Source organism: Prionailurus bengalensis, chromosome A3 (genome assembly GCF_016509475.1).
Source record: "Prionailurus bengalensis isolate Pbe53 chromosome A3, Fcat_Pben_1.1_paternal_pri, whole genome shotgun sequence".
NCBI classification, from domain to species: domain Eukaryota; kingdom Metazoa; phylum Chordata; class Mammalia; order Carnivora; family Felidae; genus Prionailurus; species Prionailurus bengalensis.
This window is the reverse complement of record NC_057354.1, coordinates 3,548,541-3,652,798: the sequence shown is the minus strand read 5'-3', so window position 1 is coordinate 3,652,798 and position 104,258 is coordinate 3,548,541. Positions and strand designations below refer to the sequence as shown.

Sequence of the window (104,258 nt, the reverse complement as noted above, 5' to 3'; positions counted from 1 at the left end):
CATAATGTTCTTGAAGCTCGTCTACACTGTAACATGAATCAGTATTTCTTCCTTTTGTGGCTGAGTAAATAGTCCATGTGTAGATACTCTACATATGTTTATTCATTTAATGCCCACTTGGGTCGTGTCCACATTGGCCCTTGTGACTGGTACACATTCTTAGGTATTTGTTAAATGTCTTCAATTCTTACGGTAGATACCAAAGGGTGAGATTGCTGAGTCATGGGATAATTCCACATTTAACTCTTGAGGAACCACCAAACTGGTTTTCACAGCGGCTGGTAGTAGTTTACTTCCCCAGAAACACACAAGGGTTCCAATTCTTGCACAAGCTTGCCAACGCATTTTGTGTTCCTTGACTCTAGCCATTCTGGCGGGTGTGAAGTGCCATCTCGTTACGGTTTTGACTTGCAGTTTCCTAACGACTGATGATATTCTGTGCATGTTCGTGTGCTGGTTGGCCAGGTGTACATCTTCCCTGGAGAAATGGTCACGCAAGTCCCTCGCCCATGTTTTAATTGGGTCATTTGTTATTCTGTTGCTTAGTTGTAAGAATTCTTTATATAGTCTCAATATTAGATCCTAATCAGGTAAGTGCAAGCATTTTCTCCCATTCTGTAGGCTGTCTTCCCACTCTTATTAAAGTATTTTTGCACAAAGGTTTTCATTTTTTTTTTTAAGTCCCATTTGTTTTATGTTGCTGGTGCTTTTGGTGTCTTATCTAAGACTCCACTGCTAAATCCAAGGTCATGAAGACTTACTCCTATGTTTTTTCCTAAGAATTTTGGATCAGTTTATCTTTTATGTGTGTGTAAGGTCAGGGCACAACCTCACTGCTTGGCATGGGGCTAGCCAGCTGTCCTGAGCTATGTGTTAAAGATTGTTCGTTTCCCCACCAAATGGCTTAGCACTCTCGATGAAACTCGGTTGGCCACAGGCGAGCAGGCTTACCTCTGGACCACCGTTTCTATTCCACTGGCCTAGGTATCTTTCCCTATTGAGTCACTACACTCTTTTCATTGATGTAGCTTTGTAGTTCAGTGTTAACATTACAAAGTGTGAGTATTCCAACTGTATTATTTTTTTGAGGTTGTTTTGCTTTGTGGGGCCCCTTCCATCTCCATTTGATTTTTAGGATCAGCTTTTTTATTTCTGCAAAAAGGCCATTGGGATTTTGACAGGGATTGCATTTAATCTGTAAATTACTTCAGAGGACTGCCATCTTGACAATATTAAGTTTTGCACTCGACCACAAGATGTCTTTCCACTCACTCAGATCTTGAATTTCTACTGACATCTCATGGTTTCCATGTGCAAATCTTTTACCTCCTTCATTAAATGCGTTCCTTTTAATGTGCTGCTGAATCCAGCTTGCTGTTATTTTGTGGAGGATTTTTACCTTGCGTTCGTAAAGTATACTGGTCTGTAGTTTTCTTGTGAGGTCTTTGATTTTGGGAGCAAGGGAATGCTGGTCTCATAGAGTGAGTTAGGAACGTTCTCTCTTCTATCTTCTGGTGTTAATTCTTATTTAAATACTTGGTAGAATTCTTTGTTGATTACGGATTCAATCTCTTCACGTGTTATAGGACTGTTCAGATTTTGTTTCTCCTGAAGTAAGTTTTGGTAGTTTGTGTTTCTAGGAATTCACCACTTTCACATGAATTATCTAATTTGTTGCCATATGACTCTCTATAGTATTCTCATGATCCTCTCATGATCATGTCAGTGGTAATGTCCCAAATTTTCATTCCTGATTTTAGAAATTTTAGTCTTCTGTGTATCTCAGTCTAATAATGGTTTACCAACTTTTGGTTTTGATTTTCTTTTGCTTTTCTATTCTGTGTTTTTTTCTTAAATCCCCAATATTTTATTATTTCCTTCCTTCTAACAGCTTTGGGTGTCACTCTTTCTCCTAGTTTTTTAAAGTTGGGTTACTGATTGGAGTTGTTTTTAACTTCTATAAATTTGCAGCTGTAAACTTCCCTCTCAGTGATTTCACTGTGTCATAGAAGTTCCATGATGCTGCATTTCTGTTTGTCCCAAAGTATATTCTCATCTCCCTTTGATTTATTCTTTGACCCATTAGTTAAGAGGATGCAGTCACTGGAGTCTCAAGTAAGGAAGTGGCACGCTAGGATTTATGACTTAGCAAGAATATATTGGCTGCAAAGTAAATAAAGTATTGTGGGAGCAAGTGTGAGGGCTGGAGAGCCATTCAGGAGGCTGGTATGGTAGTCTGTGTGAGAAACAGTGACACTGTCAATAGTAGTGACAGTGCAAGTGACAGAAATTACACATTTGGAACATACTTGGGCAGTAAAATCCACAGGATTTGATCAACTAAGTGGCCACTTAGTTTCAGTTAAGGGAAAAAGAGAAATCAGAAATTCCTTCTAGGTTTTGGCTTGCATAGTCGGGTGGCTAAAAGCGACATTTACTGAGATGGAGAGACGATGTTTATTTTTCCTTTGGTGTTGAGAAGGAATGCCAAGGGAGAGAAATCAAGGGTTGTTTTGAGACCTGAGATGCTTGTTAGAACTGTCAATAATGAGTGTATATGAGATGCTGATGTACAAAGCAAGGGTCAGAACCTGGATACATCTGGAAGTCATCAACACAGATGATTACGTGGAACCAGATGCAGTTACCTAAGGAGGAAGCGTAGATTGAGGAATGAGCCCCACATCCAGAGGTAAAGGGGAAGCCAGGGGCGAGACAAGGAATGGAAAATATGCCAGGCCAAGTCTGGGTGACAAAGCACTGAGAAGCTGAGTTAAGAAGAAGATAGAGATTAAACTTGGTAAAATCAATCACTGATGATTTTGATAAAAAGTCGTTTCGGGGAAATAGTAAGTAAAGCAGCTGGGCTGAGGGAAGGTGAAGCGTATGCAAGAAGTGTACAAGCTGAGATAGTAACTGGGGAAAATTCTTTCCCTATGCTCTGTGTGGAGGTGAGTAGAGAATTACACGGGACGGGCAGCAGTCAGAGGGGAGCTTGGTGCTAAAGGCCTTGTTTCGTTTCGTGTGTGTGTTAGTAAGTGTGGGCCACACACCCTGCAGCGAGATGCCAGAGACGGTCAGATGCAGAGCACTGGTGGGGACGGTCCTTAAATGAAGAGGCACATGTGCCACTGGAACATGTGGGAAATTGGGAAATGCCGGTATTGACAGGTAACATGTCAGAATTCAGGGAGAAAGGACGGGCAAGTGGGAAGTGAGGCCCTCAGCTACATGGGGAAGAACTAAGGACAGAGGGAGGTACTGAGATGCAATGATACTCCGGAAAAGAGGCAAAGCCAATTATAAGGGGCAAGTGAGGATTGTCACGCAGCCATTTGAAATCTGCCGTCCTAAGTTTAAGCTTGATTATATGACTTGGCTCCAGTGACGTTCAGGTTGTGGAATGAGGGGTGTGAATTAGCGGATGCAGTGAGAGGAGAGAGTTCTTTTCGACTGAAGAGCCGAGAATAGGTAAGGAAGGAAAGACAGACAAGAAAGGGAACAGGCTTAGCGGAGCAGTGGTGGCGTGAACAGCCCAGGGCTACTCTAGACAGCAAGCTGGAGAGACGCGACAAAGGTCAGCGCGGTAAGAAGGCTGGAAACGGAGATTCAGAGGGGGAGCAGCTACTGGCACTGGCCAGGTCACAGCTCACACTCGGGCTGGCGTACACGTACGGTGAGTGTGGCCGCAGAGGAGGTGTGCAGGGAGGTGGTCGTCATGCGAGCAGCTCTCACGTCTCGCAGGGAAACACGGAGTTGCAATTCCTCCGAGTATTATTTACTGTTAGACAGCTGTCGCTGTCTCGTGCCATAAAATGCCGGCTACCCTATCAGTAATGGAATAAAGCTAAGACGGAAAGGGTTTTCCTCTGCTTGTCCAGACTGAGAAAAGCCACTTCTATCGTGCTACTTCAGTGCTGGTAGTAGTAAAATTCTCTGTTACCATTAAAATAGTGAGTGAGGCTGCCTAATTTCATACTCCAGATGTCTGATTGTACGAGGATGTTGTGTTTGATCCGATGTTCGTAAAATGGGGAAATGATTCACATTTTATTTATAATCCTTATCCAAGTGGCACAGCATTTATTTCAACTTTAATATATTAAGTGTATTTTTATATTCTAGCAAAATATTACAGTGAATAGTAGGAGCTTAAAAAGTACTTGTCAAAAGAGCATGCTTAGGAGTTAAGGTAGCTACCTGGAATTAAAATATTTAGAAAATACAGGAACTCTTATAGGCTGTTTAATGCCTTCTAATACAGGTGCCATAACTGAATAAATACACTCTCCGGCAGTGGGCCAGAAGTACCGACTCTCACTCCGGTAAGCATCTGAAATCAGAGGCTTCTCCCCCTTCTCAGCAGGGCCAAGTTTTTATTGCATGTAGTATACTCCGAACTAGTAATACCTTATATTTAGTCCAAACTGTATTCATTTAAAAGTACATTTTATATGGTAAGTTTTAGTTTATTAAAGAAACTAGTTTTGTGAGTATAGTTAACTCAGTAAGATTTGTCCAACATAAACAGTCCTACAGAAACAAGCAAAATTCCTTTCACTATTTGGTTTTCCCAAAATTTTTCCCTAAAAAAAGAACAGTACTATACAGACAAAGGTCTTTTGAGGCTGCAGTCATGTTATAGTGGTTCTTTCTCATCCATAAGACAACAATTTCTTTGGATTTGGAGGCTCCTACAAAAGTACTCTTGCCTGGGTGACGTCTGTTTTTCTCTCGGTAGAGCTACTGTGGGATTTCCTGGTATACACAAAAAGGGGTAAGTGGCTACAACTAATCGCTAACACCCAGGCATCACACATGAACGTTTCTTTCATGAGCCATGAATAATGACATCAGTCCTCTGCGTACGTTGAGAAGCTCCTCTTCTTGCTATAGCCGGGGGGGAAAATCACACTTAGATTTTAAATGATCACTATAAAACCATCAAACGGAAAGAAAAAGGCTAGCTGTTATTAGGGATTCTTTTCAAAACAACCCCTTTCCTAAAGGTATTTTGTATCAGCGCTCATTCTATCTAGCCCCCCAGGATCTATTCCTAGGTGTCTCCGGAGTTCAGGGCTCAACACGGATATTCTAGGCGCTCAGTGTAGAGATCCGGTCTTTTAAGCCCAAATTGCTGTTGACATTTCTTTCTAGACTGCTCCCCTCCAAACCGTCTTCGCCACGACAGTCTGCTGAGGTTCTATTAAGGGAGCAAGTACACTAGTGCTCTGTGTACAGGAAGTCTTCAAGTCTACATGGAAAATGCCATCGTTGAGAGCAGTGCCTTTGGACCCCTCCCCTCCCCGCCAAGGGTCTTTGCCCCCAGAATGCAGCTGCTGGGCTACTAGACCTTTGATCAAAGTCCACTACTTTCACCCTGCAATCTAAGTTAATGGAGTCCTGCTGTCCAAGCAGACAGCGATTCCGGTAGCTCTGTCCTGGCACACCTTCTTCAGAAGGCACAGGCCTGCTGCCGGGTACAGAACAAAGAAGTTACTCTTTTAGCTCATGTAAACATTTCCGAACTGGTACTCCCTTAGGAGGGACTCATTTAAATCACCTCCATTAATATCGTACTCTAGACTTGCTCCCATTATTCCAGTTTAAAGAACTAAACCCACTGGGCTGAAAGCCTCTCTCCATCCCCACAGGAGAAAAGGCTGTGGAAGAAGTCGCCGCTACAAGAGACGGAAGCACTAAACTGAAAGAGGGGGCAGCCGACCCACCGTGTCCTTCAGAAGCTGTTCCTGCAGCACCTTCATGTCCTCCTTCATCGAGCACATCTGTAAAGCAGTATTGCATCCATGACGTTTACCGTCAGATTTTCACAGCGAAACTGTACCGATTATAGGAGTGTAAAAAAGCTTGTACCTCAGATGTAAAAATAGCGTCTTCGTAATCAGTGTTGTAGAAGACATTTTTGTCCAGTGACGCTTTCAAGTGGTGAAGCCTAGCAGAGGAAGTCACTTTTGAATTGCTAGGATATTGCAATTACGTTTATATTTAAAAATTGAAAGTGTATATAGGTCATAGTCATTAAGAATGCCACACCAACCTCTGCAGCTCACTTTTTTGATAGGCACTGTACTTCTGAAATATCTTCTCTCCCAATTCCTACATTTAAAAATACAAAAAATAAAACTTGCAGAATTCCTACGTTCCTATTCCTAGTTTAAATAAACTTGGCTAGATGCCCAGCATATTCTAGACGTCATACACTGTCTCAGGGTTTTCCCCATATTATCAAAGGTACTCATCATAAGCTTCAGTCTATAGGTGTGTGTATATGAAACCTAAAACTATTGTTTTTAATGTTTAATGTTTATTTTTTGAGAGAGAGAGAGAGTGTGAATGGGAGACACAGAATCTGAAGCAGGCCTGCACAGAGCCCGGTGCGGGGCCCGAACTCATGCTCCATGAGATCATGACCTGAGCCAAAGTCAGACGCTTCACTGACTGAGCCACCCAGGCACCCCTAAAACAATTTTCTAAAGAACAAAATTAACAGAAGTTTTCCTGAGTGTGGCTCTTTAAAAAAATTCTTAAAAGCACAAACCACAAATTCCTTCTCCAAATCTTTTAAAGACTGTGAATCTTTTTCAAAATTCTCCAGCTCCTCTATGATGATGAATTGGAATTTATCGAGTTTTTTGATCCTATTAAGGAAACAAAATGAAAAAAAATTTTAAACTATAGCATTCAGAAGACTGCAAAAAAGGCTTTTAGTACAGACCTGTACTCCTGAATCTGATGGTTCATGTTGGTCAGATGTTGTTGAGCTGTTTTCCAAGACTGCTTTGCAAAATAATCCATCATTTTTTGGCGGATCTGAAAAACACATTTTTAACTTGAAAACTCTTCACAAAATAATAATTTAACCAAGACTGTTAATAACAAAGCCTTTACCATGCAAATGACTAAGAAAAACTCAGAAGTGAAAAATGAAAAACTTGGTGATTTAAACTGAAGTGTTAAAAAAAAAGCTCAGTCAGGGCAGTGTCTGGTTCCATCAAGAAAATTCTAAGGATTGAATTGATCATTGTTTCCATAAGGACACCACACCCTATTTATAAAAATGCTAGTGATTATAATTCTCTTCAGGAACAAAGCCCAAATTCACACTCAGAATGACTGTCTTCCACAAAAACATATATTTGCTTGATCTAGCCAGATGCAGAACAGAACAGATACACATAAATCAGGGCGGCTTCTCTGTTTATAGGTTGCCCTTTGATAATTAAAATATACAGAATCTTATTTCAGACGGAGGAAAAAGACAAGGTGTTTTTCCACGCGGGTTAACAGGAGGCGAAGCCGAGTACTCCCAGCACAGGCATGTGAGATAAAGAGGTAGGTGGAGAAAACAAGAGTTAATTGTTTTAGAAAGTCTTTTTGCAAACATCGCCTCGCTGGAGCCTCAAGTGGCTAAGGCTCCACGAGCAGTGACCTGGTAAAGCAGTGCGAGAGGAGTCCTCCGGCTTCCTCCTCGACTGCAGCAACCTTGCCAGCTGTCATCTCCGCGCAATGAAAACATGAGGCACGGAAAGAAAATTGTTCGGACCGAAAGAAAAAGCACGGAAGGGTCAAAACGGTAAACTGAAAAGGAAAATAAAGAATCTAGGAAAAGAAAGACTATGGAAAATGCACAGACTTGAGAAGAGAAACCAGGCTTAGAAGACAAATCACTCCGATCCTCACCGGTCCGTGAGGAAAAGCGAGTTCCTAAACGGGTGTGTTGTTGCCAAAGGACCAAACGAGCTGCTAGCCTAGTAGACAGGTGGCATGTTATTTTATCGGGTATAAAATTGTCATTTAAAGAAGGGTAACTTACATGAAATTTCCTCCTAAATTCTGTATTGAGCTTCTCACACATCATCCCCACACCTGAAATTTCACTTTCCCAGCTCTCCGCAGGAAGAGACAAGTCATTTGTTGATAACGGAGATACACTTTCAGATACTAAAAAATGGAGACAATCAGCTGAAGATATGCATTATTACAAATTTAGCCTTACTTGTCATGAGGCTGAGGACAAAAATCTTATTTTCAGATTCTATGTGTGATCTAATGACATGACATAAAAGGTAGTTAAAAATATTTTCATTTCTAAAAAATCCTCTTGGCATGGGTATTGAGGCAAAAATGTTAACAGTGAAATGGAATGTTTTTTGGAATGGTTATTTTTTTAAACTATTTCCATGTTAATAACCAAATATTTAGTGGCATACCAATATCTGTAAATTTACATTCTAGTAAAACGTGGTAATCAGTAATAGAATTATAAAGAAGATTTAGGGCACAAAGACCCTTACTAACTATATTATTCACATAAAGTGAACTTGGTGATAGGTGATAGAGCATCATCCTTATGAGACTTATCCAAAGTTCTCTTTACAAAGGGGATTTTGTGTGTGTGTGTGTATCATTTAAGATCTCAAAAACCATCTTCTACAATTAATTGCATTTTGACACAGGCATTTGATCTACCTACCTTTATAAGTGTGATTATCTGTGTCTTCAGTTCTGGATAGTTTTTTGGGAAGCAAGTATACTCTCCCTTCCTCCTCCTCTTCTACTACATCAGCATTACTTAGATTATCTTCTTCTATGTATATTCGTTTGCGACTAAAATGCTGTGTGGGGCCTTAGGAACAGTTAAAAAACAATAGCGCTACAATCTTGATCAAAAATAACCTAATAATTTTCTTGCTTTTATTAAAAAAGCCTTTCAGTTATTTATTTGCATTGTTTTAGGCAGCTGTACATTAAATTCTCTCCAGCTTATTTTCAATTTGACATTAGCTATATTGAATAAATGGTATGACTTAAAATGTAATTCCTTTAGAAAGTGAAATTGCATAGTAGTTCAACAATATTGTTTTTAAAGCAATGCTGTGACTACAAACCTGATACATGAGTAGAGTCACAAGGAATGTCGCACCGTATTTGCTCTCTTCCTTCACTAGACATAGATAGTGGAGATGCGGAATGATTTCCCTAAAACAGGTATTAGAAATTGGGGGAAAAAATTCTGTAAGTCCTCTTGGCTTCACCTTTGATCATCCTTCTCAAACCCTAAAGCAAGTCAATTTGCAAACGTCCATTCTTTTTTCAGATACTTTTGTTTAGGTCCCTTCCCAGCCCTCCTCCGCCAAGCTGTAAAATTTTGCATTTACCGTTCTGTGTCTTACAGATTATTAAAAATATTTTTGTTGATGGGCTATGGACTGCGGTAGTGGCACGAAGTTCAACCGATTCCTAAATAATCGTGAAACCAGAAAGTCCCCATTACAAATACATGTCAGTGGCTCAGCAACTATATCTTCACTATTTGAGAACTTACAACTTCTCATTTCAAAAATTTCAACTTTTTTCCATGATCTGCATACTTTAAACATCAGATTTTCCAGTAATAACCGTTGAAAAATATTAAAATATATTGATTATTTAGGGCCAGTAGTCTGATTCTTATAAGAACCATCTTAGTTTAAGTCTGATGGCTATAGTGTCCTTCAAACCTCTATTGCTCCTGTATGTGATCTTCTTTGTTACGTGCAAGTTCAACTTTGATATACTGTTTTTTCCCAAACTGTGTTTCCATCTGAATAGCTGGTGGAAAATTATGTGTTCCTTATGTAAGCACCACGGAACTTATTATTTTTTCTGTGCACAACAGTATTATAAATTGGAGTATGCCTGGGCTATGAATGAGCAAGACCTACAGAAACCCAAAGGAAATTAGAAAATTATTTAAAGCCCCAAACAAAACCACAACAATATTCAACCAAAACTACTTATGTTTCGAGGGAATAATTCATTTGCTGCTAAAACTCGACACCCATTTATAACAAAAAGGGAAAAAGTCCTTGGACAACTACAACATTAATTTGATAAGTATCTACCAAAAACGATGGGTAAGTGTGTCTGCTAGTATGGCATTTATTTGACATTTCCCCAAAGGTCACAGTCACCTTAACAATAAAAAAACTTAAGTATAAGGACAGGAATGGGAAATGCACAAGTTATCATGAGTAACTGTCTATATCCAGAATCCAAGAGAACCTAGGCAGGGAATTATGACAAAATTAGTGAAGGTAGGTGGAGATATAAAAATCCATAGTGTTTCTATACAAAGCAAAAACATTAAAAACCCAGAAAAAAATTGTAAGGTTTTTTTTTTTTAGTACAGCAAAAAGAAAATCCATAAAATACGGGAATTAATTTTCTTTGTGGAAGATTTGGCATCATTTTTTGGCAATAACACCAAAATGTAGAAAGAAAAATATATGGGTGAGAAAGCACCCAGTATCAATACTAGGAAATGGCATTCTTCCCTCAAACAAAGTAATTCCAAAATTTACATGGATGATTCAAGGGCCATGAAGATTTTAAGCAAAACAATGAGAGGGGCGGGGTTGGTGAAACAGCCTGCAAGTGTTAAAGTCTATACCAACGACAGCAATGGGGCATTAGCACAGAGACAGACTGGCCAGTCACACGGAACACTGCCCAGCAGTTGGCCCTCCAGGTTGCCTAGGCTGTGCCCAGATTAGCATTACGAACGATGGACAAAGGAGGGCACTTCATGTATGATGCTGCACTAATGCCCGAGAAAGACTGAAAACCTACAAGTTAAAACTAACATTTTACAAGAAAGGAAAATATGACCATAGCTGAGGGATTTCTTGATCACAGAAAGACTCTGGTAAATTCCATTATAACAAGTTTTGTCATATGGAAATTTTTCATTTAAGTGAAATTATAGCTACTGGAAAAAGAATGTTTGCACTGCACATACATAAGCAATTTAGAGTATCTAGACTATTTTAAGAACTACAAGTTTATAAAAAAAAAAAAAGTCAAACAATTAAAAATTAGCAAAAAAAGGCAATTCACAAAATGGCCAAAAAACATGAAGAACTCACTGACGTTTTTAATCGGTAAAATGCAAATCAAAGTTATACACTACACATCAGATTGGTGATCACAAACAGAACATCTGGTAACAGTTAAAACCGTAGAGAAAACTGCCACTATCACATAAGCTGACAGAACTAATTTATATAGCAAATTTCTAATATCTCAGAGTCAACAGTAAACGGGAAACAAATGGCCAATAAATATGTAACAATTAAAATTCTGACTAGCACAGCGTAGCCTGAAAGCAAAGTGGGCAGGGAATCCCCTACGTTTTGAGATTTGCAAGACGGGAGGGACACTGGAGGGACTGAAGGATTCAGGGACACGAAGGATGGTACAGCAAAGGACCGTGGGATGGTGACCTGGTGGAAAACTGGTGTTCTGCAACTGAGAGCCTTGCGAAGGTGCTTTGGGAGTTACCCAGGAGGGGGGCTTAGACCTGTCTGCTTTACATGGCATAGCTCCACTGTTATTTGTTTGGCACACTGGAGGTTTCATAAGAGATTCGGTTAGAAACATATGCTCTGTGAAAACTACTAAACAGAACAAAAGGACCTTAAAATCCTGCAGAAATACAAATATTCGGTTCAAAGCGATAGGACAGAAGTTTGGTTTTATCAGAGGTCTCCTATCTGGGCTGTGGGTACACTGAACTCTCGTTAATTCCATGTCCGTATATGGAGGTCAACACATATCAAGAGAATAATGTATCTGGGTACTTACTACGTATCAGGTATTCCGCTTGTACAATCAGACTAATTTTTCACAACCCTACTGTACAGATGAGAAAACTGAGGTGCAGCGGGCTTCATTAGCCTGTAAAATGTTACACAGCTAGCAAGTATTTAAATGCAGTTCTGTCTCACTCAGAACTCTTTCAGCTATACCCACTTATACTATCTTGGCAATCAGTTCTCTAACTTTATAGAGAGACCTATAGAGAACTATAAAATTCTCCAAATTAAGCCATCTATACAACCCAAGTCAAAATGGGATGGCAGTGGGGTGGGTTTTAAACTGGTACCGAAGTATCCACAACTTAAAACTCTTCTCTGTAGGCATAGTATTTTAACCTCACTTTGACCATAATTGATTCCTATCTTTAATGTCTTTTTACAACACTTTGAACATACCTACACGTTAGGAAGAAATGGTACACGTAACAATACACAAGAGAAGAAGAATGAAGAATTTTCCACTGTATCACTAACTCTGTTCATCTTAATATTCATTCATTCATGAACTATGTGGTTTTGACGCATAGACGAGTGAGCAGTGCCTCTGTCGAAGTGATCATTCCTTGAGAAGAGACACACTCGCTACTTCTCACGCCACCACACCCCTCCTCCTGGACAGCTAATTAGTCTGTCAATCTCACAGAGGCCGTTCTACTTACCAGGACGTTATTCCTGTCCCACAGACCAAACCCAGAACCCTAAGTTAGGTGGACAAGCAATGTGTACTTGATTAAAATTAGAGGGAAATGATTTCCCCACTTCAGATAGATCTGATAAAGGAGGAAAATAGCGTATATTCTTACCAACAAGAAGGATCGTGGAATTGGTGAGCAACGTTCTCGTGCACATACATTTTTGTCACTGTTTTTAGGTGACTTTATTGGACCTCCGACTCTATATTTACTGTTTAAAGATTCAGGTGATGAAGTTTTCAGATAAGGTGATATGGATTTTGTTATACAGTCATAATCCTGAGTAAAATCCTTCTCTGTTATTTTCTCTATACCTATATTGCCTCACAAAACACAGATGACAGGTATTATCATTGATGTCTGCTTTGGAAATAGTAAGATGAAACTCTTAAGACTATAATGATTTATCAAATCCTCATCTTCTTTGTATTTAAAAAGATAAACTTCTAATAAATCAACTTTAATTTATATTAAAATCATTTGATTTGTAAGGCTTAGAAAAATATTAATGGCTCCATTTAAGATGTAACTATAAGAACTTTCAAAAGCTCAAACAAAAATATCTATAGTATGAGCTGCACTGTAATGATCAACCTAAGCATTATCTTGAGTATTTTGACATCATAGCCAGAACTGTTATAAAGTCACAGAATTTTCTGGTTGGAGATGGCTTGGGAAATCATCTTATCTAAATCCTTCATATATAGGTGAGGAAATTCATGGCTGAAATAAGTCTTAGTATAAATGGACTCTTAGTTTTCAGATAAAATCAGGGCATGTGCGTCTGTTACAGTATGCGGTTATCTGAGATGTCAGTGGTCCTGGGTGCTGAGAAAATATTCTAGTAAAGAACAAAATAGCTACTTTGGAGGAAGTATATATTAACTTATGGATACTTGGAAATGCTTTAAAATATCCTTAAAAAGAACCGAAAAAAAGTGCAAACTTATAGTTACTATATTAGAAAAGTGTGTGTGTGTGTGTGTGTGTGTGTGCGTGTGTGTACCAGAGCTTCAAAGAATATGAATTTTTCTTTGTGAGTTATCTTTCAATAAAAGCAAACCTCAAAAATAATCCACTATGGGTCCACAGAATGACTAGGATATTCCTTGCAGACTTTTTTGTCAATGAAATGTAAAAGAGAAAAAGTAGAAATCCCCATCATTATTTTCACATTAAATATATCTGGGGATTAAAAACCTAAAAGTTGATTTAAGCTTTCACATTACAATTTGTAAATATGCATTAAATATTTTCCATATTGAACCATTTGGTCTTTAACGTCCTCCCGTGAAAAACTTGAGTGTCGTAGCGACACCGTTCCCATGTCTACTTAGCAAAGACTAAGTTACTAGCACTAACTAGTTCACAAAATGAAGTTTTGACTACCTATAATTTTGAGGCACATGTTTAAGATTAATCTTCAAACTCTGTTTTCACAGAGTTATAATAGAAACTTGTTGAATATTTAAAAGAAAAAAATGATACTCACATCTCATGACTTCTATAGATGATGGGCTCCCAGATAAAGATACAGGAGATAAGCCAAGGCTATTATCTCTTACAGCATCTTTTAGTAGAGATGAATTTTTCCATTCTTTTGATATATCCTTCTGTGATTCGGCAGAGAAGGCTTTCTTCTGTTTCTTTGGCAGCTTTATGGTTTTGCTTCTGGAATGGATATTTTCCTCCTAATTGTATTGATAAGTTTTAAATTATACTTGAATACAAGAAATTTATACTTGGACGCATAAAACAAATTATGCTGAAATATTAAATATCTTCTATTACTATACACGAGCACAACAGGGGCTTCAACATGGGTGCTGAAGGACTTTCTGCGTGTAGAAGGCATATGACAAATTCACAGGAAAATATACATGGACTATAATATCCTAAGAAATGCAAATAAAGCACTGTAAGGAGGTTATATCCAGTTTAGGGAAACTAGAAACAGTTCCTGGATTTCATGGTACTTGACGTGCTCGGGAGGCATAGAGAAGATGGCGAGGGGAGACCCCCCCGACAGGGTGCAGGGACTGGAGCCGCACAGTCTCGTGTGGGAGTCCCAGGTTAGCCCATCTGGCTGTTCCAGCTCTGGGCATACACCGGAGAGCAGGGGAAATGAGCTTGCAAAGGTATTCTGCTGCACTGACCACATAGAGACTGTCAGCGTTTTTCTTTGAAGAGAGAGATGACGACAGGGAGCTTGGGAAGACTCATCTGACTATATGGAGAGTAAATTAAAGTAAGAAGTGATAGAAAATGCACACGTAAGTTATGAAGTCCTTAAAGTCTTCCAAGTAAAGAATAACAAGGTTACAAACAAAGGGAGGTACAACTTTAATTATGTGCAATCAGTCAGAACAGTGTAATGATCAGACCTACCTTTAGTGCCAGACTCTTTGGGTTCAAACCTTTGTTTTACCACCTCCTAGCTGTGTGACCTTGGGCAAGTTCCTTCATCTCTCTGAGCCTCAATTTCTCATTTGTAAAATGAGATGTCAATAATAGTACTAGTCACCTATGGTACTTAAGAGATTTTAAGAAGTTAAATCTATAAAGTACTTAGAATAGCACCTGGCAAACTATAAGCACTATTTTTCTTTCTTTTTTTCTTTTTTCACTTTGTTAAACAAGCTTTCAAGCACAGATGGCTGGGGATATGTCTGTAACATTAAGAGACAGAAAGAAGTCAAGGATAGACACAGGTGGGCAGTGTGTGGGAAGAACCGCAGATCTAGTATTTTTGCTTCCATTCAAGAGAAAGAGTCACAGCTTTCCAACAGTCCGCACTTTTCTGAAGTATAATTTGGAAAAATTCAAGCCCTTTTCTAATTCAAAAATGTTATCTTAAAGTTCTAATTTTACTAGAGTCAAACATCTGTTTTGTAACACTAATGCCAACTTATCACACATTTTAACATATTGCCTAAAGATCAATTTTTAGCATATAACATTTCTCATATACAAGGTTCAATCTAAAAATGTGACAAACTCGACATTTTTGTAAAAATATATTCTCTATTTAGTATTTTAACAGGCTTTTTAGAAATTTTTAATCTGAATTATATCTATTTACTTACCTTTTCTAGCAATTTCTCTTTAAATGAATGTGAAAATTCTTGTTCACTCTCTGATTCTGAATTTGAGAGATCTTTGTAATTTTTTTTGGTTTTTGCCGCTCTTCGTGGAAGTCTGGTTCTCCCATCTGGAACGGTCTCCTCTACCTTTTTGGTGGTGTTTTTGTTGGGTGTCTTTAGGAGAAAAATTTTTGAATTAGTAGGTCAATATGTGAGATGTAAGAAACACAAGCTATTTGCTATACACTTGGCCTTGTGAAAATACATAAAATATTTGTATTTTATAAAATTCCTGATTAATATTTAAAAAATACTGGATTTTATCCTTCCGTCCAAATAACTTCCCCATCACCTTTTTTATTCCTATCACTAAAGCTCTGCGGGGTCTGGTATATATATTACCTAACTTACATAAAAAAGAGAAAGAGAGGAAAAAAGAGAAACAGCTATAGGTATTATAATCACAAAATAAAATAGACCTAAAACAGGCCAACATGATTCAAAAAGGCAGAAAGTAAGAGTATGCATGCAAAGGCTAGAACAATTATGGAGAAACAAGTAACAACAAGGATAAAATTATAACATGAAAAATGAGGTTTTTTACATGCTAGGAGAAAAATAATTTTCAAGGGATGTTTGAACACCAACTTCTTGGTTTTACCATTTTAGATCTTGGTTGTCCCCTTTCCAACGATGGTCCTGCAATGCAAGAAAATAAAGTTACATTTTTCAAATAGATTAGAACTGGTATTAAAATTTATTAGAATATTTCTGCATAGAAGTTAAAATCATAACAAGAATACATATTTAAATTCATTCAAAAATTTGAATTTCGAGATGATTTGAGGCGAAACTGACATCGATAACTTTGTAGTGTTTGGTAGGATATAAATGACCAATTTCTTTTCTCCTTTACACTATGAAACTTCTTCAACATGCGTGAGAATAGGGAATGTAAGTTATAAAGTGAACACCTATGCATCTATCAATTTAAAAGCTAGATTATGAATAATGATGTTACCTATTTATGTGTACTCTCTCTGAGGCTCAATATCCCCTCTGCCAAAAGGGAGTATTTTCATTATCCTGAATTGTTTCTCATTCATTTGGTCTTAAAAAAAATAAAGTTTTACTTCACAGATATGTATCCCTAAACAATATAATGAACTTTATAAAACAGTATCCTCTCCTATGTAATATTCTACAGTGTGCTTTATTTTTCGCCCCTCATTGTTTCTAAGATTCATCCATATTTCCTGAGAGTAGCTTTAGTCCCTATTCCTTTTTTTGCCTTTCAGGCACAATTAACTTTCTGAATATTCTCTGAAGCCTAAGAAATGGGACTATCCAAGCCAAGGAAGCAATGAAGTTCTGGGAGAAAGGTCTTCCAATCCTGGCGATAGGCCAGTCCCTACATATGACTTGCAGACATGCAGCCGTTTAAACAAAACCATTCACTCAGAAGTCCAATTTTAAAACTCTGTACTGATTACAGTATTCTAACCTTGAATGTCTCAAGATGTTACAAATGAGTATAAACTCCCTGAGAGCATGTGACTTTTATCAGCTCCTGGCTGATACCACGCCGCTGCCCAGAGCAGGTGCAGTGCATCTTTCGGCCTCTTCTCACAGGTCCTGTCTGGGCTCTGGCCACTCCCCCCCCCCCCCCCCCCCCCCCCCACTCCCCGCACCAGCACATGCTGCTGTCTCAGACTTCTCTCTCTCTCTCTCTCTCAATCTCTCTCTCTCTCGTATTAAGATGATTCTGTTGCTTCTCGTCTTGGCGGAGATGACAGGCCTCGTCTCTTTTCAAGATTCAGCCTCATTCACCAATACGTGCCAAGCTTCATTTCCAGGTTTTTGTTTTTACTTCTGTTTACGCCGTCATGCACCCCACCCCCCACATACACAGAGGCTACTATTGGTTATATTTATCCTGACATAAAGTAAAGGCTGGTTCTCTTAAATATCAACTTAAAAGGTCTTATTTTAAAAATGGAATATATAAAATCTCTGTGTTTTAGTAAACAAGCTAGGAAAATGGTCCATATGTCTAGCCAAAAACCCATACCTCAAACTCTTATCCAACTGCTTTAAGAGATTCACTAGACAAAGCAAAAGCCATATGCTGGGAAGACATTCTGTGGAAGATTTAGGCAAAAATATTTCTTCAAGAAAATGGTTTTCCTTATAATATGTTTTTATACGCATTCCTAAAAAGTACATGTGTTAGCTGTGACAGGAAATGGCATGTCCAAGATTTGATTTTTGCTTAGAGTGTTGGGTTCATGAGTATTTAATAACACACTATCCACAATTGCTAAACAATTGTGTAACAGCAGGCCACGAGTGGACAAATGGTGAAGAGTATGCATGAACCAAAGAATATGACAATCACATTTTCTGTCTTTAAGATTCCAGTAAAAAAAAAATAATTTCTACACAACCATATTACTAAACATAAAACAAAAAACAAAACCACTGTAGTGTCGTGGTGTATTTACTCTTCTATTCATAAGACTACATAGTTATCAACGCTAACAACGTACAAATATACTTGTCAGCCAACAAAGCATTTTAAGTAGTTGACATGGTAAAATCATTTCCAATATTTCTCTGAAGTCATTTCTTACTTGATTTGCCACTTTTCTGTTTCTTCACATTTTTATTTCTGCTATAGTCTATCAGCTGTGGTTTTGATTTTGGTTCCTTCAGCCAGCTAACATCGGTCTTGCTGTCATCACATCTGTATTCTGTGTCAGTATCACTAAAGAGATTTTTCTTTTTATGATTTGCTACAATCTATTAAAAAAAAAAAAAGAATCCATATAATAGATGAAGAAACGTGTCTCATTATATACCATTAAAGGTAAGTTAAGCTAGGGGCGCCTGGGTGGCTCAGTTGGATAAGCATCCAACTTTGGCTCAGTTCATGATCTCACAGTTCGTGGACTTGAACCCCGCATTAGGCTCTGTGCTGACAGCTCAGAGCCTGGGGCCTGCTTCGGATTCTGTGTCTCTTTCTCTCTCTGCCCCTCACCCACCTGTGCTTGTCTGTCTTTCAAAAATAAATAAATGTAGGGGCGCCTGGGTGGCTCAGTCGGTTAAGTGTCTGACTTTGGCTCAGGTCATGATCTCACGATCCGTGAGTTCAAGCCCCGCGTCAGGTTCTGTGCTGACAGCTCAGAGCCTGGAGGCTGCTTCAGATTCTGTGTCTCCCTCTCTCTCTGCCCTTCCCCTGTTCATGCTCTGTCTCTCTCTGTCTCAAAAATAAATAAACGTTAAAAAAAAATAAAAATAAAAAATAAAGAAATGTAAAAAAAATTTGTTTAAAGTTAAGCTAAAAAACAAAAAAACAGAAACAACCCAAGCAACAGAAAAACTAACTTAATTTTTTAGCATACTAATGTACCTGGCATTAAGAACACATATCCAGACAAACAAATCACCCAGAAACCCAGATAAGAGATTGAGATTCCTATTTTGTTGTTGTTTGAAAGTTAAAACTGCTTACTTCCACACAGACACGAGCTGATGCCATCAAAGAAAGTAACTAAAGCTATCATATCTTCTGTTAGTAGATGACTTACAAATAGCTCTGAGACCATAACAGAGTCATAATGGGCACATGAACAGTCTTTGGGGGAAAAACCCAAATATTTTTGTTTTCTAGATCTGTGATCATCTCTGGCACAGGAAATTTTTGTTTAAGTATTTATCTTGAGAGAGAGGGTGTGCATACGCGGGGGGAGGAGTAGAGAGAGAATCCCAAGCAGGCTCTGTGCTGTCAGCGCGCAGAGCTCGATCTCAAACCGTGAGATCACGACCTGAGCCAAAACGAAGAGCTGGACACTCAACCGACTGAGCCACCCAGGTGCCCCAGAAAATTATTTTTTAAAATAAAGTTCTTAACGGACACATTAGGATACTGTAACTTACTTTTTTATCTTTTGTTTTGAGAGAAGATTCAAGTTCATCATGATTCCTCAAACCTATCCTTAAACAAAAAGATGCATTAATTTTAATGTAATTACTTTTTCCTTAAGGTAACATGCACCGAACAGCTAGACACGGGTCTTCAGCCCTACTCTTTCACTAGCTCACTGTATAATTCTGGCCAAGTCGCTCGTCCTCTCTGACCTCGGTTCGTTATAAAAATAACAAGGTTGGATGAAGGACTGAGTCCCTCCAGCTTCATCATCGGACATGCACAGCTAACATGACAAGTGCAGAGGACGCACATGTCAGTTTCAGGAGTAAAGGCCGAAGTGTCAGGAACGTCAGGGGGCAGTCCCACCAACAACGTTCCCCATCCTTCTTCTCAGTATGGTAGAGCCTCTCACACAAACTGGGAGGACATACTGAAGAAAGAGAACAGCTGAGAAACTTATTTTACTCTGATCCATCCGATTATAATAAAAACACCTACAATTTTATTGAATTATCCACACAGGCTTCTGTAGCTGCAGCTTGAAATTCCTGGATCTAGATTGTGAATAAACATTAAAAAGTTTCTTAGTGTCAAAATAAGGTAAACATACGTTTTAAAAAATAAACATATAAATTCTAGTTTCTCTCACTTCCTATCGTAAGACGCATCAATTAAATTAAGCTTACTAAAATACTTTTATATATAAAAAGTTAATACTATAAAATATATTAAAAACAAACCAAGTAAGAGCGATGGTTTTAAAATGTCTTGTATCAAGAAGCAAAGTGATGTTCTTGAAGTAGTAGGGTGAGTCCCCACTCCCATGTCCTAATTACTCATTTTTCTCTACTTCAGTCCAAAAGGTTTTAAAGGAAACCAAATATACCTAAGTCGGTACCAAAGAAGCTTTAAAGTATTTAAACATACTTTAAAACATATCTACAAGAGAATGGAAACCAAAAAACATACACTGTAATAACAATATAGTGAATACAAAATAAATACTGAATAACCAATACAAAATACTGATTTCTAGCTTACTCCAAGTTTTATAATAGGCTCATCAGCGCCATTCAAGTTAAAATTGTAAACATCATTCCTGTAAAAATGAAGAGAAATATTAACTTCATTATATGATAAATATTCTCCGTATATGAAGAAAACTGCAAGATCTCTGAAAAATTACTTACAGTGGGCATTCAGAAGTAACATTAACAAAAGTAGTCTTCAGTTGCCTATAACTTTTTTTCTGAACTTTTTCCTAAATACAAAAGAAGTTTATATACAACCATTGAAACTTGTACATTAGTATACTTGGCAAACAACATGCGCAATTGTATTTTTCATATATTTTCTACCTGTTTCTACTCCTATTTTCCATCTGTAGCTGTTGCCTTAGTGTAAACTGAATAAAAGTATTAAACATCCATACTGTTATAAATTTTGAAGACTTAGGTATTAAATAAGAATATGACTGAAAGTAAATTAAATACAAACACAGAATCCTTACTTTTTAATATGCACTGCCATCACTGTACATAGGTAAATGACCTTTTCACTGGTTTCAAAACAAGCTCAACCTTAGTGATTCCAGAATCACAGAACAAACATGCTTCTTTTTTTTCTAGACTCGTTTGCTTTAAAGTCTTCAACAGAAAAACTTTGGGAGAGACTAAGGTTTATGGAAAATCACTACTAATATCACTAAATGATTGCTTACCGAAAAGAGATGCTCAGAAGTCTAATAAGTTGGAAATATTAAAACAAAACATTCATTTTAGTTGTTAACTATATTCAATTTTATTATGTACTTTGGCTATCTTGTATATAATTATGTGTATTATTCCAGAAAGTTTACCCCTTAATATATTACTCCTCTGATCGCTTATCTGAGTCATCCTTTCCAATATGATTTTTACCAGTGTTTAGATATATCTGTTAAACTCGTCTATTGCATGCTAGCGTGTGTAGGTATTACAGAAGACGCAAAGATAAGCCAAGATATCAAAAGAGATACAAAAGTAAGCAGAAGGGTCACACAGGATACAAAGATGATTTAAACAGACACACACTAATAGAAGACACCAGAGAGAAAAAAGAACTGCAAGACTCAGTAAAATATCAAAAAATGGTACAAAGAAACCGGCGTGTAGATTCTGCCCATGTGGGGTTTGCAAGTTTTCAAAAAGAAGGCGGACTCTGAAGCAAGACTCGCAAGGAGAAATCAAGCTCTGATGAGCAGAAAAGAGTGTGAGAGCATCCCGACTCAGTTCGGTTTTTCATAAAGAGGGGAAGAAAAAGAGAATAGGCACTTAGGGAAAACACTTCGGGGAATCTCAAGTTATTATGCTTCAGCTAAAGGAGACATGTCTAGGGAACTAATACTAGGAAATAAAGACAGAGTTTTAAAGGGACTAGAGAGCCCGCCTAAGTCTGCACTCAGTAAGCAACAGGGACCAGAGAAGTCATCTGAACAGAAGGGCACAGCTGAAGTGTGTGGTTTAAAAAGAGGAAGAGCGGGGCGCCTGGGTGGCTCAGTCGGTTAAGCGGCCGACTTCGGCTCAGGTCATGATCTCTCGGTCTGTGAGTTCGAGCCCCGCGTCGGGCTCTGTGCTGACAGCTCACAGCCTGGAGCCTGTTTCAGATTCTGTGTCTCCCTCTCTCTGCCCCTCCCCCGTTCATGCTCTGTCTCTCTCTGTCTCAAAAATAAATAAATGTTAAAAAAAATTAAAAAAAAAAAAGAGAAAGAGCTGGCACTGAACAGGATGGCGGACTGACAAGAGAAATACTAGAGGCAAAAAAATTACACAAATGCCACTGCAATAATCCAGGGATTAGAAATTAGAACCCAAACTAGGATAAAGGAGCTACATAAGGAGGCAGAGGGTGATTTAAGAGGAACGTACAGAAGGTGAACCTCAAAACTTGAAATTAAATGGATAGAAAGTAATTGTGAGGAATAATTCAAAGGCAATTGGTATTTTAAGCCTGCATAAATAATTTTTTTAACAGAGATACAGAGTTAAGAAAGATCTTCTTGTCAGAAGAGATGAGATTAGCTAAGGAAAACAAATGAAAACAAAGATTTATTGAATCACAAGGCAGAAAGTGAAAATATCACACTCACATATGTAAAAGAAACATTTTGGGGGCACCTAGGTGGCTCAGTCAGTTAAGTGTCCAACTCTTGACTGCAGCTCAGGTCATGATCTCACAGTTGGTGAGATCAAGCCCTACACTGGGCTCTGCACTGCCAGTGCAGAGCCCGCTTGGGATTCTCTCTCTCTGCCCCTTCTCTCTCGGTCTCTTTCTCTCTCAAAAGAAGTAAATAAATAGCTTAAGAAAAAGGAACTTTTATTTTGAAAAGCAAAACAGAAAGGACTCTTTTGAGTACTTGTCACTAAACTTGCGGTTGTTTAACCCATTTATCAACATGCTGAAAACATGAACTCCATCCTACTGGGCTTCCATTTTATGTTTACAGTTATCAGAGTTTGACTATACATTTGGTGTAGTGAAATAACCTACCTTACTGAGCTGTAGATCAGATTTGTTTGAAAAACCACTATAAAAAAGATATTGTCAAAATGAAAAAAGCAATCATCAGTGGAATGTTCTTCGTAAAAGCCATGTTATATAAGGTAAAACATTTGGATCGCTAAGTTTACATTTGATACGCTGTAAATAACTGCAGTGTGACAAGACTAGTCTCATAATCCTGCAACCTCCCTCCTCGTAAACAGCAACCATGACTGCTAATTCTAAGATGAACCACGCATGCGGCAAAAGGTGCCAAGCAATTTGAAATGAATGGTTCTGCCATGAGAGTGTTTCATGCCTTGTAATAAGGCCAGAATTAATTTAGACATGAATTAACCACCTACAACCTATAAAGAAACATCTTTTAATAAGAAAAGACCTAACTTTCAGAAAGACTGCAGACAAAAAATAACATATTTATTATATGAAAGTGACTCAGCTCAGCTCATTTTGATTTCCTATTCCGCTCAAGCAACATATGTACATGTGTTTAGTCTTACTCATTACTAGGCTCAATAAATAAAATCTGAAAATGTCTATAGCCTGAAGACTTATGAAAAGGTATGCTCTATCAATATGGTATTTTGATACTTTATAAAATATAATCACATACTACAATGACTAATTTCAAATTTAGTTCCCTTCCTGTATAATTAAAACAGCTACTATTTATAAAAGTAACTAGGTGTTTTCTACTAGAAAGTTATACTATTTGAACATGTTCAAAACTAATTTTCTTATAACTGAAATAATTTAGTTGGATCTGTCAAAAAAATATTTATGTCTAAAATTTAAGTACATACCCATCAATCAAAGACTCTTTGAATTTTCTTGTAGACTTTATGTCATCCTTGGGTTTATATCTCTTATTGAGTTGGTTTATCAAGGATTCTGTTGCATCGGTAAATCCTTTCTCTTTTGACTTTTCCCTCTGAAACAATGTATAAGTTACTTTAAGACTCTACCAGTTAACTTTCAAAGGAAAATAAAGGCTGAAAGGAATGTTTAAGAAAAATCTGGTTTTATATATAACTACAAAGAGAAATAAAGCAGGTAAGAAATGATTTAGTAAGTTTGGGCTTTGTTAGGCATTAAATAACACAGGATAAAACTTAACACAGAGAACCATGCAGAGTGCTCTGTAGAGATCAAAAGAAAAGTTCCATCCATGTAAAAATAAATGGAACTAAAATACAACTGTGATAGCATTGCTGAAGGATACACGGTTAATATACAAAAGTTGACTGCTTTCTTATAAACTAGTGATGAACAACTAGAATTTGAAATTACATTCCGTTTACATTAGTACTCCCCCCAAAATGAAATACTCAAGTATAAATCTAACAAAACACGTATGAGCTCTATATGAGAAAAACTATATGAAGAATGAAGAAAATCAAAGACTCTAAATAAATGGAGAGAAACTTCAGGTTCACAGATAGGAAGGTTAATATTGTCAAGATGTCAGTTCTTCCCAACTGGATCTAGAGTTCATGTAATCTCAACAAAAATCCCATAAGTTATTTTGTGGATATCAACAAAATGATTCTACAATGTACACGGAGAAGCAAGAGACCCAGAATAGCCAATATAATGTTGAAGAACAAAGTTGTCAGATTGACACTACCCTACTTTAAGACTTGCTAAAATGATACAACAATCACTATAGTATGGTATTGATGACAGAACAAATAGAATAATAGAACAAAACAGAGAGCAAACAGAGAGCCCAGAAATAAACCCTCATAGTCATCTGACCTTTGACAAAGGAGCAAAGGCAATGCAATGGAGAAAGGACAGTCTTTTCAGCATACGGCGATGGAATAACTGGACATCCACACATCCACATGCAAAAAAACAAAACAAAACAAAACAAAACAAACAAACCAGAATCCGGACAGACCTTACACCTTTCACAAAAATTAACTTAAAAGGGACCACAGGGGCACCTGGGTGGCTCAGTCAGTTAAGCATCTGACTCTTGATTTTGGCTTAGGTCATCATCTCACAGTTGTGAGATCAAGCCCCACGTCGGGCTCTGCTCTGAGCGTGGTGTCTGCTTGGGATTCTCCATCTCTCCCTCTGCCTCTCTCTCTCAAACTAAACAAACATTAAAAAAAAAAAAAAAAAAAAGGACCATAAACCTAAATGTAAAATGCAAGCTATAAAACTCCTAGAAGGTAACATAGAAGAAAATCTAGGTGATCTTGGGTTTGGCAATGCCTTTTTGTCTATAACACCAAAAGCACAATCCACAAAACACAAAGTTCGTAAGTAGAACGTCACTAAAATTAAAAACTTCCGTTCTGTAAAAGACACTGTTTAGAAAATGAAAAGATAAGCCATAAACAGAAAATATTTGTGTAACACATATCTGATAAAGGATTTGGACAGGCATACCACAACATACCGTCGGTTTGGTTCTAGATCACTGAGATAAAGCGAGTAACGCATTAGAATGAGTCCAAGGAACTTGGTTTCCCAGCACATATAAAAGTTATGCTTACGCTATACTGCAGCCGATTAAATGCACAATACCATTATGTCTTAAAAAAACAAAGTACATACCTTAATTAAAAAATACTTTAATGCTAAAACATGCTAATCACCCGAGTCTTCAGCAAATGGTAATCTTTTTGCTGGTAGAGGGTTCTGCCTGATCACTGGTGGCTGCTGACTGAACAGGGCGGTGGCTGTTGAGGACTAGGGTGGCTGTGGCCATTTCTTTTTAATTTTTTTTTTTTAACATTTATTTATTTTTGAGACAGAGAGAGACAGAGCATGAACAGGGGAGGGGCAGAGAGAGAGGGAGACACAGAATCCAAAGCAGGCTCCAGGCTCCGAGCTGTCAGCACAGAGCCCGACGCGGGGCTCAAACTCACGGACCGTGAGATCGTGACCTGAGCCGAAGTCGGACGCCCAACCGACCAAGCCACCCAGGCGCCCCTGCCATTTCTTAAAATAAGACAGCGATGAAGTTGGCTGCACTGACTGACTCTCCCTTTCATGGGCGATTCCCATGTAGCATGCAACGCTGCTTCATGGTATTTTACTCACAGCAGAACTTCTTTCAAAAATTGAAGTCAATTTTCTCAAGCGATGCCTATGCTTTTCTCAGCTAAGTTTCTGTAATATTCTACATTCTTGGTGGTCAATCTTCCCAGAATCTTCACCAAGAGTAGATTCCATCTCAAGAAACCACTTTCTTTGCTCCTCCATAAGAAGCAACTCCTCATCCATTCAATTTGACCGTGAGATTGCGGCCATTCAGTCCCCTCTTCAGGCTCCACTTCTAATTCCAGTTCTCCTGCTGTTTCCACCACATCCGTAGCTACTTAGGTACCTCCTTCCTCCACTCAAGTCCTGAATCCCCCAACGTTGTCCATGTAGATTGGAATCAACTCTTCCAAACTCCTGTCAATGTTGATAGTTTGACCTTTTTCCACGAATCATAAATGTTCTTAATGGTATCTCAAATGGTGAATTCTTTCCAGAGGTTTTCAATTTAGTTTACCCAGATCCATCGCAGGAATCACTATCTACAACAGCTGTAGCCATATGAAATGTATTTCTTAAACAGTAAGACTTGAAAGTAGAAATTACTCTTTGATCCACTGGCTACAGAATGGATGTTGTGTCAGCAGGCATAAAAACGTTAATTTTGTTGTGTATCTCCATCAAAGCTCCTGAGTGACCAGATATAATGTCAGAGAGAAATAATATTTTATTTTTTAAGTGTTTATTGAGAAAGAGAGAAAGAGAGAGGGAGAGGGAGAGGGGGAGGGGGGGAGAGAGAGAGAGAGAGAGAGAGAGAGAGAGAGAAGAAGAAGAAGAAGAAGAAGAAGAAGAAGAAGAAGAAAGGCAGAGAGGGAGACAGAGAATCCCAGGCAGGCTCCACAGCTGTCAGCACAGAGACCAATGTGGGGATCGAACTCACAAATGGCAAGATCATGACCTGAGCCCAAACCAAGAGTCACACACTTAACTGAGCCACAAAAGTGCCCTGAGAAGTAATAATATTTTAAAAGGAATCATATTTTTCTGAGCGGGTCTCAACAGCAGGCTTACAACATTCAGCAAACTGTGCTATAAACAGATATGCTGTCACCCAGGCTTTGCTGTTCCATTTATAAAGCACAGGCAGAAGGGATTTAGCATGATTCTTAAGGGTCCTAGGATTTTTTACATTAAATGAGCACTGACTTCAACTTCCTATCACCAGCTGCATCAGTTCCTAACAAAAGAGTCAGCCTGTCCTTTGAAGCTCTGATGCCAGACATTGACTTGTCTCTAGCTATCGAAGTCCCAAATGGTACCTTCTTCCAAGATAAGGCTATTTTGTCTACACTGAAAATCCACTGTTTAATGGAGCCAAACTTATAACTTATTTTATTCTGGCTGGATCTTCCAGAGAACTTGCCGCAGCTTCTACGTCAGCACTTGCTGCCTCACCTTGCCCTTTTAGGTTCTAGAGACAGCTTCTTCCCTTAAACTTCACGAACCAACCTCTGCCAGCTTCAACCTTTTCTTACCGCTCGCAGCCTTCATAAAATTGAAGGGAGTTAGGGCCTTGCTCTTAATTAGCCTTTGGCGGAAGAGAATTTGGCGGTTGGTTTGAGCTTCTATCCGGGCCACTAAACTAAAACCTTCTCCAGGTCAGCAGTAAAATGGTTTCACAAGAGGCTGAGCTTTTTGCTTATCTCAGCTTTCTGCTTGCCTTCCTCATTAAACTTAATCCTATTTTTAGCTTTCAACTTCAAGTGAGAGACTGAGAGACGTGTGCCTCTTCCTTTCACAGGAACACGTAGAGACCACGGTAGGGTTATTAACTGGCCAAATTTCACTAATGGCTGTCTCAGGGAATAGGGAGGCCTGAGGGGAGGGAGAGAGACGAGGGAGTGGCCAGTGAGCGGAGCGGAGACGAATGCATTTGTCACGTCTGCCATCTTCTCTGGGTGTGGGGGTGTGGTTGGGTTGTGGCACTTCAATCACAATCGGAACAAAAAACACTGATCACAGATCACCATAACTGATACAATAATAATGAAAAACTTTGAAATATTATGAATATTACCAAAATGTGACAGAGACAAAAGTGAGCAAATGCTGTTAGAAAAACGGCGCCAATACACTTGCTCAATACAGGGTTGCCACAAACCTTCAGTTTGTAAAAAATGCAACATCTACAAAGTGCGATAAAGTTTGGCGTGCCTGTATCGAAATTATACAAACAACTATTGACACTCAACAGTAACAAAGAACTCACTTAAAAAATGAGTAAGAGATCTGAATACGTAATGCACCAAGGAAGACATACAGAGAGTAAATAAAAATATAAAAAGATGCTGAAAATCATAGATCATGAGAAAACTGCAAATTAAAACAAGATACCGCTGAGCACATACAACAACAGCTAAAATCCAAAACGCTGACAACACCCAATACTGGCAAGGATGTAGACCAACAGGAACTCTCTCATCTGTTGCTTGGAATGCAAAAATGGTACAGCCACTTTTTCCACTTGGGGAAGACATGCGGTCTCTTACAAAACTAAACACACGATCTAGCAGTTCTCCCAAATGAGTTGGAAGCTTACGTCCACCCAAAACCTGCACGTGAATGTTTACAGAAGCTTTATTTATTAAGTGTTAAACCACGGAAGCAACCAAGATGTCCTTTCACAGGTGAACAGATAAACAAATCTCGGTACACCACGCAATGGGATGTTACTCAGCAGCAAAAAGAAATCAGCCGTCAAGCCCTGAAAAGACACAGAGACGCGTCATGGCATGTCGCTGAGTGAAAGAAGCCATCTGAAAAGACTGCATACTATATGGTTCCAATTCTACGACATTCTGGAAAAGGCAAAAGTACTACAGAGACAGCAACAAGATCAGTGATCGACACGAGTTTTAGGAGGGAGGCAGCACAGGGGAAGTGTAGGCAGGAGAACGATTACGTAGGATAATGTAACAGTAGGTACAGGCTGCTATACATCTGTCAAAACACATAGAACATACAACACGATGAATGAACTCTAACCTCAACTACAGGCTTTAGTTAATAATAACGTAATGATGTTGGTACATAATTTGTAACCCATATACCCACTGATGTAAGATGTCAATGACAGGAGAAACTCGGGTGTGGGTGAAGGGGCATATGGGAACTCTGTATACTTATACACCTGAGACTGCTCTACAAAATCCCATTATTTTAGGGGCATCTGGCTGCCTCAGTTGGTAGAACGTGCGACTCTTGATCACGCAGTTGTGAGTTCAAGCCCCACACTGGGTGTAGCGATTACTTAAAAAAAAAAGTAAAAACGAGTAATACTCTAAAAATGGAAGGACTACAAAGAATTATTATCTGCATAATTTTAGGTAATTTGGCTGAAAGAAAACTCCCTGTAATAAAGACATGAGTTCTCTTGTCTTGACTTTAGTTTTACCTTTCTCAGGGAACCAGGCATACGTTTTGTTTTTAATTATGGTAAAATACAACATGAACATAAATACAAAATTTACTATTTTAACCATTTTTAAGTTTATGGGTTTGTTTTGTTTTTTAAAGTTTACTTGGGGGGGGAGAGGCAGAGAGAGAGGACCCCAAGCAGGCCCTACGCTGTCAGACACGGGGCTCCACCTCACAAACCGCGAGATCATGACCCGATTCAAAATCAAGAGTCAGATGCTTAACCAACTGAGCCCCCCGGGCGCCCCCAAGTGTATGTTTTTATATGTAACAAAGATAGTAAGTATTACTTACTATCTCTCCTTGAGATTACTTTACTTGTTCTTGAGATTACTTTACTTGGCTTCGAAACGTAGCAAAAATGAACTTCCCATAAAATAGCGAGCGTGTGATTTAAGAACTTCCAGCATAATTAGAGCCAACTTGGGAAATCTGTACCATCGTGCTACAGAGGTTCTATTTCTCTGGATTAACCCAGTAAACAAGAAGCAGAATCGGATGCCTACCTTAAAAAGAGAGTCATCCATGTATGCGAGTGGCAGAAAGTCTTATAACACAGGGAGCACCACTGTGTGAGACTGAAGAGAACTTCCGAAGACAGAAAGTGGATTTTAAAAAATCAGAGCACAGCTTAAAAGACATGATCAGTTTCCATGCTCCCAGGAAAAAACGAGTAGCCGGCTTAGGGAAATTCTGTGGAATGATTCTAAACTGCAAAGAAAACAGCTGAAAATAAAAGCTCAACACTCAGACAAAAAGAACCTACTTTCCCTGGGTCTGAAGGAACTAAATAGCTAAGACTAGAAAGAACAGCATACTAAGAAACATGAAAAAGTGACCCAAAAGGATTTGGTCAAAGAAGAAAGTTGCCAAAGCAGGCAAAGTGAAATACAGATTAAAGACAAAATACAAAGGCCGGTTGAGACAAAGGAAATAATGTCTAATCATAAAAGAACAATCGGAAATGATCTCTTAAGTATCTCATTTGCATGTTGAGATGTCCCAACACATGAACATTTTACATCAGCTCTAGATATTTGGCTATCCACGTATTAATACCACTCTGGATGATAAATGAAAATAGAAGCCTGTAAAACCTGGATCTTCTAAGGAGCAGCGAGGAACAGACTGTATTACTGGCAGTGGAAATGTATTCTAATTACAAAGTTTTCTTAATCTGCATCTTGACAGCAATGCCAAGAAAAAGATTTCCTGTAACTGCTACAAAAAGTAAACTTTCAGCCTAAAGTATGGCGCCGCTCAAACTCCTACTAGAGATGTCCTACAGAGGATTAATCTCACGTAGGAGGTAAAGGCTCCAAAGGGGATGAGCAACAGGACAGAAGATGGACTCCTGCACTCCACCTACATCTTTTCTTGAAAAATCTTGCGGGGCGCCTGGGTGGCGCAGTCGGTTAAGCGTCCGACTTCAGCCAGGTCACGATCTCGCGGTCTGTGAGTTCGAGCCCCGCGTCAGGCTCTGGGCTGATGGCTCAGAGCCTGGAGCCTGTTTCCGATTCTGTGTCTCCCTCTCTCTCTGCCCCTCCCCCGTTCATGCTCTGTCTCTCTCTGTCCCAAAAATAAATAAATGTTGAAAAAAAAAAAATTTCAAAAAAAAAAAAAAAGAAAAATCTTGCTAAACTTTGATGCAATAATTCAAGAAATGTAGATGCTACCGTGTGCAAAACTGCTAGGCCGTTCAGGATAACAACGGATAAAACACAATCTTTAAACTCTAAGAGGTTAAAGCGGGAGGAAAAAGAACACACAGACAACCAGTGTTTAAAACAAAGATAAGCACCGTGAGAGAGGCACAGACGGTTGTATACACATGCTCAGAGCACCTGCGGGGCAGAGTGAAGGAGAGCCAATGGGAGGAGACAAGGGGCTGCCGGGTGCTTTCTTGCTACACCCATTTACACACCTGCCTTGCGCCTGCAGGCACACTGGCTCGGTGGGGGCTGGTGCCGGGACAGGTGAGGGAGTCGGGAGGTACTCACTCGCACACTGGAGACCTGAGTTAAAGAACGAGGTCTCACGAATGTTAAATCTGCAGCACTCAAGAAAGCGTCTTTCACTGTCTATGTTATTAGGTAGGCATATGGTAAGTATGCAGAAACCAAACACACTGAAAGCTCACCATTTGTTTTTGTTTCAGATCCCAGGAATTAAGTTCAGACGTTAATCTTTTCCCTGATCTTCTGTGACTTTTCACATTTTTTCTAGGAGAAGGGCTTTTATCACAAATAGCGGTATTCACGTCTTTTGACAATATGTACTTCTTCCTATAGATCAGAGACTCCTCAACGGTCTTATTTAAGAGAACGGATTTGAAAGTAGTTTCAGATTCAATACGCCAATCACTCTGCTTGGTATTTTCAGTGTTTTTCAGCTCTGAACGTTTAGGATGATTTAGTTGTTGCTGACTGTCTCTTTTGCAAACTCCTACTTCCACTTTATCTATTTCGCTATGCTGCGTTGTTCTTTTCTTATGCGGCACCTTTTCTGTGTCTTCACAGTTATCACCAGATGTTGAAGAGGATGATTTCTGTTTAGTAAGTTTTTTGACAATAATACCTAGTGGAAAAATAAAACATTTATCTTTGTGAACTTAATAAACTGGTAACACATAAATTTGTTAACATCAAAGATATTTATTAGACACTTAAAGAAATGAGTATTTCCCTGAGCTACCGTTATATACAGAAAAAACGATGTTTCACCTTGATTGAATGTATCTCCTGATGAAGTACTTGCTCTTTTGTTGTTACATAGATTAATACTTGTTACAGGGGTCCAACATGACCATTTGGAGTTCATTTTATTTCCACAGACGTTGTCCAACACACCAGATAATCTGGAAAATAAAATAGCCTGCTTAACGTATCATAAAACATTAGCCTAGGACTCTGACCTGAGACCTTGATTTTTTTTGTATCTAGTCAATGTTTATCGATGGTCATTTGTTAATAGTCAAGTATGAAAAGATTTTGGTAAGTCATGATGAAAGTTAAAATTTACTATATAACTGATGAGATTAAAAAATGTTATTACAAAAGGTCTATTATTGCCACTGTTTGCTATCTACTAACATGTCTCGTATCTTACATGTACTACTGTGCATTTAAACTAGGTTAAATTTCTTCACATTCATACCTTATTCTTTTAAAAATCCCGTTCATTTTGAGTCAATCTGAAAAAGAGTTCTGTCGGCTGCTATGGAAAAGCAGACTATTCCCCATTGTGCAGTCATAGTAACACATGTGATGACCAGAGCTACAGCCAATACCACCTTCTAAGAATACATGGGCCTTTTCTTTTAAATGTATTACATTAATCTAAAACAACATTCATATATGCTGACTTACTTGATGGTTTTTGATACTTACACAGGTTTATCTTTTTTTCCCACTGTCTGTGAATCAGGAACAGCATCCTGCAGTTTATCTAAATAAAACCAAAATTATGGCATTTTCAGTTTTGTATGCAGCTGGCAGGGTATAATAGGAGTCGGTATACAATTTGATCAAGGTTCACATATTAGGAAGGAGAGACTGATGTTCTTGGAAATAGAGACTGTAGAATATCTTCCTGTAACCTCTAAGTTTCTAAATGCATAAAGCCAAATGCATTCATTATGAATCTTTTTCAAATCAACGAAAGTCAGTGGAATTAAAGGAAAATATGAAAAGAATATTTTTATAAATATTATAAATATATACATAAATATATAAATTTTATAAATATATATTCTAATATTATAATATAATATTATAAAAAGAATAAAATATTTTTTAAAGAGAAAGTAAAATTAAATTTAAGAAGTACTTACTAAAATTTTGGTTTAGGAATTCAGTGTCCTTGTTTTCCGTCTTCTCTACAGCTTTAGCAGTTTTGATATGCTATGAAACATAGGGGACATGTTAATGTTAATTTACAAGGTATTATATGAAAACAACCCTTGAAAGTCACCGTGTTAATGTTTAAAACCTTTAAAATAAATTTGCCTTGCTATTAAAAGTTGGATAGTACTTCTACTGTTTCATAAAGATGATGCCCATTCCAGAATATTGCTTATCCTAAAACACAAGAAAACCATTTTCATTGCAGACAAGGCAGACGATTCTACAAATTTTCTGGACTCATCCAGGGCTAGTACAGTAATTCAGCTTCCACCTGTAGCCGACACTTTCTAGAATCGCCACGGCACATCTACTGCTCTGCAGCTGCTCTCACAGCCTGCACCTATTCTGGTCTTTTCACTAACATGCCTAAAAGATTGGGAAGTTACGAAACATTAAAGGATTTGGTAAAGTTGTGGCCATTGGGCAGGCGACTTCTTGCCTACACCAAGCTTCCTTCTTTCCATAGCCACAGATGCACATGTACCCAGATCAAATAAAAACCTGCCATGACTATCAGAAAAACACACCCTACAGGCTGGGACATCGTGCCTCGTCCTGCCTGTCTCCCCTACTGAATCCGGCCAGTGGGTCTCTAAGTCGCGAGAGGAGCAGTGGGAACACGTGCTGGTGCGTTTGGTTGTCACGAGGACTGAAGGGCTCCCTGACGAAAAACCACAGGCCTAGAACACTCAGGACCATGCCACACCACTGAATGAATGACAGTGCCCGGATTAAGGAACACTTAGCCTGGAAATCGGAACAACTCCTTCTGACTCTTTTCTTAGTACCGTTTATCATTCTGCCACATACCATTTCATCTTTCCTAAACCCACCACCTATTCTTTTTTACTGCAGTAACAAGGCTGTTAAGCTTTGCTGGAGAAAATTACACATATTTCTGAACTAATACATGTGATAGAATTCAGCCTTAAATTTAGAAGGCCTTCACTTTGCCTCACACCTTTACTTACTCTTCCTTCTCTCCATTATCTCTTAGTAGCTATTTCAATCTTTACAGGTCTCTGAGCCTCTCCTGCAACATAATGCAATAGAAATTCACCAAGCTCACCTGACACTTCAGAGAAAACAGACCTGTTAGGTGCTCCTCATCTACAAACTTAACTTACCTGCATCTCTCATTACCTCCTACATCTCCCAGGAAATAACTTTCTTTTACCTATTCTCTTATCTGTTGTTTTTCAAGAGCATTTCCTGGTCTTCACCCACGCCTCCAGCTCTGGGGCTAGGCACCTGCCCCTCCATTAGGTCCCTACTGCTTCCTTTATGTGCAGTCTGAGAACATGTAGACAATATAATTATCTTATTAATCTATCTAATTTCCACAATAGACTTTGAGATACTTAAGGACAGAGTCCACTTGTATTTTACATTTCTAGCAGACACTAACTTGTGTGTATATATATATACACGTATATATATACACGTATATATATGGTATATATATGTGTATATTTTACATTTCTAGCAGACACTAACTTGTGTGTATATATATACACGTATATATATACACGTATATATATGGTATATATATACACGTATATATATGGTATATACTATATATATAGTATATATATATGTATAGTATATATGTATATACTATACATATATACGTATATATATATGTATAATATATACATATATATACTACATATATTATATACATATACTATATATATATACTATATATATAGTATATATATATAGTAATATTTTCAACAAAGTGAGACACTACTTGCAAAAGAAATTAGCTCAATATGTATTTCTATAGTAACTTGATAAAATCAATTTTTTAAAATGTGGTCAAAGTAAAATTACTTTGTCTGTATTATCTCTGCTCTTTCTTTCTTCAGATGGTCTGGATGTAAGTGATTCAGCATTATCCACCCCACTTTCGGATGTTTTAGGAATATCAGGTTTTTCCGCAGAACTCATCATGTGCAGCGGTGGTTTAACTCTTCCTCTTCGTGGTGTTGCTAAAAAGGAGGACAAAGGACTGCATTATTTGTAGGGTTTTAAACATGACATATTGCGGGGCACCTGTGTGGCGCAGTCGATTAGGCGTCCGACTCTTTGGTCTCAGCTCAGATCATGATCCACAGTTCATGAGTTTGAGCCCCATATTGGGCTCTGTGCTGATGGTGCAGAGCCTGCTTGGGATTCTGTTTCTCCTTCTCTCTGCCCCTACCCCGTGTGTACTCTCTCTCTCTCTCTCAAAATAAAATTTTTAAAATTACATATGCTATTACTGAGGCACTTTTTAGATGAGGAATGTAAAAAAGGGAGGTGCTGGGATGGGCCCAAGACTTCTGGTTTAGATGAATAAGTGGATACAGATGCCATTTACCAAGGTAAAAAAATGGACAAAAAACTAGCAGGGAGGGTGGAAAAATCAATTTATTTGGGACCTGTTAAAATTGAGGAGCCTGTTGGATATTAGACAATTGCCCAGGAGGCAACTGGATTTTGGGAACAGAAGGTCACTATTAAATTGTCATAAGACTAATAATAAATATGACTGTTTTATAGCAGCTAGTATGTAGCATTATGCTTTCATTTTTATTCAGCTCTTAGTATGTACCAGCACTGTCTAAATGTTTCACAATATTCCTCATTGAATGAATGATTTTCATTTTGTCTTCTAAACAACTTGATGAGGTAGACACTTTAGCTCCACTTAAAGAAAACTGGTTCTAAACTCACCTGGAGGATAATCTGTACAAAGTACACACCTGGGAGCAGGGGAACAAGCCCAAGCAGCCCGAGGGACACAATGTTTTAGCTGCTATGTTATGGCTGACTCCCGCTTAAATTACAAGTTATTAATCTGGGTATTAATATTTTGAATAATGCTTATATGTTAATACCCGTCAGACCTTTCTTCGAAATTTGAAATTTCTTGGCAATTAGAAGACGTTTGTGGTTTGTATCTTAACAATTTCCATATCTCTAACTTATCCTCTGTGTAAATTAAATCCCCAGAATATCTCTGAATTAAAAAATGCCTGCTTTAAAGATAGAATAGTGTCTGGGGCACCTGGGTGGCTCAATCGGTTAAGTGTCCGACTTCAGCTCAGGTCATGATCTCGTGGTTTGTGAGTTCAAGCTCCACATCAGGCTCACTGCTGTCACCCTGTCAGCGCAGAGCCCACTTCAGATCCTCTGTCCCCCTCTCTCTGCCCCTCCCCTGCTTGTGGTCTTTCAAAAATAAAATAAACACATTAAAAAAAAGTGTGTATATATATATATATATGCACAAAAATATGGACATATATATAAATATGTATGTTAGAAATCTTTCAAGAATATAAAACTTACATGTGTTGATTAAAAGTATTGGGCTTCTCACAGTGTATCTATCTGCACCAGGAATAATCATTGATGCTTCAGACATTTTTCTTTTGCTAGGAGTAATTATCTGAAACCATGAGAAGCAGCCACAGTAAACACACATCCTCTTTTGAAATGAACTGTCCTACAATTTTATTCATAACATTTACCTTGACTACACCCAAAAGACATATGGTATTTTATACATGACATCATATAGAGAAATTTCTGTTTTAGGCTGACTTGAGAGGTTCTATCCTAAATATTTGGTATTGAATAGGTAGCCCAAACAAGGAACGTTGTTTTAAAAAGTATTTATAGAGGGACACTGGGTGCCTCAGTCAGTTCAGCGTCCGACTCTTGATTTCTGCTCAGGTCGTGATCTCACGGTTTGTGAGTTCAAGCCCCATGTCAGGTTCTACACTGACAGCATAAAGCCTGCTTGGGATTCTCTCTCTCCCTCTCTCTCTCTCTGCCCCTCCCCTGCTCGCATGCTCTCTAAGAACTAATTTTTAAAAAGGAGTTATAGAGTATCCAGATATATGGAATACAGCACCTTTATATACCAGCTGAAAATATTTTACTGATACTGGGTGTATCTTACAACCAATGGCTCAGTTTCTTATTCTATTTCAGGGCGTGATGTTTGGATACAGACTTAGGCGAATTTGTTCGTGAATGCCTTCATAATGTTCAGCATTCCTCAAAACTTTCACATATTTTTAAAAAATTGTGTTAATAATCTGTGGAGACCAAACTGACTTTGGAGTAAAGGTAGCTACAGGAATTCAGAGACTCAGCAGCACACGCACGAGCTAGTGGCTCTGATAAAGATGCACATTTTCTGACTTCATTCTAGAGTGACTGAACAGAGGGAGGCAAGCAGAGGCAAGGGCTGCAGGAACAGGAGTTTCAGGGGGCGTCATTTAAAGGAGGAGATGATGAAAAACTGCAAAGAGGCAGAGGAGAACTGTGTTGTTGTTGTTTTTTAAAGGCACCTGCCCCTGAGACTAAAAAAAAATACTGCAGGTATTTTAATAGGTATATAAATGGGGTGAGAAGGAAAGGTGGAAAGGAGAGGAAAAGGGGGAATTCTAAGATCAACCAGAAAACAAACTACTGAACCAATGGATTCTTGTGCAAAGAAGGATAGTTCCTAGCGGCATAGTGAATGGGACCTGGAAAGTTACTTATTCATATAAACGCTTCACAGTTAATTCTGAACGAAAACGCAGTGGGTATTTCACAACGGTGCAATGTTTTTTAGAGAGATCTTTTCCAGAGTTTATGACTTACTGAGTTTAAGGTGGGGGTCCTAAGAATTTTCAATAACTACTCAAGGTACAACTTGGATACAAAAGGCACAGCATTGCCAAGTAGTATTCCATTGTATATATAAACCACATCTTCTTTATTCATTTGAAATCTGGCCATTTGTAGCAACGTGGATGGAACTGGAGGGTATTATGCTAAGTGAAATAAGTCAGTTAGAGAAAGATATCATATGTTTTCACCCATATGTGGATCGTGAGAAACTTAACAGAAGACCATGGGGGGAAGGGAAAAAAAAGTTACAGAGAGGGAGGGAGGCAAACCGTAAGAGACTCTTGGATACTGAGAACACACTGAGGGTTGATGGGGGAGTGGGGGAGAGGGGAAAATGGGGGATGGGCATCGAGGAGGGCACCTGTTGGGATGAACACTGGGTGTTGTATGGAAACCAATTTGACTATAAATTATATTACATAAAAAAAAAACCAAAAGGCACAGCAAATGGCTTTTATAACTGAATTGTCTAAGGAAAACTGACATTTCACTTAATGAAGAAACAAGACTAACGGGAAAGGACAGCAACACCAACACGTCGAAGTGTATGGGGGAGCCTGTGAGAGTTCCAGTTGTGTAAAGGTGAGAAGTTAGTAAAAATTGCAGCAGGAAAAGGTCCATGAAGAGAAGTGAAATTAATCATCAAGCCTTGCAAACATAAGGGCCAGGGAGAAATGGGGAAAAGTGGAAAAAAAAGGACACACAACACGGATGAACGTAGAGGCACAAAAATTAGTGCGACATAAAAAAGAGGCAGTAAAGCAACTGACCTTACTCATAAAGTGGTCTTTAGAGTAAAAGGAGACGTAGAAGGTCCCAGAATTGAGTCCAAGTTTAGATGCAGGAAGGTAAACGCAGAGATCACAAAGTTTCTGAGCAGAAGAATGCTACCAGGACGCTGGTACTAAGAAAAGCATGGGACACCACAAGGGGTAGCTCACAGGATGAAGCAACCGTGTCCAAGAACAGTGAGGGGGTGGCTGCATTAAGCCAGGTATGCGAAGATGAGCAACGGTGAAGGGCGTGAGGAGGAAAGGACTTGAGAGATGCTGTGAAAGGACCAGCGCTGGTACCTCGGTCCTAGGTGTGACAGGAGAGGAGGCTGGATTCAGGATGCCATCTAAACGCTAACGGTAGCCTTACTGGAGTATGCAGACAGATGCAAATTTGACACAAAAGATAAAAGAGTTTGAAGTTAGACTTTAGGAAAAGACTTGGAGGGACACACCAAGGGAAACATTAGAAGAGTGAGGCGTCACTGTGGCACTCTGAAGAGAGGTCTGGTACATTTCAAGAGTTTACACTGGGCACGTGAAGGAGCTCTGTAAGCGAGAAGGCACAGACGTGTTCAGGAGGCTGAGCCACGCTTTTAGAGCGAATCTACATCCAGAATGTAGGGAGGGAAAGTACCTCCAACGTAGTGACAGAGTAGGGAGACAATTAAAATGCTAGCAGAAATCGGAGGAGGAGAGGACAATAGGAAAGACAGGGCTGTTGGCCATGTCAAGTGTCACAGCGAGGGAAGAAGGTGGAGTGCTGGTTCTGTTGAGTGTGGCCTAGAAGGGAGTCTCAACGAGCAGGAGGAGGAGGAGGACGAGGAGGAGGAGGAAGAGCTTAATACTTTGCTTTCTGTCCTTGTGTGAGTAAAGAGACACTGCATTATAGATTTGTGTTCTGCATAAGGCCAAAAGCAAATACAAAACAGAGGGGATAAATGTAAAAAGTGGTAGTTACTCTCTTACCCTTACACATAAACAGAATTGCTAAAGCACAATGCTTTTGTTTGCATTTGTAAAAGGCAGGGGAAAATACTCTGAAATGTTATTGATGACGACCATTAATGTAAACTCTAGATGCCTTTTTCTATAATTACATATAGCAATGATTTGATCTATGCCGTTTTATAAACAACTATTTTGACACCATATTTACCCCAAGCTGACTATTCTTTCTGTCCCCTTGATTGCTGTTTTTGATACATTTTGGAGGTTTAGCGAATTCCTTTTGGGAGTTAGGTTTTTCCTTCAAACTAATGATTTCCTCTTCCATGGGTGAGATTTGACTTTCTGGCACCAGAATCTGTTGGGGAGAATGTGGAAAAAAGTATTTCAAACTCCAAACCACACAAAGTTCTCAAAAATCACTGGATGTCTTAATCAAGTGCCTACTCATCCCACACTTGCATCAATTCTTTCTGTCTTCCATGTACTTAGTCCTACAGATTGACCCAACAAAAAAGCATCCACGTTTCAAATGTCAACAGACATAAAACCAACTTTGGCATTAGAGGCAGGACATATACTTCTAATTTTTAAAGTTATCAAAACTACTAATAACTATCTTCTGTACTAAAATAATAACATACTTTAAAAATCCCATACATCTTATTGGGGCACTCTCTATGCTGAGACAAGATATCTTTTAGATACTCACCCTCCAACATCATACTGTCCTATTACTTATGGGTCAGCTTAGCCCAGTGATAAAAATCAAGTAAGTCAGACACATACCTGTGATCCACTTGCATCAAAAATTACATGCACAGATGTTTTGGCAACGGAAATACCTTGTTTTCTGGTAAATTCCTAAAATTAATTCAAAGAGATGTCATTTTCTCTCAGTTCCTTCTATTTGAATGCAATTATCTCCTGTTTCCTTTCAAAACTGCTGTATTATCTCAAATCATTATTTTGCGTACGTAAATACCCTTCTCAGAATACCATAATGTCTCTTCACTAATCAGTCTTGCTAGCCTGACATTTTGGTGAGGGTCCCTCAGAAACATAGTCTCTTTTTCTTTATCATAAATCTTTCCCACAGCTATAAACTGAATGTGTTCCCCCCCCCCCAAATTCACATATTGAAACCTAATCCCCAAGAGATGGTATTAGGAGGTGGGGCCTTTGGGAGGTTGAGTGGGTTATCAGGGCAGGGCCCTCATGAATGGGATCAGTGCCCTCATGAGACGCCAAAGAGCTCCTTCACCCCCTTCTGCCATGTGAGGACACGGAGAGAAGCTAGCCACTGTGAACCAGGAAGTGGGCCCTTACCAGAAAATAAGTCTGCTAGCACCTGATCTTGGACTTCTAGCCTCCAGAACTATGAGAAGTCAATGTGTGTCACTGAAACCACCAAGTGTATGGTATTTTTGTTACTGCAGCCTGCACAGACTAAGACATGCATTACCCAAGCTTGTCAACGGGATATCTCCCTCAAACTTAACATGAATTGTCACCTTATGAACTCATGATGTCTTCCACAATTCTAGAAAGCACCTTATCTAAATTACACCCATCAATTTCCAAAGCCATTTCAAGCCCCGTCTCCAAAGCCTTTCCTTTAAGTCTCTTAACGAGCATTCTCTTTCCTCAACTTCTATACCCCATTTTCCCTATGCCACTCATTCACTTCTTCTGGGGTACAGTCTGCAATTCTCACAATGTTTACTATCGTAAAAACAGGGTTTTGTCCCAATTCACTTTTTAAACACCTAGCAGGAATTTTGTTAGATGTTTTGAGTACTGCAGCTTATTTTGTGATCTGAGATTCTAAACAGGCGTCTCAAGGATACAACTAACAATCTGATGGCTATTCCACATTACAAATTTTAAAAACTAAAATCTACATGTCATTTTAAGAATTCTAGGGGAAAAAAAATCAATGAAACTTATAGCCCCAAATAACTAAAAGTTTCCAGAATTATGAAAATAAATATTTATTTAAAAGAATTTGATGAAAGTATGTATTAAAAAGAATTAAAACACTTACCCTGTATTTATTTGCACCCAAAATTTTTTGTGTCACACTAGCAATTTCCAATGATGCATCAAAATACAGAAGCAATTCTTTCCCTTCTCTTTTACTAATTTTTACTGTATTTTTCAAGACTATGGTCAGTAGCTTCTTCGATTCTCTCACTGCACATAGACAAATCATACTGATTAGTTTACATTCATTTCTATGCTGCCACTCTATAGGTACAGTATAAGTAAGAAAGTCATGCAGCATATTCATTAAATCGAGATAATATTAACTTCTGGATCTAACAATATTTAATTAATTCTGGGACTAACTAACTATGCAAACAAATCAATTCAATTTATTTTTCCGAGTCTTCTGATTGATGAGTTACAGGCTAATAACTAATAAGCTAAAGCCGTAAATATGTTTTGGACACTCACAGGTTCTTAGTAAATATTTCTGGAACACATCTAAGGGAACTATTTGCTTAACTTAAAAGACGCAAACAAAATAACTTCAGTTCCATACATAAATAAGTATATTTTTAGGCAAAAGCATCTATTCAAACATTTCTGTTAAAGCCAGTTGTTACAAACAAGTTGACAGTCAACAACGGTCAAAAAACTTGAGTGCCAGGAAACTGAAGAAGAATACGGTGCAATTCCTCCTGAATTCACTGATCCAGTGAAAACAGTTAGTGCCAGTGTGTAAGAGGGATTTAGCTCCCTTCGGAATCACTTGGCATCCAACTCAAGTGCCTGTACTATGGACTACAGGCCACCAGGGTCCTGTCCTACTCTGCCAGTGCTCCTGTTGACTGGCAAGTCGTCACACCTGCCCCCAGTGTACACTTTGGGGCAGGAGGAAAACACCCTGATGGAAATGGAGCACACCACGTAGAAAAATTTCTCTACATCAGGGAAAGCTCTACTGGCTACTCCATGACCTAACCCACGGGATAACGGTCTCCATTGGCTATAAAATTCTGATAGCTATGAGGCTTACTCAAGCAGAAGATGGGTTGTTTTTGCAACGATATGGTCATGAAAGCTTCCAGAGTAACATCTGTCATGGTAATAAGAATTATTAATGGCTTGAAGACAGTGGTGACAGTCTCTAATTTAAAGAGTGCGGTGGTTTTATTTTGGGAAAAAAAAGTCATGTGTGTCAACAGGAACAGGTATTCAGACTTTAGAGATGAAAGTTTTGGTGACTTTGAAGACAATAATGTTTTGAATGCTGATGATGAATATTAGAAAATTTATAATCCTGATGTATATTTTTGCTGATTATTGTATCGCTCTGATCTGATTTTTTTCTGCAGCTTGCTATGAACTAGTAAATGAAACATTTACTTCGCTGCTTACATAACCATGGTATTAGAAATTACTTCAAATGTTGCTGAATGCTTTGTGCCTTTATGTGCAAAGTATCCTCCACATATATTGTAACTATATAAGAATTAGTTGATATTTGTTATCTTTTATTGTCAGCTTTGTTGAAACTTCTGATATTTCCTTTGACTGCGTGGACTATGTCATGGCTTGTTTTTAATTAGCAATATTACTGAGATATCAGAAAAGTCATTTTATTGCTTGCTAAAGAATCCAAGTATTTACAGATAAACATATTTGGACCTTATGTTATCTACATACCCAGAGGAGATTCCAATACACTATAGGTACATGAATATAATATGTTTTCTCCTGCAAAGGCATTTAAAAAATTTTTAAGATCGTCCATGGAGACTAAATAAATAAAAATTCTTACATATTATATACAAAAGGGTCTAACTGCATGCACCCCATTGTGCTGCCTCCTCATCCCCTAGTCTGCAAGTATACTAACTGATCTCCAGGTTTTGCTTTTTTTTTGTTTTTTTGTTTTTTACTTCTATGGGTGCCATTCATGTAAAAATTCGGTCTTGCCTGCTCCATACAGGTTACATTAGATTACCACATTATTATGAAGGATATTAAAGGATACAAACAAACAGCCAGGTGGAGAGATAAGTAGCGTGAGGTCTGGAAGGGTCCGGAGACAGGAGCTCCTATCCCTGTGAATTTTAGGTTGTACCACCCTCCTGGCACAATGATACATTCTTATTCACCAATCAGGAAGCCCCCCCCCCCAAACACTTTTAATCCACATATAAAGAACTTAATTTTTTTTATAAAAGTATCCTCGTAAAATCAGGATGAGTTTTATATCGGAAAATCTTAAAAATCAACTTCAAGTTATGCTATTAAAACAATGAAAATAACTTTTTTTTGCCCAATTATGTGCAGCTACACTTGGCAAGATGCAAGACACAACCGCATTAAGAAGTGGCAGCAGTGATTGGCGTGAAAATAGAGGAGAGAGAAGAAATTGAAAAGATTTTAAGAGACAGTAAAAAATGGATGTGGAAAAAGATCAGTTAAGGGAAGGAAATGATCAAGAGTGGCTTCTGTATGGGGCGGGGGGAGCTGGAAGGTTATCCTACCATTTGTCAAAACAGGAAATAAAGAAGGAGTTTGGCGGGATAGAATCATGAGTTTAGTTTTATTTTTATCAATTTTAAGTTTATTTAAATTCAAGTTAGTTAACACACAGTGTAGCGTTGGTTTCAGTGATTCATCACTTACATATAACACCAATTGGTCAACACAACAGTGCCCGCCTTAATGCCCATCCCCCATATAGCCCATCCGCTCACCTACTTCCCCTCCAGCAACCCTCAGTTTGTTCTCTGTATTTAAGAGCCTCTGGGGGCGCCTGGGTGGCTCAGTCGGTTAAGCGTCCGACTTCGGCTCAGGTCATGATCTCACGGTTCGTGGGTTCGAGCCCCGCGTCGGGCTCTGGGGCTGACAGCTCAGAGCCTGGACCCCGCTTCAGATTCTGTGTCTCCCTCTGTCTGCCCCTCCACTGCTTGCACTCTGTCTCTTGCATCGTCTCAAAAATAAATAAACATTTAAAAAAAAAGAAAAAAAAAAAGAGCCTCTGGTGGCTTGCCCCCGTCTCTGTTTTTATCTTAGTTTTTCTTCCCTTCCCCTACATTCATCTGCTGCGTTTCTTAAATTCCACATATGAGTGAGTTAGGGTTAGGGTTATTTGTCTGACTTATTTTGTTTAGCATAATACATTCTAGTTCCATCCATGTTGTTGCAAATGGCAAGATTTCATTCTTTTTGATGCTGAGTAATATTCCATTGTGTGTGTGTGTGTGTGTGTGTGTGTGTGTACCACATTTTCTTTATCCATACATTGGTCAATGGACATGTGGGCTCTTTCCATAATTTGGCTATTGTTGACAGTGCTGCTATAAACATCAGGGTGCATGTGCCTCTTCAAATCACCATTTTTGTATCCTTTGGATAAATACCTACTAGTGTATTCCTAGGTCTTAGGGTAGTTCTATTTTTAATTGAGTTTAGTTTTAGACGTGGGTTTAGATATTTTAGACATCTGCAAAAATGTAAAGGTGGGAGAGTTTATTGCTCACATCTCTATCTAGAGCTTAGTGAAGAAATTAGGAAAAAAGATTCAAAACTCAAAGTGTAGTCAACAGTGTCAAATGTAAGGGAAGGGTCAGTACGAGGACTGCAAGTGTGCAAACTGATACTAATAATAAAGTTTATTATTTGGACATCTAAGATTCAGTGGAGTGGGACAGAAAACAGAATGTAGTAAGAGCAGGACTGAAAAGCAGGAGAAAAAAGATTTAGTGAAAACTCTCATAGTTGGCTATAAATGGAAAGAGTAAGAGGGCTAGAGGAAGACAGAGGATCCAAGTAGGTTTTTTGTCTTAAAATACAGTAACATATGTATCATAAAAATGTGGGTACCATAAAAATATAAGATGTGAGGGGTACCTGGGTGGCTCAGTCCATTAAATGTGCAACTCTCGATCTTGGCTCAGGTCATGATCTTACTCATATTGCAAAGTTTCTGACGCACGCAAAAGCAAAACAACAACGACAGACAGACAGACTAAAAACTTGTTTGTACAACTGACAGCAATGGCACAAAAGCCAGGAAAGCAAAAATGGAAGTATACTGTTACGGAGTTCCCATGCTACACATAAGAGGGTATAATATTACACACTATCAAGCTAAAGAGGCATAAAATAAACCCCAAATCAACCACTGAAGGGGGTATAAAGCCAACAAAAGAGACATAATGAAATCACTGGGAAAATCAGTTAATACAAAAGAAGAAATAGAGAAAAACAAACATGGCAGAAGGAGTGGTAGGGAGAAAAAACAAGAGCTAGCTGGTAAATTTAAAGCGTATTCAAAATCACATCAAACACCGTAATTCAAAGGCAGACATTGTCAAATTGCATTTAAAAAACAATGCCTTTAGTATATGATGCCTACAAGTAACCCACATTAAATAGACAAAAATGAGTTAAAAATAAAGAAAGATATGCCATGCCATAATTAACCAACAGAAAGCTGGAGAAGGTATCTTAATATTAAAGTAGATTACAGAGCAAAGAATTTAACTACAGGAAGAACAGGGTCATTTCATAAAGATCAAGGGGTCAATTTAACAAGAAAAGATTCTACTACATGTTTATACAACTAATCGTAGAGAGTGAAAATACCTGAAGCAAAAAATGATAGAACTCAACAGGAAAAAAATCACAATTACAATGGTGACTTCCATACCCCCCTCTCAGTAACACAGGACAAGCGGATGAACAGGATATGTAAGACTCAAACGACACTGTCAACCCACCCTCCCACTCAACAACAGAATGCCCATTCCTTTCAAGTGCACACAGAAGATTTATCATTACAGACCACATGCTGGGTCATAAAATAAGTGTCGAGATTTTTAAAAGGATTCTCAAATCATACAAAGTATGCCCTCTAATAACAATGAAATAGTTATCTCTGATATCCCAAATACATGGACTCTACATAAAAAATTTCTAAATAAAACTATGGGTCAAAAAAGAAATCAAAAGAAAAATCTTAAAGAATCAGATTAATGAAAATGGAAATACAACATATGGTAATTTGCAGGATGCTGCTAGGAAGTACTCGGGGAGAATTTAAAGCTGTAAATTGTAAATGGCAGGACACCTGGTTGGCTCAGTTAGTCGGCTGAGCGTCTGACTCTTGGTCTTGGCTCAGGTCATCTTCCCAGCGTCGTGAGATTGAGCCCTGTGTCTAGCTCCACATTGGGCCCCTGCATCAGGCTCTGCACTGAGCATGGAGCCTGCTTGGGATTCTCTCTCTCTCTTCCTCTGCCCCTCTCCCTTCCTCTCTAAAATAAAACATAAATAAAAATTTTAAAAGCATCTTCATAAAGTACAATACAATAAAGCTGAAATGGCTATACTAGAAGAATAAACAGTCTCAGATCAATGACTTCAGCTTCCACCCTGAGACACCAGAAACAGAAAGGCAAATTAAAACTAAAGTAAGCTGAAAATAAAGAAACAAGAAACATGAGAGCAGAGGTCAGCAAGATTGAAAACAGGAAAACAAAAGAGAAAAATCAATAAAACCAAGGGCTGGTTCTTTGACAGTATCAATAAATCGATACTCTCCTTTCATCAGACTCATTAGGAAAAAAAGATACAAGTTATGAACATCAGAAGTGACAGAGAGGCCATCATTGTAGTCTACAGACAGTAAAGACAGGAAGGGGCCACAATAAACCACTTAACACCAATAAATCTGATAATATGGATGAAATGGAGAGATTACGAGACACAAATTATCAGTTTACTCAGGAAGAAATAGGTACCATGAAAAACCCCTTAGTTATTAAATAAACTGAATTTGTGGTTAAGAGCCTTCACAACAAAGAAAGGTGCAAATACTAGCAAGTAGTTAAGAAAGAAACAATACCAATTTTACACACATTCTTGTAGAAAACTGAAAACTACGCAGTGCCTGGGTGGCTCAGTCGGTCAAGTGTCCAGCTCCGGATTTTGGCTCAGGCCATGATCTTGCAGTTCGTGAGCTCAAGCCCCATACCGGGCAGGCTCTGTGCCAGCAGCATGGAGCCTGCTTGGGATTCTCTCTCTCTCTCTCTCTCTCTCTCTCTCTGCCTCTCTCTGCTCCCCTCTGCTTGTGCCCACTCTCAAAATAAATAAACTTAAAAACAAAAAAGAAACCTGAAGACTATGGAAAACTTGCCAATTCATTCCGTGAGGCTAGTAACACTGCCTGCACTCTGCCACAGAAAGACATAGACCTAGCATACAGAACATCAAATTCCTGCCTGACTTCTGGGAATCAGTGCCAATGATACAGAAAAGGAGAATACGTACCGAAACCAAGTGGGGTTTATCCCTAGAATGCAAAGTTAGTCTAACATTGGAAAATCAACGTATTTCTATTAGGAACCTAACAAGAGAAACCATGTATTACATCAACACATGCAGGAAAAGCATTTCCCCAAACCCAACATTCTTTATTATCAAGGAGGGCTCTCAGCAGCTTAGGAATAAAAGAGAATTTCCTCAGTCTGATAGAGGGTACACATGAAAAAGTGTCACCGTAAATAGGTCATAGCGAAAAAAATGCTTTCCCCTTAACATCAGAAGCTAGATCAAGACATAGGCTCCCATCACTTCTACTCAACATGGTACTGAAGGTTCCCGGCAGCGTAATACGGCAAGGAGGGAAGACTGATCCTACGGAGTGTCGTCAAGGATGTGGACAACTGGAACTCTCACACACTGGTGGTAAAAATGTAAAATGATAAAACTGCTTTGGACAAGTCTAAAAGTTTCTGAAAAAGGTAAACCTATACCTGTGCTTTTGATCACACTCCCTGGTATTTATCCAGGAGAAATAAAAGCATATATATAATCACACATACGTGAAGATAATTATACATGAATATTTTCAGTGGCACTTTATAATAGCTGGAAACGGAACACTCCAGATAGTCATCAACAGGGGAATGGGCGGAACAAACTGAAGTAAAACCATACGCTGGAATACCATTCAGCAATAAAAAGGATTAAACTCTTGATACATGTGATGTGGCTAAATAAAAAAAAATACAAATGTATATACAAAATATGTCCTATATAAACGTATATATTATGTGTAATATATGTCATGTAAAATATGTAGAATATATACTTCTACATGTATACTTTGTATATTATATATTACATAGACAGTATACATAAATACATCATATACTGATACAAGTGTGTATGTATATACATATGCATTACTAAAAGAAAGCAGCCAGAAAAAATTGCTACATGCTATATAATTCTATTTATAGAGACTGCAGAAAATGTAAACTTATCCAAGGTACAGAAAACATCAGTGACTTCCTGGGGATAGAGTAGGAGATGGGATGAACAGATCAAAAGGAGCATAGGGGTGCCTGGGTGGCTCAGTGGGTTGAGTGTCTGACTCTTGATTTTGGCTCAGGTCACGATCCCAGGGTCACGGGATCAAGCCCTGTTTTGGGCTCCACACTGTGTGTAGAGCCTGCTTGAGATTCTCTCTTTCCCTCTGCCCTTCTCCCGTGCTCATGTTTTCTCTCTAAAAATTAAAAATTAATAAATCTTTTTTTTTTAACGTTTATTTATTTTTGAGGCAGAGAGAGATAGAGCGTGAACGGGGGAGGGTCAGAGAGAGAGGGAGACACAGAATCGGAAGCAGGCTCCAGGCTCTGAGCCATCAGCTCAGAGCCCGATGCGGGGCTCGAACTCACAGACCGCGAGATCGTGACCTGAGCTGAAGTCGGACGCTCAAGCGGCTGAGCCACCCAGGCGCCCCTAAAAATTAAAAATTAAAAAAAAAGGAGCATAAAGAACATTTAGGGAGACTGGATATATTTACTAACTTGAATACCCTAATGGTTTCAATGTGTGTTTATACATGTGAAGACTCACCAGCTTCCTCAACCCGATGGAAATTTATCTACAAAAACCTTCAGCTAACGTCATGCTTAATGGTCAAATACTCAATATTCTTCCTTAAGCAAAGATGATGAAGAAAGCAAAGATGACCACTTTTACCACTTCTATTCAATATTGTACTAGAAGTTCTAGCCATTGCAATAATGCAAAGGGAGGAATAAAGGAAGGGAGGGAGGGGAGAATAAAAGAAGGATAAAAAAAGAAAGGGAGGGAGGAATGGAGGAAGTAAGTTAGTTAAGGAAGGGCCTTAGAGTCAGAAAGAAGTAAAACCCTATCTCTATCTGCAGATACCATGACCGACTACCCAGAATAACCTCAGGAATCCACATTACAACCACTGGAACTAAATAGTGACTTTGGCAAGATTGTAGGATACGAGGCAACTATTGCAAAATCAGTTATATTTTTATATACTAATAGAAAATATTTGGAAAATGAAATTAAAGATTCATTCCATTTACAATCATACAAGGTAAGATTGAAGACTCAGGAATAAGTTCATCAAGGGGTGTGTAAGATTTCTACACTGAAAACTACAAAGTGCTGTGGAGCGAAATTAAGGACCTGAATAAATGTAAAGATATACCACGTTTGTGGACTGAAATACGTACTATTGTCACAATGTTGCCCCTCCCCCTCTCAAACTACAATCGCAATCATACATACTGCTACATCCAGCGGGCTTTTTGTAGCAAGTAGTAGGTCAACTCTAAAAGTTATACGGAAATACAAAAGATCTAGAATTTCCTGAAAAAAAAAAACCCACAATTTTAGAAGCCTTGTACTACCCAATTTCAAGACTAACTAAAAATCTACAGTAATTAAAACAGTGTGGGACTGGCATAGCGAACAGAAAATAGATCCGTGGGATGGAGTACGGCTTTAAGAAATAAGATGTGAACTTCTATCAGTCATCTGACTTTCAAGAAGGGAATCAATGACATCCAGTGGGGAAAGGAAAGCCTTTTCATCAAATAGTCCTAGAAGTAACTGCATGTCCATAGAAAAGTAAAAATGAACCTCAACTCCTATATCATACCAGAACCAAATATTAATTTGTAATGGATCATAATCCTAAACATAAAAGCTAAAACCACGAAGTTCTGACAGAAAAACAAAAGTTCTTTATGATTTGGTAGTAGGCAAAAGTTACATAAATCTATAAGCACAAATGAAAAAAGTGATAAAGTGGACTGTAAACTTAAAGACTTCTGCTCATTAAAGACACCATTAACAAACTTAAAAAGCAAGACACAGATGGGGAGAGAATACACATATGTATCTATCAAAGGATTGGTATGCACAATATTTGTAAGAATCCAAAAACTTAATATAAAAAAAGACACCCCAGTAAAAAAAAGGACAAAATATTTAAACAGATACATCACAAAGGAATATATATGAATGACAACCAAGCATATGTAAAAGCGCTCGAAGTCCGGAATTGTGATGCCTACAACTTTGGTTTTCTTTTTCCACATCACTTTGGCTATTTGGGCTCTTTTGCAATTTCATCCAAATTTTGGAATTGTTTGTTGCGGCTCTGTGAAGAATGCTGGTAATATTTTGATAGGGATTTCACTGAATGTGTAGATTGCTTTGGGTAGTACTGACATTTTAACAATAATTGTTCTTCCAATCCATGAGCATGGAATGTTTTTCCATTTCTTTGTGGCTTCTTCAATTTCTTTCACAAGCTTTCTATAGTTTTCAGCATACAGATCTTTTAGCTCTTCAACTAGGTTTACTCCTACGTGTTTTATGGGTTTTGGTGCAACTGTAAATGGGACTGATTCCTTGATTTGTCTTTCTGCTGTTTCATAAGTGGTATATAGAAATACAACTGATTTCTTTCTGCACATTGATCTCATATCCTGCTACTCTGCTGAATTCATGTATCAGTATCAGCAGTTTCTTGGTGGAGGCTTTTGGGTTTTCCACGTAGAGTATCAGACTTCAAGCTATACTACAAGACTGTAATCAAGATACTATGGTACTGGCACAAAAACAGACACACAGATCAACGGAAGAGAATACAGAACCCAGAAATGGACCCACCAAGGTACGGCCAACTAATCTTTGACAAATCAGGAAAGAGTATCCAATGGAAAAAGACAGTCTCTTCAGCAAGTGGTACTGGGAAAACTGGACAGCGACATGCAGAAGAATGAACCTGGACCACTTTCTTACACCACACACAAAAATAAACTCAAAATGGATAAAAAACCTAAATGTAAGACAGGAAACCATCAAAATTCTAGAGGAGAAAACAAACAACAAACTCTTTGACCTTAGCTACAGCAACTTCTTACTAGACACGTCCCTGGAGGCAAGGGAAACAAAAGCAAAAACGAACTATTGGGACCTCATCGAGATAAAAAGCTTCTGCACAGTAAAAGAAACAATCAACAAAACTAAAAGGCAACTGACAGAATGGGAGAAGATATTTGCAAATGATGTATCAGACAAAGGCTTAGCATCCAAAATGTATAAAGGACTTCTCAAGCTCAACACCCAAAAAACAAATATTCCAGTGAAGAAATGAGCAAAATACACGAATAGACACTTTTCCAAAGAAGACATACAGATCGCTAACAGACACATGAAAAGAGACTCAACATCACTCATCATCAGGGAAATACAAATCAAAACCACAATGAGATACCACCTCACACCTTTCAGAATGGCTAAAATTAACAACTCAGGCAACAACAGATGTTGGCGAGAGAACACCCCAAAGTGTTCAAAAAGGAAACCCTTTTGCACTGCTGGTGGGAATGCAAACTATTGCAGCCACTCTGGAAAACAGTATGGAGGTTCCTCAAAAAACTGAAAATAGAGCTACCCTATAACCCAGCAGTTGCACTACTAGGTATTCATCCAAAGGATACAAAAATGCTGATTCAAAGGGGCACATGCACCCCAACGTTTACGGCAACACTACTGACAATAGCCAAATTATGGAAAGAGCCTGCATGTCCATCAACTGATTAATGGATAAAGGAAATGTGATGTTTATGTGTGTGTGTGTGTGTGTGTGTGTGTGTGCGTGTTATTATGTGTGTATATGTATATGTGTGCGCAAACACACACAGTGGAATACGACTCAGAGATCAAAAAGATTGAAATCCTGCCATTTGCAACAACATGGATGGAACTGGAGGGTATTACATTAAGCTAAATAAGTCAGTCAAAGAAAGACAAATATCATATGATTTCACACATGTGGAATTTAAGAAACACAACAGATGAACACAGGGGAAGGGAAGGAAAGATAAAATAAAAACAGGGAGGCAAACCATAAGAGACTCCTAAATACCAAGAACAAACTGAGTGTTGCTGGAGAGGTGTTGGACTAAATGGGTGATGGTCATTAAAGATGAGCACTGGGTGTTATACTTAAGTGATGAATCACTAATTTCTACTCCTGAAACCATTATTACACTATAGGTTTACTAACTTGGATTTGAATTAAAAAAATAATAAAAGTGCTTAGCATTTCTGGTCACCAGTTATTTGCAATTAATGACAATCACGACTGGGGTGCCTAGGTGGCTCAGTCGGTTGAGCGTCCAACTCGGCTTATGGTTCAAGAGTTTGAGCCCCGCGTTGGGCTCTGTGCTGACAGCTCAGAGCCCGGAGCCTGCTTTGGATTTTGTGTCTCCCTCTCTCTGTGCCCCTCCCAGCTCATGTTCTGTCTCTCTCTCTGTCTCAAAAATAAACAATCATTAAAAAAGTTTTTTTAATTAAAAACAAAAGACTATCATGACATACCACTACATCCCTACTGAAATGACTAAAATATATCTTGATATGTGACTCTGTAGTGGGGCCAGTCTTACAAGTTGTAGGACTTTGTCCAGCAATGTTATACAATGCCAGTCATAAAAGTGCAGGAACTAGATGTCTGGATCTAATCATACTAACAGAATAAAAAGGCAAGAGCCTTGAATATATTGACAATAAAGTGACTGATCATGGGTTTTAGACTAGATAACAAAAATAAGTTCCAAAAGGAGTTAGGAAATTGGGGGTGAGGGAAATGTGGGTTCAGGGAATTCTGTTATTAATATGAATACAAGAAACTGTTGACTTTGTTTTCATGAGTATTTTTTTACCCCAGAGAGCATATAACTGCCATGTGATAAGAATCAAGTAGAGGGGCGCCTGGGTGGCGCAGTCGGTTAAGCGTCCGACTTCAGCCAGGTCACGATCTCACGGTCCGTGAGTTCGAGCCCCGCATCGGGCTCTGGGCTGATGGCTCAGAGCCTGGAGCCTGTTTCCGATTCTGTGTCTCCCTCTCTCTCTGCCCCTCCTCCGTTCATGCTCTGTCTCTCTCTGTCCCAAAAATAAATAAACGTTGAAAAAAAAAAAAAAAAAAGAATCAAGTAGAAAATAAGCTTAATACCTTCAATGCTGTATATTTGTACTCTTTCCTCAGGCACAGTCACTGCTTCCCATTGATGATCCTTAAATTTAAAAACAGGTTTGACCATAAATAAATAATTTACCCCTGCTTTACACCCTCTTTAAACACCAGTATTTAAGTTATACAATCAAGTTTATTTTTTATTAAGTACCACTAAGTAACCAGTTGATACTACCTATTTCTTGCTCCATCAATTGATTGTGTAATAAATACATTACAGGCCACATTTAATCTGCTTGTTCACTTTTAAAACAAAATTTGATGGTGTAATTTCCTGGTTTTCTATTCTTGACCAAAAAAAAAAAAAAAAAAAAGAGTAACTACCATCAATATATATTGGAGAATATCCTTTTTAAGAATGTTACCAAATCCTGTTATTTTGCCTTTGAAATACTGTGCGAAATCATGCACATCCATCAATTCCCACTCATTGCCTGTCCTTAGATTCGAACACGGAATGCATATGAATAATAGCTGAAATATTTCCCCCTTCTCCCTTCCCAGTGCTTTTGCTGAAAATTTGCAAAACGGGGTAACACTGATTTCACACATGCACAAAAGCTACAGGAAAAATTAGATTCCACTGCTAAGAGATGGGATCCGAAAACCTCCCACTCATCTGGTGAGGAAAACAGACCCAGTCCTTTTGCGGTTCGGGACAATTCATTCCAGGGAATTCACCTGAACCCTCCATCTGTTTGCTAACTGCCTCCACTTCTCGGCCTGGATTGAAACCGGTGCACAGGCTGAGGGCCCCACCGCTGCTACCGCTACTGCAACCACATCGCTGGCTACGGTGCTGGCTGCCCCATATACCGCAGAACCTCAGGGCCGGGAGGAAAGGGTCGGTCTTGTCTTTTCTGCCCGACACTCCGAGCAGTTTCAGGTCTCTCTGGGTATAAAAAAACTTGCTCCCGTGAGGCATATGCAGCTGGCCATTTTCAGGTTCTAACTCCAAAGTGATGCTTCCTGCTTTACTGCCTTCCTTTTTAAGAAATTTTTATCTTAGGGACATTTTCATATGGGTTAAAAGTACAAGTCCTCGTATAACAAAACCAACTCTGCCCTCGCCGAGCCTCCACAGGCCCCGGTACGCCACACACATCTTGCTTCACCTTCACTGCCTACCCTCCCTCTATCGTATGCTCTTCCTCTTGACCTTGGTTTTTATTTGTGGTTTTGTTTTTTTTTTAACGTTTATTTATTATTGAGAGACAGAGAGACACAGAGCATGAGCAGGAGAGGAGCTGAGAGGTGTAGAGACACAGAACCCGAAGCAGGCTCCAGGCTCTGAGCTGTCAGCACAGAGCCCGACGCGGGGCTCAACCCCACGAACTGCGAGACCATGACCTGAGCCGAAGTCGGACGCTCAACAGACTGAGCCACCCAGGCACCACGACCTTGGTTTTTATTTAATCTATCATCCTGGCCGTCGGTTTGGAAAAGCTCTTATTCTTAAAGTAAAACAAAGTACCTCACGAAAACCCTCCTTTGAATCCAATCTCACTTTAGCGACTACTGTGCCTTCCCTGACTTGGCGTCCTGACTTCTTGCACAGACACGCAAACATTCCAGGAATGCGCAAACCGCATGGCTTCCATAGAACTGCTGTCTCACGGATCACCAGTTCTGATGTCAGTTAACACTTGATTTGACACTGTTCACCATTTCCACCCTCGTAAAAAACACCCTTCTCTTCACTTTCATAACATGACACCCTTCCAGTTTGTTCTCTTTTGGCTGATTCTGTAAGTGTCCTTCGGGCTAGCATTCCTTCTACCTATGCTGCGTCTATCCGTGGTTCCCAGTTCTGTCATTACATCCCATGATCGTGTTTATCATCTATACGTAGATGGCTTCTAAATCTCCACTGTGCACACTTCCCTCACTTGAACTTCAGATCAGTATATCCAACTGCCTAGCAGACATCTTTGCTGAATGTCCCACAAGGATCTCCACGTCAAACATGCAAAACTGAACTCCCCCTATTTCTCCTACAGAACGCATCCTCCTGTGACACAGCTCTATCCACCCACTCAAGCTTTATTAATCCTTCTTTCTCTTTTTGCCAGAGAAAAAATCAGGTCTGCTCAATTCTCTTTTCAAGTCTTCCTGGAATCCATTCATTTCCATCCATCTCTACTGTCACTTTCCAAGATCACACCAGCATGACTTCTCACCAGCATTACCACAGGTCTCCTGCCACTGGTCTTGTCCCTTTTTAATCTGTTCTCCCCCCCCATCCCCCAGAAGAATCTTTAACAAGAAGGTGAGCCTCAGTGCCTAGCATAAATCTTGCACATAGTAATTTCTTACTTAATATTCCTTGAATTGATGTTACTTCCTACTTGTAACCCTTCTTTGGCTCCACACTGCTTTATTTCTTTCCAATCTCCTTTCCACTCTATGTACTAACCATACCATAAATCTTTCAGTTCTGTGAGTTTTCTATTCACTCATTCTTGCAATAAATTTGAGTCCTTGATTAGCTATAAATAAGAAGACACAAGTCCTTGATTTCATAAATCTTATACTCTGTTGGGGGAAAACAAACAACAAACAAAATGATTTTAAGCAACAATTACTACTGTAAGGGAAATAAAACAAGACAATGTGATATAATGTGGTTGGGAGGCAACTTTAGACATTAGATGGAGTTACCAAAGAATATCTCCATAAAGAAGCAATATTTGGGGGCGCCTGGGTGGCGCAGTCGGTTAAGCATCCGACTTCAGCCAGGTCACGATCTCGCGGTCCGTGAGTTCGAGCCCCGCGTCAGGCTCTGGGCTGATGGCTCAGAGCCTGGAGCCTGTTTCTGATTCTGTGTCTCCCTCTCTCTCTGCCCCTCCCCCGTTCATGCTCTGTCTCTCTCTGTCCCAAAAATAAATAAACGTTGAAAAAAAAAATTAAAAAAAAAAAAAAAAAAAAAAAAAAAGAAGCAATATTTGTATTGAAACCGAAATGGGAAGAAACTAAGATGCAAAGATCTGGCACCTTCTAGGCAGAAGAACCAGCAAGTAGAGAGATCCGAAATGGGCATGATCTTTGTTAAAGAAATAGGAAAAAAAAAAAAATGAATGTGGCTGGAACATAGTAAGCATAGAGAATGGTCTTGAGATGTCAGAGAAACAGCCAGGGGCCAGATCATAAAGACCCTCATATACAATGTTAAAGAGATGAAAGATGGGTTTTAAGCAGCCACTCTACAGAGTATGGATTCTAAGAAAGTCAGAGAGAATACAGGGAGAATGTACTATTGCTACAGAAATCCAGAAAGGAGGGGATTCTGAATATGTGTTTTGGAAGAAGAATCTCCCTACATTTCTAGATCAGTGTCTGGAACACAGCAGGATTTAACACTTATAAATGCATTTTATACTATCCCTACCATGTATCATACTATAATTGCTTATTTTCTTGTTGGAATCATCCATAACATCAAACTGAGTAAAGGTAGGGATTATATCAATCCTATTCTATCTTCTTCCAAAATGAAATCCCATTCCTAAAAAGCCAGTTAAAAATATTCCTACAAACCCTAAAAGAATAAATACACTAATAAAAACTGTCAGTGACCCTGAGAAGCAGTGCTAGTTTCTGGAACTCAATTTTAATTAAGTATTCTATGAAGATACTCTAACATAAAAAGAAAAAATGTGGAAATCTTCAGGAGCATTTTGTTAAGGTCTATCCATAGTTTACCTGGAACAAAAAAGCAGTATTTTACAAGAGCAGACTAAAATGACTAAATCCTCATTAAAGTATCCGCAACCGCATCTGATCAGTAAGTGCGGATCAACTCTTAGTTGGATGTTTACGAAGTGACTATATGGTTAGGACTAGAAGCTTGCCTACGGACCAAATATTCAGGATAGCTATTTGGAAACAATGACTCAAGAATTCTGCTCAGGTTAAAAAGAAGTCAGTAGAAAATATACCATCTGGCTGGAAAGTTTAAACATAGCTATTAATATAGCACATAAAGAAGTAAATCTCTTCCAGATACCACCATAAGAATCAATCCCTCTCTATTTTCAAACAGAAGATTTTAGAAGGTATAAGACCACTCGTCATTACCTGTTAATATTTTTAAGTGAGTGCCTCTGTATTTGAGTAACTGGTGTCTTTTCTAAATTTCACTCTTGTTCATATGAATGTTAAATGTTATATCATTAACATGTAATTTATTTCTGAAAAGCTCAGATTGAAAAACTAGTATTAAAATTTAGCATTTTCTGTTGCAATAAAACATCAGAAATAATTTTCATTTCTAATTAACTGCTAAAGGGTTACCATGCTCATCAAAACTATGGGGCTAATACTAAAATCTATTAAAATAGCTAGAAAAATAAACATACAAAAAAATCTACATTCTTAAATTAAGACATTGTAGACGTACATAAACAAACATATAAAATGGTAGATGGAATAAAGCTTACATCATTATCTCCAGCAACGTAGAATGATAGAGCCTGGCTCCCAAGATTAAAATCTATCCAAAATTCCTCAAGTTTTTCATCTGAAGGTATTTTCAACTAATAAAACAAATATATAAAACTGTTACAGACTATGATTTTAAAAACAACAACAGAAAATGAGGCCTATGTTATGTTCATGGTTCAGTTTTGTTTGTGTGTTTGTTTTTAAGAAAAGAGAAAGGTGAGGAAGATAAAGGGCAGACAAGTAGAGCATTTAAACCAATTTAGAAACAATCAAAAGAAATGCTTCTTTAATATTTTACACAGAAATGAGCTCTAAGAAATCACAAATATTCCAAGTGTAAATAAAGGTTAACAATATCAGTCTGAATATATTAATGAATGATAAATCAATCAGTGGGCTTGATTAAGGGAAAGAAAGAAAATCTGAAGCACAGACTTTTATTTAAGTTATCCTTGGCTATAAATATATCACTTCAGAAAACACACACACACACACACACACACAGAATACTAGACTAGACTAGCTGTATCTGTGATCAAATTATGACTATTTTTAATGTTCTTGTCAATTTATAAGCTGTAATTGACTTGACCCTGGTATCAAAATTCATCCAATAACTAAAACATGTTAAATTCAAAACTCACCTCATGTTTATCAAGAAATGCTGATAAACAAGGAAATGTAAAGACCCTGAAATAAAAAAGTAGTTTGCGCTAAAGATTAATAGGCCTTCACAGTGTAATCTTGACCAGCCATAGAGAGCATATCTAGGATCAGAAGGAAATCAGGAAGTAGGCATAACGACTGAAATCAAATCATCTTTTCTTTCTTATTACTTTTTTTTAATGTTTACTTATTTTTGAGAGAGACAAATAGAACATGAGTGGCAGAGGGGCAGAGAGAGAGAGACACAGAATCCAAGGCAGGCTCCAGGCTCTGAGCTGTCAGCACAGAGCACAACGCAGGGCTTGAACCCACAAGAGGCAAGACCATGACCCTGAGCAGAAGGCAGACGCCCAACCCTTATCCTTCTTTATTACATTTTAAAACAAGAGTTTAATGGAAATTTGTTTCTGTGTATTATTTTGAGGATACTACTACTCAACCTTCCATTCTGACTCGAGTGAGTGTACCAATTTACTTTTCATGCCATCGACTCAGAGTAGAAATTCCTAATTTAGCAGATACTTTCAGTACAGTGGAAGCTCCCATAGGATTTACGTGGGAAAAGAAGAGTAGAAATAAATAATACTGCTGATAAAAATGACCTAGGGGGCGCCTTAGTCTGTTTAAGTGTCCAACTCTTGATTTCAGCCCAGGTCATGATCTCACAGTTAGTGGGTCCAAGCCCCACATCGGGCTCCACACTGACAACGTGGAGCCTGCTTGGGATTCTCTCTCTCCCCCTTTCTCCACCCCTCCCCCACAAAAGCTCACATGGTGGCTCTCAAAAAAATAAATAAATAAATAAACTTAAAAAAAAAAAAAGACTGAATTCACAGAACGCTTTCTTGGGCAGATAATATTATGAGCACTTAGCATATGATCATCTAACTTAATTTTCACAACAAACGTACGAGGTAGGTGTTAGTATAATTTTACAGCTAAGGAACTGAGACAAGTAAGTTTAGTACTTTGCCCAACATTAGAATAGGAAGAGGAGGGGCGCCTGGGTGGCACAGTCGGTTAAGTGTCCGACTTCAGCCAGGTCACGATCTCGCGGTCTGGGAGTTCGAGCCCCGCGTCAGGCTCTGGGCTGAAGGCTCGGAGCCTGGAGCCTGTTTCCGATTCTGTGTCTCCCTCTCTCTCTGCCCCTCCCCCATTCATGCTCTGTCTCTCTCTGTCCCAAAAATAAATTAAAAAAAAAAAAAAACGTTGGAAAAAAAAAATTTTAAAAAAAAGAATAGGAAGAGGAGAACTATAATTCAAATCCAAATAGCATGAGTCCCTGCACTTAACCCTCAGCCTGTCTTTTGTTTCCTAAAGTAAATGTGAACTCACACATCCAATAAATGTATCCTGAGCATCTAAAATACAGTGCAAGACACTGAACTCCAAATACTATTCTTTTGTTACTACCAAAAGTGATAATTATGATAATTACCTTTCATTCATGCCCATTCCCGAGATTAGATAACCTCAGAAAGGTTAGCCTTAGTGTATGTTAATTATAAAAAAATGTATTTGTTTGTCGTATATTTTTATTACAGTACGTGGAGAAAGGAGGTAGCTCAAGTAATATTTATACCTAGATTTTTATAATAATGCAAATGGAATTCTAAATTATAGTAAATCAATTTCAGACACTCAAAGTTATTAATATTAACTAAAAATGCATGTTTCCTCTAAAAAGTACGAAGTAAAATAAGACCAGTGGAAGATTATTTCAGCCTACCAATGTAGTACCTTATTACACAGTGTTACAACAGGATATTGTTTTAAGTATCTCTGTGCATTTTCCATTCCAACACAACAAATAAATTTTAAAGGTTCAACACTGTGTACTCCCTCTTGAGCTCTAGTTCTTTGTCAGTAAATGGCTGAATACTGTATTATGCTTACCTTCTCTTGTCTCCAAGCATGCCATTTACAAGGTTGAGAAATACTCTGCAATCCTAATTTTAAAAAAAAGAGAGACTTTTAAAAAGCAGAGTGATTTTTAAAAACTGTTGTTAATTTGGTATTTTTTTATACTACTCACTGTTTCAAATTCAGAGTCTTTAATTCCTTTAAATGCATTAGCAATAAAATCCATTGAAAACCACTGACATGAAAGTTCCTGTCTTTGTTTTTCTGAAGTCATTCTACATAGTGCTTCTACGATACCTACTTGTAAATCATAATCTTGAAAAAAATCGTTAATATGTTATTTGAAATTGTGAAAAAGAAGCTCACACGTCATCATTTATAAGGTATTAGAACAAGCAGGAGAAAGAAAGAAAACGTTAGTGTAATTCACTCTTTTTTTTGCCATTTTCTTTAGAAGAATTAGATCTATCCCATCATCGCAAAAATGAACACAGTCCAAATAATAAGTTTACCAGCAGAAAAAAGGAGTAAAACTTTTCCCCAAAACAGGATATTTAAAAGAAACTCCTAAATATTCAAAGGCTCTGCCATTCCATTATTAGAGTTGTGAATTGCAAAATAACTCATACAATAATCTATAAATCACAGAATCTTTTACTTTTGTACTATGTTTATAGTTATTCCAAAGTACTTTAACCAGTGGTCTGTTCTATATGTAAATCACTACACATCAAAATGTTCTCATATGAAACTTACAAAAGAAAATTTGAGTTCTTCTAATAAACACATTGTTTAAAAACAAACTTATTAGTCCCCAAAATATTAAAACTCCCAATTCCAAATATAAAACACTATTTGAGGAATTTCTTAGGAAAAGTAATTCAAATCTATTAGAAAATTAAATTATTATTCATAAATCTACGACAGGCATAAATTATATTTAACAACTCCTATTATCATGCTTAATTATTATTTTAGCCCCATAGATACAGATCATTTCTTATTAGTAATTAAAAATTGCTCAATTGTACAGAGTTTATAATTTCCTCACATAATCTCACTACATTAAAATGTTAATGTTATTTTGACTAAGAAGATATTATATTCTATTAATAAATCCTGAATAATTTCAAATATGAACATTTGAAAAAAACATACTTACCTCCAGCATCTAAAATCCTTTCTCCCATACTACTCCTGTAAACCAAAATAACAGATCATATATTAAACTAGTATCAATTAAATAGAAAACCCATGTATTTGGGGGGGGGGGAATTTTCACTAAAATTTACAATTGGCTAGTATCACAGATCTCTGCAGGACATATAGCCATAAATTATATTACAAATCTAAAACAGCTTATCAGTTTTAATTATTAATGCAACTCATGGTTGCCTATAGCCTTGTAAAATACCCTTTAAATTATTGACTTGAACCACTAATGAAAGCAATATAATACAAATTATTACATGAGAATAAACATTTCTTGGTCAGAGAGTATTGTTCTGGCGTCTTGAGGCATTTTGTCAAGCATAACATTCATTTTTTTTAGAGCCTAGAAAAGAAAAAAAGATAATCCATTAACTTTATATATTCAGTTATATAAATATATACATGTGTATATTTAAGTATTTAAAGAAATATTCTAGGTATACAAACTTAGAAGCCTATTTAGCACAGCATTTTATGCAGGGAATAGAGAAGGGTGGAGGAAAGAATATAAACTAAACAGTCAATACAAAAAAAACATGACAAGGATATCAAAAATAAAATATACCATGATACCTACACTTATCAAAAACAGAATATACCATGAGTCCAGTTCTACTCTTTGCAATAAGACATAGGTTTTCTACTACTCTATTTTAAGAACTAAAGCAAAATTATGATTTGTTCTTACAGTTACCTATACATACACACATACATATAATAATACAGGTTATTTTTAGGATTTAAATACTGAGAACTCCTAATATCTGGATGGTTGAACTTATTTTCATCTGAGCTATGTGTACATAAACCCAGATGGCTATGACTATTCAATAAATATTTAGGTAACATTTATTCATCATTTCAGGCAATAAATTAAGACAGCAGAAATACAATACATAATTAATTAAATACCAAGATAAAATGATTATTCAATTTGATGAATTGCTACTATATTTTCTTCACTTTCTCATTTTTGGGGTTTAAAAGAAAATCTAACAAATGACTTTACCTCTTGCTGAATACAAATATTCACTCTTGAATCAATAACCAGGACACAGATTTGAGGTATAAAATTTTCCGCTATTTGCCTTTTACCTGAAAGTGTTAAATCATTAATAAATGTATATTTTAAACCATTTTAAATGACAGTCTTTTCTTATTTGAGTTAATGAAAGAATGCACTAGTTCAGACACGGCCCACTGTCTAGATGGGCATCAGAAAACATGAAATCCAATCCTACCTCTTCTATGAACTAGCCATGTGGCTCTGAAGAAACACCATTCAACAGAATGACTCATCTTGATGGCAAAGGAAAAACCCCAGATTCAGCTTCTCCTTTTGGGCACCTAAGGCAGTACTGACTTACAGTTCAAGAGTTGAAATTTCTATAGTGAAGTTCTTATGAAAACAGGCCTCATTAATTTAGTCATACAGTAAAACCTTGGATTAAAAGTAACTTGTTCTGCGAGTATTCCACAAGACAAGCAAACATCTCTAGTAAATTTTAACTTGATAAATGAGCAAGGTCACGCAATACGAGTCATACGTGATGCCGAATGTCACCTGATCACAACCAGCCAATGGGTCTTCTCTCTCTTTCTCTCTCTGAAGGATCATGGGTGACCATCTCCCATGCTCACGTGCTCAGTTTCAGGACGTGGTATTTGGCAGAAATCAGTGATTATTCAGGACATTGGAAGGTGCCCACAATTGGTGCTAGTGTATTTGTTGTCACTTTGAAGCACCTAAGGACAGTCCTTTGCTTTTCCAGGCAAGAGTGAGCTTAGGGACGCTTTGCTTCATTCTAGGTCAGGCTGCCTACAGATATAGATCCTTTCCTCTGCTGCCGTATTGCCAGTGACATTATACGGTATATGGCAAGAGTTTATTAATACTGTAGTCAACATCTGGGCGAGCGTGTACAATGGCTCCCAGCAGAAAAAGGCTGAAAAGAAAGGTGGCTAGAAGAAGAGAGGATTATGGTGGAAGTTAAGAAGGAAACCATCGAGAAGTACGAATGAGGTATGCAGTGGCCAAAACTGCAGGATTTTGTAAGAAGTCTACGTCTGCATCTCGTCTGGAGAGGAGGAGGAGAAGAGGAAGAGGAGAAAAGGCGGAGGAATCCCTCACCTCAAATGAAGTGAGGGAGATGTGTAAAATGTGGGGAAAAGTACAAGATTTTGTAGAACATCACCACCCGAATAAGGCTGTAGCAGCGCAAGCGATGAATCTGTTTAACGACAACGCAGTGTCACACTTCTGCAAAATCCTCTAAAGAAGGCAAAAGTAAGTGTCATTGCATAGGTTCCTTGATTAAGTTGCACAAAAAGAAAAAGATTCCATAGATAGCAGTGATTCAGTCAGTGATAGCGAAAGCTGTCCTACACAATTACCTTCCTCTCTCTTGTCTCCTTCATCCACGCCACGAAAGTTTTCAAAGGTAAATGCAGGTTCATTTGTGTATTTTTCTTTGTATTTTGTATTTTATAATTTTGTACTATATTACAATATCATAATCATTTTTATATGAATATTTTTGGGTTGTGGAACAAATCATCTGAGTTTCCATTTCTAACGGGGAAATTCACTTCGATATACAAGTGCTTTGATTTACAAGCATGTTTTCGGACTGAGTTATTCTCGTAAACCAAGGTTTTACTGTATACTGTAAATTCCATAATGGCCATAAACTCTTGTCGATATAAAGATCTAAATATTTGAGCTTTTTCTAAAAGTTAACCCTATTCTCAAAAGAGCAGGCTTTATCAATACTAAATATATTCAGAGGAATTTGCCACATGCTATTTTATAATGCAAAGATAAAAAATAATTTTAAATAATGGCAATACTGCAACAGAAAATATACAAATTTCCAAAGTGACTACATTCAAGGAAAAAAAAATCATTCAACGAGATAAAAAGATATAATGATTGGGGCGCCTGGGTGGCTCAGTCGGTTAAGCGGCCGACTTCGGCTCAGGTCATGATCTCACAGTTCGTGGGTTCGCGCCCCGCATCAGGCTCTGTGCTGACAGCTCAGAGCCTGGAGCCTGTTTCGGATTCTGTGTCTCCCTCTCTCTGACCCTCCCCCGTTCATGCTCTGTCTCTCTCTGTCTCAAAAATAAATAAATGTTAAAAAAAAAAATAAAAAAAAAGATATAATGATTTACTTAAAATTTTTTTTGATTACTTCATACTCACTGGTGCCTTAGGATGGTTTTCTTCCCTAAAAACTTAAGAATTTAGACTAGACTGTTAAATCAACTGCAAAGCAATCGATGAAAAGGTAGCATCAACTACCATTGAAATAAATAGCAATTGAGCTTTTCAAAGGTTTTGGTTTTGAGGGCAAATTGTTCCTTTATTTACAAACAATTCACCAGCCTCAATGACTAATCCTAGGTAATTCTTCCTCAACCAACAGAGATAAAATAATTTGGACTGATTTCTTGGCACAAAAAAAAGGGCTACTCACAAGTGAGGATGAGTTGTAATGTGTTCTCTATTTTGAAAATTTTGTCCCATTAGATCAAGAGTTGGCAAATTATGGCCCACAAACCAAATCCACCCCACTGCCCATTTTGTATGGCTGTGTTACTCATCAGCAGGTGACTCTGTGGAAATATTTGATTCGATCATGTTTCACTGAACCAGCAGTAGCAAAGTGAATTGCATTCTACTCTCATGAACTTAGCCAACATCAGTTACCACTGAATGGTTTCTGTAATTAATTAGCATGGGCTGCAGAGTTGATGTTTCTTAATGAATCTGACACAAAATTACAAGGCAAAATCATGCTGATATGACAAACTTACACTTCACTGAAGTCATTTCAATGAAACGAAGGTTATCTGAATCACAAGTTATGCTAAACTGTTTTATACATTTCCCAGGCTGTCAAAAATTAAAACAAGGAGTGACATCTCCATTCTCACACAAATTTACAGGAGTACGTTTTTTCCAAACTCCAGCTACAGGTTGAGCAGCATTTTTGGACACTGACAAAGTGCAAAGGACATTCCCATATTTCAAAACCCATTTAAATGTGCAATTGAGGGGCGTCTACCTAACCTTCAGTTGACAGTCATTCATCTGCATGCAATGACATTCTAAAAAGCAAATATTAAGAAAGGAATCTAATCTTCTACAAATGCTTTCCAAGTGATGAACACGCTCAATTAAAAATCATGCTCATGAACTGATATTTGGCATTATCTACATGAAGAGACAGTTTCTAATGCAATATACATAAAATCTCATTACAGATAAGCATAAAAAATGAACATTTGCAATGAATTCTGATAACAGCAAACACTAACTCTGAACCGTAATTAAGTGAAATGTCATCCCCTCAAGAGTACTATTCTCATTAGTTGACCTATTACAGAAACATTGTACTCAATTTTATAATATTTTGAATTGTATAAATAAAACATCTGTGGATATTTGTTTTCTTGTTATATAAGTGGCTATATAATATTCTCACTTTCTTTTTCTTGGTCCTAATATAAAGCTTATAATGTTTACTATCTGCCCCTTTACAGAACAAGGTTGTTGATCCCCAAATTAACTAGTAGATTCCTAATATTAGCACAATACTATGAGGATTGCAAAATTATACTAAAACTCTAATAGGAAATTATTGTTTTAATAGAAGTAAAATGCTTATTATACCTTCATCATTGATGTCATGTATGACCTGAAAAAAAAAGTGAATAATATTTAGTTTGTAATTTACTATCTTATAAGCCATTAAAAATAGTATTAAAATAACAGATCACATTGGAATTCACCATGTAATTATTTAACTTTTATTTATTAACTATTTAATTATATTAATCAGGATAAGTGCTTTAAACAATCTGAATAGAGTAATTAAATCAAGTCACTAGCCAATTTGTTAGTGACTTTTAGGCTCAGAACATATAGAACACAAATTGTTTTTTAAGTAAACAGACTTGTAAGATTAGTTAATCGATGTGATTTTTACCATCAAAAGATCAAGTAAGTCTTCTATCATATTTATAGCTGCCTCATCTTTTGAATTTCCTCGACTGAGAATAATCTCCTTGGATTTTTCAAACCAGGCAACCATGTAAAAAAAGAAATGTGCATATTAATTACTTTGAATTCAATTTTAATAATTTTAAGAATGTACTTATCTTTGCATAAACAGTAAACCTAGGAATAAAGAAACATCAAAAATAAAAATTCCAGTATTATATGAAAATAAGTTTATGTTTTTAAACATCTTTCTTGTTTTCATTTTTTGGTATCTCACCATATTTTTCCATTGTTTAGATGGGAACAGATGAACTAATCCTAATTCTAGGTAGACCACCTTTCTTTTCCCCTTCAAATACCTAGTTCAGGTACATTCATTAACAGATAAAAATAAATTATCATCATATATTAGATTATTTTGGCATTATCACTATTTGAAAAGTTTTAGTATTATTTTATTGAATTTTTAAAAATTTTTGTAACATTTTATTCATTTTTCAGAGACAGAAAGAGACAGAATGTGAGCAGGGGAGGGGCAGAGAGAGAGAGGGAGACACAGAATCCAGAGCAGGCTCCAGGCTCTGAGCTGTCAGCACAGAGCCCGACGCGGGGCTCGAACTCATGCACTGTGAGACCACGACCTGAGCCAAAATCAGATGCTTAACTAACTGAGCCACCCAGGCGCCCGTTAATGAATTTGTTTTAATGAATTATTTTATTTTAATGAATTCAGATATTTGAGTAGATATTACATCCCAGGTACTGTTCTCAGTGTTAGGTACACAGAAATGAACACCACAAATAAAAATCAATATCCCACATTCTAGCATGGGAAGTAGAAAATAATATAAAAAGAAAAACAAATAATGCTAGATAGTAAACAGATAAAATAAAGCATGCAAAGGCCTCAGGGAGTCTTGTGATCTCAAATTCACATGATTATCAAGGAGCCTATGTACAGAGTGTCCTTTTGATCTTCATCTTTGTAACACGTAGCACAGGTTATAGAAACATTTATTTTATCTAAAAGTTTTTTTTTTTTTTAATTTTTTTTTTTTTCAACGTTTATTTATTTTTGGGACAGAGAGAGACAGAGCATGAACGGGGGAGGGGCAGAGAGAGAGGGAGACACAGAATCAGAAACAGGCTCCAGGCTCTGAGCCATCAGCCCAGAGCCTGACGCGGGGCTCGAACTCACGGACCGCGAGATCGTGACCTGGCTGAAGTCGGATGCTTAACCGACTGCGCCACCCAGGCGCCCCTATCTAAAAGTTTTTATAAAGTTCTCAAATTTCTTTTCAACTGTTTGAGCTGTTAATTTTATTAAACGACACACCTTTAATCATACTCCCTCACATCAACATCACACATTTCGTACTTATCTTCTGGACTATTCCTTGTTTTATCATAGTTAAAAGTCCGGCTTGCCCCAATATACTGATATTTTTACCACATCTTCCAAAAGAAACAAAAATGGTTGAAACGGTTTGGATGTCCTTTTTATTAAGCTCCTGAAACAAAAGGATACATGTAAACATCTGTAAACACAAAACAGTACAGAATTGGCATTGTGCTAGGAGCTTTATAATCCTCACACATCCTGTAAGTTTGCCATTATCATAATGTCCATATTGCAAAGTACAAAAGTGTGGTTTAGGAGAGCACTAGGGTGGCCTAAAGACACCCAGCCAGTGAGTGACAAACTCAGTATAAAAATGCAGATTTGTATAAATTCCGGCAACTTTAGACTATGATGCAATGCATCAGTTCCCTTCCATTCTACAAAGCTCTACGTATGTAACTAATGGATAAAAGAAATTTTTACTCAATTTTTAGATTCACGATAACAAATCTCCTACTGGGGGAGACTGTCAATACTCACTTTCTCTCATGTATAAAAATACCTTACATATGATAAATCAAGTCCAAGGTTGTAGATAATTTTTGTTTATTTGTTTTATTTTTGAAAACACCAAGCTCTGGCCCATAACATGAAGGATATGCTGATGGCTTTTTAAAAAGTTGCTCAAACTTCAAACAGGTAGACTATTTTTCCCCAGTTTAGGTTACAGTTAATAATTATGGGATCACTATGTAAACATAGCTTTGTGTACGTTGTATTTAGAAAACAGCAGACCGATATGTTATTTGGGATTCCTCAGGCTTTTTTTGGTTTTTAATGAGCACTTACTGGGGCACCTGGGTGGCTCAGTCGGTTAAGTGTCTGACTTTGACTCAAGTCATGATCTCGTGGATCATGAGTTCAAGCCCCACATAGGGCTCTGTGCTGACAGCTCAGAGCCTGGAACCTGCTTCGGATTCTGTGTCTCCCTCTCTCTCTGCCCCTCTCCTGCCCATGCATGCTCTCTCTCTCTCTCTCTCTCTCTCAATAATAAATATTTTTAAAAATGAGCACTTATTTATATAACTATAACCGAATTTGCCAAAGCCTTTTTATTCATTTTTTCCAATGGAATATTTCTTCCTAGAAAGTAGAGTGCTATCTAATAATTTCAATAATCATTCAAAGAAAAGGAGTACTTACCCTGCATACAAGGTCATCCAACTTGTGTAAAAATTGCTTGCTGCATTTAATCTTTACATCTTCACAAACACCAATTTGTAAAAGTGTTTTTAAAGGTTTGAAATCATTTTTTCTTAAAGCATCATCAATGCATTTTTCCAACTGCTAGAGAAATATAGTTAATGGCACACATATTGAATCAAAACCAAAATTATCACCTTATGCAGTCTAGTCTTCACATGAAAATTCTCAACAGATCTTATGTCAATTCACCTTATTAAAAAAACACCTGTACACTATTAAGTTTGAAGTAACAGAGATCAAGTTTCTTTGATAATAGCCAAGATTCTATATAAAATATATATATTCTAGTAATTTTCCATTTCACATCCTTTAAAGTCATCAGTACGATGAATTAAAAAAAAAAAAAAAAAAAAAGACCCCAGGGCACCTGGGTGGCTCAGTCAGTTAAGAGTCGGACTTCAGTTCAGGTCATGATCTCACAGTTTATGCGTTTGAGCTCCATGTCGGGCTCTGTGCTGACAGCTTGGGAGTCTGGAGCCTGCTCTGGATTCTGTGTCTCCCTCTTTCTCTGCCCCTCCCCCGCTCACACACTCACTCTCCCTCTTTCTCTCTCCCCCCACCCCTCAAAAAATAAACATTAAAAAAAGTTTAGGATGTGCCCGGGTGGCTCAGTCAGTTGAGCGTCCGACTTCGGCTCTCAGGTCATGATCTTGCTGTCTGTGAGTTCAAGTCCCGCATTGGGCTCTGTGCTGACAGCTCGGAGCCTGGAGCCTGTTTCAGATTTTGTGTCTCCCTCTCTCTCTCTGTCCCTCCCCCACTCCTGCTCCGTCTCTCTGTCAAAAATAAACATTAAAAAAAATTTTTTTAAGTTTAAAACAAAGACCCTATTAATAAAAGAAGTGAAATAAACTATATAGTAACTAATACTTAACACCATGGAGAAAACCCTAACACATCTGACTATAAATTTCTTAATGAGGTTTAGTTTTTTAAAAATGCGTAAAGACAGACAAAAGCACTGTTTGGAAACCACAAGTCAATACAATTTAAGAATTCACTTAGTATCCTGTGCATTTTTTAACTTTTACAGAATCCACCATCCTTACTACTAAAGCATAAACCACTAATAAGGAATTTTTATACTACAATCTAAACCCCAGATGTGGTCGTAAACTACCTACACATTAAACACATACATTAAAACTTTTTACCTAAATGATAGTATCTTACAATTTTAAATCCTAACATAAAAATACCCAGGCACTGGCTATATATGCATCACTGTGTAATTCTTGTCAATGTAAAAGGTATATGTAAATAACCAGCATCTTTCATACCTCACAAGTTATAACAGGTTTTGAAAACAAATTTATCAAAAAAAATGAAAGAATAACATTTCATTTAAATTATTCTACTCTGGAGGGGCACCTGGGTGGCTCAATCGGTTAAGCATCCAACTTCAGCTCAGGTCATGATCTCACAGTTCATATGGGTTAAAGCCCTTCGTTGGGCTCTATGCTGACTGACAGCTCCGAGCCTGGAGCCTGCTTCAGATTCTGTGCCTCCCTCTCTCTCTCTGCCCCTCCCCAGCTTGCGCTTGCTCTCCCTCTCTCTCAAAAATAAATAATAGTAAAAAAATTTTTTAGTTAAAAAATGTTAAACTATTCTACTCTTGACCATTTCATAAAAAGAAGTAGGCTTTGTCTTTCCTAAAAATATAGCACTTAACACTTGTAAATAAACCAAAATGATTTTAGGAATTAAAATATTTCCTTTTGGTTTAGGACTACATACCTGGAGATCTGGTCTTATTGGCATTTTGATGTAATTTTAAAACAGCAAGACAAAACAAACACCTATAAAACAAAATATATGCTTTCAATACCTTATAATCTATTCTATATATGTTTATTTACAGTTCAAAAATCTTAACACACATAAATAAGCTTATACCAAAGGCAATAAATAATTTCTTCAAGTTCCTCACCATCTAAACATCAAATTACACATTTGAATTTGACTAAAGAAGTTTCTGGAAGAAAGCCTGAAGATCATTTATTCAAGCCTTCTCTTTTTGTAGATTACTTAAATAAATGTCCAAAGTCTTGCCGAAAGGTCACAAAACTAGTTAGTGAAAGAATACAAACCTGGACTTTCATGAGCAATTCCTGCTGTATGTGTTTCAACTTTGGGAACAAGAGGAAAACGAATCTTTAATTAATGTGTAAATGAAATTCAGTCTAGTAACCTAATACTCTTATAAGAAGGGGGGAATATCCCAGTACGTTACCAAAGAACAGGATATAAGAGAATAGACAAATACAGAATGAAGGGAATGAGGAAAAGAAAACCTAAGAACATTGTCCCTTCAAAGAAGAATGGAAAACAGGAATCAATCGGGTTACCCTGATTGATTCACAAAAGCATCTAACATTTTCAAATGTAATTTAGATGTCAGCTCTATAAAGGAAAAGAAATACCATCTTTCCTAGACATTATAAGTGGAACAATTTAAAAATAATCTGTACTTAAAGAGCTCTGTAACAGAAACACCAGGAAATCCACCATAGAGAGGCAATTAATTAATCCAAGGTGAATACAGGACCATGTATTCCTAAGAGAACGAGTGGCATTAGTCACAGTCTACTTTCTTGCACACGCTAGTAGAGAAATTTAAGTGCCAACAAGGGCACACATATCAGGCACGGAAAAGGCATGAGTAAAAAATCTCTTATAATTTCAAATTAACTCTAGGGGGAAATATCTGATCCTCAGAGAAACATTCGCTCCATGTTTATTAGGAGCCAAGTCTAATGATGTTTTTGCAGCACTGTGGTAAGTGGCAACAATTCAAAAGTACCCAGATAGGCGTTGGGAATGGGAGGGAGAGTGAAGAATGAATAAATAAAATGTGGTATATGATCATCAATTTTGTAAACGTAACAGATGAACCAGAATTGTAGATATCTGCAGTCAATTTTAAGTTAAATTAAAAAACAATGTTGCCAAATGATACATACTGTGTAATGGCATTTATGTAAAAAAAAGAAACACTGTCTTATGTATGATTATATCTCTAGGTGTAAGTATACACATATTTGCACACATGTTTGTGTGTATTTGTGTGTGTGGTAGGGGGAGATAGAGAAGGAGAGAGGTAGGGGGGAGAGAACGAGAAAGGGAGAGAGGTGGAGGGAGAGGGAGAGAGAGATAGATACCTGTACCATTTCAGGACAGTTGGAAAGTTAGCTTACTGGTGAGGAAGAGTAGTGAGTTCCACAGAAATGTAACTTGCTATTTGTCAGAGGCAGGCTTTACTTGTAATTTATGCTTACGTGACTTTTTAAAAGTACAATAAATTCTTGCCAAAATATAGGTAAGTGGAATCCAAAACATGGGAGATGTAAAATGCGGGTGGGGTTATAGTGAGGGGACAAAAATGACCGAGGCCAGCCTTGATAGTTAAGCAGGTGGGAAGTCTAGCTGTCTCCATCCAAACCTATTCAGGGGCCAGCTGTGATTTTGTCCCCCCTGGTTGTGCTTGTCTGCTCTGGCCTCTATTGTATACTAAAGGGGCAATTCTAGGTCTGTGGCTAGCTGGGAATTCCAATACACCAGCAAGGATTCCAAGATCTCTAAGTAGCTGGAAGTCATTTTGTCACTCTGCCTAACTCAGAGAGATATGACCCAGAAAATATTGGAAATGCAGGGACTCACTCTTTGCTTCCCCAATTCCAAAGAAGGGGTTTATCGATTTTCTATTTGGCTTAACTCTTTAATTCTCCCCAGGCCATCACAGAAGATAGAAATTTAGGTTGGTCCTGTCAGAGAAAGTTTTACTATACACTTCCAAGATTTTAGTACACCCCCCCCCCAACAGACTTGCTTCATATATAGAAAATAGTGGGGGAAAGACATGAAAAATATTATCTCAAACACAGGAGTAAAAAATAAGTACTGAAGGTCAACAACCAAATGGGGGTTAATGAGGAACAGCACTGCCTAGAGACCCTTAAGTATCCATTACTGCCACTATTATCATAAGCCTAAAGCTTAGGGGGGTGGCTCTCTGTATAAGGGACTATTCTTTGGGTAATATGATCCAGAATATCACAAGGAAATGAAATGATAAAATGTATACAAGAAAAAGTTGATATATGAAGGAGAGATGTAGATATTCCAGTATCTATTCAATAAGAATGCCAAAAATTATCTTAAAAAGACAGTGGGGGTGGTAACAGAATAACAGGCAAGAATTTCCCCAAAATAAACATACACGTCCATGAATTTAAGGAGTCCACTGAATCCCAAAGAAGACAAATTTTTAAAAGTACATCTATAAACGTTGTGAGGGTATTTCTGAATAATAAAAGAAAAAATCTTAAGTCACAAGAGCAAAAACAAAAGCATGCAAAAGAATAATATGATACCCTGTTTTCATAATACAATAAATTTAGACATCTGCTACAAAGATAGCTTTAAACTTCCCATCTATTTAGAAACTAAAATATGTGCATGTGAATAGTCCTCATGATATAAAAACAGAGAAATGAATAAGTATTTAGTGAATGAGAAAATGTGTGTATACAAAAAACTGTTAAGACTCAACCAAAGCAATATTTAAAGTGAAATTCATAGACTTGGGCCAATCTACTGAAAAGTGACAAACAGTAGTAGCCTAAAGTAACAGGGCCACAGGGCCTCCAGATGGTAAAGTTATTAAACACTTTACAGTAACTATAAGTACTGTGTACATAAGGATTATTTAAAAAGACTGGGAACTTTGGCAGAGAACTAGAAGCTGGGGTGGGGAGTAAGGAAGGCCACAGAAAATTTGAACAAGAACCACATAATTCTAGAGACAACAAAATAGTCAATAACAAAATTATTTAGAACAAAATAAATAGAAAGACACACAGATGAATGAAAATTACAGAAATGGGAGCCATATCAGAAAAAAATATCTACAAAGAAACAAAGATACACAAAAATATGGGGAGGGAGACTAGAAGACAGAACAACACAGAGGGTAAATAATAAAGCCCTATGTATCTGTAAATGAAATCCCTGGGAGATAGTGAATGGGGCAGAGGCAATAGCTAAAAAATGATGACTGAGAATTTCCCGAAACTAATAAAAGACATCACTATTGATTCAAAAAGCCCTATGAACCCCAGAAGGAAAAAGAAAAACTATACCCAAGTGTACCACAGAAGACTGCTAACAATCAAATACAAAAACATTAAAAGCTGCCAGAGACTAAAAAAAGACAGCTTACTTTTAAGTAGCCTGATAAGACTGATAGCCGACCAACAGAAACCATGAAAGCCAGAAGGCTTAGAACAGTATCTTCTTTAAAGTGCCTAGGAGGCGTCTGGGTGGCTCAGTCAGTTGAGCATCTGACTTCAGCTCAGATCGTGATCTCGCAATTTGTGGGTTCGAGCCCACCACGTTGGGCTAGCTGCTATCAGCGAAGAGCCCACCTCAGATCCTCTGAACCCCTCTCTCTCGGCCGTTCCCCCATTCATTCACACTCTCTCAAACAAAAAAAAAAATTTAAAGTGTCTAAAGATCAGACTTAACCTACACATTAGACCAGATGGACCTAACAGATTCATACAGAACATTTCTTCCAACAGCAGCAGGATACACATTCTTCTCAAGTGCACATGGAACACTCTCCAGCATAAGTCATATGTTAGGCCACAAAACAAGTCTTACGAAATTTTAAAAAATGTAAATCATATCAAGCATATTTTCCAACCACAATGATATGAAACTAAAAATCAATTACAAGAGGGGCGCCTGGATGGCTCAGTCAGTTGAGCATCCAACTTCAACTTAGGTCAGGATCTTGTGGTTCGTGGGTTCAAGCCCCGCATCAGGCTCTGTGCTAACAGCTTGGAGCCTGGAGCCTGGAGCCTGCTTTGGATTCTGTGTCTCCCTCTGTCTCTGCCTCTCCCCCACTCATGCTCTGTCTCTCCCTGTCTCTCTCTCTCTCTCGCTCTCTCAAAAATAAACATTTAAAAAAGTCAATTATGAGAAGAAAACCAAAAAAAAAAAAAAAAAAACCAAACCCACAATTATGTGGAGATGCTTCTGAACATGTTTCTGAACAGCCAACAAAATCAAAGGAGAAATTAAAAAAAAAACCTTGAGACAAATGAAATGGAAAAACAACAAAACAAAAATTATGGAACACAGCAAAAACAATTATTAAAAATATTTCTTTATTTTGAGATGAGGGAGAGGGCAGCGAGAGGGAGAGAGAGAATCTCAAGTAGGCTCTAAGCCTGACCTGGGGCTCAATCCCACAACCCTGGTATCATGACCCGAGTCAAAATCAAGAATCAACTGAGCCACCCAGGTGCCCCATTTTTAAAAATGTTTGCAAAAACAGTTTTAAAAGATAAGGTTACACTGAAAAACACTTACAGTAAAAGAAAAAAAGATCTTAAATAAACAACTTAAACTTACACCTCAAAGAACTAGAAAAAGGAGAAAAAACTAAGCCCAAAGATAGTAGAAGGAAAGAAAGAACAAAGATCAGCGTGGAAATGAAGGACACAGAGACTTAAAACACAATAGATCAATGAAAATAAGAGCTGGATTTTTGAAAAGATAAATAGACAAACCTTTAGCTAGAGTTCCCAAGGGGAAAAAAAGAGGACTCAAGTAAAATTATAAATGAAAGATACATTACAATTGATATCACAGAAATGTAAAAAAATCATAAGACATTAACAATTACATGTCAATAAATTGGACAACCTAGAAGAAATGAAACCTAGAAGAAACATACAATCTAGAAAAATACAAGACTGAATTGTGAAGAAATTCAAAATCTCAACAGATCAATCACTAGTAAGGAGACTGAATCCGTAAGTAAAAGCGTCCCAACAGGGGGGCCTGGGTGGCTCAGTCAGTTGAGTGTCAGACTCCAGCTCAGGTCATGATCTTGTGGTTTGTGGGTTTGAGCCCCTCTTTGGGCTCTGTGCTGACAGCTCAGAGCTTGGAGCCTGTTTCAGATACTGTGTCTCCCTCTCTCTCTGCCCATCCCCCACTCATGTTCTATCTCTCAAAAATAAACAAAATGTTAAAAAAAAAATTGAGGAAAAAAAACAAAAACAAAACAACTCCCAACAAAGGAAAGTCCAGGGCAAGAGGCTTCACTGGCAAATTCTACCAAACATTTAGAGAAGAACTAACACCAATCCTTCTCAACCTCTTCCCAAAAACAGAAGAGGAAGGTACACTTCCAATTATGAGTTAGCATTCTCTTGATACCAAAGCCAGACAAGGACACTACAAGAAATTACAAAGTACCGAAAGAAGAAACTACAAACACAAATTCTACAGCCAGCAAAAATACTACTCAAAATTAAAGGGAAGAGGTTTAGAGGAAACATACCTCAACATAATAAAGACTCCTACAAGGAAAATGCACAGCTAACCTCATACTCGATGGTGAAAAACTGAGAGCTTTTCCCTTAATGTCAGGAACAAGACAAGGATGTCCACTCACACCACTTTTATTCAACACAGTACTGGAAGTCCTAGCCACAGCAATCAGACAAGAAAAAGAATAAAAGGCATTCAAATTGGCAAAGAAGTAAAACTCTCATTATTTGCATATGACACGGTAGTATATATAGAACACTCTGAAGACTCAACCTAAAACTACTAGAACTGATAAATGAATTCAGTAAGGTCGCAGGATACAAAATCAAAATACAGAATTCTGTTGCATTTCTACACACTAATAACAAAGTAGCGGGAGAGAAATTTAGAAAACAATTCCATTTACAATTGCACCAAAAATAATAAACACCTAGGAATAAACTTAAACAAGGAGGTAAAAGACCTGTACTCTGAAAACTATAAAACACTGATGAAAGAAATTGAAGACAGACACAAATAAATGGAATAATACTGGGATAGGGAGAGCAAATATTATTAAAATGTCCTTACTATTCAAAGTCATCTCCAGATTTAATACAATCCCTGTCAAAATACCAAGAACGCTCTTCACAGAACTAGAAAAAATAATCCTAAAATGTGATTGAACCATAATCACCCCAAATAGCCAAATCAATCTTGAAAAAGAAGAAAAATGGAGGTATCACAATCCCAGATTTCAAAGCATACTAAAGCTGTAAAAGAGAAGTCAAAATTGTATGGTACTGGCACACAGACACATGGATCAATAGAACAAAACAGAAAACCCAGAAATAGGGGTGCCTGGGTGGCTCAGTTGGTGGAATGTCCCACTATTGGTTTTGTTTGGCTCAGGTCATGATCTCACAGTAGTGAGATTAAGCCCCATGTCTGGCTTTGCACTGAGCATGGAGCCTGCTTGCAATTCTCTCTCCTTCTCTCTCTGCCCCTCCCCTGCTTGTGTGCACTCTGTCTCCCCACTAAAAAAAAAAAAATTAATTAAAAAAAAAAAGCCCAGAAATAAACCTACAATTAAATGGTCAATTAGTCTTTGACAAAGGAGGTAAGAATATGCAATGTGAAAAAGACCGGCTCTTCAACAAATGGTTCTGGGAAAACTGGACACCTACATGCAAAAGAATGAAACTGGACCACTTTCTTATACCATACACAAATATAAATTCAAAAATGGATTAAAGATCTAAATGTGAAATATGAAACCATAAAAATACTAAAAAGAGCACAGGCAGTAATTTCCCTGAAATTAGTCATAGCAACATTTTTCCAGATAGGTCTCCTAAGCCATGGAAAACAAAATAAAAAATAAACTACTGGGACCGCATGAAAATAAAAGGCCTGCACAGCAAAGAAAACAATCAACAAAACAAAAAGATAACCTACTGGACGGGAGAAAGGTATTTGCAAATGATATTATCTGATAAGGGGTTAGTATCCAAAATATATAAAGAACTTATACAACATCAAAAACACAATCCAGTCAAAAAATGAGCAGAAGACATGAATATAGACATTTCTCCAAAGAAGACCTACAAGTCGCCAACAGACACATTGAAAAGATGCTCAACATCATTCATCTTTGGGAAATGCAAATCAAAACCACCATGAGATATAACCTTACACCTGTCAGAATGGTGAAAATCGACAACACAAGAAACGACAAGTTTTGGCAAGGATGTGGAGAAAAAGGAACCTTCCTGCAGTGTTGATCAGAATGCAAACTGGTGCAGCCAGCGTGGAAAACAGTTCCTCAAAAAAGTAAAAATCAGGGTGCCTGGATGGCTCAGTCAGTTGAACACCCAACTTTTGGTTTCAGCTCAGGTCATGATCCCAGGGTTGTGGGATTCAGCCCCACGTTAAGCTCCACGCTGAGCATTGTTTGCAATTCTTTTTTTCTCTTTCTCTCTCTCTCCATCCCTCTCCCCCATTCACCCACTCTCTCTCTCCCTTAAGAAAAAAGAAAGAAAGAAAGAAAGAAAAAATAGAACTACCATATGATCCAGTAATTCCAATGCTGGGTAATTACCCAGAGTACGAAAACACTAATTCGAAAAGATCTATGTACTCCTGTGTTTACCGCAGGATTATTTATAGTAGGAAAATTATGGAAAAAGCCCAAGTGACCATGGATAGATGAACAGATACAGAAGATGTGGTATATATACACATGTATGTATGTGTGTATGTATATATGTACATACATATGTATGTAGTAGAATATTACTCAGCCATAAAAAAAATGAAATCTTGCCACTTGCAACAATATGGATGGATCTAGAAGGTATAATGCTAAGTGATGTAAGTCAGAGAAAGACCAATACCATATGATTTCAGTCATATATGGAATTTAAGGAACAAAACAAACAAAGGAAAAAAGAGACAAAAAACAGACTCTTAAATATGGAGAACAAACTAGTGGTTACCAGAGGGAAGGAGAGTGGTGGGATGGGTGAAACAGGTAAAGGGGATCAAGAGTACACATATTGTGGTGAACACTGAGTAACATAGAGAATTGTTGAATCCCTATATTTATGCCTGAAACCAATGCAACCTTGCACATTAGTTATACTGGAATTTAAAAAATTTTAAATAAGATAAAATATAAAATTAAAGGGAAGAATAATCTTTTTTGATGGTAAAACATATTACAAAGTCACAATTACCAAACAAAAAAACAACAGTGTTAAGAATAGGAAACAAATGGACCAATAAAACAAAACAGAATGCAAATACACACCCCATGCATATATTGTAAGTTCATGTATACATGACGCTTCATAAATCAGAGGGAAAAGGTAAACTAGTTGATAACTGGTTATTAGGAAAACTGACTTACCACGTGAAAACAAATTAGACCTCTATCTCCCACCATTCACAAAAATAAAGTCTAGATGAATTAACTATCCAATGTAGTAAGTGTTTAAAAACTACTAGAAGGAATACATACAGGAGAATATCCCAATGACCTTGAAATACAGAGGCATCTAAGACACAAAAAGTATAAAGCATAAAAATAGGAGCTTTTTGTACATCATTGTCTCTCTCTTACACACACACACAATTTTATTAAGGAGCACACAGGAATCTCTATTCATTCAGAATCCAGAACTGGCCCAGCAAGTCCTAGAACCACGAACACATTAATTCTTGTAATTCACCACCTTCAGGCCCCAGAGAAACACTTTCCTTGCCTACGCCCTTGGAAGAAGGGGACTTTAGTTAATTACACTATTCTGTTTATTTTATATACGTTAGAATCTTCTATTTTAAAAGTTTAAAGGCGTGGGGGGAGGCTAAAACAATGCTGGGAAGGTTGCAGGTTGTGCTGACACTGACACTTTTGTTTCTGCTTTAGAATGGAGGTAGAATTTGAGAAACCTAAGTGCTCAAGTATGAGAAAAGACATTAATTCACTGTCAAATCCTTCTGTTAGCAGAACAAGAATACAGCTGATTCTTGCATAATGAAGAACTGATCCTTAACAGTGCCAAATGCCCATTTTCTTGCTTTTCTTTGCATTTCAGCTTGTGGCTCTACAAGTACCAGCAACTCAGTGCACAGCTGCGCATGGTGACTGAGGAACATCTTGTAGTTCTAAGCGATTCATAGTATTCTTTAATTTGTACACATGTAAATCCAGACATAAATTGCATAAGCATAATATGGATCCTATCATAGCAGAGGGCAAGTAAACACTAGAATGATGACTAAGTTTATGTTTATAAAAAATTTAGTAAGATTCAATTATTCAAAAATAATTTCATCATTATTAAAAGAATTTTAAGATTAATGTTCATTAATAATTTGTATTTTGGGGCGCCTGGGTGGCGCAGTCGGTTAAGCGTCCGACTTCAGCCAGGTCACGATCTCGCGGTCCGAGAGTTCGAGCCCCGCGTCAGGCTCTGGGCTGATGGCTCAGAGCCTGGAGCCTGTTTCCGATTCTGTGTCTCCCTCTCTCTCTGCCCCTCCCCCGTTCATGCTCTGTCTCTCTCTGTCGCAAAAATAAATAAACGTTGAAAAAAAATTAAAAAAAAATAATTTGTATTTTACCTTAATCTTAAGAGAATTTTAATATTTCAAACATTTTTAAGGAAAAATATTTTTATACTATGTCATGTTCTTATGAAAATATTCTCAAATTAGATTTTGAAAGCAATTACATATTGTTTCAATCCTTAAATCATACCGTCCATAATAAAACACAAAAGTAAAAGTCTTGATTGTAAACACATTGGTGATTTATCCAAAATTAAAAATTATGGCATATATAACTTCTGACTTACATAGATCGATATTTTATTACCTATCCAAAATTCACCAGTCCATCACCAAAGATTCAGTTAATCTTTGATATTTTGCCAACATTCAATCATAAAAATAATAGCTTTACACATATTTGTCTATTTTATTGCGATGAAGGTATGTCTGTAAAACTGAAGACTAGAACATTTTATTTAACATTTGAAAACTTGGTTAAAAAGTTTAAATACTTAAAATATATTTTAGGGACATCAATTTGTACTCTTTTCCTAGGGCCAGCAACTTTGGGGGCAGGCGTGCCTACGTCCTTATTGCTTTTCTGCCTCCACAAATAAAACAATTTGGATTTGAATCTAAAATGTACTTTACGAAGTACTCTTGAGACGTGAAATACAGCAAAAATCACTTATGGCCAAGAGGCTCAAAAATGCTAACAAGATGGTTTAGTTCCTAGACTACCTTCCTGCAAGATGTCAGCCAAGGAAAACTGATTAGTATCTCCGCAGGTCGATTGAAAGTGAGAAAACTAAACAATCCGGTGACCTGTCCCTCCGTCGCAAGGCCGAATGCCTACTGGCCTCAAGAGAGCCAACAACTGAGTACCGTTCGTTAAACAAGCCAGACATTTGCAGCTGAGCGATTAAGGCCGACTCTAGAAGGAAACAAAGGGGATACACTCCACTGCCAGAACGAGTGACCCCCTCCTACAATATCCTTCCGAGGTACCACGCAACAGAACCGGAACACCAAGAGGACGTAAGAAACCCGGCGCAGAACACTTTTCACAGAGAGTGTGGGGCTGTGTGTCCAAGCAGGCTTTGAGCCCCGGTCCACTTAGGGGCAAGACAGAACCAGTGAGGTGATGAATGCGAACACGCAGGCGGATGAGGACGGCGGTTTGAGAAACAGGAGGGGCGCGTACTTTCCCCGCAAAGCCGAACAGACGCTTAGCAGCCTGGGATCAACACAAGGTCCCCTCCAGCACCGGCCCGACGGCTCACATTTACAAATGCAAAGAGGAGGCCGACCCCGCCCGAGGGACGGGAGGAAGGGGGTGGGGGTGCGCGACGGGGGACGGGGGCGGGGGCGACGGGATGGAGACAAGGGAGGACGGGGGAAGGGGGAGGAGGACGGGGGGGGGTGCCGGAGACTGGGGATGCGGGGTGGGGAACGGGGTAGACGGGAGGACAGGGGATGGGGGTGGGGCCGGGGGTCTGGGAAACGGGAGGACGGGTGCGCGCGGGGGGCCGGGTGGGGGTGACGGGGTGGGCGGGCCGGGGGGGGGGCTGAAGGACGGGAGAGGAGCGAGCACCACCTTTCTGAAACGTTAACCCCAGCTGTGTCATCAACCCCCATGATGGTATTACCATGGAGGCCAGCACGCGCTCCCATTTTATCCGAGCAGGGCAGGCGGCGCTCAGGGAGAAGGCCGCACGGGGCACGGAAGGCCAGGGAGGGGAGCACGTTGGCCACGGCTAGCCGGCGCGCGGAAACGGCGCCCGCAGCGGGAAGCGCTACCACCCCAGCCCCGCGCCCCAGCGGGGAGCGCGGACCACCCCGCCACACCCACGCCAGCGGCGGCCAGCACGCCCCCACCGGCGTCCCCCGACAGGCGGCACGCGGACCCGGCGGGGCCCCGCCCAGCTCCTCCCGGCCCACACCTGCCACACCCACGCCCGGGCTGCCGGCACGCCCCCACCGGCGTCCCTCGAGGGGCGCAGCGCGGCCCCGACCCCGCCCAGCCCCGCCCCGCCCAGCTCCTCCCGGCCCACTGCGCGATCTGCGCGAGGCCGGCCCGGCCGGGGTCCGCCTCGCAATCCCGCCACCGCGCCGCCCAAGTCGTTTTCACAACGGCTCCGCCTCAACCGTCGGGAGATGGCCGCCCCCCCCCCCCGCCGCCCGCCCGCCCGCCGCCAGAGGCCGGCCCGGTGCCGCGGTCCTTCTCCACACAGCCCCGCCCACCAGGGTGGCCCGCCGCGGCCCCCGGCTCAACCTGCGGCTGGAGAAGGCCTCCGCGTCGCGCCCACGGAGCCGCCGTTACCGTCGCCGCCCCGCCCCGCGTCTCAGGCCTCAGCACCTCACCTCAGGAGGCCGACGGAGAGCGGGAAGCGTCTGCCCAATCGGCGCCGCCTGCGTGCGGGACCCCGTCCTATCAGCGCGGCACGCAGGCCAGGCTCCGCCCCTCGTGCCCGTCAGCGACGCCGGGGTCGCCTGAGGGGGGGGGAGGGGCGGGCGCGACTCCCGGCCTTACTGGGTAGGTGGACTGCGGCGCCTAGGCCACGAGCCCTGCCCCTGCCCCGGCCTCGCGGACGCGCCCCAGGAGCCCTGACTTGCCTCTGCAGGATGCCGGTCGGCCCCAGGAGACTCCCTGGCTATCCACCACCACTCTGGACGTCGACGGCTGGACGGAGCCGCCGAGACCCGGGGTACCAGCCAAACCCGCGAGAGGGGCGAGGGTCCGACTCCCTGGAGGAACACACACTGTGGCCCGCGGACGACCGCAGAGGCAGGGCGGGCGGGTCCCCACTGACTCTAGCCTCCTGCCCCTGCTGCTTGACTTTACGGGGCGGCCACCTGCTCCACCCGGCCACGCCCCCGGAGGTCACGCCCTGAAGACCACGCCCCCTGGCGCCCCGCCCCCGCCCCGCCCCGCCCCCATCTTCATTTCCTAGAAGCAGGAGGTGCCGGTTCCGCTGTCCTCATTAGCCAAACCCCAGACTCCTGAGGGGCACCAGGCCCAGGCCATCTAGGGGCGGTACTGGGCACAGTCATCGACGATATATTCCAGGCTTTTAGAACATTTCCGTTCGAAGTGTCAGTTTAAACGATAAGATCAATGGATGCTTGGTGTTTAAAAACATGCATGGATACATGGATACAGCAGACAAGCACTTCAAAATTTAAACTACTGATTTCTCATCTTGCCACTTTTTAGTAGAGAGAAAAAAATAATTGTCCTTTCTATTGTTTCATGTGTCTGGAAAGCAGAAGGATTGTTTAGTAATACCACATGGAAGATCAAAGCAGATCAACTTAATCTTACTTGAATTGTTTTTAAATGGGTTTTTAGAATGTGGTGTTAGATGGAAAAACCTCATCAATCAATCACAATTGGACTTTCAGTTAAATTTAACAAGCACTTATTGGGAACACCCCATCACAGGGCAGAGCGGGTGGATTCTGGCATAGGTTTGAATGCTGACTTTGCTCCTTACCGGCTGTGGGTCTTTCGAAGAATTAAGCCTCTCTGAGCTTTATTCTCATCAGCTAAGAAAATAGGGAGATTATCTCCCTGGTAATTTTCAGAGTCTACTGAAATCAAATACATGCAGTAGCTATCACTGTGGGCAAGCCAGTGAGAATGAGTGAGTGCACAATAAATGTCACAGTTTCCTTCCCCTACGTGCCAGGCTCTGCACCGGGTGAGGGAAGGCAGATACACACTCATCACTCCATATACAGGATTCAGTAAGCACTGAAAGAACAGTAGGGTAACTATCCCATACCCTACATTCCCTTAGAGCTTTCTTCCTATGTTAGCATCAACCTGGCATAAAGATTGTATCTCACGGGGCGCCTGGGTGGCTCAGTCGGTTGGGCGACCGACTTCGGCTCAGGTCATGATCTCACGGCTTGTGAGTTCGCGCTCCATCAGGCTCTGTGCGGACAGCTCGGAGCCTGGAGCCTGCTTCGGATTCTGTGTCTCCCTCTCTCTCTGCCCCTCCCCCACTCATGCTCTGTCTCTCTCTGTCTCAGAAATAAACATTAAAAAAATTAAAAAAAAAAACCTGTATCTCAGTTTCTCAAAGACATACACAACTGTGCTGAAGCTGAGATACAATCACAATTCTTTTTTGGTAAGGCCCTAAATTTGATAGTGCTTTAGGAAGGACAACACATATATGAAATGATTTAAACAAACAAGAAGTTTCTCAAGTCTTTTTTCTGTATTAGACCACAAGAAAAACACTCATCAGATAACAATGTATGCACATACTTTAATATTTAGGCTTGAGTGAAATCATCTTAAGTGACATTAAAATATGTTTGGGGAGACAACCCCACAATTGCACAATCCACTGCAAAATTTTAACATGGAAGCACTATAACTGTGTTAGGGTCTGAAAGTTCTCCTTCAGCTGAACTTTTATCAACTCCTGAATCAACTAGGCAGGTATATGTAAGTTTTTAAATTTTTAAATGTTGATTTTTTTAAAGGCACGTTGAGGTTCTCTTAATATCGAAGACAAAACATTTACTTTATATTCCGTGACCAGAACCTTTTTGGCAAGTGACTGTCACATGGATAAGATTCTTACATGCCTTTACACAACAATACATTTGGCAGCTCTAACTCTTACACCTGAATACTCTGGACAATTGTCTTGCATTCTGGGCTGGGGCCAACGACACAGCAGCCAAGGCTCTCACAGGCTTGCTGACCTAATTGGACAGTTTATTAAACAGCAGGAAATGGAACCAGGCTTCTGTCTCTCTTGCATATCAATGTAGTGCACAGTGCTAATAGCCAAAGGTTGTTCAATTTAATTACAATACCTTAAATCAAAATTCAGTGTTGTTATTATCAAAAGGTACCAAAGAACGCCATCCCTCTTCTTGGAATTTCAGAAACCCAGAAGTTGCAGTTATAAAAACGAGTTGGTTAAAAGGCAAAACACATCTTTTACATATTGATTTGATAAATGTCAGTAAGTATTCAAAAATTTAGAGTGAACTTATTGGTGACAGCTATCACAGATTCACCCCACCGGTTTCAGCTGTATCAGAACCAAACGTCACAAGCTGGAGACCCTGTTCATATTAGCTGGGTTTTCACACCCTCAGTGCTGGCATCTGCTGTCAGAAACCACCACTCAGCACCAAAAGAAATGATCAGCGCCTTGCTGGGTGTTTGAAGTCATTGTGGCATTCAGCAGGGGACAATGGCCTTGACTTCTTGGAGATTTAAAAAACAAAACAAAACAAAGAAGACAAAGCATTTAACAGTTTAAAAACTGGGGGGGGGGGGGGGGGGGAAGCCCAGACGGATGTTAGAAACTCTATCTGAAGGCACAAGGATGTTAGAAACTCTATCCGAATAAAGTTGGCAGATAGCTGATAAAACTGGGCATATATAAATACAACTTAAAACGATTAAAAAGTATAAATGTTTGTGACTTTTTTCCTCTAGGGCTCTGGCTATTGATGACAACACCTTCTAGTTCCACTTGGTAACCTGACTTCTGAAAGATGACTGCTGGGAATTTTCTGACACTTAAGCAGACATAAAAAAGAGTCACCTTAATCATCAAAAAGGTAATTGCAAAGGGCATTGTTGCCTGAAATTACTCTATAGAGCTGCCTGGAAATTGAAATAACTTAAGGCAGAATTTCTGAAAATGTTTAGGTAGTCTCAAACCTAAACACAATGGCCTGATCACATGCAGATACAGAACTGTCAAACACGAAGAAGGGAAACTCACAAAGAGAGAAGAGAGACTCCAAGAGAAGGGGCTGTTTGGCTAGTTTAAAAGTTAAGCTTTTCCCTCTTCCTTGGCTCTTCCTTTCCTCTTCCACGGCCTAACCAGGGCAGCCTGAACTCCCAGGAATGGTTGTATGATGACTGATGAGGCATAAATTTCTTGCCTATTAATAGTTTCCCACTGTTAGAGGTCTACAGGCTTTGGCAAGCAAACCTAGTCTCAGGTTTTCCTTGTCCCAGGGCAGAAATGCCTCAAGGAACCACGGTGGGAGTCACACCATGCGTTCTGTTTACAATGGGCACAAACACACCAGACTGACTTATTCTTTAGCTTGTTAAACCCAGAATGTTCCTGAGAAGGCATCCAGTAAGGGTAAAATGTTCCAACATCACAATGATAATAAATAACAGCTACGTTTACAGAGACCCAATCAGGACACATGCACAAGCCACAGGCCTTTCCAAAAAACAAACCAACTGACCCCACCTGGACCGTCGCAGGAGGGGCCAACACTGCCATGCATCTGCCCCCCCACCCCCACCCCAGCACCCTCCCTCCACCCCGGGCGTGACACTACTCGGCCTTCTGGCCACCTGAGGCTACTTTTTGAGACCTAGCGACACAGGCAGTTCAAGTAGAAGATGGGAAGGGCCACTTCCCAGGGACCCTGCAGCGGGAAAGGAGGTCAGAAGACTCAGGCAGGGGGTGGCGTGTGAGGAAGCGTCGCCAACTGGCCCGGAGTGCCCAGCGTGGGAACCACTGCGGGGCGGCCTTAGAGGGGACTCGCTCAGATGAAGTGGATCCAGCTCTCTTCGCACTCCCCGCGAGGCATGTGCAGCGCGTGGTTGCGGCACGTGAGGCTGTAGTCTCGGCCGTGGTTGTTGTCCCAATACTCGGCGCCGGCCACTCGGTAGCGGAGCGCGAAGTGCACGCGCGAGCCGAGCTCCAGCAGGAAGGGAGGCACCGGGAAGCCGAAGGCGAAGACATCCTCTGTGCCCGCTGCGCCCGCGGGCCCGCGCCACCTGGCCACCGCCTCGTGCGCGCTGCGCCAGTCGGAGAAGGTGTAGCGCACCGCCACCTGCTTCTCGAAGGCCACGTTGCGCACGCGCACCGTGCCGCTGATGCCCAGGTCCGAGCAGGTGACGCGCTCCAGACAGACAAGCTGCCGCCCCAGGCGCTCGGCGAAGTCCGCGGCTTCGACGGGCGGCGGGAAGTCGGGCACCAGGCACTGCAGGGTGAACTCCAGGTCCTGGCTGCTGCAGCACAGGTCCGAGTTGATGGCGAGGCGCGACAGCACGTGCAGCGGCACCGACGGGTCTTCGCCCGCGTTGAACACCTTGACCTGCGCCAGCTCCAGACCCAGCGCGTCGGCGAAGCGCACGCGGAGCTGCCGGCTGCAGCCCGGCCGGCAGGCGGCTCCCGGCGCGCCCCCGGCCTTCTGGCGGCGCTCGGGCGAGCTGGGCAGCGAGCGCGCCCGCCGCAGGATGATGGGCCGAAGCGGGGGGTCGCAGCCGGACGGCTCCGGAGGTGGCAGCGGCGCGCGGCCCGGGCTCCCGGGGGGCCTGCAGGGCCGTGGCTCCCGGGCCGTGCCGCCGTCCAGGTCTGAGAGGCAGCTGAGGCTCCGCGGGGCGGGCTTCCGGGGCCCCGGGACCGGCGTCGCCGGGCCGAGACCTCCGGACATGGCCCGGCCAGCCGTCGGGCTACGGGGAGGGGGAAACGAGGGGCGGCCTCCGGACCCCGCGCCCCCTACCTCGGGGTCCCCGCCGGGCCGGAACCGCAGCGTGCAGGGAGCGTCTGGGGCGGGCTGCGCTCTCCCCTCGCCCGCCACCGCGCCCCCCGAGTCCTGGCGCGGGTCTTCCGCCTCCGGCAGCGAGAAAGGAGCTCGTCTGCAGACACAGGAGTGCTTTTTCTCCAGGGGAGAGGAGGTTTTTCCGGGCGCCCCCGGGAGCGCGGGGTGGCGCCTCCCTTTGGCCTCCTCGGAGCTTCTCGGGGGCGGGGGTGGGGGGGAAGGCTGCGTCCGTGGAGCCGCCCCTCCCGCCTTCCCCGCCCGCTGCGTTACTTACATGGCTGCAACTTGTCGGGGCGCAACTTCCCGGCGAGCCTGCGCCCCGCCCCTCGTGACGCCGCCGCGCGCCCGCCCCGCCGGTGGGGCGCAGCCCCGGAGCCCGCCGTGCCGCGCGCCGCCGCCTCCCGGCCCTGCCGCAGCGCGCCGCAGTCCGACCTCCGCGCCCGGCGCCGGGAAGGCCGGCGGACGGCCTCGTCACGTGTCCTCGGCGACCGCGGAACAGGTCTGATCCATTTCTGTCTGCGTCTGCCCGGCCCCTGCGCCTATCGACCGCAGATCTGTGTCTGCACAAGCGGAGGACGAGGGAGATGCATGCGGCGGGCCCTTGGATTTCTGGGTTACTGGGGGTGGGGTGGGGGGTGAACGCAAAATGTGGCCTCCCCGGGAGCTGGTCCCCGGGCCAATTTGAAGTCTCTGGGCTAGCCAGCTCTTTGGACGTGTGCACTGCAATGCAACCTGGAACCCCGTCCAGATCCAGGGAGCCTCGCTGCGTAGAGGACAGGCGACCTGACCACACATCACCCACAATGCTTTGCCGCCCAGACGGCCGGCCGGCCGGCCAGTTCCCTGGAGGGTGGGGAGGGGCGGTGCTGCCTCTGTCCGTCTCCTGGCGCCTAGCCTGAGAGGAAGATGTGGGAAGGCGAGTTAATGCCCTGTGATGAATTATGCAGCTGCCCTTAGTCAGCCGCTGGCGCTTGGGAAGCAGTCTTGTAGCCAGTCTCAGACTTGTAGCTTTGTTCCAATGCAAGCCTGAACCATCAGGGAACCCGGGAGCTTGCTTTCTGCATCTTAGGACCCTACAAGCGGTCCTTTCCTGTGTCACTCAGTAACGTGCCCAGAAAACGCTGCCGCTTATGGTGCAGAGCATGCCAGGTGAAACGAAGCGGGGAAAAGGTGGAATTGCACGTTCCCGACAGCAGTTTGGGACCAGGCGTTGTGGAGGGGCCCTTTTCGCTGTCCGGAGGGAGAAAGCAGAAGGAAAACCAAACTATTGAAGGAGGGCTGGTAAAGGGAAGAACCTCTTCTACATCTCAGATGAACCCAGCCTGTTGATTGTGATAGAAGTCATTAACTGTGAGAGCCTGAAAAGGCACACATACTTATGAAAAGTAATACAGCAGAATTTCAGGAGGACAAAAGAGTCTTCTATAATCCCACCTTTTTTCTGTTTTACAGAGGCAGGGGATATTATGAAAGACAATATTCACTTTGAAATCAGGGCACTTTTTGTAGGCCACCCACTGAAAATCAGGGAAAGCAGCATTCTCCATGTGAGTCAACAGAGATAGCATTATGTGCACAGAGATAGCATTATGTGATGGGTATTACTAGATTGACAATCTTTTACTGGATTGATGTGATCGATAAGGCAGGAGGATTAAAGGGGAGCTTCCCTAATAGTTTTAGTTCTATGAGAGCAGGGATATGTGCATTTTCTAGGCTCTCCTGTAATTGTTGAATGAATGAATGAGTGGACATGGGAGATTGGAGTAATACCTGACCTTAATTAGCCCTGCAGATTTCCTGAAGGTGTTATTGCCAAGGAGACTCTGTGTGTATGTGAGGAGAGAGAGAAGGATTCCATTGGCAGCATTTATAGTGGTCTGATTTTGTATCTAATATCCACCGTGAAAAATAAACAAGCAAAAAAGATGAAACTATAAACAGAAGGCAATACCCCCCACCAACATTTCAATACTATGCAAATATTTCAAAACAAACAAGTGAAAACCAGCCCAGTACTGGTGGCAGAGCCGTTTGCAATCCATACTTACCTACCATGTTCTGTTACTTCTAGTTCCGGTGGCCTGGAGGAGTCCTTTCCAAATATAAGAGGAATAAAGAAGTCACTTCCCCAGCTGTCATCATCTGCCAACAGATTGAGCAAGAATATTTCAAGCACTACAGAAAAGGTGATGTAAATTTTGAGGGGAAATCTTACTTAGATTTGTTTTGCTGTTTTGTTTGGGGTGTGTGTGTGTGTGTGTGTGTGTGCGTTCATGGTATTTATTACTGCATGTCTGTTTTTTAGACAGTCCATCAAACCCTAGATGATGATCAGCCATGTGATTTTTTCAAGAAAGGGAATCGGGTGAATCAGTGTCATCAGAAAAGCAGGTAAATAATTTTAATTGCTTTCTCTTGCAAATGGCACGTTATATCAGTTCTCCAGACCGAATATGTGTGGCTGGAAAAAAAGTAATGTCTGTGGATACGAAATATGTACTTATGTTTTTGACCCATCAGAAATGAGTGGGCAAAGTGGTTTTAAACAGTACCAGTTAGTAAAAATTCCAGAGGCCATAATTCTGCCACTGTTAGCAGAATCTATAATTTTAGGTAAGCCCCTTAATCATCCTTCTGTGCGTGCTTCCTTTTTTATAAAACGGGTATCGATAATAACTTTTATTGATATACACTGACAGAGTAAACAGAAGTTATAACGGTTTTGGTTATGAGTTCTAAGTAATGACAATTCCTTTATTCATTTTTCCAATATATATTAAGCACGTGTTAGCTATTGCACGTGATTCGACACCCTCCATATTTATTTAAAAAAGTAACACATTTTCAAACAGTTGCTTAGTGTGGCAGAAACCACTGGACAGGTGACCTCTGAGCCTTCCAGAAGGCCTGTTTACTGCCCATTTTCTTTTACCCTACCTGACTTAATGTTCCTGAGAAGCATTATGAATCCTAGTGAGATGCTGTGGTGTTGGGTAAAAAGAAAAGAAAGTGTTTTCCACTCTGATATGAGCTCCTGCCTGGGAATAAATCACCTCCGGGGGAGTTGCAGCCGTGCTGGTAACGCACACAGAATCCGTCATTCCCACTTCCTGCCATTCACAAGGGAGCATGAGTCCTATGTTTTTCATTCATACGGTGTTTTAAGGCACCATATGATTTTTTTCTCTCTCATTTTAAATACGGTTTTTCTGAGTGCACTTCCTATTTGAAAACACATGAATAAGCTCTCGATGTGAGGTACAGGTTATATATGCTACACTCTTTCGTGTTAAGGTTTTATTTATTTATTATTGGGCCCACCTGGGTGGTTCGGTCAGTCGAGCGGCGGACTTCAGCTCAGGTCATGGATCTCACAGTTTGTGAGTTCGAGCCCTACATCGGGCTCTCGGGCTCTCTGCTGTCAGCACACAGTCTGCTTTGAATCCTGTCCCTCTTCCTTGCTGACCCTCCCCTACTCACTTTCTCTGGCTCTCGAAAATAACTAAAAACATTTCTTTTTTTTAAAAAAAAATTTTTTTTCAACTTTTTTTTTTTTTTTAATTTATTTTTGGGACAGAGAGAGACAGAGCATGAACGGGGGAGGGGCAGAGAGAGAGGGAGACACAGAATCGGAAACAGGCTCCAGGCTCCGAGCCATCAGCCCAGAGCCTGACGCGGGGCTCGAACCCACGGACCGCGAGATCGTGACCTGGCTGAAGTCGGACGCTTAACCGACTGCGCCCCCCAGGCGCCCCTAAAAACATTTCTTAAAAAGATTTTATTATTTATTCATTTTGAGAGAGAGAGTGAAAGGGGGGAGAGGAGCAGAGAGAGAGAGAGAGAGAGAGAGAGAGAGAGAATCTCCAGCAGACTCCACGCTGCAGGGCTCAGTCCCACGACCCTGAGCTGAAATCAAGAGCGGGTTGCTCAACTGCCTGAGCCACCCAGGTGCCCCTTTCATGTTAAGATTTTAGGTGGTTCAGGCTCAGAATCACCACCAATCAGTGACGAAGTTCTATACAACTTGCATTTTACACCTTGTTTACTTTTCATTAAAATAGGCTTGTCAAAGAAAGCTGTGGCTTTTACTTGTCACTGTTGTTAAACACTGTTCATCATTAACAGAACAGATTGAGAGTTTACAACAGATTTTCTCCAAACTGGTGGGGTTTTTTTGTTTGTTTGTTTGTTTGTTTGTTTGTTTGTTTGTTTTGGAATATACACGACTGGTCTAAAATTACAAGCACTTTAAGAACTGTCAGTGTTTTTCCTAAAGGGAGCTGGTATCAGACAAAATCCATGCATCCACTCTGGGCACCTGTGTCCTGTCACGTTTCTTGAGTGGCGTCCTGTGTGCCCAGTTGCTCTGTGAGCACCACCGGCTGGGCAGGGGCCGTGCGGGCCTTCCTGGGGACAACCGAAACGCCACTGGCGGGTGCCTGTTGTCTGTTTAATCACCGGCAGGCCAGGTCTTGTCCAATGAACTAAGAATTACAGTTTTATCTCTCACAGCAATATGAATGCTGGCCCATCTTGGAATAAAGCACAACGTTCAAAAAACTCTTCAGGAAAAAGGCAGAGTAAATCCCAGGCACCCCAGGTGTCCCCCCATCTGCCTGTGGACAGACTCAGAGAAAGTGTTTCCCCGGAAGGCAAACCCAAAAGGAGCCCCCTGGACCCCAGGTGTCGGGGCGCCTCGGGGAACGAGCTGTTTCTCGACCTTCAGTGCATGAAAATCATGAAGGAGGGCGCAGACGAGGACGAGGACAGCGCCAGCGACTTGTCGGACTCGGAGAGAGTCCCGGTGCCGCCTTCCACGCTCGCGCCCCCGGAGCTGCACCTGCGAGCGGAGGAGATCGATGCCGCCGACCCGGACCTGGACCCGGACCCGCGGGGCACGCAGACCACCTACCGCTACGCGGACTTCCTCCCGGCCCCGTTCAGCTCCTGGGACCTCCGCGACCTGGCCGTGCCACCGGGCGCCGAGCCCAGGCCAGCGTCTCAGGGCGGCCCTGCGGGGCTGCTCGCCAGGTACATCGACAGGCTGCTCCAGCTCGAGTGGCTGCAGATGCAGACCGTGCAGGGTGAGAAGGGGAAGGGCGCCAAGGCCAGGCCTCCCACCGCCCCCGGCATGGCGGGGGCTCTGAAAAGCCCAGGCAGAAGCAAGCTGGTGGTCAGCGCTCCCGCCAGGCCTCACCAAGAGGGGGCTCCCAAGCCAGGCGCTTCCCGAAGGAGAGACCTGCACCTCGAGGAAGCCCGTCCATCCTATTACGCCTTTGACACCCCCCGCAAAGCTGTCCACGTGGCGCGGAGCGGGGGACCAAGTTCGCAGAAGCCAACCTTGGAGGGCAGGACAGAGGAGCAGAAAAAGAAATGGAGTAAGAGCCCCAGGCCGAAGCGCCGGGACCTGCCCTGCAGTGACAGCGGCCCCCGCGCGGACAGCGGCGGTGGCGGTGCTTCGGCGCAGGCGGTGACCACCCCGGACTCCTGCGGAGCCCCCAGAGCGCAAGCTCACGGGAACCTGAAGAAGAAGGGCAGTGCCAGCACCTGCTCTCAGGCCACCATATCCAGTGAGAAGAAATTCAAAACCAATGGAGTAAAGCAAAGCACATACAGATTCAAATAATAACTGAAATAACGAATTGCAAAGACCCGCGGATACCTAAACATGAGAGCTCTTGCACAAGTCACGATACGGTGCATTTTAGGACATTTTATGATGACTGACATGTAAGTTGTTGACTGGCCCTTTAAGTGCATCCCCACCCTTACCCCAGCCACACTGGGCTTATTTCCAAACAAAGGTGTCTTTCAATAAGCCTTTCTTTGTCTTGACTGTCTTAAGCAAGTGAGAGCCCTTTTGAGGAACATTTAACCAAGATCTGTGCCATATGAAGAAAATGACAGGGAAAGAGAGGTCTGAACTGGAAGCAGCAGCCAGCCCACAACATAAGGCAGGCGGTAACGTTCAGCTCCCCGCTTGCAGTGCGCCTGCGTGTAGAAAGTAGCGCATACGTACTGCTTTGAACCCCTGTGGGATCTGAAACGTTTGAGATCGAGTTCTTTTTTTTTTTTTTTTAAATCAAGTTTTGTGGGTTTTTTTTGTGTTTTTTTTTTAATTTTTTTTCAACGTTTATTTATTTATTTTTTTCCAACGTTTATTTATTTTTGGGACAGAGAGAGACAGAGCATGAACGGGGGAGGGGCAGAGAGAGAGGGAGACACAGAATCGGAAACAGGCTCCAGGCTCTGAGCCATCAGCCCAGAGCCCGACGCGGGGCTCGAACTCCCGGACCGCGAGATCGTGACCTGACTGAAGTCGGATGCTTAACCGACTGCGCCACCCAGGCGCCCCTGAGATCGAGTTCTTGGTGTCCTCCTCATGAGCTGTCCAAACAGAAGTTGTGTCCACTGCAGCCCGAGGAGAAGCTTCGGCTCTTTCTCAAGTTTGGGAGCATCTCTTTTGAGCAAAGTTATGTATCACTAAGCTGCTTGCTCTTTCTAGACCATGGAATCTAGCACTTTCACAGTTGTTGTTTTTTCTTTAAAGTATTTTAAATGTCGAGGTGGTGGGGAAGTCCGCCTTTGGAGTCTTTGTATTTACGGTTAAAGTGGTGCCAAGACTTTGTCCGGCTGTAAGTTAGCGGGTCTCGGCAGGACCGCTGCTGTTTGGTGGGAGATAAACATGAACTTTTTGGCACCCTAGTGTTTCTGTATGCATGTGCATACATGCAGTGCATGTATGGCTTCTGGAAGAAGGTGCACAGAAAAAGCACCTTTTTAGAGTTTGTACATGGAAGGCCTACCATCAGACACACACAGAGCCACATGGGACTGTGACAGTCATTCCATTACTGATGTGGATACCCTGCTGTCCGCAGTCAGTATAAGGATCTGTTTTACTTTGCAAGAGCAGGATTTTACCACCTTGCTTCGGGGCAGAGGAGTGAGGACACATTTCAGGATGGAGAGGGGCAATTGGATAGGAATGATAGGGATTACTGAGTGTCTTCTTAACATCCTTAGCTGGTCCCTGGCTCCCTGGCTCTCCTAGATCCTAGATGCTGCTTATTTAACTGTCCTTAAGTGATGCCTGCTTGTCCATACACTTGTGCTGTGACCCAAGTCACACACAGATTCAATTCTGTTGCTACTGTGAATATCTTTAAAACCTTCGGTGGACTGCTGGATACCCAGTATGTTTTGATGACTGTAGCTGATTTTATGTCTTTAAATGATCACTCTCTTTGTTTTCATACACATGGGTTTCAATTTTTTTCACCTTCGGGGCAAACTAAAAACTTGGCTCTCTTCATTTGAAAATGCATACCGGCCTGCAGGCTCCGTGGACCCTGCCATCCAAGCGCCATCTAAGATGCTTTAAGTTAATAGCCTAAGGACAAGATGCATTTGTAAATAAAATAATCATGGGCAGAAGTTCAATATTAAGGTGCCATTTTAAAATCTGACTTTGATAACGTTAAACAACATATACACATTTTCAAGGTCATTTTTTTCTTCCAAGAGTTTATGTCTAGAGTTTTACGGATTCCCTGTTAGAGTCTTTATCTTTCACAGCACCCTCTGGGAGAAAGCATGCTCTTCACGCGAAGATCTTGTACCTTTGGATGTGAACAAAGACGTGCATCCAGCGGGCATCCCTTCCCGAGTTCTCGGTGATGCTGTCACTTCCACACCCGGTGTCTGTATTGTAACTTGAAAACAGCGCTGATCTTACTTCACCTTTCTGTGCTTCCTGAGCGGCACCCCGTGTATCCTGCACCCTACCTGCTGCTCGTGAGTGCACACAGACTGGTCCTTTATACACGGCTGGTGCTGCGCCTCGTGCACAATCCTTTCTCTACTCAGATTTTTACACGGCTCTTGATAACATTTCAGGGCCGATAAATCTCTGTAAGCACGTTATACGCACATATATATACTCCTGTTACCGATACTACGGGGTTTAGGCTGCGTCGCTGCCTTCTCTGGTAATGCTCCCTTTGGGTACTCTTGGACACCCCCCAGGGTGAGGCTGTCGGGCTTCTTTGCCTCGCGTGTGTCGGAGCCAACATGATTAAGAAATTTACAGGTGGCACCTGAGATGTTCCATTTGTTCCTTGCTCTTTGACTTGAAGTCAGTTGCCTAATTTGGGGAATAGTTATAATGTCACCTGTTGAGACCATTTTAAAAGCCTGTGAAAGTGACTTTGCCTGTTTACTTCTTTGCCTCAGGTTGATGCTTTATTTTAACCAGTATTCTTGCAACGGGATCGGGGCTCCTGATGAACCGCATAGGTTCACTGCAGAACGTAAGCACAATTTGAATTCTGTGATTTCTGGTACGCATCCCCAGCACAGCCTCCTTTTAAACGCTGCAGACAGGAGTGTGGCCATTTTCACGCAGATGGCCCTGGCAAGTGGGAGTCGGGACCTCCTCTGGCTGGTCCGGTCGCAGCCACCGAGTGTCCTGCTGGTCTGGGGACATGAGTCGTTCATTCAGCATTCAGAGAAGTGCCTCTCATTTCTGGGGAATTGTTTACATCCATGTTATGCTTCAACCAATTAAAATGATGCAAGGTAAAAAAAATGTAGAGAATGTAAGAAGAATTAATTGCTTCCGGCTCAGAACCAGTGGGAAATGTAAAAACATACAAAAACAAACTGCAAAAATATATCAGTATTAGTACAGTTATTTAGATTGAGACTACTTCTCAAATCTTCAATGGCTCGATTGGCCAAAGGTTCGTAAGTGACTGGGCACTTACGAGGGCAGGGTGGGTGCCCCGTGTCAGCAAAGATCGGGGGACGTGGTTGATCTCATGGCAGCTACGGGCTCAAGGGAGGAAGGTTTGGAGTGGTTCTTAAGCTATTAGGTTAGTTTCCGGAGAAACGGAAGAATCTTTACCTTTCATGCTTTAAATATTGCCTAAGTCCTCTTTACGCTCACCTACTGGAGTAGTTAAAAACATAAAACCCTGGGTAGGTGGTAGTGGATTTCACGGTAACAGAGAAGCAGTATTTATTATGCATTCACGTGCACGTACAGAGCTCCGTTTCAAATGGCCTGACTCTGTGGGGCATGTTTGTTATTTGCCGTTATGATTATCGTATGCTTGGTTTTGTACATAATAATACAGAGCGCGTGCAAGTTTTTGTGAGTCTGGATTTCTTTCCTTGAGATCAATTAAACAGTAGGAGATATCGTCTGCCTTTTTTGGATATGGTTTTGTTTCGCTTTTCGTGCAGTTCTCTTCCCGTTTGTCTCTTTTCTCCCGGATCACCTCACAGAACCACAGGGGAGGGGACTCTGCCCCAATCCTTTCTTAATACCGAGCAACGTATGTGACAACATGACTGGATGCACCTGAGAACCACTGCCGGTGTGTTTTTGAGTCCCTCTTCCTCTTATACCCCCAGAAGGTGCTGAACTGAATTTCCGGGATGGAAATTCAGTAAAAGTAAAATGGCATGTGCCAGAAGGGGCTCACTTTTAGCTTGCACGTCTAGGACTGAGCGCCTGCTGTCCCAAGGAGGGCACCTGGGTGTCGCAGACATGCCGAAAGGCCCTTTGCTCCTTCATCTAAACTCTTTGCTCCTTCTTCTAAATTCATATCTGGCAAGGAGGTGCATTCTGTTGAGTCTACCGAATAGTGGTATTTAGAAAAAAAATTTTTAACATTTATTTTTGAGACACAGAGACAGAGTGTGAGCAGGGGAGGGGCAGAGAGAGGGGGAGACACAGAATCCAAAGCAAGTTCCAGGCTCCAAGCTGTCAGCACGGAGCCTGACATGGGGCTTGAACTCATGACCTGAGCCGAAGTCAGATGCTTCAACTAAGCCGCCCAGCCGCCCCCAAATCGTGGTGGTTTAAAAAATAATTTTGGGGGTGTTAAGAATTCAACTGAGGGGCGCCTGGGTGACGCAGTCGGTTAAGCGTCCGACTTCAGCCAGGTCACGATCTCACGGTCCGTGAGTTCGAGCCCCGCATCAGGCTCTGGGCTGATGGCTCAGAGCCTGGAGCCTGTTTCCGATTCTGTGTCTCCCTCTCTCTCTGCCCCTCCCCCGTTCATGCTCTGTCTCTCTCTGTCCCAAAAATAAATAAACGTTGAAAAAAAATTAAAAAAAAAAAATTCAACTGAGAAAATTTTATCGATCTTACTGGCTGTATTTAATGATGCATGAGTCAGGCAGCATCCCATCCAGCAGATGGAAAGGAGCCCCAAGTACGTCCAAAAGGGAAGGACTTTGATAGGCAGAAGGGAGTGGGCACGAGGAAATTGTACAAGGTCACTTTCACTTCTGGGGTGGCCAAGGTCTTACCAGGCGGATGGCCTCACTAGTGCTGATCACATGACTCCTGACTATCTGGTTTAAGATCCTGCTCTGGGAGAGGCAAGACTGTAAAGCTGGGTTCGGTGACGGGCCGGTAGACTTGTTATCCGGGGGGTTAAAAATGAGTTTTTGGTAGTTTGAAAATTAACCACGTTGGAAGTTTTAAGTCATAAATTTGTACATAAGATAGCAGATTGTTTTTGGATGGTGCTGTGTTATTATCCACAAGGTAGCAACTTAACCTCTAGACCTAACCTAAAACAACCTCAGTCTGCCGTCTCCCTGTTTGATTGCTTTAACACCTTAAAACAACTATATCAAGTGTAGAATAATGCTCAATGAAATAACATGGATGAATAATTTGTAAAAATCTTCCTAGAGACCCTGTTTCCAAAAATAGGCCTCAAATAGCCCTGTCCTCGGCGGTTTGATACGTAAGGAATTAACTCTGATAACGCTGGGAAAATGTAAGTAGGATTTTAAAAATGGAATAGTCATGAATACAGTTGTCCTCGTGTGAGTGATACTTTAGAGGAAACCAGTGTACGTTTCTCTGTACGTTACATTCAACCAGAGCCGTCTCATGCCGCGCTACCCAAGCTTGTGAGCCCCACCTCAGACCTGCTGCACGTGAAGGAGTTCAGCACACGCCACCCCAAAACGTGACACTCTGGCGAACTGACTGCCTTGAGCCAAAGGCCCTTGAGAAACAGCAACTCAAAGGAAAACACTCTTCCCTTTCTTTTTCTTCAAAGCAGGAGATGAAATTCCTGTATGAAAGACATCCTCCCTGCGCCAGAAAGGAAGTAATGTGCTTCTCATCCGGGATGAGAGGCTGAGGCCAAGAGGACTCTACACGCATTTTGTTTGTTAAAATGACCCTTATCTGGGGCGCCTGGGTGGCTCAGTCGGCTGAGCATCTGACTTCGGCTCAGGTCGTGATCTCACGTTTCTTGGGTTTGAGCCCCACGTCGGGCTCTGTGCGACGACTCAGAGCCTGGAGCCTGCCTCGTGGATGATGTCTCTCTCTGGCTCTCCCCCACTTGCCTTCAGTCTCTCTGTCTTTCTCGCTCCCTCCTCTTCCTTAGTCTCCCCACATGGCTCCCTCTGTCCAACCTAATACCAAAGCAGGTAACCGTGGCCATTTCTTTGGGTCTTTGTTCCTTAGGAAGTCTGCATCATGGAAAACTTGTATTCTAGAGTTTGCATGCTTTTGTCCCGCTGATCTGTCTTCTGTCAACTTAATTCTCAGGACCAGCCAAACAGAACCCTAAGAGGGTGCAAGGGGAGCCGTGTTTGCAGCCCCAAAATACACCTCTTTGACATAAGGATGATTTTAGGCTCCTTATATTTGAGAAACAGCGTACACATAGGAAAACCTCTGAGAACTGAGAAGTTACCCTTTTGTAAGAGACACGTGGGGGAGATCTCCATCTGTAAGGGCGCCTCCCTTTTGCACCAGGAAGAGGATGAGGAAATCTCTAGAAACACTTATCAACTCTTATCTCGTTAAGGCCTGGACTTACATCTGCAAAACAGCCACGGCCATTTATTGTACTTTTCCTAGTAACCTCATATAAGCGCCCCCCCCATCCCCACCCCTCGTATCTTTTGTTTTTTGGTGGAGGTGACATTGAAGGTGACAACGCGAGGCATTTCAAGGACTCTCCGTTTCCTGGGTCTCTCCCATGTATGCAGGAGGCATACGTGTTATTAAACACCTGTTTGTGTTCCTCTGTTAATCCGTCCGCGTCCAGAGGTCTCCGTCAAGAACCTAGATGGGTAGAAGCAAACTAATTTTTCGTCTCCTGTGAAGGTAAGGGTAACATTTTACCTCCCCAACAGAATCAAAGTCTGCATCTGAACAAGGTCCTTGGCAGGTAACGTTTGACAAAACTCACATTCGTGGCACTTAAACGTCTGCAAGTTTGGGGGGCACCTGGGTGGCTCAGTCGGTCAAGCGTCTGAGTTCAGCTCAGGTCATGATCTCACGGTCCGTGAACTCGTGTCCAGCTGTGTGCAGCCCGCTTCGGATTCTGTGTCTCCCTCTCTCTCTCTCCCCCTCCCCAGATCATTCTCTGTCTCTCTCTCCTTCAAAAATAAACATTTAAAAAAAAAAAGTCTGAAACAACTGTTTTGACCACATGCCCCTGGCCGGACCCCCTGCACTCTGGCCACACTAACAAGTGTGTCTGCTTATCTGTATCCTATTTTCTCCGGAGCTCACAAGCCCTCTGCTATCTCTTTGCCCATGAACAGGTCATTAAATGGCTTGATTTATGGCCTCTGATAACCCGTGGGGCAAGCGAGTGCCAAGGAACTGAGGTTTCTTAGAACATGTCCACCTTGAACACACTTCGACTTTGAGGCACTTCCACTTTTATTTATTTATTTTAAAGAGTGTGAACATTTTATTTTTATTTAGAGAGAGAGAGAGAGAGAGAGAGTGGGGGAGGGCAGAAAGAGCAGAGAGAGAGAGAGAGAATCCCAAGCAGGCTCTGCACTGTCAGCACAGAGCCCGATGCGGGGCTCGAACTCACGGACTGAGATCATGACCTGAGCTGAAGTCAACAGACGCTCAACCGACTAAGCCACCCAGGTGCCCCTACACTTCTGCTTTGAAACTCAGGAGCGAGGGGTGCCTGGGTGGTGCAGTCGGTTAAGCGTCCGACTTCAGCCAGGTCACGATCTCGCGGTCCGTGAGTTCGAGCCCCGCGTCGGGCTCTGGGCTGATGGCTCGGAGCCTGGAGCCTGCTTCCGATTCTGTGCCTCCCTCTCTCTCTGCCCCTCCCCCGTTCATGCTGTGTCTCTCTCTGTCTCAAAAATAAATAAAACGTTAAAAAAAAAAAATTTAAACTCAGGAGCGAGAACCTCACCGTGCCCTCAGCTCGCCTTCCCACTGCCTTCATCATGCTGGCCACGTTTACAAGACTGACTGCCGCCTGTCACCAAGCTTTTCCTCCGAAACCCTGTCTCGCAACATTCCCACCCCAGCACAGTAAGGAGAAGGAAAGGGAAGGCTTTGCTTTTGTCCCACGTTGCTCAGTTTTCTAAATACTGGAATGAAATGCTTTTTACTTATAGGTCTCACACAATAAATGAGCTGAATGGTCTCCCAAGTTTAGTTGAAGATGTTCTAATTAAAGGAAGTATGTCTTTTTCCCTCAGCAGGACAGTTTTGATGTGGGAGGAGATTAAATAGCCCCAAAGTTCTCTCTTCTTTCCCGAAAAAGCATAAAAATATTTATATACATAAATCACTGAAAAAAAAGCTCAGTGCGTCTGCTATCAATATAATTAGTATAAAACATACTTGCAGAAAGCGAGAAGCACTTCAATCTGTTGTATTTGGCAGTGTTTCTAAGCACCCCCACCCTTTCATCTCCAATTACTAGTTGAACAAATAGGGGCAAGAAATTTCTCCAAGGAAATGTTCTGGCCAGCTCTTGGTGGCTGACAAAATACGAAAACGTAAGGACCACGCTTTCTCATCAGCCAGCCTACGTGACTACGAAAGCAACAACACAGGACAGACAAAAATGTCTCGGTCCCTTACAGCAAATCAGGAAATACAAATGACGAATAATTTTATTCTCACGTGAAGTCTACCCTTCACTCCCACACACGGCAGGTATTGGGGTACAGTGTTAGATACACAGTATTAGACTGTAGGCTCAGAGAACGCTTAGTCATAAGTTGCATTTTTCAATGCAGGAGTCAAATTTGCTTTTCTGATATTTTCCCCCCAACATCGTGTTATAAAAATCTTCAAACATACAGAGAAGTCGAAAGACGCATACAGCGAACACCTAATGCTCACTGTGTAGATGCCACAGCTCACAGCTCGTTCCCTGCCTTGTGCCCCCACCCCGCCCCGCACCCACCCACCTGCCTCCTCCGAGCACCTGCCACCCTCCAGTTTCCACCTGCCTCTGGTCGCTCGCCAGTGCGCCCGCGTCACTGTTCTGTGTTTTGGTGAGCGGTGGTCATTCTTTGTGGCAGGCCTGGGCTGGGGAATCAGTTCCCATGACTGGGGACACAGCCTTTCCCTTGGGTTTTTGTTCCTGTTCTATTTCATTCCTTAACTCTACTTGAGACTATTCCAAGACTCGTGACTTTGGAGAAACAGGACCTTGAATTGAGAATCCTTTGACGGGAAAATAAATTTTATATGAGGGGACATACATGGAGAAGTCCCAGCCAAGGCAAAGCCTAACCAGGAGCCATGTAATTTGTTCTAAATCTGAGTTTTACCTATTTATTTTTGAGAGAGAGAGAGAGAGAAAGAGAGAGAGAGAGGGAATCCCAAGCAGATTCCACACTCAGAGAGGAGCCCGACTCGAGGCTTGATCCCAGGACTCTGGGATCATGACCTGAGCCGAAATCAAGAGTCAGATGCTCAACCGACTGAGCCCCCCAGGTGCCCCTGAATCTGACTTTAAAGCAGGCTGTTTGACTCCCTCAGCTCCTGTGGGCACTCTTCCCCAGGCTCCCCAGCGTGGGGTCATCTGCCTCCCGGTTAGCAGGTGAGCGGTCGGGGGTGGGTGTGGGGGCTCGGCCTGCTCTTCTCCAACCTCCCCTCCGGCATAGAGAGAAGGGCCGCCTCCACTCCCTCCCTCTCCTAGGCCCTGCATCCTCCAGCACAGACAGGGGACACTGAGGCAGAAGCAGCCGTGTTTCCTCTTTCACAGACCTCCCTCCACACTTTCACCGAGGCTGGTTCGCCTCTGGGCAGAAGGCGTCCACACGTCACACACCAGACCCGTCTCCACCTGTCCGCACAGCAGCCCCCTCAGGGGGCAGGAAGAAGGCTCCCGTCCCACTGTTTTCCTCCGTTGACATTTACTTGACCGCGTGGGAGAGTCCGCCTCCTGGCACGCCAGATGGAGAGCATTTTCCCGTGCCCTCTCTAGGGCCCGATGTCAGCCACACTTCTGGTCTCCTCAGCCGGGCACAGGGCCTGGTTAGCCACACCCCTGTCCGAGCAGAGCCGGGACGGGGCGCCAGGCCCTCGGCCTTACTGTCACCCCCGCCCATTCCCAGTGACTCCACTCACTGGGAAAACCCCACCCACTGATTTCCAGAGATGGAAAGAAAGCTTCCCATCCCTCCCCGGTTGAGGCAAGCGGAAGGCAGCCGACCCCCTGCCCCATGACCCCTCATATCCACAGG

At 40.7% G+C, this 104,258-nt stretch overlaps 4 protein-coding genes across 6 annotated transcripts; 2 read left to right on the top strand and 2 right to left on the bottom strand.

Annotated features, from left to right (window-relative positions):
* Positions 1 to 4,060: 4,060 nt before the first annotated feature.
* SYCP2 (synaptonemal complex protein 2) lies at positions 4,061 to 83,917 on the bottom strand. 3 transcript variants are annotated; one of them, XM_043553549.1, is made up of 43 exons: positions 83,811 to 83,917; positions 71,556 to 71,617; positions 69,759 to 69,902; positions 68,596 to 68,724; positions 67,200 to 67,304; positions 66,884 to 66,908; positions 63,218 to 63,303; positions 62,466 to 62,551; positions 62,159 to 62,193; positions 61,169 to 61,311; positions 61,030 to 61,082; positions 59,112 to 59,157; positions 58,464 to 58,559; positions 54,004 to 54,064; positions 41,728 to 41,876; positions 40,470 to 40,544; positions 39,892 to 40,038; positions 36,622 to 36,721; positions 35,122 to 35,279; positions 33,213 to 33,282; positions 32,770 to 32,827; positions 32,104 to 32,237; positions 31,521 to 31,957; positions 23,710 to 23,837; positions 22,895 to 22,931; positions 20,557 to 20,627; positions 20,408 to 20,465; positions 19,865 to 19,920; positions 19,375 to 19,432; positions 18,069 to 18,237; positions 16,097 to 16,134; positions 15,439 to 15,609; positions 13,845 to 14,043; positions 12,464 to 12,675; positions 8,910 to 9,000; positions 8,495 to 8,647; positions 7,835 to 7,962; positions 6,737 to 6,831; positions 6,560 to 6,659; positions 6,059 to 6,117; positions 5,875 to 5,953; positions 5,730 to 5,786; positions 4,061 to 4,890 (listed from the first exon to the last, which is right to left on the bottom strand). In XM_043553549.1, exons 2-43 carry the CDS (start codon positions 71,577 to 71,579, stop codon positions 4,813 to 4,815), a joined length of 4,398 nt encoding a protein of 1,465 aa, XP_043409484.1. In that variant the 5' UTR covers positions 71,580 to 71,617; positions 83,811 to 83,917; the 3' UTR covers positions 4,061 to 4,812. The 3 variants fall into 3 exon arrangements, with proteins under 3 accessions (XP_043409484.1, XP_043409483.1, XP_043409485.1); XM_043553548.1 differs by lacking the exon at positions 83,811 to 83,917 and adding an exon at positions 82,844 to 82,943; XM_043553550.1 differs by lacking the exon at positions 83,811 to 83,917 and adding an exon at positions 82,844 to 82,942 and having other exon boundaries at positions 12,464 to 12,666.
* Positions 83,195 to 84,276, top strand: LOC122467208 (formin-like protein 14). Its single transcript, XM_043553551.1, has 2 exons — positions 83,195 to 83,644; positions 83,819 to 84,276. The coding sequence occupies exons 1-2, from the start codon at positions 83,352 to 83,354 to the stop codon at positions 84,087 to 84,089; spliced, it is 564 nt and encodes a 187-aa protein (XP_043409486.1). The 5' UTR covers positions 83,195 to 83,351; the 3' UTR covers positions 84,090 to 84,276.
* Positions 84,277 to 85,454: 1,178 nt separating this feature from the next.
* On the bottom strand, positions 85,455 to 89,057 carry PPP1R3D (protein phosphatase 1 regulatory subunit 3D). The gene has a single exon (XM_043553547.1). It carries the CDS (start codon positions 88,638 to 88,640, stop codon positions 87,747 to 87,749), a length of 894 nt encoding a protein of 297 aa, XP_043409482.1. The 5' UTR covers positions 88,641 to 89,057; the 3' UTR covers positions 85,455 to 87,746.
* A 51-nt stretch (positions 89,058 to 89,108) lies between these two features.
* On the top strand, positions 89,109 to 94,805 carry FAM217B (family with sequence similarity 217 member B). The gene is made up of 4 exons (XM_043553546.1): positions 89,109 to 89,247; positions 90,823 to 90,937; positions 91,057 to 91,142; positions 93,264 to 94,805. Exon 4 carries the CDS (start codon positions 93,268 to 93,270, stop codon positions 94,375 to 94,377), a length of 1,110 nt encoding a protein of 369 aa, XP_043409481.1. The 5' UTR covers positions 89,109 to 89,247; positions 90,823 to 90,937; positions 91,057 to 91,142; positions 93,264 to 93,267; the 3' UTR covers positions 94,378 to 94,805.
* The last annotated feature ends 9,453 nt before the right edge of the window (positions 94,806 to 104,258 follow it).

Coding starts and splice junctions, on each gene's coding strand:
- SYCP2 (XM_043553549.1), bottom strand. CDS start 71,579: ATGCCAATAAGACCAGATCTCCAG. Junction 18,238..19,374: donor TCAAAACAAAAGATAAAAAA/GTAAGTTACAGT, acceptor TTTTTTTAATAG/ATTGTAGCAAATCATAAAAA. Junction 4,891..5,729: donor AACAGCTTCTGAAGGACACG/GTGGGTCGGCTG, acceptor CCCCGGCTATAG/CAAGAAGAGGAGCTTCTCAA.
- LOC122467208 (XM_043553551.1), top strand. CDS start 83,352: ATGGCCGCCCCCCCCCCCCGCCGCCCGCCCGCCCGCCGCCAGAGGCCG. Junction 83,645..83,818: donor CCTATCAGCGCGGCACGCAG/GCCAGGCTCCGC, acceptor TTGCCTCTGCAG/GATGCCGGTCGGCCCCAGGA.
- PPP1R3D (XM_043553547.1), bottom strand. CDS start 88,640: ATGTCCGGAGGTCTCGGCCCGGCGACGCCGGTCCCGGGGCCCCGGAAG.
- FAM217B (XM_043553546.1), top strand. CDS start 93,268: ATGAATGCTGGCCCATCTTGGAATAAAGCACAACGTTCAAAAAACTCT.